The sequence below is a fragment of the Centruroides vittatus genome, unplaced genomic scaffold, assembly GCF_030686945.1.
Source record: "Centruroides vittatus isolate TY-2023 unplaced genomic scaffold, ASM3068694v2 contig_5, whole genome shotgun sequence".
NCBI lineage: Eukaryota > Metazoa > Arthropoda > Arachnida > Scorpiones > Buthidae > Centruroides > Centruroides vittatus.
The window spans coordinates 2,554,781-2,698,959 of record NW_027122286.1 but is presented as its reverse complement, the minus strand read 5'-3'; the positions used below and the strand labels follow the sequence as shown (position 1 = coordinate 2,698,959).

The 144,179-nt window shown below is 26.0% G+C and overlaps 1 protein-coding gene across 1 annotated transcript; it reads left to right on the top strand.

Moving 5' to 3' along the window:
- Nucleotides 1-33,559: 33,559 nt before the first annotated feature.
- On the top strand, nucleotides 33,560-111,632 carry LOC136978237 (LIM domain transcription factor LMO4-like). Its single transcript, XM_067273907.1, has 3 exons — nucleotides 33,560-33,805; nucleotides 78,497-78,931; nucleotides 110,931-111,632. The coding sequence occupies exons 2-3, from the start codon at nucleotides 78,594-78,596 to the stop codon at nucleotides 111,199-111,201; spliced, it is 609 nt and encodes a 202-aa protein (XP_067130008.1). The 5' UTR covers nucleotides 33,560-33,805; nucleotides 78,497-78,593; the 3' UTR covers nucleotides 111,202-111,632.
- The last annotated feature ends 32,547 nt before the right edge of the window (nucleotides 111,633-144,179 follow it).

Genomic DNA, 144,179 nt, shown 5'->3' with positions numbered 1-144,179 from the left:
AAAATAGAAAAAAATTAATAACAAAAAAAAAACAAATTTTTGAATTTTTTTGAAAATTTTAATGTTTTATGTTCTTAATATTAAAGAAAAATACAGATAAAGTAATGAATTTGAGAAATAATTACATGTAATTTTATATATTTTTCTGTATTAAAAAATTCAAAAAAATAGAAATTAAAATAAAATAATTATTTTTTTTTAAAATACGAATAGTAATTTTAAAAAATACTATATTTAAAATAAGATATTTTAAAATTTCAATAAAATTTAATTTTGTATTTTACATTAGATTAAGAAATTCAAAAATTAAGAATTAAAATAAATTTAAATCTTTTTTAAATTTTCAACACTACTTTAATTTTAAAAACTATTTTATCTGTATTATAATATAATTTGAAAAATTATTAAAGTTTAACAACTAATTAAATTAAATTTAAAGTTTTAAAATTTAAAATAATTCAAAAAATATATTTAAGAAAAAAAAACGAGTTAAGATAATCAATCATGTGCAAGTTTGAGGTAAAATTTGTTTTGTAAATGTTACTAATGTTCCTATTTTCAGTATATTTACATCAACATCCCTAAGATAGTTTCTTCTCAGTTTTCTTAAAAGGATAAAACAGGGAAAAAAAAGAATTAAAAATAACTTTTCTTAGAATAATACAAGAAAGTTATATTCTATAGAAGAAATCTAAATTTATTTATTCATCTAAGCGTAATTCTAACTTTAAAATTCAATTAATTTCGAATGAATACAAATCAAATAATTACTCTCCTTTGGAGATGTCACGTTTACGTCATAACGTTACGTCAACAGTATCTTTTATAATATTCAAATATTTGTACTTTGAAAATATTGAAAATCACACTTCCTTTGGCTTGTTCTTTGTTCCAAATAAAATAATTATTGATGTTTCCCAAAGCCTACTAATATAACATTAATGGATGTGTTTTATTAATGAAGTAATTTTCCATCTCCCGTAACCATGGTAACAAAAATCGATTATCCGTGGATCAAAGACACGTCACGGTGTCGCTCCCTGGTGCTGGAATTAGGAATTACAGTAATGTAGTTTCCTTCTCTCACTCTGCTCCTCTCTTTTCTACTCTCTCTATCTTTAACTCTGTATCTTCTCTCGGTGATGTTTTCTTTATTAATTATCCTAGACAATTTTAACTTTGTTTTTTATATTAATAAAGGCTTGCAAATTATGTAAAGCTTTCTAAATAATTAGAATAAGATCTAAAGTCGTTTAGTTATTGAGAAACTTTGATCAATTTGATGTTAAATATATTACCCTTTTTTCCTTCTACCTTTCGTTTTAATCGCTTATGTACACTTTCTTTCTTAATTTTATGCGAATTTACTGATATTTTAACCCCTCTTAATGCCCAAATTCAAATATATTTATACATATAAACACTATGGATATGAAGGAGTAACGCATTATAAGTGTTTCCTATACGTTTATATATAAATAAAACTTAAAAAAAAGTAAAAATTTTAAAACAATTAAACCATAAAATTCCTGTTGATCGATTTAGTCTACTCGTTAATGCATTAAAAAGTCGATATTGATTCACTACTCTTGTACACGGTCCACAAAAGGAGGGTGATATTTATACATAAAACAGAGACGAGATAGAGAAGTTTATTCAATCTTTAAATATTTTAAGAGGTAATTTTGATGTTTTTAAATATTTTTTTCCTATTTATTTTGCTAGAAACACAATTAATTCCTTAAAAAATCGAAGTGAAACAGAGATTGAAATTTGCGATAAGGAACTGCATATGCTAAGAAAAGTAGGGACCTTGTTCCACTTGCCAGCCACAACTTCCAAATCAATACATTTCGGAATTTCATGAGTTTGATCTCCTTTCGTTATATTTTTTTCCCCTTTGCCCCTTCCCCTTCTTTACTCCTATCTCTTTGATTTCTCCGTCATTAAAGTTTAGAATCAAACCATCTTTAAAGTTAAGAGAACTTTTATATTTATGAGAGTTTAAGATAAAAAAAATTCACATCTTTAATCAATTATATATATATATATAAAAATATAAAAGAAAAAAAATTTATATATAAAAAAAGAAATTCTTTGCTGATTTATACTTTGAAATTCACTAAAATTTCAAGAATTTTTCTTTAGTTTCTTTTATTTCCATTTGAATATTTTGATAGATCAAGATTGAATCTCTCTCTTTAGTCCGGATTATTCCCTTTTCTTTTTTTTTTTTTGCTTTAAATTTAAAGATTTATTGATTTTTTTGTTTTTTGTAATTAGGTGTTTAGTTATACTGTATTTAAATTTTTTTCTTATAAATTTTTAAACTAATTACAATAATAAAAAGAATATTTAAGTCTGTCTCTTATCCATTGATTGAAAACAAGAATTAAAATTTTATATTTATTTTTATTCGTATGTTTACGTATCTGTCTGCAGATAATTAAGAAATTGTGGACTTAAGTTAAAATTTATGTAAGTTATTTGTATTGTTTATAAGGCTATCTACCCGCAAAATTTCGCGGAAAATCTTACTTTGTTCGCATCCCTGTATGTCTGTCCGAAAGCACTTAGGAAATTATGAGTTTAAGAGTTAAAGTTTTGATGTCTGCCCGTCTATACTTAAAATTTCTTGGAAAATAAAGGAAACAAAATTATAATTTTCAACTCATTTTTCTGATCTGTAAAATTTTTGGAGAACTATATTTAAAAAGCTTGTGTTTAATTACTTTATCCGTATGTCAGTTTGTCTGTTCACAAAACTCTCTTTATACAGGACCAAAATCTTAAACTTTGTATTCATTTTTCTCATTTTTAAAAATTTCTTGAAAGCCATAATAGGTAGAGAGATTAAATTTACTATTCACTTTGTTCTTATATCTGTTTGTCTGTCTGTAAAAGTTTCCAGAAAACTAAACGAATTAGAGAATTGAAATTCTCCATTTATTTAATCCATCCGTCTATTTGCTAGTCCACAAAAATTCTGCAAAAACTAAAAGAGAGAACGGAATGAAATTTTGTATGCATTACGTTTCGTACGTCCGTCGTTCTATCCTAATGTCTCGGAGCTAAAATGGATTAATTAATAATGTATTTGTATGGGGAGCAATCATCTGAAAAATAATCAAAATATAATTTTAATCAAAACTAATTGTAATGAAATATTTATTAGTTAAATTTAAAAATAGAAGAAAATAAATAAAATTCGAATTGTTTAAATTACACATAGTCGACCCTTGAAATATAGTAATTTTGTTAATCCTTCTTTTTCTTTATATACATAGTGAACTCTCGATATAGTGAATAATTTACAGTAGGCCCTCGATATAATAAACTTTAAGTGAACTCAGCAAAATTATTTACTATTTATATAATAGAAAGAGCCAATAAATTATTCGAAAGATCATTAGTGGACTCTCTATATAATGAACAACCCCGATATAGTGAATGATGCTTAATCCGTTAAGAGTTCACTACATCGAGAATCTCTCGTATAATAACAATAAATTGATGATAAATGAAATAAATATAATTCCTTAATTGAATTCGTTTTAATAAATTTAACTTTAATTTTATTATTTTTATGGATTTTGCTTATTTTTTATTTTGATTTAATCATTTTTCTATTACTTAGAATTGGTTTCAATTAAATTTGATATATAGAATCTTATTTTTTGAATTTTATTCTTATTTTTTTATTTTTTTTTTACTCGAAGACGAATGAACTTTCATTAATTCTTAATTAAAAAATGTGATAAAAATAAAAATTTGTTATTACCAATTTGAAGAAAAACCTTAAAAAAATTTAAATTAATTCTAATTTATTCATATATATATATAAAGATTGAACGCTTAATATTTAAATTTAGAACGTTTAAATTTATAAATTATACATAAATTTCGACTTTTTTAAAATTTATAAATTTATAAAATGGTTTTTGGTTTTTTTTATAAATGTATAAATTATAATTTATTTATTTAAATTTATAAAAGTTTTAGCTTTGGAATTAGCTTTATATAGTTAGATTTTTAAGGAAAAAATGTAATTTTTTAAATTTATTTTAATTTTTAAAAATTTATTAAAGTTTATATACAACATTATAAATTATTTATTTAAAATTTATATAAATTTGATTTTATATTTATCTTCATATAATTGATCCTCACAGGCTTTATGTAGTTGAATTTAACTTAATTTATCCAAAGAAATTTAATTATATAAAGCTAAATAATAAATTTTTTGAAAAAAAAAATATTTAATACTGTATGTAAATTACGTGTTTGATAATTTTTATAATATTTTAATTATATATTTTTTAAAGATCCATTAGCTTCTTCTCATTGTTACCATCTATTAAATATAATTAAACATTAAAAATATTTTATTATGAATTAATTAATAATTTAGTGTTAATTAACATTTTTAATGCTATGGCATTGTTCTTAACTTCTTCCCCTTTAAAAATAATTTAAATTTAAAGTCAAACAAAATTTTATTTTAATAATTAATTATTTAAATATTTAAAATCTTTTTTGTTAAGAGAATATATTGAGTTATAGCGTGACTAGTTCTTAATTCGAGCGAGAAATGTAATATGAGAGACAATCTGCTTCAATAATAAACCTATATTTTATAAAATTAAACATTTTTTTTCCTATATTTAGAAAAATAAATAAATAACTAAATAAAACATAAATGATTTTTTGTAATCTTTATTTTTATCTATTTTATATATTTTTATATATAAAATTCTCTTATTATTTCTTGTATAAACTATACAAAACCATTATTAAAATGTCATTGCCATTTATTTTGTATGTAAAGCAAATCATAGTAAAATAACCTTTTTCTCTTGATTAATATTTTTGTATTTTTTGATATTTTCATCATCTAAACATTTATTAAATGAGATTTTTGATGATGTTCTTACTGATCTGATTGCACTATATTTACATGAAATTATGTTTAAAGTTTGGTTCCTTTTTTTCTTTATGAAACATTATCCTAGAGAACTCCACATTATCTTTAAGATTTCTAAACAAATTTTACAATTTTCTTTATAAAATAAATTATAAATATATTCTATAAATGTTTATTATTTCATAAAATATATTAGTATACCATAAAAATGTATATATATAAATAAATTTTGCAGATGCTTAATTGTTTAGATAATGACTTGAACTCTTTATTGACTATATCCTCTTGGGATTCTCTGGATTATCTGTAGAATTTCTAAACAAATTCTGTATTTTTAATATAAAATAAATTAAAATTATATCATATAGATGTTTATTATCTTAAAAACGACATAAATAAATTCTATAGATGCTTAATTACATAGATAATTGCACTCTTTAATACAGAATTTAGGATATTATCCCGGAATTCTGCAGGATTTCTAAACAGATTTCCATATTTTTCTTATAAAATAAATTATAATTATATTATATAGCTGTTTATTATTTTAAAAATATATCATACAAGTGCTTAAATATTTATAAAAATATAAAAAATAAATTCCAGAGATAAAGATGCTTGATTGTATAGATTAGAAATTGTAGTCTTTGATACGAAATTTGTTAATTTTAAGCTGTTATTTTTTTTAAATTTTTTAAGTTAAATTAATAGCTACACTTGTCTTGAAAATCAGTATCACATCGTTTAACTTAGATATGTTTTACTTCGTAGTAAGATCGAATTATCCTGTTAGCAGATGTTTTCCTTCCTTGATTTACTTAATAAACTTCAAGCTACGAGATCAATGCAAACTAAAATTGAATTCATTAAAAAAGTGGTATTTTTCTTTCTTATTTCTACATATTCATACATTAATTGGAAGTTATAAAGGCTGTTATCATTGATTTTATCTACAAAAATTCATCTCTAATGGTTAAAATCACATTAATTTTATTGATTTTGCTAATTATTCTGTAATTTATCACTTAATTTACATGTAAAATACATAGGAAAAAATACACATTTACGTCTAAAAATAATTGTTCTTTTTAAAAATCCCGTATTTTATAATATAAGGATGCTTTTAAATTTTATTTTAAAATGTTTTATTCCCTAGATATCTTGTTAGCAGTCAGCGTATGATGAAATGATGGAATTGTATTCTGCTAGCAATTTGTTTACTAAAATAAATTTTTTTCGCTATATCAGAAGTACCAGCTTCCTCTTTATTGATCCTAATAACTCATTTCTTCTTTAAACTTAATAATCAGGTAATTTAAGATGTTTCATATTAATACTTCTAATTTAGTTGTTAGAATTATGGAATTGCTCCCATAAGATATTACGAGCGAATCACTTTGAGAAATTATGGGTCCTTGAGAAAATATCAGGGCCTTTCACAATTATGGACCTTCCATACAACATCTCCCTTCCATTAAAATTTATGAGCGAATATTATGGAAAATTATCAACCTCTCATAAGATAAATGATAGTTCTCCCTGACAAATTAGAAGCTCTCTGACCGATTTTAAGGGTCTTCCATTATTATGGACCTCTCTCAAATTATAGGCTGTTGAATTGGACTGTATGAGATATTATGGAAAATTATTGGGATAACACATTATGGGAAATTACGGGTCTTCGATAAGACAAATTATGATGTTCCTTGACAAATTATAGACTACTCTATGAATGTTTAGGTTCTCCCATAAGAATTATGAAGCTCCTGATAACATAACTTTTGATTCTGGGTCTTTCATTCAATAAACGTAAGGTAGGCCCTTATCAAGGGCTCCCTAAAATCATGGTACTTTAAACACGTGTTCCTCCTGTAATAATCATGGTCAAAATTATAATTGTTTAAATGTTATAACGATAATTTAATACGAAAGTTTTAAATTAATATATATTTTTAATGTTAAAAAATTAAGCTGTTTTTATATTTAAAATACAGAAAAATGTTATTTACAAGTATTAATTGTAATAAAAATTCAATGATATTTCTTAAGAAATTTTGTTATAAAATATTAAAATTTTTATACAAATTTAATTAAAACTTAAAAAAGAATTAAGCTACTTTTTAAGCTTAAAAAATCATTTAAAATAAAAGCAAATTCGGATGTTTAAAAGTATTGTTTTTTAAATGAGAATTTAAATATACTTCTTAAATAATTTTATTACTTTAAAAAATTTTAATTAATTATAATATATATTTTAAAAGATTTAAACTGGTTTTTAAAGCATAAAATACGGAAAAGTTTGTTATTTTCAAATGTTGTTTGTAATGACACTTTAATCAACATTTTTTAAAACGATTTAATTACATTTAAAAAATCAAATTAAATATACAATTTTTTAAAATTAATTAATTGGTTTATAAAGTTTTAAACAACTTTTAAAGCTTAAAACAGTTCAAAACAGAAAAAGTACGTTGTTTACAAAGTACTGTTTGTAACAAAATTCAATAAAATATTCTTAAAATGGTTTTATTATATAAAAAATTTAATTTAATAAAAAAAATGTTTGAATTAATTTATTTATTCACAATTTTTAAAAAAAATTAAGCTAATTTCAAGCTTAAAATACGTAAAAGTTTGTTATTTTTTTAGTATTGTTCGTAATAAAAAATCAATGATACACTTTTAAAATGATTTTGTTATATTTAAAAAATCAAATTAATATATAATTTAAATGTTTTAAGCTACTTTTAAACTCAAAAGCAGTTTAAAATTACGTTATTTATAAGTCATTATACGTGGTAAAAAATTCAAACACCTTAAATAATTTTTCAATTAAAAAAATCAAGTTAAATATAGAATTTTTAAATTAATTAATTTAATTAATTAATACTTTTTAAAATTTGTGTTATTTTAAAGCTCAATAAACTACTTTAAAATATAGAAAAGTATGTTATTCGCAAAGTATTCAATGATACTTTATAAATAATTTTGTTAACTTAAAAATAGTCAAATTGATTATAAAATTTTTAATTAATTAATTAATTAATAATGCATAAGTAATAAGCAATTTTAAGCTCAAAACGTAGTTTTAAAATATAGAAAAGTGCACATTTTAAAATCAAAAATCTAGTTTAGAATAGGAGATAAATCTGCTACTTACAAGTATTGTTTGTAACAAAAGGTTAATGAGCCATTCGTAAATTGATTTTGTCACCTCAAAAAACCAAATTAAACATAACATTTTTACTTAATTAATTAAGAATTAATATATAATGTAAAAGTTTTAAGCAATTTCTAAGCTCGAAAACAGCTTAAAATAAAGAGATTTACAAAGTATTGTTTTATATAAAAAAAAATTAATGATACTTCTTACATAATTAAGTTACGTCGAAAAAATCAAATTAAATTTTAAATTATTAATTAATAATTTAAAAAAAAAAATTAAGCAGTATTTAAGCTGAAAATCTAGTTTAGAGTACAGAAAAGTATGTTATTTACAAGGCATTGTTTGTAAAGAAAAATTCAATAATACTTCTTATGTTAATATCCTATAGTTGAAAGGAAAATAATAAAAAAAATAAGTAATTTTGTTACATCAAAAGAATCAATGTTGTCAGTTGTTTTTCCTCATTTGACATTGTTTAATGTTCATCTTATTCTGTAATACTGACATGACTATCTATCACACAGCAGGTGTGTTGTCTATTCTTGTCAAATGGCATTGCTATTGTTACGTCATACAAATGAGTTCTGTTGTTGATGCTGAAATAAAAATACTTTTTAAAGATTTCTTCACTAGTTGAACATAAATAAATGTTCACAATTTCTAAATTAGAAAAGGGAAATCTGTCAAATAAATTGAAAGACGTTCGTGTTTACTCATATTTTTATATGTATAAATTTAATTTTAGTGATACTACGTGTTCATATTTTCACTTGATTTTATTTTTGATTGTTTTTTATTATTCCCATGCGAAGCGTGTTTTTATATTTCTTTTTAGAAAATACTAAACCGATGCGTGATTCAATTAATATGCTTATATATATATATATATCCAGTGACGATTTTTATGCCATAAGCAATAGTCTTACATGTCTTAGACACGCTCGAATGAACGTTGTCGATATTCATTCTTGATCTGTCATTCGTAATTCATTATTAGTAATGTATTATATCCTGTACAATGTCAAATATCGGGTTATATATTATATAAACTGATATAAAAGACCTCGCATATTTACATTTTCTAGGGCTTCGTACTTAATAAACTGGTGTTTGATTCAATTAAAATTCTCGTATATATAACCAGTGACAATGTGAGGGTAAGCTAAGGCCCTTTCTCAAGGGCCTTGCATTTTTAGGAGTCTCGGATACTCAAGTATACGGTTGTTGATATCATTCTTGGACTAGTATTTTAAATACAGTACTTGGCATTATATTATATAAAAGGGCCTTTGCCTAGGCTACCTAGGCTAGGTTTAATTAAGCAAATGCTATCTAGATTTTAACTTAGATCTAGAGTATTTAGAGGTCCCGGAAACGCTCAAATATATGTTTTAGATACTCAGACTTAATCCAATATTTATAATTTAAATACAAAATGTAGACCTAGATCTTATACAATATCAAATTTCAGGCTTTAAACGATATGAAATTGTATAAAAGGATCCACACAAGGTCATACTTGCCTAGGCCTCTCACAATTTTAAATTTTCATTTTATACAGTACTTATATATAGAGATTTTATAAAATATAAAATTCTTAAAACAATTTAACTTATGGTATTTATAGGAAATTTAAAGCTAAGTCGTTTAATTTTTTATTTTTCTTCTAAACAAAATTCATATGAAAATATTGCAAAATATTTTATTTAGTTTCTTACTTAAAAGCCAAATAATATATTCAATACAACAATTTACAAGTTTTTTTTACAAGAAAATTTATAATTATTAATTATATTTAATTAACAATAAATGTAATTTATATAATAAAAATTGTAATTTATAAATTTTATATAAATACATTTAAAGTTTTTATATTTATTTAATTATAAATTACGATATTTAACATTAATTATATTAAAAAAGAAAGTTTCTGCTATGAAAAATACTATAAACGGAAAATAGAGAAATTTACAGAATTTGCAATGAAACAATTATTTATAACAGTTATTACTTACAACAAAATATTGATTTTATTAATAAATAATTAGATAATAGAATAGTTTATAAATAAATAATAAAGTTGCATTAATTCTAATTATAAATTACGATAAGGAAAGTTAATTATCTTATGGAAAATTTAACAACTTCTGCTGTGAAACATAACAATGATGGCAATTAGTGAATAAATATCATTAAGTAATACCACATAGAAATAAGTAATGGAGTTGTAATAACTCTAATTATAAATTATGATAATGATAGTTAATTATCTTATGGAAAAATTAGTGGAAGACACAACATGGAATCCAATTAGTGAAATAATGAACTATTAGAGGAGGGAAAAAACCTTTTGTACTAATGAAACAATTGTCTTTTCAACAGATATTGTTTATAAAATAAATAATGTAGCGATATTTTTAAATAAATAATTAAATAAGATAACATAGAAATAAGTAAGACAGTTATATTAACTCTGTAAATTGTGATAATGATTATATTGTAGAGTTAGTATTTTGTAATGGAAGTTTACTTTTAAGAACTGGAATTACAAAAAGCCTGTAGAGAAATTTTCATATTAATAGAACAATTATATTCTCAACAGAAGTGTATTTAAGAGCACGTGGTCCCCTTTTAATAGAGATTTTTAGTTTTCAACAGGGCGTAAGCAAAACTATGGATTTGCTATGATTTTTTGCAAACCAGTGTCCCCATAGATTTGCTATTTGTAGTCTTTTATATAACTCTATTATTATGCATTTTACAACTTTAATTATTTGGATAAGAATTTAAATAACAATTTTTTTGTAAACTATGACTGTTGAACGCCACAAAATATTCCTCAGGCCCCCTTTAAAATAGTCTGAGATACACGCGTGAGTTATTATTTACAAAAATTACCGATATTTACTAATTAATAATTAAACAGTAAATAGTTATATTAACTTCATTAAATTATAATGATAGTTGCTAATGATCTTATGGAAGATTTATGTTTTGCAATTTCATAAGTGGAGTTATGAACCATCACAAATAACAAAAATCTGTTGTAATAGTAGAACAATTTGTAAAAATTTATAACACAAGTAATAAAATTACATTAATTCTAATTATAAATTATGTTACGATAATTGCTAATGATGTTATAGAAAAGTGGCACTTGCATTGAAAAACATTTCAGATTTTCTAATTCTAGAATTAGAACCATAAACTGCTACAGGAAAAATTGTCTTCTCAACAAGTTTTATTTACAAAAAATTATTATTATTATTATTATTAAATCATTAAAAATGTGATATATAAAGTAACAGGTTTATACAAATGGTAATTATTTGCTAATTATCTTGTGAAAGACTAAGCATTGAGTAAAAAATATCACCTATTTAGAATTAAAATTAAGAAACATTACAGAAAAACTTGTACAATAAAACAATTGTATTATCAACAGTAATAATTTACAAAAAAAACCACCGATATTTATTAATAAATAATTAAATACAGCATAGAAATAAGCAATGGGAGTTATAGTCACACCTCGACGTTGTTCTTCTTTCTTTTTATTTCATTTGTGTTTCTCGATAGTCCCATTGTTGAAATATTTATTGTCACCTCAACTAGGGCTTGACTGAGTCAAAATTGGGATTGAGAGCTATAGACAACAGAAAACGCAGTAAAGGAAAAAAAATCAATCGCAGTAAAGCTGTATTACCAGATTGGGACCACTCATGTCATTTATCAATGTCTGTCAGTATAATTGACATGATTGTAAGGAGGATTTAGAAAAGAAAATCTAATTTTGGGACCTCATATTTTTTTTATTTTTTTTTTCTAGGATACTTCTAAGTTTCGAAGGATATCTAAATCGATATCCGTGGGAAAAGAAAAGATATCTTCTTTTCAGCGACCTTACTTTCTCTTACTTCACGCAAAGGATCTTTTGTCAATGGAATAGGTAATTGGTTAGGATTACACCAAAAGCCTTCTAAAAAAAAATAAAGTGCTTGAGTATATAAGAGATTGAAAAGGTAATGATTAAAATATAACTTAAGTGAATAGTAAAAATTTTGATTTTTCAACCGATAAAATTGTTTTAATCAAGACTTTGCTGAACTTTATTTTCTCTGATTTCATTACATCTGTAATGAAATTAATACAGAAATTATACTTCAATTTTTTGGGAAATTTTTAAAATAATATTGATATAAACATTTTATATTATTATTATTTTTTCTTTAAATTTAATACAACAGAGTACTAATGACATTTGATTACATTAATAAATTGCATTGGTGGAAATAAGAAAGTACTCAATGCAGATTTTGTATTGAATACTTTACAATTCAGTCCTGCTTGTTGTATCTTAATTAAAAATGCTGTTTAGCATTCTTAGTTTTATTAAGTTTGCAATATAAAAAGCTTTGTTATACTAAGATGTAATATTTTATATTAGTTTTTTTAAAATTAAAATCACTAATTCTACAATTTTAGTCAACTTAATTACAATTAAATGCAGTTAATAGATGAATTATATTAATTTGAAGTTTTAGGAAATTTTAAAAAATATTCATTAAAAATTCTTTTTAATATTAATTAAAAAAATGAGTACTACAAACTAATGAATATAAATCAATTCATTAGATTGTAAAACTAATGAAGTATTAATTTAGAACTAATTGTAGTACTAATGAATTATTCATGCTATTTTAGTACTGACTTGTATTTCATTAGTTTCTCCAATTCAGTAATAAATAAATATTTTCAGAGCTTGAGAAAGCTGAAATGGGGCCTTAATTAGTCACAAATATGGGGCCTCGTTCCAGTGACGTAGCGTGGGTGTCAGCCGCCCGGGGCGGAGCAAAATTCGCCGCCCCCTTGTTTAGGTATCTCAATTTAAAAGACTAAAATATACAGTAATTCAAAAGAACTTTTCGGCAAGAACAATCATCATTATTGTGTATTGTACTGGTGTATTGTATTATTATTATTTATTGTGAAATTTTGCCGCCCCCTAAAAGTGCCGCCCGGGGCGGGCCGCCCCTGCCGCCCCCACTACGCTACGCCACTGCCTCGTTCACGATACATAAAAATATGTAATATGAATAAAACAGTTTTGTTGCATTTAACAAAAGAAACTTTAAATTTATATCGTGTTTTTTTTTTCAACATAAAACATTAAATTTTGGGGCCTCTCTGTGTTTGAAGCCAGGCCAAACAGTCCTCTCTATTCGGGCCTGGATATTATCGTACATTTATCTTCAGTCGGTAAACTTCAGTTGCGAGCATCATACAATGCAATTAACGTAAATTGTAACTGTATAATGTCTATAATTCTAACTGTATAATGTCTTGTAGTAGACATTATACAGTTACTAAAGTTAAAGTTAGTAAATATCAAAGTTTTATATGAACTTAACAATCAGTTCTGTGTCATTAACTAGTAAGACCTCACAATTTATACTAATTGATCTAAAGTAGAACATAAATTAATGTTACTTTATGATTATAGCTATTTATAGGCTATATATATAATTAAGATCAATATTTCTAAATATTTGGCACAATTTTTGTCAGGTTTAACCTAAATTAAATGAATTTCTTTTAATGTTAACACTATGAAAAGTAACCTCTAAGACAATTGTCTTTAATTTCGTTCTTTAAATAATTTCTTCTAAAGATTTTCCTAGAATTCGAGAGAATTTATTAGATTATTTAATAAATAAACTAGTACTTATATAAGTAGTTACTCAATTGTCTTATTAAAATGTTAGTTAAGAAACATGATTAAAATCTGTTTCAAATGAACGTATTAATATTGTAAATTCGAGAATACTTTAAAATATTTACAGACATAAAAATATTTAAAAATATTAAAATTTTTGTCGTCTACCAATTAGTTGTAAGTAATTTATAAAATAATTGTTTGGAATAGGGAAAGAAATGGGTAAAGAGGGACAGAGAAGGATATTTTAGAATAAATACACAGCAAAGTAACGGATAGACAAACATACAAACTAAAATATGAGAATAAATATAAATCTATAAAAAATTTTTATTTTATATTATATATTACATATGTCTTTATGCATATTCATTCAATTTATATTTATAAAGATATTTAAGGCATTAATATATCGTTTCCAAGTATTTTTACAATTATAAGAAATTAAATTAAAGATAAAATTTTATTATTTATGACTTTTATTTGATAAAATTGAATATATATTTTTACATTTTTTATTAATTACAAATAGAATCTAGAGAAAGAGGATAAAATGATGACTATGATGCTAATAGAAAGTGAAAATTCTTTAAGGTAGCTCAATTTAGATAATTTAATAAATTTTCATCCAATTTTGCTTAAGATTAATAATCAGTTTCTATAATTAATTGATTGTTAAAGTTCATTGTCCATTTAGAAGAACCTGAGTTTCTATAATGTTCTGATTAATTTTTAATCTCATTTAAAGCTGTTTAGATTAATGATATCCTTTTATCACTCTTCAGACCTTAATATCTCAAATTAAACTTCAAAAAAATTAATAAATTATTATTAATGTTTAATAAATCTTAAGTATTATTATTTATTAAGATTATTTTATTGCTTATGAGCTATCATATTGCCAGTAAACAAAATATAATTATTTAGCAAAATATGTTATAAATTTCATTATTATTCGATTATAATTAAATGTTATGTAATGTAAAACGAGGAAAATAATTTAAAAAAAAGAAGAATTTCTTTATTAAAATTCAAAATCTTACTCATATTTAGAATAAGATAAAGAACCTGTATATTCCTCATCTTACTTCTATATCCATAATGAATATAATGTATACTGAAAATATATTGATAAATATCGATATAAAATAACGTCTTTAAGTAAAATACAACGATTTAAATAAATTATATATATAATTTTTTAAATTAAAGGTATACAGTTGCATCACTTGCTTCAACTCTACAGATATTCCTAGGTCAAAAAGATTCTTCATCTTCTTTACTAGAAGCTTATTTTTCTTTTAAGGAGCATTGCTTTCATTTGATATAAACGAGTATAACTAATAATTATTAAAAGTTATGATACTGTTTTCAGTTTATAATTAAGTTTAACACTCCTTTTTACAATTTTATTTTGCTTATTCAATGTATGGTAAGCAATGGTAAATGGTGAATTATATTTTAATATTATTCACGAGATCTTAATACGAAATCAGTTATCATATATATATATATAGAGAGAGCCCGAGATTTGAGATAGATGAGTAGAGGTTGAGCTAGTCACAAATACAAGGTCCCACATCTTTTCAAATGTTGTAAAGTAGTTTCTTTCATTTTATTGTATAAAACCAATAAAAGAAACTACTTTCTTATCATGTTTTTATATAAAATATTAAATTTCGGAAGGTTATTTGAGTCAAAAATTGTCCTGATGGTCTACATATATGGGCATGGTTCTATAATATTAATAAAGAGGAAAATGAAAATTTACTTACCAATAGTGTAACATACATCAAGTTATAAAGATTTGATATTCTTTAATGTTATTGATAGTATATATAAACTAACATTTACGTTTTTAAATATAAATATATATATAAAACAGTACTTAATATATAAATTTTAATGTATAAATTTGCTAAAACTCACAAAAAAAAAACAAGAATTAAATGAGTTTGACTAAGGTGAAAACCAACTCACGTTCTTTAATTATGAAAACAATGGGTTTTGTTTCCACTTGAGACCAACCCAAATTACAGTATTATGATTATTATTTTAGCTTATGTATATATTTATATACACCTGGTTATGAATTTTAAACATGTAATTTATCTACTTAAGCTTTATATTTTAAATATTCTTAAGTTGTCAACCATAATTCACTGACACTTGAATCTTTCAGCCTATAAGTTACCCGAGGCTAATGAGCCCCAATATAACGTTAATTTATAATAATATTAATAATAATAATAGCATTTTTAATCATTTATAAGGAAAGGAACCACGTATTTCCATGAATAAATTTGTTCGCAAACTTATTTTTCACATGAAATTTATTGAATTAACGAAACGATGTACAAAATTAAAATAAATTAATTACTATTGTTTAATAAAAAATTAAAATACGATAAATAGTTTTATTTAATTTTATTTAAAATTGATAATTATTTACTATAATATTTTAATTAAACTCATTTAAAATTAATTAGATTAATGATAGCCTTTTGTCCACCCTCCAGGCTCTATTGTTTCCAATTCGGCTTACAAAATGAGATTAATAAATCGTTATTAATGTACAATAATTTTAATTATCATTAATACGTTCTAATCTATATTCTAGAAGCCTTATAAAGACTTCTAGAATATAGATTACATTATATGTATTCTATAGATTATGAGGTAAAAAAAACTAGCAGATTACGTCTTATACAAGCTATAAAGTATGTGGAATGTAAATACAGCAGACCCCGTTTTACAACCTCCCATTTTTACGACTGACATAAATTTTCTATTTAAGTGGCGTATTGTTTTGTTAGTCATCTCTACGTGACATTATATAGTTAAAATTGTTATTTCTAGGAACGTAATTTCAATTTATGGCATTGAGCATATGGGAAACAAGCAGCTCGCTTTACGACATGTTTCCAAATTCTATTTAGTCGTAAACGAGAGTATACTATATCGAAAGGTTAAAGATCAAATATTATTTTATGACATTTTGTTATCTTCTTTCAAGGGGTCAGAACTCTCACATAGGTAAGTTAAATAATGTTATATAAAAATTTATAGGCATTTTATCAATAGTTGACTTTATAATTAGAACAATATTTGGAAGGATTCTGCCTCCTAAAATCGTTTCCTTTTAGTTTTACTCTTATAATCCTTCGTACTAAACATATATATATAAACCATTTCGCTCATTATATTACAATACAAAAATATAAATCATTTTATTATTTCTAACATTATTACTACACATATTAAAATTTTTAACTTAATTTTATGCGTAAAAATCAACAATAATATATCCAATTTATTAAATATTTATTTAATTATTACTGTAATTAAAATAATTTCTAAAAGTATAAATTATCGAGCATCGCTTTAAATGTATTAGACAAACTTCATTATCATCATCAGCATCATCACGTAATGGATTACTGAGAGAATCAATTACGTCACTATTATCAATCAATTCGTAAATCGAATTTTGAAATACGTCACGAACCACGACCGGATACAGTGGGGTCAATTGGATCACTCGGGCCGAGTCCTAAACACAGAGGGGTTCCAAAAGTTAGTCTTTGATGTAGAAAAAAACGCATTACGAAAGCGATAGAAGCTTAAATTAAAAGAAAATTTAATTTGTTTTATTAATTTTATTTATATATTTTTATACTTTTTAGAAAGAAATGAGACTTCACATTTATGAGTGGTCTCGTATCATTTCTTTCATGCTCTAGTTATAAGGTCGCACTAGAAATTATATAATTTATTATGAATTCGAATCATCAACATGGAAATTAACGATTTATTTTGAACACAAATCTTTAAAATACTATTAATTTCTGATTAGAGAAGTAAGAAAAGTATTAAGACGTATTAATAAAAAATCACTGAGTTTAGAACAACGTGTTTTTGAAACAATTGGAAAGATTGGTTATAAAAACACGTTGTTCTAAACTCACTTTACGCTACACATTCACAATTGTAACTGGAACATAAAACAAAATTAGATACTTTTGGACCGCCCTGTATATGAACAACTTCATATATATTTTTTTCTTTTGGAGGAATGTGCGACCCACATTTGTGACTTGCTCGAGGCTCATCTTACATCTCTTATATTCTCTAGTTGTTAAGTTAATTATCATAGAAATTAATGATTTTTTAGATTTGATTCTTCAAAAAACTATTGATATTTTAATGGACAAATTAGCAAAAAGTATCAAAATGTATCGTAAAAATATACAGGATGTCGCGGAAGTTAATCATCGTAATGACTAAACTGTGGCTTTATTTTGTATCAAAATCGATGTAGTTTTGTAGTTTTTAAACCTGTAAACAAAACAAAAATGTACGGTTTACTTACTGACTTTCAGGCCACACATTTTTGAATGGCCACATCTTCATTATATAAACAAGATATTCATTAAATTATAGAATTCATTCTGAATTTTAATCATCATCATCATCATCATCATAGAAATTATTCGTTTTTTTTTTTTTTAGATTTATCCTCTAAAAACCGTTTAATTTCTCATTTATAAATTGAGGAAAAGTATCAAGATACATAAAACAAATTTATAAAAGTATACAAGGTGATCCAAATATACAAAACAAAGCAGGGCTAACTGATTTTTAGACCAATCTGTGTATGAACGACTCCATATAGGCTTAATTTTATAGCTTTCAGAAGTAATAAGATCTAATATTTGTGAGTGGTGCAGGCTTTATCTCATCCTTCTCATTCTCTAATTGCTAGGTCATGCTAGAAATTGATGAATCCATCATAAATTTCGTTGAAAGTAATGATTTTTTTAGAGGTAAACTTTTAAAAAACGATTAATTGATGATTAAAAAAGTAAGAAAAAGTATCAAGACGTAAGAAAAAACATATGAACAACTTCATATTTTGCAATTCCTCTTTTTCCCCTCTTTCCGTTTCTCCTTCTTCTTCTTCCTTTGATTAATATTTCATCATATTTTATTTTCGTCTTTTTCGTAAGATAATTTAATCTGTGCTTTTCTGATTTCAACTCAGCTTTTATCTCTTCAAAGAATCGCCAAATATCATTTGCTTATTTCTTTCGTAAATATATGTAGAAATGTAAAAAAACAACCTCACTTACATCATCCTATATCTAGAAGAAGATAATATTATTTTCTTTTTTCTCTCCCTCTTTCTCTTTCTCTTTCCCTCCTTCACTTCTTAGCTTGAGAAATGCAAATATACATAACATTTTGAAGAGGGGAAAGAAGCAAAAAAATAAAGAAAAAAATGTATTTTTACAATATTGTAAACACTGAGTTACTTGTAACTGTTGACTGCTGCAAACTAGTTAGCCAAGGCCCTTACACTCATAATTTTTGCAAATTGTTAGAAAAGTTGTTGAAATTTTACAAATATTGCTTGTGTTTATACTTGTTCTTACTTTTAACTTACTAAATTTTCTCATCACTGTATATCATTTGTCTTTAATGCACAACACGTAACCAGAAAAAGTTGTTCTTCCTTCTTATCACCTTGATTAACCTACCTTCTTAGATTAAGCATTGGTAGATTTTTCTGTATTACGTTATCTCTGTGGCCAAGTATTTGATCAATTTATAGTTTTCCACGTTTATAAAGTTAGTAAGTTTATATATATAAAAAAAAATCAATGAAAGTTTTAAAAAAGTTGACTTTAAGTGGTATTATATCAAACTTTTCGATATTCGATTGCATTTTTCTTTGATAATTTACTCTTTAATTTAATTATAAGTCTTATAAATTTAAAAATAAACATATTTGTAACATTAGAACGTTTATAAATAACCAATAAAAGTTTTAAAAAGTTGATTTTTTAAACGATATTTTAAGCTTTTTTAAATTAAACTTTTCAATACTCTATAACATTTTTCTGCAATAATTTACTCTCTAATTAAATTAAAATTTTAAAATTTAACAATTTTATTACTTTATGAATAAAATAATTTATAAAGTCAGATTTGTAAAGTCAATGAACTTATAAAAACGCATTAAAATTGATAAAAAATTCATTTTTAAGGATATTTTAAGCAATTTTATGGCAAACTTTCAATGTCTAGTTGGAGCTGTCTGTAATAATTTATCAATTAATTTAATTATAATTTTAAGAATTAATTTATAAATTTTTATACTGATAATTATAATCTTATAACTATTTTTTAAATAGAAATGTTGAATTTATATCTCTTAACAGAGCGTAAACGATCTAAATTTTAAAAGCGTTTTAATAATTAATTTATATAAAATTATTCAGAATATTTAATTATTAAAAGTTTAAAATATTTTTATTAGAAATTTAATAAAATTATATATATATTTTTTTTAAATATAAGATAAATTTTAATTATCTTTTATTACAACTCCGCCTCGTTTATCTAGAAATGGTTGCCCTTTCAATTAAACTCTGATTTTATATTAAAATAATTATAAAATCTGATAGAAAAATATAAAAATGTGTTAAATTATAAATCAAAATTCGATATTATTAAATTAAATTTTGTATAAAGTATTTTTTAAATGTAATTTTAATATTATATCTTATTCGGGTCCTTTCACGTGGGATCAGAAAGGCCATCTGAACACGGTTTCATATTTAAAACAGAGCCTTAAAAAAGGTAAGTTACCCGGCCTCTTGATAACTAAAAGGTCTTAATTTTATTCATATTAGTCTTTTAATTATTTAAAACTCTTATTTTTCATTAAAATAACTTAATATCTGATGGAAAAATCAGTATATTCATGAAGAAATTATCAAATTTTATACAAAGTAATATTTCTATATATTGTAATACGTTATTCAGGCCCTCTTTTAAAATCATTAGGCTCGGGTCTCATATTTACGTGGGCTACAAAAGAGATGAACAGCTCGGACCTCCTCCAAATCTTTAGCGAGTCAGTTACTTAAAACTGTTATTTTTCACTAAAATGGCATAAAGTTTGGTAGAAAAATGTTAAAATTTATCAAATTACTTACTAAAATTCAATATATTCGACTCAAATTCCACCAAAGAAACTATTAAATTTTATATAAAGTAAGTATTATACTAATAAAGTTTTATATAAGTATAAATGTATATAATATAAAAATTTAAATAAATAAATAAATCAAATCGAATAAATAAGGAAAACGTAAGAGAGAGGCGAATGCAACTTTGACTTAAGTTGGTTTTCCTCCTCCCTTTATTTTTTTTTTATTTTTACTTTTTTAAAACGAATGTATTACTCCTGGGACTTCAAAACAAAACGAGACCTTATAAGACATAACGGCATTTCAATATATAATACGATGTAGTTGGCAGTGCATGGTAAAAAAACGAAGAAAATTCGAAAATATAATGATAGCAAGTAAGTCAAGTCAGACAATCACATCCCAGAGGAAATCAAAAACCATATGATACGACAATCTCTCAGGACTTGGATGTGATTTAACGAGTTGTTCTAAACACGGAATTCTTTCCACTCCTATCCTTTTATGATTTTAAAACGTTTTCGTATGTTGCGCATTCCAGAAGTTAGGATTTTTCGATGGGTATTTAATATTTGGAAGATGCGATTGGATCTTTCTCAAGATATATTTCTTCCAATTCGAAGATCGATTAGATTAGTTGATAAAGGAGTGACGTCTTCCTCCTCTTTTTTTGATAAATATATTAAGGATAATCGTGATATATTAAAGGAAAATGATTTTCTGAAAAAAATATTTTATATTCTTCGAAATGTAAACACTATTTTTAAAGTTTAAATTGAATTTCTGTAGCCTTTTCTTAAGAGCTTCTTCACCTCTCTATACTATTTATTATCGTTAATACGTCTATATTCCGATTTAGATTTAGTTAAAGACAAAATTTAGTTAATATTTTTAAAATTAATTATTTAAAAGTTAAATTTAATAGATTTTTATATACGTAAGTCTATAGTTTTTGGCTCTTTTCAGAGAGTATCTTGAACTAAAGTAGTCAACACTTGAATCAGATATTCTGGAGAAATACTGATGATAGAAATACATTAAAGGAAAATAAATATTTAAGCAGTTATTTTATATATTTTGAAATATAAACAATATTTAAAAGGTTCAATTTAATTTTTATAGTGTGTTTTAGAGATTCTGTACTTTACCGTAGTATTTATTAGTGTAAAGATGCCTACTAATTGATTAATTTTAATACTCTGAGTTAAGGTTATTTAAAGGCAAAATTTAGTCAAATTTATGAAAATTGACGCTTTAAAAGGTAAATTTAGTAAATTTTATAATTATTTTAGTCTTTTCCAGAGAATTTCTTCGAATAAATTACGAAAAATAAATTACAATTATAGATAAATATGAATAATCTTAAGAATTTTAAAGTAGAATAAGAAAAATTACATAAATACGAATATATTAAAGGAAAATAAATATTTTATATTTTATAAATATTTCAAATTCTTTTATAAACGATATTTTAAAAGATTAAATTGAATTTCTGTTGTCTTTTTTTTAAGACTCTTCGTCTTATATATTATCTTGGATACCTTGTATATTAAAAGTAATAAATCAATACTGTTGCTATTGATTTATTGCTTTTAATATTTCGATTTAAGGATATTTAAAATCAAAATTTTACATAATTTTATTAAATTTAACTCATTCAAACTTAAATACAACAGATTTTATAAATTTTTGCATTCTTTTTTAAAAGGTTGTTTATATTTATTCCCTTTACAATAGCTTAAGACGAACTATTTAGTATTGAATTATTACTTTTAATAGGTTAATTTATCATTAAAATTTTTTAATTTACTTTCTAAATGATAAATTTCATAAATTACAAACTTTTTAACATCATTTATTTCACAAATAAATCAACAATGAGTCTGATATGATTTAATGTTGATTTAATTGCGTTTAGAATGCCTAATTTAAAATGAAAATTAATTTAATATTATTAAAATTTGTTTTGTGACTATTTAAAAAAATAAATATGATAAATTATGAACATTTTATAGCATTTATTTAAAGATCTTTTAAGGGAAACATCTTACCACCACGCATTTCTCTTGATTTACTGTCAACTTCTTACGTTTAAAATGCGTGGATTAATACTATTTATATCTAAGATTTATTAAATATTATTGAAATTAACTGTTTAAAAGATGAAATTGATAAATTAAAAATATTTTATAGTCTTTTTTTAGAGTTTTCTGTTAAAAAAAACAAAAGCATTTTCCCTAATTTACTATTAACATTTTACATTTAGAATGAGTGATTTAACATTATTTACTCAAAAAATTTATTAAATATTATTAAACACGACAATATAAAAGATAAATTTTGATAATTTAAAAAGCTTCAAAGCGATAAATTAACATAATAATAACGCAAAGAACGTACAAGATATTGACTTAAAACAAACAAAAATCTGATATCTAAATAGTAATAAAGATTAAATGCGAAGAGAATAAACAATATTGTAACTTTTTCAAACAGAAAAAATAGAGAGAGAGAGAGAAAAAAAAAAAAATAGTTATGGAAAGACTCGATCCTACTTTATAACGGATAGAAAATATCTTCTTTTCCAAATTTCCGCACCCAAAACAGGAAACAGAACGTACGGAAAAACACTATAGCAAGCAAAATAATAATAAAAAATATATATATTTATATATATTTCGAAGCTGCTGTTCTCAAACGAAACCCTCTCACAAGAAAAAAATAAAAAAAATAAAAAAAATTGCGGAGGGAGTAAAAGAGGGGAGGGTTGAATCTCTCTCTAAAGTATTCCTCTTCAGAACATTAATATTTATGAACTTGGAAGGAAATCTCGGGACAGCATATTGGTTTTCATAAATATCAGCATCCAGTTTAACCTTATTTCCATACTTTATTGGATTCGGTAAGTGTTACTAGCGCCACCTGCGAGGGTACTACCGCGTGACGTCATAGGTAGTACTGTACATGATATCCAATTCCATTCTCGACAAATCCTTTTCTGTTTTCTGCAGATTTTTTTTATTTTTTGTTCTTCTTTTCCCCCTTCTTCTTTGTCTTCCCCCTTTCTTCTTCCTCTTTCGTTCAGTTTTGTACATGAATTTGCTTTTTTTTATATGTAAAATAATTGGCTCGAAACTGACGTAGGAACTTCTTGGATATATTAATATATATATATAATATATATATATATAAAGAGAAAATGGTTAAATTTTTGAATTTAATACTCGATTTAAATTGATCTTTGTGTATAATATGTTTGAAAATGTAACATTTTTGTTTGTGTTTCTTTAAATTAGATTTTGAAAAAAAGGGAGAAATGTGTTATGAAAGTGTGAAATATGAAATTTTATTTTTATTTTTCTTCTTTTTTAGTCAATAGTCCTATTGAAATTGATAAGAAATAATAACAATAAAAGAAAGTTTTGTTGCTTTTTTATAGAAAAATTCATTTTTTTAGTAGCGTAAGCTTATCTGCTGAGATTTTTCTTACTTTTACGTCTCGAAAACTGATTTATTTATACACTTTGCTAAAATTTATATAGTTTTACTTGATTTTTAAGTTTTTAAATAAGTGAGTAGCGTGTCGACATCATTATATGAGTGAAGCCTAAGAGAAAGGTTGTGAGTGTAACACCTTCATCCTCTCGAGACTGAGGGTGTTTTGCCCTTGGATGGTCAATCAACAGATAAATCTAGACAGAGAAGAAGAAGAAGAAAATGATGATGATGCAGAAGAATTAAAAATATTAAATTTTTATATATTAAAGTTTGAGAATAACAACTTAATAATTATAAACATTTTCATATTTAATTACTTTTACACTCCTAGCTCCTATTTAGCCATAAAGATAAGTGTCACAACCAATTTTAGGAATTTTTCTTGGAATTTTGGAGTATTTTTTTGCTATTTTCTCAGTAATATGTCAATTTATTCTCTTCTAATGAGGGATGTTTATAATATAAACACTATGGTAAATTTTATCCTGTAGTTCTATTTATAATAACATTTTAACCTGGTTATAAGATCGAATATGAGATTTTTAAAAAGTATATTTTTCCAAGATAAATTTTTCGAAATTTCATAAAATATGCATATAGAAAAACGTGTTGGAGGAGAGAAACAACATTGGTGCAAGTACTCAGTTAGAAAAATAAATTCTTATCTGTACGATCCCACTTAGAAGAATATTTTATCTAAATTTAGTTATCGAAAGAAGCAATATATGAGAGAGAAAAAAATATTTAGATTAATCTTTACTTTTTGAATCATATATACAGCATATATATATATATATATATTGATTTATAAAAGTTTAAATAGAGTTGCTACAGTTTCATAATGTATAACCTATATATATATATATATATAGAAAGAGAGAGATAGAGAAAGAAATAAGATTTAGTTAAGAGAATATAATGTCAATCTTCAGAATTTTGATAAATAATTCATTCTAAAGTTAGAAATAAAATCATTAGAGAGATCTTGAGAATTTTATAGACCTATAAAAGCTTCTTAGGTTCTTGTTTTCACAATTCTCTCTCAGAGATTTCAAGATTCTTAGAGATATATCCGTAAATTTTATTTTTTTTACAGATTTAATAAGTGTACATTATCAATACAATATTCAAGACATTGATTTTAAAGCATATAAAGGCTTATAAAGCGATGTTCACATCATATCATAACCTATGAAAGTTTGTAACCAGATTAGATTTACATATAATCTACAGTTCATGAACTGATGTTATGAGGCTACAGTATAGGAGGTCACACTTTAAAATTTATTATTATTTGGTAAAAAGAAGAAACCTTTTATATGTTACATAATTTAGGCTCATGCAGGTTTAAATTCGTCCCTATTTATAGGCTAGCTTGCTTTTATCACAAGTTTGCAGCTTATTATATGTGAATATAGTTTACATTTTATTTATATAAAATAATTAAATATATACATGAAAATAGTCTACGAATAGAGGAAAAGCATTTTTTCAATAAGTTTTAATCATATGAAATATAAATATTTAAGGCAAAAAAATTCTTTTTAAAATTCTGAAACATTTACTGTACGCAAGATTCTATTATATACTAATTTTCGTAATTTTCATTTATATGTAGGTCTAATGCTTATAATTGTTTTCTAACAGTTTAAATCCTTGATTTTTTAAGTTATAAGTCAAGATTTTGAGAGGTGTTTAAGGCACGTTGAGATAACATTACTCAATTGATACAAAAACATTATAGAAACTTAGGACTTAATTAGGACCTAATAATAGCAGATCAAATTGACTTAATGGTTAGAGATGATTGTGAAGCTCTTTCAGTTAAAAGAGGAAAGAAAAAAAAGAGGAAAGGACAAATAAGACAGCAGGAAACTGAAACGAAATTGCACAAAGCCCTTGTACTAAACGGAAGACATGTAATGGGCGGAGTGACTTGTCTCTCTTTCAGGAGTTTTTCATTGTATTAATCTTATGCCGGTTTGACGGACATGAATGGAAGAGAATGATCTCTGCAAATCAACTATCTTCCGTGCCGTCCACTAGATTGGACGAGGTAATTTGGTCAGTCTAAATTCCCTCTGTGGATATACTCTACTAGATTAGGGCCTACTGAATGAACAACTGATAAAAGCGCTTGCTCTATACCGAATTTTACATACACCCCCCTTCGCCTATAAGTGAATTTGTAAATGTGGTCCGTTTCAGTAAGGTCATTGACCTTTTTACCAACTCTAAAAATCGAATAGAAGTTAATTATATAAATAATATAAGCCCCAACACTTTGATAAACAATTCGCTTGTTTCGTCAATGTCATATATAAATGTCATCTTTATTCTTAAAAAATGACCTGATTCTTAATAATATCAGGTCAATCATTTTGTCGGAAATGTCCTAAAAATGTCCCGAAAACAAAAGATTTAAATGTCATTAATCAGGAGGCCAATGGAGAAGGTTTAAAATTTTCTTTTGAATTTATGAAAGACTAATTTTTTAAGTTGTATGTCTGAAGTAACTAATTTCATTAAAATTTTTTAATACTTTTGTAAAAAAAAAATCGGTAAATATAATTATTAAATGAGTGACTTATTTAAAGATTATTTTTAAAATAATTAGGATCATAATTTTTTTGTAGTCATTTTATAATGAAATGAATTATTCTACCTTAAAAGAGAAAGAGGATGTAGGTTAATAAATACTTAATATTTCAAATAATACATCTTTTTACAACTTAAATAATAAATTAGTTAAATATTAAATTACTTAAATAGCCAAAAATTACTTTTATTTTATTAAAATTTAATTTCAATTAAATTCAATTTTAATAAAATATCTGCACTCGGAAATGCACCCCAGTCGTATCATTGCGTGAAATGAATGATTAATGATTTTCAAAATGTTAATTTTTATATATAATTTACGTTTCTAGCTAAGTAGAAACCTGCATCAGAATACAATGTTCGAAACTTAAAGAAGAGCTAAACTCCTATCTTTAGTTTTCATATTTTATGTATAAACTATCGAAAGACTCCACGCTTTATAACGAATTGAAGCTTAATCTAGAAATCGTTAATTTTAATAAGGTCCCATGTTTATTTACGCTTTTTATTAGCTATTCTGTTAACGAAAATATAAAATATATATCCTATTAAATGAGATGAAAACAGTGGTTATTTAGGCGTAAACAATATGCTCTACAGTTCCCAAATACCCTTGGTGATCTTGAGTTTTATTACGTGCTTTGAACTAGGGCCTCGCTCTTTAAGGGCCTCAGATAAGCATAAAAATGTACTTGTCAAAACTCCATCTTAGTCTAGCACTCGAAATCCAGCATTAGATCTTGTATAATATCAATTATCGTGTGAAACAGGCTTATCATATAAACTTAAATAAGGGGCTCCATTTGTTTAGGGCCTCTTAAAACTATCATAACTTTTATTACTTGTAGAAAACCAAAGTAGAAAATGTAGACTGAACGAGAACTGAAACCAGGTCATTTAACAGATTGTAAAGTCACGGGTTCGGTCCTCACAGCTTTAAACTACAAATGAGGTGGGTTCAGTCCTAACGAAACTCATTTCTCATCTTCTAACGATCCTCATAAGTTACTTCTCTTCAAATGGATCCTATAACTTTACCCATTCTACTTACCATTGAATATGGTTTTATTGGGTGAGAAATTATAAATTAAATTAAAACTAATAATTTAAACATTTCCACTAATTTTAAAGATTTATAATGGTCCATTTTGAATTCGGCAACGATCTATATTATTATTAAAATGAACTATTTACATCGACATCGCGTATAAAATGATGTTTAGTATGATTTAAAGCCCACTCTTTCTGTTATAATACGAGTATAAAATGAACAGGAATGGCATCAGTTAGTTATTATTGAGTAAGTTTAAACGAATAAACAATGAGTTAATTCATAATGACGTTAAATCGAACTGATAATATGCTTAAACTTTAGCTAGAAAGTATTAATGTATACGAGTAGATGACTTACATTGTTAATCATTATTGCTAGTAAATGTTATAAATGACTTTTATAACTTATGAAGCTTAAAACGAACGTCATTAGTCGCTTTAATTACTTAAATTGTTCAATAATTAAGAATAATTTTGTTTTTCAAAACATTTAATTATTTTCAAGTAGCTAATAAGGACAATTAAGATAATTACATAACTTAATTAATGTTACATTGGATGGATATTTTGGGGGTTAATTTAAGTTCAGAGATATATTAATTAGCATTTTAGTTAATTAAATATGTTATTCGGATATATTTTCATCTTTAAAGTTACCGTAGAATGATTTGATATTGTATTAAAAAGTCCTAGATGTTTAATCTTGTAGCTATATCTTGGAAATTGGAATTGACAGAATCAACTAAAAATACAAGAAAAATGTTAATTACAATGTTTTAAAAACAGAATTATTTAAATATTCTTAAAATTAAACAATTATAATACGTAAATATATAATTTAATACTATAATTTAGTGTGTAAAGTGTATGAATGGTCTTACTAAATACTTTTATCTAATGCTTAAATGTGTCTGAGTTTAATTTAAAAATTTACTAGAAAGTAACTTATCAGTTTATATAAATTTAGTGTATTATATATTGTTTAAGAAAATATTTTATTTATAAAATAAAACTTTTTTTAACTTTTAAGTAGTAGTTTCAACTAGTAGATCGCGAGCTCCAAAGACTAGCTTACAGAATTTTTCAACTGAAAAGATTGGGAAACTAATAAATAAAGTTTTATCTTGATTAAAAGTGTTTATGTTTACTATAAATTTAAAAGTTGTAAAAATGATTTTGCATAATAATTAGTCATTAGAATAAAAAAATAATAATTTTAGTTTTTTTAGCACTAACTTAACTCGATAATTTCATAAAAATAGATTTATGTACTGTACATCTTCTATATAAAAAATATCATAAACGAAACATTTAGATAGGTTTTATATTATTTAATATTTTATTAAGCCTTTAATTCTCATTTACACTATAAAAACTCCATTAAAAAAAACAACTTAAAATTAAATATGTAATTTAATTTCCATTGTCTTATAATTTTAATTAATATATTTTTAGCATTAATAAAAAATGAAAATAAAAACATTTATTTAGAAAAAATATATTAAAATAAACAAATTAAAATTATATTATTAAATCAATTTTTAAAGTAAAAAATATCCATAAAAATCAATAAAAGTTCATTTTATGTTACTAATAAAATATCTTAATTTTTAAAAATAAATTCAAATTTAATTTTAGATATAAAATAATATTTTTAAATAATTTAATTTAATTTAAAAAGTAATATAAGAAACATATTGATAATGGAGTAATTTACTGACAAATGACTATATTACCAATTCATTTGCAAAATTTTAAAGTTATTATATTTAAATTTAATAATTTTTAAAATTCAGTTTTAATTTTGTCAGCTATTTTTGTATTGATCTCTCACATATATAATTAAATCAATTTTTAATATAGTAAATAAACAGAATTTTCAATAAAAGTAAATGAATATACCATTTATACCACCAATAAAATACTTTTATTTTTTATAAATTACCTATAAAATATATTTTAACTAAAAATTTAATGTTATTTTAATTTTAATTTAATTTAATTAAAAAAATAATACAAGGTATATTGATAATGAAGTAATTTATTGACAAATTGCTATATTATTAATATACAGTACCTTATATTTTTTTTTATATTTAAATTAAATTTTTAAAAAATAATAAAAATAAATAATAACATTATTTCCAAGTTAAATTATATTTTAATTTATAAAAATAAAATATTTTACTGTTTAAATTTAAATTGCATTGGAAATTTTGTAAATTTGTGCCCATTAACTACTTTAAAAATTGATTTAATCATATTGGTAACAAATCAATACAAAAATATCTGAAAATTTGAAATAATAATAATAAAAAAATTTATTAAAATTATATATAATAATTTCTTTAAAATTATATTTAATAATTTTATAAATAAAAAATAAAATTTAAAAACTCCTTAAGTTTTGATTTAAGGAATTATTACTTTATAAATTGATCGTTAAGTATAAGAATTTTGGTTAAGTTAATATATTAAATTATTTATTTTATGTCTTTTTTTTAATATTTAAAATATTTACTTTTAATATTTATTCTACAAATAATAATGATAATAACAATTATTAATATTATTTATATATATTTTAACAAATTGTAAAGTTATTAAAATACACTTTGAGAGGTATATTTTAATTAAAAAACAATAATTTTCTAGAAGAAAAAGATTTTTAAATCTATTTTAAAGTAGTTTTTAAATTATTGATTATAACATTTTTTAATATTAAAAAGATTTATTTAAAAATGATTTTTATTATTACTGTGTGAATTTTAAATGAATGTTGAATTTTAAAGAAAACTGTAGATAATCAAAATAATTTAAATTAGACATAAATTTAGATTATTTTTAATATAATTATAATAATTAATATAAATTATTTTTAAAAATTAATGTAAATTATATTTTGAAACACTTTAAATATTATAATAAATAGCTAATTAAAAGTTTTTATAATATTTTTAATAATTAAACATTTGGTATATTTTTTTATATGTAGCAAAGATTTTTCTATATTATTGACAAAAGTTTATAATTTTTTCTTTATTTTTATACTTTTACTATATGCAAAAGTACAGTACAAATCTATATACTCGTATGTACTGTAAAATTTATTTTAAAACACAATTGAAATAATAAAATAGATTAAAAATTATATCGTCATCGCTAATTAATTTTTATAATACTTTAATTTGATATTTTTTAATATTAATTGATTTGTTTTGGAAAAACTAATCAATTAATATATACAATTAAAAATATTTTTTAAAACACATTTTAAATAATAATAACAAAAATAAATAAATAATAATAATTTAAAATTTATTTTCTAAATCAATAATTAGATTTTTAGTGTTTTCCTTCTGATATTTGTTTAAAAAAAAGTTTTATTGCGCTTTTTTTGGGGTAGTAGTAAAAGTGCAAAAGGTCTGTTTGACCATCACTTCATTAAACACAAGTTTTATGTGTGGAATTTGCTTAATTATACAAAATTGCCAAGTCCTTAGTTAAATAAATAAATAAAAACTATTGTAAATGGTGATCTACAGAGGGTGATTAGCGTCGAAACCAAAAATTGATTACAGTAATTTAGCTTCAGATTGCAGATTTTACATCCTAAATACGTACTTTACTTCACTTCTTTACAAAAGGAGAAGAAGTGATACCTTAAACTTCCAATTGTTACTTTAAAAAAAAAAGTTTGACTTTTGCATCTGAAAAATTTTCAAATTTAAAAAAGAAAAAAATATTATATAAAATATTTCAATTTAATATTAAAAAAATAAATAAAAATTAAATTGTTAAAATATTCTTTCCTCAATTTCTGAAATGCAAGAGAAACACAGAATGTTTTCAATTTAGGAGAAAGATTTATTTAAAAAAATTTCTTACAAATATTTTTCTTTATTAAAAATATTTTAATATATTTTTAAAAATATCCTAAATTTAATATTATAACTTTTAAATTAAATGATAATTTTGTTAATTTTTACTTTAATAAAATGATAAATCTGCTTATTTAATTTTGATTTACTTTGAAAAATTATGTTAATTTTAGTTTTTAAATATAAAAATACGATTAAAATTTTTATAAAATTATAGGACAAATTAATAGATGAATAAATAAATCTTAAATAAATTGCTTTTTTTTTTTACAAAATCTCTTAAAAATTCGGATATCGAAATGATTTTCAATATTTAATTTTGTTTAAAATCATCCACATTTTGCTGATAATCAAGACTTGAGAAAAGTGAGATAGGCCACGAATTATTCATAGATATGAGGCCTCATTCCTCTCCGAAAGTTATAAAAAGATACGAATAAACGCAATAAAACAAATAAAATCAAAATTTTCACCGTTCATCAATAGATAATTTAATTTATATCACTTTTGTATCAATATTTAAATGTAAAAGAGTAAATTTTGAGACCTTATTATATCCAGGGTTCCTGTCCATGCTGATCTCTTTACCTGTTGATAATAATAAGGGAAATCAAAGGGACTTTTCTGTGTTAACCCTCTCTATCTGAGCCAACAGGGCCTCTAATAAGATATTGAATTTTTCTTATACAATTTACAAATGTACTGTACAGTACTTCATAAAAATCAATTATAAAGATTAAGAAATAAATAAGCGAATAAAATTTTATTTCAAATATATTAGTTTTTCAAACAGAAATTATTTCGTGTAAAAGCTATACAGATCGATAGCTAAACAGGTATTCCAAAAATCAGTTAATTATTGATAGATTAAATTGATTAAATTGTTGCCATATTATGTAAAAGAAAAACACACTGTTCTAAACGATTTCTATTCAGAATTGTATCTTGCAACAAACGACATGGTTAACTGCTATATAAAAGCACAAATGATATTTTTCCTTAAATTTCGGAATATCAAAGCATACGAATCAAAATTCATAATATTTTGGCAACTCGGCATTTAATTAGGACAATTTTGTATTTAATTAAATGCCAAGTTATTTTAAAAGACGCACCGGTTAAAATTATATCATTCATTTGATTAGAATGTTCGATCAACAGCAATTTTGATTAAAATAGTTTAACTAATAGTAATGAAATTCGACAGTTATCTACCTGACTAGTGATAATTTAAACTGGGGTTATTTGGCCAATAGCAAATTTAGAGTAAAATTATTTGGCCAATGATAATGAGATGGATAATTAACCAATGACAATTACTATATTACGATTTTTAAACACCAATGATAATTCAGATTTAAAATATGTGACCAACAAAACCTGATAATTAACCAACGACAATGAAAATTAAAACCGTGTCAACCAATGACAATTTATTAAAAATAACATCATTTGTCCAATGACAATTTAGACGTCATATTATTTGACCAACGACAATGAATATTGCAATTAATGCATATAGACATTTTAACCAATAACGATATAAACTAAGATTATTTAACCAATAATAAATAAAAGGCGACAATTAACCAGTACGAACATTGAACCAATGACAACGAAGGCCGACAATTAACCAATAACGACTTGAGAATATTTAACCAATGACAATTTAACGCAACAATTTTCTTCAGCGTACAACAGATGGAGCCGTTGTGGCGTCGAAGGAAGACGCCATCTCGGTGTGACGCCGCTTTAATTTCTCGTGCATCACACCAGACACCGACGACAGCGCCACGAACGTAAAGCGCAGCGTTCTATCAGTAACGAGTTCATTACGTTGCTGACGGTGCCTAATGTCAGTCATCGTATACTATGGACTTTCCTTCTTGCATTAGTTTACGTCTTACGAGACCAGACTGACATCAACAACTGTTCGGGACTACAGACTTACGTTACGTCACGTCTGAGGTGAGTTGTGTTAGGCTTAACGTCTTATGCCCCGAGCTGTTTTCTCTAGTAAAAGTACGTTAGCCCTAACGAACTAAATGCTTATTGCGACCTTAACTGGCTTAGGTTAATGAACTTCCTTAGTTAAAGATATACCCTGTTGGTGTTTATTATTAAAAGATATGACTAGGTAAAGGTGGTGAGTCATAGCGTTAATCGAAAACTAGAGTATTACTGATAGGATTATGGCATCGATGTTATCCCTGGAAGGGGGCTGAGTTCTTTTTACCCATCATTCATTGCAGCCATTGTCCCTTGCAAGGGGGAGAAGGGTGTTATTGTCGTACGATTCTGTACAGAACTGAACATATTATCACACGGTCCGATCGGCCCGTTCGTGCGTTTGGCTTAACTCCGTCTACGTTTCGATTATATGAGGTCTAGATCGAATTTTTCCCCCCTCGTCTTCCTCCTCCTCCTCCTCCTCTTCCTCCTTTTTTCCTTCTTATACCGTTTGGGAGAAATTGAAAAAGTGACGTAATCTGATATACCGTATAGGAGTTATATATCGATAAGGGGGTACTATAAAGTACCGAGCTTAAAGTCTGTGTTTTGTTGGAATGGTAAATGCGGAAAGGTGTCGAAATTTTCCAAGATGAGATTTTTTCCAGTTTTCTATAGGATTTAACGTGTTGATAATTGGGGGAAATGTATAAACACACGAATTTAATATGGAGACATCCAAAAAGTTTCGATTTAAACATCAATTAAGTGTTGTAAACACAAATTTTCCTATTATGGACACAAATAATTCAGAAATAAAATAGAGCAGGAATGTAATATGTAAAAGTTATGAAATTAGAAAAATCCTAAATTAATATTAAAATTAATAATGTAAGGATGGGTGTTAAATTTATGTGAAACTAGTGGATTTATTGATGTTATGATGACACACTGAAATCTCCAACCATTAGTTAAGGTGCATATGATGTTATGATTGTTAGATTATTATAGTAATATAATGACTAGTGAAATTGCAAAGAATAAGAAATGACAGTTTAAATTAATGAGTAATAAAATTAATAAGGGGAGAGGAGTTTTTATAGGTAGACTCTGTTGATTGTTTCTCAAATAGGATGTCTCTCCTCTCTTTCTCTCTGTATGACCATCTGTTTTCAGAAAGATTCGTCTAATCTAGACTATCTCTGCTTAGATAAAATGACTCTAATCTATGATTATGACAATATGAGTCTAACTTATTTATTTTTATATAGATATGATTCTAATCTACGACTTTTCATACAGGATATTCTAATTTATGATTATCCATTCTCAGATAGGATGACCCTAATCTATGACTCTTTTCAAGATAAGATGAAGCCAAGTTAACTGTATTAAATCATGACAGAATGAAAAATTGTATTATAATATTATTAGAGTATTTACACTTATAATTTTGAAAACGGTATTTTCAACTGTCCTATAATAGTGTATATATCGATATTATAGAATAGCTGTGTTTCCAGAAATGCCAGGTGTTAACATGACTGACAGAAGGATTGTCAGGTGTTGAAATATTGTTCTGTTGATCATATTGAGTATGATTGATAAAACAGCGGAAATAGAACATCGAATATGACTGAGAAAATACCGGAAGCTTATATGACTGACGGCATTGGGAATATAGATTATGACAGTCGCAATACCGATTAATGATTATGACTGACAAACCCTGATGATGCCAGATTAATGATGCAGTGCAGGCGTAAGACTGACAGATTTTAATATATTTGACACTAGAACTGATATTTTGAGATGCTAACTGACAGAATTTTTTCTCTCTCTAAAGATTAGTGAGGAAAATAACGCTTTGGAAAATTATAACTCTAAACAAGATTAAAATGTTGAGAACAAAAGATTTTTCCCCTTCCTCTTCCCTTTACCTACTTTTACTGTTTAATAAATCCAATACAAGGGATAAATTACTTAATTTCCAAATTTCAATTAAGAATATTGATCCCGTCCATTTACTACACAAAGAAAATAATTACATATATTGTATAAGGCATTACGAGATTAATATCGTTAAAATGGTTGGTTTAACCATTAACGGTAATCTTATAATGGCAACCATTCGGTCAGTAATTTAATAACTTACGTCCTTCATTAGTCATTATGGAAGCTTTATGCCTCCATGTTAAGAGGCATAACGATTTTCTAATATAGGGCATAATTTTAAATGAAAGGCCCAATTTTTTTTATCTTAAAATTTAAAATTAATTTAAAAAGTTTTAATAGCCGAGTTGTCAAAGTTGAAGCATCAGCAGGGATGTTGAGGAATTTATAAAGCATGCTAAGAAATTAGTTTTTTAATATAGGTTGACGCTTTTAGATATTAAATTGTTTTAAATAATTAAGATTTAGAAGTTTATTAGATCTTAAAATTGAGTTGCAAATTTAAATGTTATAGATTTTTAGTTCATTTTAACATATAAAAATTTATATTTTTGAACAGCTATTTTTAGAAAGATGTCCACAAGCTGTTTAATAAGATAAGGTTGTTTAGGATAGTTTGTAATACTACCTATTTCGTCAGTATTTTCAATATATGAAATATTTTATTGATTAGAAGGCCTCATTAAATACTCTGTAGGCATAAAATTTGAAGAGAAAAATCATTACAGTTGAATAATCTTTGGGATTATTTTTAGAGAATAAAAAAGTTATTTTTTGAAAGAATTGGGTTATTTTTGAATGAAAATTTGAAGATATTTCTGTAACTGTGGCATTTGTGTTTGTCCTTGTTTTGCCATTGAGACCTACTTATTTTTCCTCCACTTCAAACAATACTCTATCTGGCTAATTTGGATTGAAATAACAGGTCAATGCACCTGGTAACAAACTCTAGAAACACCTTTAAAGGAAATTAAATAGGACAAGAAGATTTTCTGAAGTTTTTCACATTAAAACATATTTATTTTTAAAATAATTTTGTTAAATATTAAAATAAAGAAAGAGAAATTCCGAGGAGAAGGTTTACTTTTGATAGAATCTGGTGATTGACAGACATGGACCGAGTTTGTATTCACCAGTTGTGTGTAGCTGACAAGGTTAGTCCTTATTTGCTAATGTATCAGAATTGTGTTTCGACTGACTAAATCGGTTCTTTGACAGAATAAAGTTGAATCTCAAACTGTAATCGTGATCCTTAGCATTTATCCTTTCAAATATTTTAACATTATCCAACCAAACGCACATCTACCTCCTATTTTTCATTATTTCTTTATTTGATTAAAAAGATGAAGATAAATCTAGAAAATTTTAAGATTTTCTAACAGATAGACGAGCCGATCTACTCTTAATTGTTCCCATTGCAAGTTAATAGCGTTAATTCTTAATTTACACTGTTTTGTTTTCGAATTGGAAGCTGGATGCGTAAATAATTATCGGATTTAATTTTCTGGAAAAGTTTAAGCGGCAGCAACTTAAAATAGTGTTTTATATTGTAATCCTATGCCAAATAAAATAAAATAGTGCGAGTAAGGATTGATAAACTAATGCATCTTTCATAAATCCACACAATAAAATGAGTGACAGTTATCGACATAGATGTCATGTCGTTCAACATCCTTCATGTTAGTGTTATAAGAACCAGTCATATATAGAAAAAATGAATTAATGGTTATATCTTCTACAGTCGTGTGCACAATCTAAACATTTCTAAGCTACTATAATACTATTTATTCGTAAGCTCCTATTGTAATATGTTACTAGAACATTAGTTATTCGCAACTCTCTATTATATGATACCATAGTGTAGATTATGTGAAGTTGTTAACATAACACTGCCAACTCGTAGATTCCTATAAAGGATGTTATAATAAAACACTTAGTTGTGGCATTCTCTAAGGCTATTATCACATCAGTACCCATTTGTAGATTTTTATTAGGATGTAACTGTATTCACTAATCACTCTCGGATTCTATTCGAATGATACTATAACTGTAATCACTCGACGATTCCTAGTGGGTATTTCAATCGTACATTCCTGTAAAGATGTTATTACAACACTACTCATGAAGTGACACACAAGGATTTTATCTTAACACAACTCACTTATAAGGATGCTACTATAATATTACTCATTCGTAGATACAAGAATATTATTGCAACACATTCCAGGTTCTATGAGATCTCCCATAGACTAATCATAACTCTACTCACTCGTAAGCTCCCACAGTAACTACGCTGCCATATCACTATTTAATTCTTAAAATTCCAAACATAATTCTTCATCTCATTATCATATTACTCAACGAGTAAAGAACGAGACGTTTTAAATAAAAGAATCTTTTAATTTCAGGAAATATTTAAATAAACAAGCAAATAAATAGAACAATATTTACTTAAGAAATATTCGAGTAAATTTTGTTTGCTAAATTGTTCTCTTACAATTAATTTCCGTTTAGAAAACTATTTTTAGAAGTGTTATTTCATTTTTTTTGGAAAATAAAAAAAAATAAAAATAAACTTTTGTTTTCTCAAAAATTCTCTCTTTCAAAAGAAATAAACGAACGAAAGTAAAAATTTTTAAATTAAAACTATAATGTATTTCATTTTATAAAACTTTACTTTTTAATTATTTTGTTTAGCGAATTGTTTCTTCTTTCTTCTATTCTTTTTACCTTTTATTTTATTTAAAAAGTGAAAATTACATCATGCTGTAATTATCTTGATAAGATTTCTGTAAATGGAAACTTAATATCTTTCTTAATTTACTACTATCAAAGTGTTAAAAGAGTAAAATAAAAATGCCAATCTGCTGTGAATATCATTTGATATCGACAACAATCTTGCTGATATTTTTTTAATTTTGAAGTTTATTTTAAATCGCTTACTTAATAATGTCTTATAATTACGTGCTTAATTATTTTTCTTTTAAAATTATTAAAGTAATTACATGATTGAATATTTATTTTAAATACTAAATTCTTACAAACAATAATTTGCGATCAGATTGGCGCTTCGTACCAGGATGATGGATAACTCGTAAGATCTATGCTGGGTTTTGTTAAGATCTTGCCTATTTACTGATGTCTTTGCCTACTTTTTGCTAAAATCTATGCCCATTTTGCTGAGATCTTGCCAAATTTTTAGGATCTGTTCCTATATTTTTTTTTAATAATCCTTGTTTATTTTTTGCTAACTTTAAGTATTTAAATACTTAAATAGCCAAATATTGAAATTAACGTTTCATTCGAATCATATGCCAATAAATTCGAAAATTAATATATTAAAGCAAAAAATTTTTTTTAATTGTGTTTTAAAATTATAAATAATACTTTGAAGATTATTCTGTTAATTATATTAAGTTTAATGAAGGGCGACGAGTTAATATTATGTTTCTCATCGACCAAATATAGAATCTATCATTACAAACCCTATATTTAACAATACAGTTAGAAACTATTTTTACTTGTAACACGTATAATGAATTATATCTTGATACATTTTTAGATGTTCATCAGACAAACGGATGTATGTTAGGAGGTATGTTTCTATTTAAGCAAACTTAATGAATTGAGTGAAATATATTTATTATATTTAGATTTTTCTTGTAAGATGTAATGAAAATATCATTAAATTTATGAAATTATTAATTATTGTCTCAATAAATGGTTTAATTTTATTAAATTTTTTCAATGATTAACGTCAACAGACTTATCCTAATGTTTCCATTTCTCTTGTACATCATAATAATGTTTTAGCTATTGCACATCTTGACATTGTGTTGCCTCTTACATACCTTAATATTAATCTTATTCTTATATATTCTAAGAATATTATAAGCGAAATTAAAGATTATTATAGTTTAAAACACGTAACATTTTCCATTATAGCTTCCATCTTTATCATGAAAAATTCATTTAGAATGAGGAAACAACACACACAAAAATCTATTGTATATATATACACACAATACATACAAAGGAAATTTTACAAGAGGCCATACCACATCAATCTGATTTTTGTTAATATAATGTAGATATCATCAAAACAGATTAAGTAAAATTAAATGAAGGAAAGGAGGAGAAGAGGGAGGATAAAAAATACACGAAAACTTCATTTAATGAAATCAAACTTCATTTAGTAACAATCTAGTATGGTTAAAGTTTGATTTTTAAAAATACGTTTGTAACGATTTTTTGGGAAGAAACTAAACTCGTGTGTGTGTGTGTGTGTGTTGTGTGCCTGTGTTGACTGGCAGAGTTCCAAATTTCATTTCTCCACAATCTAATTGGAGTTGTAGACTATGAAATGTTTGGTTTCCTTAATCCCATGTTATAGCTTTCATTGTTTGCTAAAATAAGTTAGAACATTAAAATGCTACCAAAGGTATAAAAATATGGAAAAGCAGCAGCTAGCAGCTCGGATTTTTAAAATATGATTTCATATTTTTCCATTCTTTACATTAATTTTGCTGTTGTAATATTTAAGAAAAAAGAAATACAAATTTCTAAATCCCTTATCTACCTCCAACATTGTTAAATTTATTACCGGATTTTCATTTGTGAAATTATTCAGATGAATTCTTTCACATATTTTTCTTTGATTTTGAGAATTTGATATATAAGCAGGGCCTGAGAAATGAGACAGAGTTCGAGTTTTCACAAATCCATAAAAATGTATGAATAAAACAGATTTAACAGAGGAAATTTTAATTTATAACAGTTTCTTGTGTTTTTTGTTTTTTTTTACACACAAGATTAAATTTAGTGCCCCCTCTTTATTCAGGGCCTGGCAAAATGATCCTACCAAAATGATTTGGTATAAATTAATTACGAGTAATTAGTGCCAAGTGCGGTTTAATTATTTGGTGCAAAATTTAATAATACAAGAATTCGGAATTTAAAAAAGTACAAAAATTATATGCCCAAATTAATTTTTACAGTTATTATGCACCAAGTGAGATTGGTCTGTTTGACGCAAAATACAGGGTGGCTCAAAAGCCTGTTTTGTTGTGTGTGCTCCAGATACACTTGTGAATATGAATCGAAAACAGATCAGAATAGCGTGTTTTGCTTACAAAATTGATGGAAACATAATGAAAACACGACTAATTATTTGAATAAGAAAGTAATTTAGTCTTTACAATGGTTAATTGATTTTTAGCTCATCCTATATATCATATAGTTTCTAAATTTTACGGTACTGTCGAAGAACTCGTGTAAATATTTTCTAAATATTTGGCGATAAATATTAATCTTTTTAAGCATAATTTTGTAACCTCCATTAATATATATATATGCCTTCGTGTAAATAAATTTTAAGTAATGACATGTTTGTTTATATTAGTTATTATGAAGATATATTCCTTTACTATCGAAATTAGTTTTAAAATATTTAAAACCCTAGATTATTACTGTATTATATCAATAAATTTTTAAGTTGTCAGTCAAAGAATCGATCAATGTCAGTCGTCATAGAAGAATACATACGTATTTTTTGAAGATCGATTTACTAAAGTTTGCAATGCTTTTTGAATAAACCTACGAACAAGATAGGTTACCTTAATATTTAATGACGTTATTTAAGCTTAAAGTTATGAAAATTTGTTCGTATTGATTGAGAATTTATATATATATATATATATATATATATAAATTCTCAATAGGATATAGGATGATCCAAAAGTCGGTTAATCGAGCTATGCTTTGCTTGTGTTGCAGGTACAGATGGGAATACGAATGGTAAGCTGAGTTTAGAACACGTTTTCTTTTGCAAAATTGATATCTGGAGTTAAGTGGTACCACTGCTGTGCTATTTGTATCAAATTCTACCAGTTTTGGTACGCCTCGCAACAAATTAAATTGTCTTATTTGCAACCAGTTGTGCTAAAATTGCGGTTTTATTTTGTAATCAATTGTACCAAAATTGCTGCCTTATTTGTCACAAATTAAAGCAAATAATCGGTGAAATTGATTACGGAATAAAACAGCAATCTAGACTTTAACTGACTTTTAGCCGTTCTACATATTTAAACGTGGCTTTCGATATCTCAATATTACCAAATTTAAATTCCTCTTGGAAGGCGTTTGTAAAGAATGAGAAAATTCATTCGATCATTCATATTTGCTTATTACTGTTTATTTTGAAACGAATCAACCGGCAGGTATTTAATTTCTCTTAAAATTTAAACATTCAGTCAAACAGTTGTCTGTCAGTCATTGCTTGATAAATTCGAATGAAGTGAATTTATTAAAGCTGTGTGGCCTATTCGTTTCTGTCGTGTTTTGAATATTTCAAGGAAACTAATTTCGTTTCTATCAATCGCTCTCAACGTATAAACCCCATTGAGTGAAGTTATGCTGGAAGCTTGTCTTTATATTATGTTAAACGTGTTTATAAACTGTCCGGCATATGGCGAGGAGAACATACCCATGGACCACAGAATGCCCAGCACTCGGGCAGTTCCATTTAACTCGAGGGTGGGAAATTTGTTTAAAGAGGAACGATTGCTTAAAGGCATAGCAAAAGTGTTTCGAAGACGAATGAAATTTTTTCACTTTAAAGTAAATTATGGCGATAGATTTTTGTGATATTGTAAGAAAAATAATAATATCAAGACGATAAAAATTACTTTTAACACTTTAAAATATTTCCATTACTCATTTGCTCAGCGTATTTAGCATTTAATTTGCTTAAACGCATTGCATTACCCCCTTTTTTTCTTTTTATTTAATAAATCTTAGCTTTTTAAAAATAAAATATTTAGAAACTAAGTTAAAAATGTATAGAACACGATTATTTTCGTTTATTCGAGTGTTTTAATTTAACGAAAAATTTGAGTGTAAAATTAAAATCGTAAGTTTGTAGCGTATATAAACATTTTTCATAAAATAAAAAGAAAAGTAAGATTAAATGCCTTGTCGAAAAGATATTTTAATAACTACCTCTTCATAAAATACTTCTAATGTAAACTGTGTTTTAACAGTCTCTACCAAGTAATAATTTCACATATAAATTTTAATAATGTTTACTCACAAACGAAGATATATGTAGGTCATACCTTAAAATTATTTCTCAACCATTTCATTAATTCCTAATTTTTTCCTTCAGTTTTATAACATAAGTATTGATGATTCAAAATATTACCTTATAGATGCTTTAATAATGCAGTATTTTTAAAATTAATTCTATTGAATAATGCTTAATGGTTTAATAATAAATATATTTAACATTGAATTGATAGTATATATATATATATATATGCTTTGTATGTATGTAAATGATATATATATGCGGATATATCTAATATATTTGAATTTTTCTTGTGAAGCTTCCCTGCATTACACATGGAATTTCATAAGTTGCTGTAAGAAAAACTTATTGAAAAATTACTTGGAAAGTAATATATTACTTTTAAATTATTTTTAAATGTATTTCTAGATATATAAGTTGTTGATTCTTTAATATTTTAGTTTCTTTTAAGAAAATACACTATGAGTAACTTAATAGGAAAAGTATAAATCAGCTGATGCGAAGTTTTTCATGTGGATTCGAAGTTGAACAAATAGTTTCTATAGAGAAATCGATTTTGTAACGAATGTTATTACGTTATTTAATTAGCCAATCAAGAGAGAAAAAAATCGACAGTGTTACAACTATAGTGTCTATAATGATTTTCGTTTGAAACTACTTTAGTAAATTAGTGGATCAGAACTTTCCAATGGTGCATCAGATGTTAAAGAATAGGGAATGTTTAGAACTTAAATATGTAAATTCTTTGATAATTTATTAAAGATGACATTATTTATATAAATTTAATAATTGTACTGTAAAAAAATTAGTTTATTTTTGATTCTATGTTGTAAACAAAGAATTATTTACCGAAGTCTTGAGGTTCACAACGTAAACATGTAAATTTTTTGTATCTTATTTAAAATGCTAACATTTATATAAATAAACTTCGTTATTATTTAATGAAAAATTCAATAAATTTAAAAAAAAATTAATTTACCTTTGAAGAAATTTCATAAAGAATTTGGTTGGTATGAACGATAAAGAATTGGTTACTGATTTATAAAAGTTCGCTGTTTGTTGGAATAATAATTAGATAGATTATCGTTTATGAGAGTTTTTGGTTATTAAGTTAATAAAAAAAAATAATGAAAAGTTTTAGAAAATTGAAGAATATCAATAAAATTTTAAATAATTCAAAATTTAATTGCTTCTAGAGAATTTACAGTATGGTGACATTGAAGATACCAGTTTTATGTAGTTAATAACGATGATTTCCTGTTCTGTTAAGTAGAAAAAAAAAATTAAAGTAAGATTGTTAATTATGTGAATGAGTCTTTCATGTTAATTTGAGGTTTCGTGACTAAATTCAGATAAAGATCACGGATAGAACAGGGAATACCTGCCAGGTGTTAACCGTTCAGATTGCTTTAATTTATACGATTTAAATAATTATTTATGTAATCCTCTTCAGAATTTCATTAATAATTTTCATTTAAATATTTAATGAAATGAAATTTTCGAAATCTGAGCATGTAAATTGTAAATTTTCTAATTATCGTTGATCGCTTTACCAATGTATTTACTCGAAATGAAATTTGAAGTTTTTGAAGATAATTAAAAAGTTTAATTAATAGAAAATAAAGCGGAGCATTTAAATTTATCATTTTATATTTTACAAATAATTATAGGAATTTTCTGTAAGTCGAATCTTTAGGTGTTACCGTTAATTTTGTTTCTTTACTTCCCCCCTCCTTTTTCTTTTATTGCACTTTATATGAAATATTCATGATGTAATCGAATTTCTATATTATTAACACGACACAAACTGTAAATAGAACTTTTTAAATAATAATTCATGGTTTGGCACTCTTGATAATTATATAGAGTATGTACAAAAAGACGTGGGTTCAGTTCCCGCACTCGACATGAGTAATGTTTATTCTAGGTCTAATTCTTTGAGCAACATGCTTCAAATTATAATATGTATTTAATATTTCTAAAATTAATTATAAACTCATGAAAAGTCGTGGGTTAGGTTCTCCAAGTGACAACACATTATATTCTTCTTTGTTATTTGTTCATTAAATATATTCAGAAAGATTGCAGATTTTTCTATAAATCTTGTATTAATTATCAAAGGTAGCCAGTTGTTTTAATACTCGATAATTATAAACCTATGAAAAACGTGGGTTCGGTTCTCATGCATATTCTTTGAGAAACATGTTTTATATTACAATATAAAGTCCATAAACTATATATTATGAGAATTATATATATTAAAAGCCTGATTTAACATTCTTCATAATTAATTATAAATTTGTAAGAAAATGAGGGTTGTGTTTCCATAAGCGACTACACTATTTATTAAACATATGAACATCTGAAACTTTTTATTAAAATATAAATCTTATATTATCAAAAGAATTCCAAACGGGTTTGGCACTCGATAATTATAAACCTGTGAAAAGCGTGGGTTCAGTTCCCACGCGCGGTAACACAGTATATTTATTCCAAGTCTTACTTCTTTGTGGAATATGCTTAAGATTACAGTTTGACTTATTTATTTTAAATAAAATATATTTAGAAAGGTCTCATATATTCCTGTGAATCGCTTGTAAAAGAATTCATTTCGTTATTGAAATATGCGGGTGGTCCATGTTAGATGGTGTCCAGATAAATGTGTCCATCAATCTAACGACGTTAAAATTTAGTGCATCAGCAGCAGCTAATGGTTTTTTTTTTACTAATTAAACTAAGAACTATTTGCATACGATTATTTAGCGTGAAAAGCGCCCAGAACGATCAAAAGGGGAGGGGGACATCCGGTAGTGTATATCAAAAACGAGATAGATAAAAACCCGTCTACTGATTTCCAAATATGTCTTTTTGGCAATCTACATCGTCTCATTTTTCTCCGGTTGAAAATTGAAGTTGAAAATATAGAAATTTTGGCGCGTTGCCAGTAAATGATGGAGGTCCAACTTGCACCACTCTGTCTAATAGGAGGTACAGCTTGTTCTAAGATTGTATATTCACGGTGAAGATAAATATGACATTGAAAGAGATATTATGTATCACGTAGGCTTTGCAATTACAATATATTGTAATCAATTCTTACTCTTACTCGCTGATTTATGGTTTCATATGCCTCGGAAACACGGGGAAAGTAATTTTTCTTCTGTTTCTCTATTGATATAGATCAATATCAACATCGCGATTTCTAATACATAAGTTTTCTGTGGCTTATACATAAGCGATACTGACAGAATCTAACAGAATTTTGTTATCTCTCAATCGTTTGCGTTATATTTACGTTTTTTTTTTTTTTTTTTGAGATATTTAACAATAAATTTCGAAATTTTTACAATCTTTTTCATTATTTTACACACGCAAACGAAGAAATAATATTTTTAAAGGCTTGTTTTACTTTGTGATATTACTTTTAGTAATTTAAAAAAATAGTTTTGTATTCTTACTTCCTTTCTGTTAATCTTCTGTTGTGTGTCTGCCCGTAGGATTTGTGTGAAACTTGAAGTTTTCAAGAGTTGTTGTTGATAGTTTCTACGAATTTTCTTATTCTGGCATCGTTAAATGCAAAATACGACTTGCTCTAAAATTAGGAAAAGAAGAGAATTAAAGTTTCATATTTATTTCACACGTCTGTGTCTGTTCGTGAAATTACTCAAAACTAAGAGATAGCAGAGTAATATTAATTAATATTTTTGAGGCAGTCACTCTATACCATTTATATAAAATTTATAAATATTTTGTATATAAAATCAATTTATATATAATATTTTAGATACAAAACGTGTAATTTATATTATAAAATTGGTATAAATTTATATAAATTGAAAAAGAATCGATTTAGTTAATTGCCAAGTAATTCGATTTTTGTACGTTTTTTATAAAAGATAAAGGATCAACGAAAACTTATAAAATATTTATAACTAAATAATATTTAAAAAAAAGTTTTTTACATACAAAAGATGATCTGGAACGATTATTAACGTGATTTAAGATAGGAAAAGTTGAAGATAGTCAGCTAAATTGCATAAATTTCGAGTAGTTTTTCCGAAAACAACATACACAAAATCTCAATCGCAAGTCAGAATTTTAGTCTTGAAAATAAATTTATTGCACCTTATATAACTTGATAATAGAAACTTCACGATAGATTTATTGCGCCATATTCTCCGTAAATCGATTTAATGTCGGCCAGTCTTCCAATCTGACCTGTAAACGATCACTTTTATATGTTGTGCCTATAGGCTCCTTGCTCTGTTTTTACTTATTGTTTTTAATTATTTATTGCATTTCACGCCAGATAAACCAAAACATTTCGTAACAAATTGGTTACGTGAAATTTACGCTTCATAAATGGTCAGATTTTAACTTGACTACTATCAATGATGATTCAAGAAAAACCCATTAATTATAATCGACAATTAAATGATACGTATGTGCAATTTTGATCAATTTTTTAAAAAAATATAAACTAGACAGAACTTATATTCTGATCAAGCCAAATATTTGATTTGTCAATTATCAATAGTTAAATATCTCGGTCATTTGAATTTTGAATCACATTTATACTAAATAAAATCCATAAATGATTTCATAAAGGCAATTCATCTCTTCTGTCTTAACTCTACAAAATATACTTGTGGAAGGAATAAAGATTTTTAAAATTTTATTTTAAATCAGTTTACAGTATAAATCGCTATTCATGGACACTTAGATTCTATTCTGAATAGAGAGCTTCTTCACATAGTATGTTCACTCATTGTCACGCCTGCGCAACGATAACCTGTTTAATCAATTCCTTTATATAAGTACGATTTATAAAATATATGTTTTTATTTATTTAACTTAATTTTCTTGTACAAATAGATTTTATTCTGAAAACAATCGAAAGAGGTACTCCACGTCGCAACGCGTAGTTTTAAAGTAGATCTTTGCATATCTTGTAAACACGAAAATAATAGATTCAGCTGTTTGCATTCGTGGTTTCCATGCTAAATTTACTCTTCTGATCATTTTTCATTCAATCAAATGAGTGATTTCGTAAAAGCGATCGTCTCTTGTATGTATCTTCGCGACTGATAAATCAGGGCAATTACTATTCAGCGATTAGTGTAAAAGGTGACAGCTGACAAAGGCGATAGATGACAAAAGTATGTTGCTACTGTTGTGCATATTTAATTTTTAGAAAGTGAAGAAAGATTTTTCAGGATATTTTTCACTTTATTTAGCTATTTTCTTGAAGGCAGGGCATTTCGGTGACGACAGCTGGCGACGTTAAGAACGAGAGAGAAGAGAAGAGAGAGAGGGGGGAGAACGGAAGTCGTTTGTTGGCATATTAGCTTCGGTCTTAATGATATCCACATGTTGGCCAATTAGTTTAGCCAGGCTAACCCTTACTTGATTGCATTAATGGTTTTCTTGTTTTTTTTTTAATCCCCTAAACACATGTTCTGGTATCAAATTTCTTTCGTTTTTAGTTTTGTTGGAGAAATTTCATTATAAATTCGGGTGATAAATTAGTTTTAAAGGTGCAGTTGTAATAAGTATGTAAGGCATATTGTATATCTTTTAAAAATTTAGTTTGCATCATTTTTCTGAATTTTTAGCTCGAAATTCCATCCTTAAATTGGTATGAGATTCGTAAATTTTTAAGTTTATTTTAATAAAGGAAGGAGAATTTTTGAGATTTTTGAAAATTCCATACAAAAATTCGCATTCCGTTAGTAATTTATGGGCACGGATTTTGTTTTTCCATATTAAAATTAAAGATTTAGAAAGAATAATAAAAACAATGATGGTTTATAATTGAAAAATTTTAAAATTCATTAAGGAGTTTAATTACGATGTAGGAATTGTTAATTATATATCATTTTCTTCAATTATAATTCAGAAAACTTGAGTTGTCTTCCGGGGGCAAATGGAGATAAGCGTAAGGAATAAGTAGATTGAGAAATAACAGCAATACGAGGGCAAATATAGGTAATTATAATGGCTAAGATGATAGGAGTAAGCAGGATTGACGTAAGGAATAACTAGATAGGTGAAAATGAAATTAACTATAAGGAGTAACTAGATAGGGGGAAATAGGATTAGCTGTAGGGAGTAACAACTATGCTGGGGCAATGGGAGTAACTATAAGGAAGGGCAATTTATATTTATTCTCATTTAGAGAATTGGGAAAGCCCAATGCAGATTAATTTCACTCAAAGGGATTGCCATTGATAACTCGAGTGTTTGTGGTTCCTCTCGGGATCGAAATCAGTAAAAGACGAAGCATTGTGGAGTAAAGAATTGATTCCTGTAAATGTTTTCAATAGTACAGAATAGTTAGACCTTTGCTTAACCTGAAAAGTAATTTATTTTGCTCCTGTAATGATCATTTTGTTGTATCGGTTGGATTTGAAATCACATAAACCGACAGCTAACTATTGCTAGTGCTGCTACTATAAAGCAATTTATAGCTTAATTAGTATTTCCTGCTCAATTTTAAGTTATTAAATAATAATTATTGCATCTGCAATCATCTTTAAATTACAGTTCAAAATAATTCTAACGGAAGATAGGTAGGTGGTAACGATGAAGAGGAGAATTGTATAGACGGCAGATGGTTTCAGGGAACAAAAGCGCCTCCGGGTTTCCTCTGCACCGTCTGTTAGCTCAGGGCTACTGGTGTTGGTAATAACCGTTGTAATCACATCATAATGGAAGACAGACAGCCCAGATTTCTGACGAACTGTTATGATGCGATAATAGACGTTCTCCTGATGTTTTATATATCGCCTATTGCATGTAAGCTTATTGCTTCCTGATAAATTTGTTTGTGGCATCTGTTATAAAAAATCGCATATCAGTTACTTTTTTTTATGTTCAACTAAACTAAATTAGGATAGAATTTCTGTATATAAGTTATTTTTCGATATTTCGATTACTTTCTATGACAATTTTTCATTCATGAATTTTTGTAAATTTACACTTTCGTATGGTTTTTTCACGTTGCTTTGTTTTATTATGCCTTATTTTAACTTTTAAGTTTATCGAATAGGATGTCAGTATGATAATTCATTTAAAAAATCAGTGGAATTTTGATTCCTTTCTTCAAATATTTGTTTTTAAAAGTTCGTCTCCGTAAGTCAAAATTGTTTTGGATTGTTGACTGTTGTGAACGACGGAAGATGAAGAACATTTTGACGCTTCACGTATTTTTACGTATCTTATATTTTAATGTAAATACCATCGGCCAAATTTTTAATTATATTCAATTGTATTTGTTTTTAATGAAAATATTTTTGTCCTAATCTCATCTCGATAGCGTTAATGAAATCATCAATATTCGCATTAAAACTTTATACTTTTTAATAGTTTAAAAGTAATTCTAAAGTATCGAATTAAACAATTATTTAAGAATATTATTCATATAAAGCGCACACGCATATATATATATAAGTTGAGCACTCCTATTGGTAAAGACGTACGAAACACCATACGAGATTATCTGAACTAACTTCTATAAATTAATAATATATTAAGGATATCTGTAAGAATTTTATTGCAGGTTATTTATCATTTATACGTTTATTTATCGTTGCGAAGACATTACGAAAAATTTATATATAATAGCTCTATTGCTCTTTTAGTCTTCAAGGAAAATTCTTGTGGTTTCAGATTTCTCTTTATTAGAATAACTTCTCACGATTGGTTAATCAACTCGTTTAATTAACTACGATAAAAAAATTAATTTGTTTGATATTCTCAAACAATTCTTGGCTTTGTTCCTAGTCTTTAATTCTTAGTTCCATAATGATGCAGTCAACTTTCGTTATTATAAATCACAAAGTAATCTTATAAGAAATCTAAAGTTTAGTGCATATTTTTAAGGATTTGCTTGTTAAATTGATTTTTAAAATTTTCTTTTAAACAATTTAAAATATTGATTTTAGTATAGTTTCTAAAAATTTTCTGTGTTTTTCGGTTACATTATTTGTATATTAATGTATTTACATCGTAATTAAATAAATATTGTTTTTAAGCAAGCCCCTTTTTTTTGAATTAGGCAATTGAAACCACGGTCTGTGCCTCGCATCTGGGGTGATCCCAAGCGTTAATAAACCCGAGCCCCACGTCTGGGGAGGCCCAAGTATCAATACACCTTATATTCCGCGTTAATCACGTTGATATTTCAATAACGTGTGATGTTAGCATTTCCTCATCTTACATGTTTCGTGACCTAAAGAGTTACTTTTTTTTTTATAAATATAAAGCGATTTATTTCCATTACTTGTATTACAGAAGTGTAAGTTTATCTGAAAATAAATTTAGTACCTTTAAGCATTTATTTTTTAATTGTTTTCACATGTTCTGTACGTCTCGTGCATAAAGTCATAATAGTCATTGGTTGAGCATTTTTCTAGGGACATCCCTGTACTTAAGCTATTTAAAAGAAACACAATATTTTATTAATAAATATTATTATTTTAAACTTTGACGAAAAGTTTATGAATCTCTTCAGAATAATTTATTTACTGATGTTGGTTGGCTCTCTAAATTGATAGAAATGATTATACTTTTAATTTTTTAGAATGTAATTGAAATATTAACGAATTTTTTTTAAAAGAAATATTTAAAAAATTATAAGTAAAAATAAAAGTCCGATAACTTCGACAAAATTAAATGATATTGATATAATAAAGTATATATATGTGCACTTCTACACCATCTTTCAAAACGATGTTTTGAATGTTGTTGATGGGAACGAATGATGATAACATTAATCTGTTGAGTAATGATGGGAGACTCGAACGATTAATGATTTACAATATTTAAAATTATGTAATGTCTCCAGATTTGATTATTTTTACTCTGAATTTTCAGGAAATTATTTTAAAAATTCTATACACGTTTGAGTATGAAATTTATTTCATCCTTGTGATTACTAATGAGATATTTTAGCTTAGTGTATAGTCATTTTACACTATTTAAAATTAGCACACAGATATTCCTATCAATTCACATAAGATATTGTCTATATTGTGGACATTTTTATTTAACTAATGTGTTCTTACACTGGTAACTGACCGTAGTTATACCGATATTGTATTGACTATAATTAAAATTAACTTATTATTTATAAAATGTCATGTTTAATTTCAATTAGATGTACTGTACATTTAGTAGAGTAAAAATATTCATAAATTCCAATAATTTAATTTAATAATTTGTAACTTAAAAAAAAATTACACGTTGTTGTGTCAAGTACTTCATCTAGCGCTTTTGCTTCTCATCATCATGAGGCCAGTTATCATCATCCGGGGTTTCTTTTACCCTTTAATGCTTAATAATTATAGCTGTCATTTACAACAACATCCCCCGTTTCTTTCTTGTAAAAAGTGATTAATTGACTTCCTCTGAGTGTGAAGGGTATCAAAACCGGTTCACCGACAAATCTAGTTTGAATGGGAATCGAACTTGGACTCTCTTGATACGATCAGAAGTTTTTCGTATTTTGATTCTGGCTTAAATTTTGTACAAAGTAGCAATTAAAATTCTTATTGAAAGATATTTAATTATTATTTTGTGTACAACTTGCTTCTTGATTAACACAGCTGCATCGTATATTTGAAGTCCTGTTGAATTTAACTTTGCATTTCATTTAATACATATTAATATATACACTTTAAATTTTACTTTGTGTAAAGCTTATATTGTTATAAATATAATTTAGATTATCTTTAAGCATATGAAGAATATAAAAGTAAAGCCGCCTTTATATTTTTATAAGTGTAAGCGAGCTGTAGAATATTTTCTTCTTTACTGAAGTTCTTTAAGATAAGGTCACATTTTCACTAAAATGAGATGAATTTAAGATGATTATTTAAAAAATTTTTGATGAAACTATATATATATTTTTTAATTAATTAATATATTTAGCTTCTAGAAATGCATTAAAACAATAGATGGAAGTTTCGCACTTGTCATTCTTTCTAAATATGTCGACGATGAATTTTACAGTTAAGAATGAAATTTCATTTTATTTCTATGAAACTTTCATCGAATATTTTTTTTTATATTTTTTAATTCAAAAATTGCCATTTTTATTTGATAACTTTGCTTTTAAGTACGACTTTAATCTTTTATGTTATTTATTTTTTCCATAAATAATAAATAACGTTACTAAATACATTTTTACAAATTCTCTCTCCAAGCTCAAATTTACTGGAATGGAGAAAATTCTCTAGAGATATAAATAGTTTTATTGCTAAATTTTATCCTTTAAAAACACGTAAAATCTAATTGAATTGACTAATTTTATACGTAAAGATACAATATTCTTGTTTTGCTTTTATCTGGAAATTTCTTAATGATGTACAGAGTTAATTAAGAAATTTAAGAAAATGATGAAGGAATCGATTTTATATATGCTAAGAAAAACTAATAATATAACTTAAATTTCATTCGATAAATTTTCTAGCAACTGGTCGCTCTCTCTTTTCTCTCTAAAATGTTTTCTTTCTGTAAGTTAAACATAGGTTCAATATCATTGAACGAGCGTTTTCTGTCTATCCTTAAAATCCTTTCTCAAGTCACTTTTGTCATCCCACACTGACTCGAGAAAGGTCTTTAAGGCTAGATCGAAAGCTTGTCCAGTGATGTATGTTTAACTTATGGCAATAAAATATTCTCAGAAGCGACCTGTCGTTTATTATCTTGACTAAACTATGCTTTGGGTGAATATAAAATATCACACAATAATTGTTTCTTTTCTTATCTTGAACATATCATTGAGAAAATCGCAAATTTATATGTATTACCGAGTAGGTAAATTTGTTTTCTTTTGTAAGAAACATAATTGAATTTGTGTATTCAAGTCGTGTAAAAGACTTAAATGAACAATGCAATTTTATACATTTAGTAATTTATACAAAACAAGTTTAACTTATTTATTTAGGGACGAATTCCGCAAATTATGTTGTAAAATCCATTTTTGAGTGCATTTTCTGTCGTAAAATGGATCAGAAATGTTTAAAATTGCTTAGAATTTGCAACATTTTAATTAAAAATAATAAAATTTCAACTATGCAAATCGTTAGAGCTTCGGTCATTGCTTTCTTACAGGTATTGTCTTGATGTACAAAAATCATTTTAAATAAAATATAAACGATAAAAATTTGTTATAAATATTGTAATAATTAAGAAAAGAAAATATCATTTTTTAAAAGTAACATTTTATAAGTAATTTTTTGCAAGAATCTAATTAATGAATGAAAAAACATTTGCACTTCGTACAACACGTTTTAATATATAAAGAATTGGTTACGTGTTGAATTTCGTGAATAGGTCTTTACATTTTAACCACGAAATTAGCAATTAAATCCCGTAAGGGACATGTGGTTTATAAATAACAGATTGAGACCGATCTCGAGGGAGATCTTGAAAAGAATCGACTCTGACGTCATTTCGGTAGTGACCCTGATTGAAGATTAAGCTCTCTCCGTGTTTCTCTTTCTCTCTCCTTACCGACGACACCAAAATACTTCACTTTAACAAAGTTTGTAATTATTAATTGCAAATATTGGGTTTAAATCGATTTCCTTTCATTGATTCGAACGTATTACTGGAAATGTAAAGATATAAATAAGCTATATTCAATGCGAAATTTAATATTAAATCGAATTTTTCTTTAAAATTTTCGTGGAAAAAGAAAAAAAAGTTTCTTTTCAAGATTTCTAGAACTTATAATTTCTTTCTAACAATCAAACGCAATAAAAACCTATCACGAAATTGAAAAAGAAATCTCAGGAGGGACATTTCATATATCAGTTTAGAAATATTTTTGTTAGATTATATTTCTTAAAATATATAAAAAATTAATAAGGAAATATAAATGAATTTTTTTTTTCAAATTTTCTACAAGAAAAAAGATCAATTTAAAATATTTCGGACAGTTTTTACAAAAAGTTTTCTCTTGTAGTTTGACAAAAGTAAAAATGAGTTTACTCCCTGTTGTTTTTCTCGCTGTTTGTATCGTCAGATCTTTGAATATTTTTATATAGAAACAGTTTGAAATTATCGTAAAGAATTTCACAAAATTAAAAGAAGAATAAGAAGGAAAAAATGTATTCGTTCAATTTTAACCCGTGCCTAATCAAATTCTATTCATACATTCCAATTGAAGGAGTTCTATTCGCAATTGCAGATCCTTTAGACTCCACCGTTAAGACAGTCTTGTTAGAAACGAAAAAAATAAAAATAAAAAAAAAGAATAAAAGTCGATCTCTCCCTTCTAAACCTCGACTAAAAAGGGAAGTTTAATTAGATCGGGTTCCTACCATTTTACCGAGTGCCCAAGGGACCCAAGAGAGTGGGCGAACCTCTCTAGCAATGAGCTATTACCCACGACCATTACTCCTGATTGTCTGCTATTGTTCGGTATGTTGGGCCGAACGGTTCCTAAAAATGTTGAAGGCTCGGAGCAATCAGCTGCTACTCTTTTTAATAACTTCCTCCTCTTCTCCCCTACTTAACTTTTTTTCTTCTTTTTTTTTGTTTTCCTTCTAATAAGTTCGAGAATCAAATCCGATTTGATCGATCTCTTCGTTATAGATATATATATAGGGAGAAAACGGAATTCTTGAACGTTGGGTAGGGATTTTTTAAAGATGCTTAAATTTCTTTTTTTGAAATTTCTTACTGTTTTAAAATGAAGTTTAGGTGAAAGTATTTTAGGGTATTCTCCCTACTTTGTAGTGAGATTGCTCAAACAATTAGGGAGCAATCGCACTACAAATTGTTTGAGCAATCTCACTACAAAGTAGGGAGAATACCCTAAAATACCTTCACCTAAACTTCATTTTAAAACAGTAAGAAATTTGGTTCGTACCCTGTATCGAGTGATGCCAAGTTGAAAGTTGATTTTGTACGTTTCGACTTATTAAATGTTTTTTTTTTTTTTTAATTTAGCTCTGTTTTATTTACAAATTTACATATTTAAGTCCCTCATATAAAAGGGTCTTTATCTTTTTCCATGATATAATTCATCTTCACTAGAGAATTTAAATTGATTTCTTAAAATTATTAAAACCACTTCTTAAGATTATTAAGTTCTTACAAAGTTCTTAAAATTTATCTTTAAATAATTGAAATTTTAAACCGAATTTGCCACATTTTGTGCCCAAATTAAATCATTTTAAACTGTTAATACGTGAAATCGTGTAACAAATTCTTATGTAATTAAATATAAATTTCTCAACGTAATTTTTTTTTAATGATTAAAAAGAAATTTTTCTCGAAAGAAGAATTTATAAATTAGTTTTTAAAAATAAATTTTCAAAACTTTGATCAATAATAAATTAGTTTTTAAGAGTTTTTAACCATCGCTTTTTTGTTACAGAGCATCAAAATGTCTTTATTTGAACAACATTTTTCTTTGAAATTTATTGATTTAGACGAGAAAGATTTTAACAAAATAGTCCAAATTGATGAGTAAAATAAGAATTTTATTATCAATAAATTCTACGCGAGCAATTAAATTAGTTATTTAAACTTAAAGAACCCCAGGTAAGGGCCAGTATAATAGTTAGCAAATTAAATCATAGAAATTTAGTTTAAAAAATTTAACTATAATTAATCTTAATTATTTTCATCAAGCTAACAATGATACAAGGGAAGTTGAAAAATCTTTTTATTTTAATCGTTATTAAATTGGAAATTAATCACAACTGACACGAAAAAGAAGAAAAAAGTCATCCTTCTTCCATGCCTTCTACCTTCCCTTAATAAATTTCACCATTCAACATGAGTTAGAAAGTCCAATGGCCTCCTCCTTTCTCTGAAGGGGCCCAATTTGGGGATTACAAGTCAGGTTTTCCTTTGATTTACCTTATATCTAAGTCTGAACAGATGACATGATTACCTTAACGTAAAATTTAAATGAAAAAAAACGTACGAAATTGATGAGTGACGTAGTAAATTTCGTCACCCTGATTCGTAGAAATATTTTTTTTTATTGAAATTTAAAATATTTTATGAAAATAATTTTTAAAATTTTCTTTATTTTTAAGCGTTTAATTTCATCTAAAAACTTTTTAAAGCATTTAAGTTCGTTAATTTGATACATTACACGGTGCCATTTTTTTAAAAAAAATTATTAGTTTTTATTCTTAAATTATAAATAACGTATAGAAATTTAATAAAGGTTAAATTTTTTACTTAAATTTTAAGTGTTTTGTGTTTACATATCATAAATTTTAGTTTGTATTTTATTTTCTTGTTGTTTTGCTGCGAGGGATGAGGGAAAAAATTGCAATAAAAATAGCACTGAGGGACAAAATATTATATATTTTTAAATAAAATTGATTTTAAAAATTAAGATGTATATTTTACCATTAAATTATTCATTAATTTCACTATATTTAAATTTATCTTTGCTAATTTTAACGAGAACCAACAAACGGATCAATTGCAATTAATCTTAATAAAACATGGCAGAAATTCAACCTATACAAGTTATAAAGAGCATAAATTAGAAATTTTTATGCAAATTATGCAAATAGGACTTATTTTTATATTTATATCGAATAAATTTTGTATAGTTTAACTAGATTCATACGTATTTATACGTAAAAATGTTAAGAATATAGGCTAAGTTGTGATACCCTTACAGGAGTGTAGGATACGATTCTATTACATTAGTCATGGGATATGAGTTTAGTACATTACGATTAATCATAAAGGTGTGCTTTCTAGCATTTTTTATTTTTATTTTACACTGGCATCATCCGATTTAGCGCACAGGAAGGAACCAAACTATGAAGAGTGCGCGTACTACAACTTGGGAAATGTAATAAAATTTACATTTCTCGCGATTTTATCTTATTTAAAACTATGAGAAATTATGAAAATTTCAGTTATGAGCTTGAATTATATGGCGCCATCTTGTATTTAATCATTTATGATGATTATATTCGAAAATATTAAAAATTTTAATTTATGTTCTTTAGAAGAAAAAGTATTTTCTCTTTCAATTCGGATTTTAATGTTATTTTTTTCTTCAAAATCTTTAATTAATTTTTTAATTTTTACTTTTTTTTAAAAAAAGGAATATTTGATAAACAAAATATAATATTTGTTATTAAAACAAATTCTCGAAAATATTAGATAAAAATAGGATAGAGAAGTTTGTATTGATGAGATTAAAATGGCATCTTTAAATTTTTAATTGCGAAACATTTTAGTTTTTTATTCTGTTTAATGTACTAATTAGTGGAAAATTGTTAGAAAAGAATAAGTTCTACGGAATTAATTTTCTTTTCGTGCGATTTGCCTTTGTTCTTTGCTGCAAACTTTGCTTCTTTAAATAATTTATTCATGACCCTTAAATTGTATCTTTATTTCCTTTTTATTTTATAAAAGTTGCAGAAATTTGAAATTTTTAGTTAAGAAATTTTATTTATGAAGCTTTTAACTAAATTAATATTATAAAATTACCAAGTTTTTAAGAAGGATAAACCGATCTGCTCTTGAAGCAATCGTCAAATTCTGTTGATTTTGGTTCCATTATTTTAACTGTTTGTCCATTAAAGAATATTCTGTGTAAAATTATAAAATAATGTAAAATATGTATTTAAAGATTGACCAGTCAACTATTTTAAAGGAAAAAGGCTTTACATAGTTCCTCCTAGCAAAGTTTATAAAGGATATTGAAGATGAGGACCTTTAACATGGATTTGCCATAGGTTTGGTAAAAAAAAAAAAAACTGCATTGCTATCCAAGTGTGCATAAGCAGTTTTCCATCGGTTAACAAATTTTGGGGCTACCCAGTAACTTTATTCGATTTTTTGCATGCTATAGGCTACTTTATGTATAAAGATGCTGAAATGTCTTGTTTACAGTTCAAAGTTCATTCAATTTTTTTTTTTACTTTGAAAGTGTCTTTATTTATTTATAAATTTATTAAAAATAACGCTGAATTTAATATTCTGTAATAATTTTCTTAGAATTTAGCTATGACGAATCTTAAAAAATTTATGGCAGAGATTCTTTACAGTTCAACCCAATGACGATTCATCAATGGAAAATTACCCTTATGTTTGAATTACAGATTTAATATAATTCCTAATTAGTTCACTTTAGTGGCAATTCACCTTTTCATCAGTCGAAATTAACATTTATAAAGTAATAAATATTTCAGACAATTTTTACTAATTAAAGAGGAGGAATAAATTAAATGATTGGATCTTTGCCTGAAAGAAATTTAGTAACCTTAAATAAATTATGGTACGAAATATCAATTAAAAGAGAAGAAATATTGATGAGGTTAGTTAATAATTTAACAAGTAAATAGGTGTATATTATATATTCCATAAATGAACAATTACTTCTGTCACACAAGTATCGAATGTCAGAATTTCGAGGAAATGAATCTTGGTCCCATACCAGTAAAGCTGTTTCAAAAAAGTTCTTTTGATTAAGTACAACGTACGTACTTGGGGTCCCAATTCATATTGTACTGAGGGACATTGTTATAACTTATCAAGAGGATTATGGTCTCTTTTCCATCTGCCAGGGAATTGCCACTACTGGGAAGTAATCCTAGATTCCTCAGGATGCAAAGTGATCTTTAAAAGCACAAAGAAGTTAAGAGTTGGTACTACTAGATTCCCAGGATTATTATTTTCCCAAGATGGATACGAATAATTATGTTGGGGTTGAATTTTGCTTCTTCTGGAGTTATCGGAATTGCTTGCACAGGAAAATCTTATCACTAGTAGAAAATCTAACAAAATTATTAAAAAAAAAAAAAAAATCGAAGAAAAATAAAATCGAGTAAGGGAAATGGCAACAACAACAGCAACAACAACAATAATAATAATAGCTGCCTAAAATAGAAGAACGGTTTGCGATGAAAAATAATAGAAGATTGGATCAGTTAAAGGGGGGAAAAAACGTAAAAGATACCGACGACTTCGTGTAATCTGCCTTAATGGACTGACTGAACCACGCACACACCAGTTAATTACAATGAATGACTAAGAGAAATAAAAAGCAACTTCCTATTAATAGCGAGATACTCGTTTCGTTTTAGCTGAATTAATGTAATCACCAATGCTAAGCGAAACATAATTTAATGAAATGACATATTCTGTAGTGGAACTAAATCCTCCCTCTGGCACGGAGTGATCAATTGTTAAAATAGGGGGGAGACAGTTCGCTTCTGTTATTATATAACTCGATTATCCCGCTTAATAAAATTCAAAAATGCAGAAATAAGATTGTTTAACGGTTAAAAAAAAAGATTTCAATTTATTTATTTATTAAAAAATAACAGCCGTGTCCATTGCATAAACATCTCATTTTAAATTCTCCATGAAAAATATTTTGATTTAAACAATTCTTTTTAAATTTAATTTTAATATATTAAATTAATTTTAAAAACCTCTTCCAGTTATTAAAATAATAATTTTATTTACTTATAAAAAAAAGTTACCGTAAAAACGTCAATGTCAATTTTAAATTTGGAAAAAACGACGTTTTTAAGTTGATTGGTTCGTAAGTCGGATATCGAGATCCAATCAACGAGAGGACAAACCAGAAACGTAATTAACTGACGTCACAAGCTGAGGCCATGCTGAAAATGGATTTTTAATGATATTTTCTACTAACCAATATGGCGTCATGGTCTAACATTTTCAAGTAATTGATTTAAATGAAAGTTTTTAATGATATTTACGTATATAGCAAGTAGTTTCGTGCTATTTTTTTTAAAATAATAATTTTATTAACTTATCGCAATATGTCGCGATAAGGCACATATTTTTATATGTTTTATTTAATTTAAAAAATCGAATTTAAAACTATCCATAATAATAATAACAATAATAATAGGAGATTTATCGGTAGGATCTTATAATAATTCAGATAGTAATCGCTATTGAAGTTGATAATCGATAAGTTACAAGGAATCATAAAATTCTACTTTAGGTTTGTCTAGAGTTTTATCCAGCTGTGTCCCTAATATAAAATATTTTTTCTACTTTCTTCCTAATGCTCTTGATTGCTGCTTTCATTTAGCATTATTATAACTAAGCATTTTCATCAATTTTTTTTAACGAAAAAAATTTTTAAAAATTATATAAAAATCTCCAATATAATTTTTAATTTTTAAAAAAATTATTTATACAATTTTTTAATGATAAAAAGTTTTATTTAAAACTTTTAAAAAATTTTAATATTTTGCACACAGATGGCGCAACAAATTTTTAAAACTTTTTTCCCCTATTTTTTAAAAATTATTTTTATTTATAAAAACTTTTATTTTTTGGTTAAAATGATTTAAAATTTAAAACAGAATGTTTAATATAAACGTTTGTAAAAATTTAATTTTTAATGAAATATAAATTATATTTTTAAAAGATATATAATTAGAATAAAAATAAATATTTATTTTACATTTTTAACGAATAAATAAATAAATAAATTATAGATTTGATGTTGTTATTAATTTCATTTTGTAAAAAAGAATATTTTATATCGAGAAAAATATATTAAAACACGTTGAATATATGAAAAAGTATTTAATATCCATCAAACATGTCATCAGTTAGGAAATTAATAGAGAAATTTGCTGGAAATTCTCTTGATGGATGCTTTATTTTTATTTATTTTTTTAAAAAAAATTTTTAAATATATTTTTTAAATTTCTGAATCAAATTTTAAAATTTAATTAATTCCTCCTCCTCTTCTTTCCCTAGCTTTCTGCTTCTAAAATTAAATTAAATTTTCAGTAAATTTTTATATATATGAAGTTTTGATTTCTAACTGTATAAATTGATTGAAAATTACTTTAATTATAATTATTTAATTTTGTGGGTAATATTTTTATTTTTTAAATGTAAAATTGTATTTAAGACGTTTTAAAAATGTAAAAGAATTCTGCTTTGTTCATCATCGTCGTCATCAATCAATTCCTGATCTTGATGATGACGACGACGATGATGATTTCCGTTTTGTTCGTCCATATCAATATCAATGTCATTAAACATAAACACTCGTCGTCGTCGTCGTCATTATCAAGATTAAAACAAATCCAAAGACCTAAACTAGAAATGATGATGATGATATGACTAATAATCCTTATTGATAATGACTAACGACGAGTTTTTTCGTTTGATGACGTTGATATTGATGACGACGACGACGAGAAAATAGAAATTATCATCAGCGTCATCAAATATAAAACACCTCGTCGTTATCATCATTAACACTGAAGTAAGTTAAAAAGCTAAATTGGAATCGATGATGGAAAAGCAGAATTAATATTTTAAATATTTAAAACATAAATATAATTTCTCATTAAAAAAATTACTTATTAAATTTCACAAATATTATGATTTTTTAAAAGGAAGACATATTTAGTCGTTTTAAAAATTCAAAATAATTTTGTTTTGTTGGTCGTCGTCATCATCCACAAATATCAAACGTCATTGTCAAAACAGGAATACATCCAAAGACCTAAACTGGAATTGATGATGATGGTGATGATAAATGCTGATGATTATCTGTTATATTGAATAAAATAAATCATTAAATGATTCATTGATGCTTCAATGTAGGCCTATATATGTAAATTAAAGTTATATTTTAATTATTTTTTTTAAAGATGTAAATGTGATTTTTAATTTTTTTCCCTCCATATTTTTATCAAGTTTTCTTCCCAACTTGTACCAAATTTTAGGTGTAATTAAAAGCTAATTTAGGCGATTTAATTAGAATTTTCATATTTTTATTTTGTCTACATTGGTTATTTTTATTCGTTTCAGTTTTTAAAAATTAATTTAAGAAAATTAAACATGTGATAAAAATTATTCAATTCTATGTTTTGTACATAAAATCCAACACTACTTCTTAGAAATATTGGAAATTTTAAGGAACTTTTTAAGAAAACGGATATAAAATATTGAATGTATTACTGAAAGTATTCATTTTTAAAGGTCTAGTTACAATAAATGAAAAATTAAGTAGTTGAAAATTGAATTCTTTGTTGCTAATATCGAACATTAAACTTGAATAAGTTTAACTGTGCTAATTTGCTGTAATTTGTTGGGAAATTAAAAGTTCTATAGACTTAAAAAGAAGTGAATTGGTATGCTTGATCGATCACAAATCGAACTGCTTGTGGTTTAAACCGACGTTATAACGTAAATATTCAATTCTCGTGATGTCTTTAAAGGATCCTAACCAATCGAGAATATTTAAAAAGTCTCAATTTCTCTAAACACGCTTTGGAACATGGAAGTTTAGAAATCTGACAGTTTTGTATGCTGGAAAAGTAGTGGTGATCGATCACAGATCGAACTGCTTGTAGTTTAAATCGATTTTCTAATCTGAAAACTTGATTCATGCAATGGCATCAAAGGATTCGAATTATTCGAGAATATCCAAAAATACCACAAATTTTTATTAAAAAATATGAAGAATGTAGTGGAAATTTTTAGCATTATAATAATATAGACGCTTCAGAAACTGTTGTGATTGATTGTAGATCGAACGGTTTAGTAAAAAACGACTTAAACCACAATATAAACATTCGATTCTCATGATACCATCAAAGGATTCAGACCAGTCGAGAATATTAAAAAAAAGAAAACCTCAAATTTTTCTAAAAAAGGGTAAAGAATATAGAAGTCCAGAGCAATCCTGATAGTTTTGGATGCTAGAAAAGTGGTAGTGATCTCAAAATCATTTCTCTGAAAAAAATATATATCAATATTACTATAGTTTAAGTGCTGTAGCGCTTCAGTATAATAAAGAATTCAAGTTTACTCCAGAGGACAAAATCCTATACTCAATTGTTTTTCTTGTTTTCTTTCTTTCTTTCTTCTTCTTCTTCTAACCGACGTTTGACAAAATAACTCGCAAAATGTTGTGACAGCTTCGTTGTCCACTATTCACTCAATTCTAGAAGAAAAATAACAAAAGAAACAATTGGAATACTGCGTGATAGTCTTTTCCTTCTAATTCGACTTTTCTCTCAAAATGGCGCCCTACAGTTTTAGAGCGTTGATATATATTTTCAATTCTCTTAGATAGAAGGTGACGTGTCTATATCCTGAATTATTTTTGATGGAGGGAGGAGAAACAAAACAAATATTTACTCTTTTTGTTTTGAAACTCGTTTCGTGGAAATAAATAAATGTAAAAGTAATAAAACATGTCGTGCGATGAATGTTGTATTTTGCTACATAGCTTCTACAAGTGCCATACTTCGTAGCTGTAGTTTAGTAGTGGTATTCATATCTGCCAATGTGACATTCCTCTTCATAGTAATCTTCACTGAGTAGTATTATCATCATTCATCACTGTATAATGGCAATAATTTCTCTTGTTATAGTAGCAATTTCCACTAGGAAATTGCTATAGTTTCAATTATAATATGACATTATAATGTTGGGTAATTTTAGAGGAAAATGTAAAATTACTGCTTACGAAATACTTTTTCGATATAAATGCATATCCAAAAAAGTAGGGTTATTTAGGGATTAGTTGCTTTCTTCAATTGATTTTGAGGAAAAGGTAAGGAGATTAATATTCTTTTTACTGTATAGTCTTGGCTCAACCCTGACTGATTCGCGTTATTTATATAAAAATTACTGTAATTAAAGACGGTGTGTGTACTAGAATATTTTCACGTATTCTAGATATAAGACATAGTCTAGGACAGCATATAGACATTAGAATACTGCATAACTACATATAAATGTAATTACATTTAGCTACAAATGTAAATTACAAATGTACAAAGTATTGTATAATTTACTTAAATATATTGTATACTGTGCATGATATATTGTGTACCATATTGTGTTGTTTAGTGAGTGATATATTGTATTCTATGAATATTAATGCAGTGAATTTTTCACATTTATGTATTGTGTACAATATATATTGATTATTACTCTGTAATAGTGTGTTCGTTATGCCAAAATAGGGTACTTTTATGTTAACTTGACGCTTGTTGTTTTGTTTTTCTCATTATAAAATTGAGAACCATCTGATGGCCGTAAGTGCGCACACTCCTGTCAAAATGAATGTATGTAGTACGTAGTACGAAACATCGTGTAAGTTATAGTATACGTACAGTCTGTTCATTTTGCCAAAATAATGCATGCATTTACGTCATATCTATATTTTCTATAATGGAGAAATGTAAAATGGCGTCATATTGACGTTGTACGCTATTTTGACACACAACGAATGCAGTAGTGTTTACTATGTACTGTAATTAATGTGTACAATTTATTGATGTTAATACATTAGGATATAAAACTAATTCTTATCGATTGAAACTCATCTGGATATTAGCAATTTATTTATTTTTTTATTGACAATAACATCCAAAAACATTAGTACAATTAATAAATTAACTACAATCAAGTAGTATTAAGTTAACGGGTCAATAGTGAATTCCTGACCATTTTAGTGACTCCCGGCCATGAAAACAAAGTTAAAACACAAAAATATAAATACAAAAGATTAAAATAAATAAAACTAGTTGAACTTCGATATAGCGCCACTATTTATTCACCTCTAAAATTGGAATTAAATTGGAGTATCCCAAACAATTAGAATTACAGTAATGAAGTTTGAGATAGAGACAGATTTAGGGGTTTGAAAGTCACGCGATTTGATAACAATTTCCACTTACAATGGAAAACTGTAGATTTAGTAATTCAAATACTGAAAAATTTTCTATTTAATATTAACGGGCAAGAGCCTTTCACGAGTACTCGTTGACGCTTTACGAGGGTGCTGATAGTTAGGATGGCACTTTATTGAGGTTTGACTTTATAAATTCTAAAAGGAATGGCAAATACTTGTAAACCATGTGTTCTTTAACTTTTTCGTAAGATTTACGATATTAACATTTATGTCAGTAACCAATACATGCCAATAAGCCATCACTCTAATCATTCATCTAATGCATTAAAAATTATGAAATATTCGACAAAATCAAGTTTTTATATGTAAATTAAGGAGAACCAAAGTTTCGGACAACAATTAACGCAAAGAAATGAAACAAAATTTTATATAAATGGACTCTCTATGAAAGAACAAAGTTAAAGCATTTTTACTATATCAGGAGTCCACTGTATTATTAACAATTAAGTACTTATTAACATGGTTGTAACTTAAAAATATTAACAATTAGCATTAATAAGAATAAATATAATTAACTCAATATTTTAAATAACTAATAAAGACTTTATTAATAAAAGAAAAGGGGGGAAGGCAAGATATTCTATGCAACTTGATCGAATTTCAGGTATGAGGGGGTTTAAAAAATATATTTTTAAAAGTTCAGCGTTTTCTTTTGTAGGTTTTAGAATTGCAAACAGTATTCGGAAAAGAAAAGAAAATTTGCTATTTCCAATTCAAACAGTTCTCTCCGAAGACCCACTAACCTAGGCCTCTTGCAGAACAAAGAATTTACGTTCGTCAAGCAAAGGGAATTGAACCAACGATTTAAGAGGGAAGTTAGAAGAAAAAATAAAAAAAAAAATAAAAATAAAAAAAGCCACGTGTTATTAGATAGGTCTATATTCCTATTATTTATTTATTTTTTTGGTTCCTATTTTTCAATTTTTCCTTCCTTTGTTGAGAAATTGTTTTCTTCTTTGCTGCTGCTGCTGCTGCTGCTGCTACTGCTGCTCCTGATGCTCCTATCAAAATTGGAAATTTTCTCGTTAGAGAATTGCATTTAAAAATGTATAAAATTAATAAAAATTCTCATTAATTTATTTAAAAATTTATGAAGCAAAATAGTAAATTGAGCAGTAATATTTGGGGATATTTTTTCTTTAATTCTTGGTACTTGATTAAATGGCAGTCTCTATAATTGATATTCGATTAAACGGCACCTTTTTGCGGAATTAAATTATAATTTTTATTAAAAAATAATAAAAATGATTCAAAATAATATATTTTTTAAATTTAATTTCTTAGATTCTGCTTAATTAAATTAAAGAAAAAAAGTTTATTTTTAATGAAATTGAATTGAAGAAACATTCTTGTTTATGTGATTAATCAATTGAAGTTCTTATATTTTATTTATTAAAATCTTATAATTTTAATAATAAAAAAAGTTTAATATATATAACTTTTTACTTTATAAAAACAGATTTTTGATATTAAAAAGTTATAATTTGAATTAAAATTTATTAAATTTGTAGCCATATGATTGAGAATTTCTATTATTAAAATTAAAATTTTATGAGTATATCCTATATATTTTTAATATATAAATCTTACATTTTTTGGGAGTATAAAAATAATTTTTTCGAAATATTTTATTCATTTAAGTGAAATTATGTAGATTTTAATATGTGAAAATGTTGACATTTTTATGGTCATTTTCATAATTGTTGTTTTCGTATGTTAAGATTTCTATGGAAATGCGATTTATAAAGTCAAATTTCTATGGCATTATTAAATTAATTAAATTTTGATAAACTTTTCCATTAAATTTCACAGAAATTGTGGATTATAATTAGATTTCATAGGAATTCTCAAATGAATTTCTAATTTAGTTTTCTTTAGAAGTATTCATTAGAAATTTCTGATACAAAAATTGACATATCTATGAGAATTTGCATGTCATTATCATAGAAATTTCTTATTAAATTTAACAGGAATCTTTGATTTAATTAAATTTCACAGGCATTTCGATTAAATTCCCGATGAAATTTTCACAGAAATTTCCATGGTAACGTTCTCTACAAGAAAATGTATTAATTATTTAATACATCGTGCAACAAAGTTTAAAAACAATCTTAATAATTTTCGTGTATTTTAAATACATAAATTTTTTTATATTAAATTTATATATTTTCACATTTTTTTTTATTTCGCGACTCCTTTAAATATTTAGAGAGTAATGTCATGTTAACGTTGTAAGGTAAAATAATATACGTATTATCACCTGAAAATGTCCAGTAAATTGTATCATTTTCATTTATGTATGTGCTAGTGAGAAAGTACGATATTTTGTCGAGCATAAAAATAATCCCTTCCTTGTAAACTATCTCAATTCTACTATCGTTTTCTTTCTTACTAAAGTTAATTAAAATATATTTTAAATCGTGTTAAAGAGAAAATCGGATGAACTAAATTTTAAATTAGATTATTTCGAATATTATTAAAATGTGCAAATATTTAAATTAATTGTAAATTTACATGATATTTGGTTAAACAAAGATTGTAAAATACGTAATTACTGTTTATAGTAGCGAATTTTGTAATTAGATATTTAGCGATTTATAAAGGTTATAAGGTAAATGGTTGGCATTTTTACCTTATAAAATAGAATTAATAATTATTTTATTCTTCTTCTTCGTTTCTTTCTTTTTACTACTATTTATTATTACCGTCTTCAGTTCACCATCATCATCATCTTTTTCATCATTTTCCTCTTTGTCATTCATCATCATCATCTTTTTAATGTGAATGGCAATTTCGAGAATGAATTCTGTAAAAATTATAAATTACATTGAAGAGAGTACATAATTGATTCTTTCTTTGAGAGAGAAAGAGAGAGAGAAAATATTATGCATTATATAAAAAATTCATTTAAAAAACTCAGAATTTGAATTTAAGGAAAAGGTTAACAAAGCTTAGATTTATTGGTATTTCTTTAACTAATTTTATAATATACCACAAAAAATGTTTTATACAACTATATATTTATACTAGTTTTATACTTGTAATATTCCATTATAAATTGACTAACAAATCAAAATCTATGCATATAAACTAATTAAGGTTTTTATTTTATATATTGTAATGCTGAGAACCGTTTAAAAATTCAAAATTATTCAAAAACTGTGCAAATAATTTATCTATGTTTATGAAATTTGAGATCAAGAATATAAATTTCCTTGTTAATAGAGCAATACTTGATCAGGATAGATGTGTTTTATTAGAATAGGAGTGATTGGAGAATATATCCTAATCAAAAACTGCATCTTATAAAGTATATTTTAAATATATTTCTGTGTAACCAAGATGAAAATTTTAATATAGATAATGAAATTTCCATCTTCTGTTACCGATTTTTATCTAAAAATAATTCAATAAGTTAGTATCATAAATATATACTGTCATGTATGTATGTTGTGTGTATGTATATATATAACAGTATATATTGTAAACAAAAATTTATGTTTTAGCGATTTACATAATTTTATTCTTAGTACTTATGAATTGATGCTAAACTGTTCGTCATTCTTAAATAGAAAATTATTGAAGTTTCGCAAAAGAAAAATTGTGGTTAAAAATAAAAAAAAAGAACATAAGTAACAAACCTTAAATTCATTATATCATTCATATAACTTCAATAGAAATTTAATAAAATTTCACAGAATCGCTGTAGAACGCTCATAGAAACCGCCATAAAACTCATAAAAACCTCGTAGAAGTCATGCAAGTTTTACAGTTTTCGTTAAGAGAGTTAATTCTATGAGCGATCTGTTATATATTATCTCGGGTTATCTCCGAATTTTGTGAGAATTCTTAAAGATTTTTTATTAGAAATCTTCATAGAATTCTCATATAAATCTTCAAAAAGATCTAAAAAAATCTCAGAATTCCCATTGAATTCTCATAGCACTTAACACTACTGCTTATTTTATCTAAGAAGTAACGTCTAAACCAATTAATTAATTTATTAAATATATATTATTTAATTGAAATAATATATAATTCCAAAGTATCTTTTTAGACCTTTAAACTTTTATAACAATTAATTATATTTTTGATAATATGAATTAGTAAAGTTTTAATCTAAAAATTTACTGAATATGTCATAACTTTCAAATAGTTTATTTTTTAAAACGTTAAATTGAAAATTTCAATGTATCGTTAGTTCCAGAATGTAATTAATTTCCTGTTCAACAATAGTCACAGAACAAGAAAATACAATAGAACCTCGCTTCTACGAACTAACTCGTTCCTGAAAAATCGTCGTAAAGCGAGACGTCTTATTTCCCAAAAGCTTTGTCTTAAATTGATATTAAGTCCTAAAAGTGTAGTTTTATTTTAGTAAATTTCTAATTTTATCATCTAATTTATGTCAACTAGTAAAATTGAATTTCATTAAATAAATTTTATAAAAAATTATATTTTAGGAACTGATACTGTTCCTTTCTTTTATGTAAACATCGAATCTCTTTCTTTGTGATACAGAAATTTACAAAATCGATCCTATATTTTTTTTACACACTTTCAACATCATATAAGTTCTAACGAAGCAGGAATTGACATGGAAATCGCCAGCGATTAAAGATATTCGTAACTAGTAACGCAATTACACTACGGCAGTGTGTAAAAGATAACATTCTAACCAAGATTTTAGTTCAAGTTATCGATAGATATCGCGTAACGTCAATAATAGTATGTGGAGTAACGTAGTCCTTTATCTTAACGTTCGAATTGTTCAGGCAGTACATTTAAGAACCATTTACTGACGATGTTACGCCGGATCGAAAATTGAAGAGAGAGATCTGCATCTTAAAATGTAAATTTTGCAATTTAAATAAAATAAATATTAGAATAAAATGTGCACTTGACAAAATTTAGATCTGGCATCCTTTTATATATTATAGTACTATATATAGGCCTATATTTGGATTTGGCATCGTAGTATCCTTACATATATACCAAACACTCAAAAATTTTAAAAAAAGAATGAAAGAAGTACTAAAACTATAATATAAAAAGAAAATCTCCTTTTTTTTTAAAGGTATTTTAGTTCCAAACTAGGATCTGAAATCCTGTTTGGGTATACCGGTATTTTTTTTTTTAATATTCTTTCTTGGGTATCCTTTATGGAGTATCCTTTTTTAGCATATCCTTTCCAAATCTCTTTTTGAGTAACATTTCCCAAATATTCTTTTGATATCTTTGTGTTTAGGTATTCTTTTTGGGGGTATCTTATTATTTATGAGTACCATTTTGTATATACCTTTCTAGTATTTAAAAAAAAATTATTTTTAGTATCCTTTCAGAGTATTTTGTATATTTTTTGATGCCTTGTTTTTCTCGATATCCCCCCAAAAAAAACAAAATTGAAAGAAATTCACTTGCATTTTTTCCAAATTTTTCTACATAAATTCTTCGACTCGATTTAATAGAAAATTTTATAATTTACTAAAATGTTACACACTTTGCAAATTAGTTTTACACTTTATAAAATTTAATTAATTTCATGATTAATTTTACTAAAGTTAACAATCTAATTAAAATATTCATTTTAGTAAAATTTATAATCGGGTATCATCGAAAGCTTACAATTTATAAAATATATATACATATATGTATATATATAAATGTATATATATAAAGATGAGCAGTTAATAGTTAAATCTATACAGAGATTTGTTACTAAATTAGCATAAATTTAATTCCTTCGAGTCATAATTAGCAAATGACGTTATATAAATAAGCTATTTTAATTAATTTTTGAAGTATCGTTACGCCTCGACTCGTTATAATATAATTACGTACAATTTCAAGAAGCAAATAATCATCAATTCGTAGGAAGAGGGGGTTGAAAACGTAATAATATCGCCAAGTTGTTTACGATTCTCATTATAACAAAGTAAAGTATAAAGAGAGAAAGAGGAGGGGGGCCTAAACCCTCATTATTGTTTATTAAAATGACAAATCAAAATGCTTGGCCAAACCGCAATTTCCCTTTAGGGCTCTGTTTCCGTTTTCAAAGTGCATTTCTCAAATTCCAACAAATTTAAACACTTTAAAATGTCGAGGTAATTAATGAACGATATTAATATTTTAGTTTTCTGAAATTTTTCTTGATTATTCTTTTCTATTTTTTTACTGGATGTTTCTGTTTTAAGTTAGAAAATTGGAGTAATTAGATGAAGGTTTTTGTGCATTTTGTTTAGGCCTCCTTTATGGTATCTAATAACTGTGAATATTGTAAAGAATTAAGATTCTACCGCATTTTTCTTCAGATTTTTGTTGTATGAAGCTAGTTAATTGAAATAATCACGATAAACTTCAATTACCTTCGTAATTACGGTTATCGAAGTATCAAAATAATTCTCTATTGTATATAATAGTTACCAAATTGCAAATATAATTATTAGTAAAATATTTGATCTATTATTTAATGTAAAAGTCTCTTCATATAATGCCTTTTATCGAAAGGTATTAAATATAAAAATTCCCCTAATTGTTGCCTATTTAATCCCTATTAATTAAAGTTATTACTAGAGAATTAAAACAATTATAGAGACTTAAGATACTAAGTTAAAAGGTAATTTGTCGATATAGATTGACTATTATCTCTTGATAAACTTATTCTCTCTCCTTTTTCTGTGTGTGTACGTGTGTATTTTGCCTTCTGGTGCGGATGTGGAGGAATTTTTCCTCCTCTTATATTATCCATCATAAAAGTTTAATGGTTTACCTATAGCAATTCGTAAGTAATTATAAAATGAATACCCCTGTAATTAGGTCGAGTTGAGGGACTAGATAAAGATTTATTACCCGGATTAATGGTATAGATATTTTTCGATTTTTTTCCACATCTTTAAATTATTTCTGCATTCGACTAGGCAGAAAAATGCCTTTTATGAATTTTATTTTGATACGTTACCTGATTGACGTTATCAAATAATTTGTTTTAATTTGTGCAGATGTGCTTTGAGAGCTTTCTAAGGAGTATTTAAAGCAGTAAATATTTTGCATTGCGCGATACACAAACTTCTTAAAAACGACAAGAATGATTTGTAAATATAAACTTTACATTTTAACAAGTCTTTTCTGTCTCAATTTTTACGATGTTTAAACGGAATAAACTCGTTAATTTGATCTAATATTCGGAATTATAATGAATGACATATGCTTTAAAGTCTTCTCACGCCATCGCTTTATAAAGAGCATAAAGTATATAGTTATAAAATTGCCAATATCGGAGAAAATTATTGTATTGTTTCTGTTTAAATAGCTAAAAGTTGAGTTAAGATGACAAGAATCATTTGTAAGTATCAACTTTACAACATTTTGCACTGCACTATCTCTTTATACTACTACTAGATACTTTATAAGACAAATTGTTCTTAATAAATGAATCTTCTCATTCTTAACTGTATAAACAGGTTAAATTCTGTAATTTTCGCTAATAGTTTAATGAAATATATATCTTAAGTGCTTCTTGTAAAGACTGTGGTATAAGGAGCATTAAGAGTACCTATCTGTAAAATTGTCAATATGAAGTCGAATTATTGTATTGTTTCTGTTTAAATAGTTAAATATGAATGATTCTCGCCGTTCTTAACTCAAGAGTTTTAACTGTTTAAATGGAATAAACACGCAATAATTTCCATCAAAATTAACTATTTTGTGCAGCAATCTCGAATGTATGTATATCTTTTTAAGTTTACTACAAGACAACTTCGTCACTCCATCACTGAAAAAGTAACAAAAATCAAATATATATTGCATTCAATTTTACTTTTTATCAAAATTCTTATACAATGTTAAACAATAAAATTAACACAAGCGAATTTTTTTAGCTCAAAAATTTAATTAATTTTATTGAATAAAAATCGACATTTTTGACAGTTTTAACCGATTTAATATGAGAAATTTCGAAGGAAAAATTAAAATAAATGATAAAGTTTTAGAAAGTAAAAGCATGCAAAACTTCTTAATACTTAAAAGCATCCGGATTGGATGCTCGAAGGATATTTTAAAAGATAGTTTTCTATAAAGTATAAGTCTTTTATCAGTTACCGTAATTTGCCCATTAACCAATCATATTCCGGTAGCCAATTCTTCCTGTCTATAAGATTGAAATGTTACTCGTAAATAACCACCGTGTAATTGAGACAGTATAATTACGGGTAAAATATCTCAGTTAATTGTATATAGGCCCATTAGAGAACGGTAATTACCTTACTGCATCGTAGTATAAAGTTCTTTTTAATGAGTCTAATGCACAATTTGAAAAGGGACAATAGAGTGGAGATGAGGCGATAAGGCTAAGATGTTATCTCTTCTGTGTCATTTCGCATCCCCGCTTGGCTTCCCCCCGCCCGATCGAATGTAATTGACCGGATCACTTTCGTCGTTGCCATAGCAGCGGGATGCATTTTTCCTCTTTTTTTTCTACCCCGTTTCTTAAATAAAGAATGATTATTTCATTGTCCAATAAAGAAAATGGCCAAGATACAAAGTCGAATTAAAATATATTTTAATTCTTTTTTTTTTCTTTATTATTATGTTATTCTGTCTTTTATTACTTTACAGAATCTAATTACAATTATTATTAATATTTTCTTTGGTATAATTTCCGGAATATCCAACAAAATTCTCTTTAACTTCAATTCTCTTCTTTCCATTCCATCTTCTACTCTTCATCTTCCTACTTGAAAATGATTTTTCTGTATTTTATCAAATAAAAGATAATTAATAATTAAATGTTTGTGATAATTTACTTTTTTACTTGTAGTTTTTAATTACTTTAAGAAATTAATTATTATAATTAGCAATTAGTTACATTAGTATAATTTACGAAATAAGCAATAAAATTTTCGTCTTCATCGTCATCCTACTTAAGTGTTTTTTTTCTTTTTTTCTAAATTTTGAAGAGGATGGTGAGGATGAATAAGAGAAGGAAAAGGAACCTTTTTGGCTATTTCGGAAATTATTATAATTATTTTTACCTTCCTCTTCATCCTCTTTTAAAATAAATTAATCTTTGTGTTTTACCAAACAAAAGAAAGTTAATAAAAGTTTGTAAATTCTTGCAAATATTTATTTTATTTTTTAATTATTTTACAAAATCTAATTATAATTATTATTCCTACAAATAGTTAAAGAATTTAATTTTTTGGGAGTCATATTTGATTGGAATATTACCTTCAAAGCACATATAACTACTATTAATAACAAAGGAAAGCTGGCAATTGACAATCTCTTGTATCTATGTTCTACTCTGAAAACGTTAAACTTGAATATCCATATAAAGTTATATAATTCAATAATTAATCCCATTATATACTATGTCAGTCCAATTTGGGGTCTCGATTACTTATATAAACTGGAATCTTTTTCTAATATATTTTCTCCGTAAACTACTCTATCTAGAAAGATCTATTCCCGGTTATGCTATACGTAACGAAACCAACCGTATATGTCATTCCTTTTTTTTTCTCAAACGTATAATAAAATTCTACTACCGTATAAAATTTTAAAGTGATGATAATTTAATTGTTCTATATCAGGAAATTATCAAAAAAAGCAAAAACATAACTTCAAACCAACTATGGCAAACTAAGTTTCAAAAAATTTTAAACTCATTCGGTGTATCTGACCTGCTATTCAAAGATAATTTGCAAGACTGGAAATATGGCTGTACTCTATTAATCGAATCTGCAATATCTCAGTCTATTAACAAGGATCAAACAAGTTTAAATCAGAGTAAATATCATCCCTGGTACACCAATCTGCTCCATATTCCATCTTCACAACCATATATATCTAAATCAATTAATTTAAATGTGAAAAGACTAATAGCACAAATACGCCTTAATAAATATTCTATTTACATCAACAACAGTTATACTAATTTTGCAAATAATCATTGTATTTGGTGCAATTACGAAAAACTCTCACTCTACTATCTGATACAGGATTGTCAAGGCTCAACAAATGTGCGCGACTCACTTGATATCAAACGAACAATTCAATGTAAATCACTCCTTGAACTTAGAATGAGTATCAACAAAGATAATAAAAAAGTTTTATATAAACTATATAATTACTTTATCAAAATTATAATTATTATTTTCTTTAGTATAATTTTCAAAATGAAATTTTTCTTTCCATTCCTTTCCTAAATTTTTCTTTTGCTTTACATTTATCCTCCTTCACCGCCTCTTCATCTTCCTACTTTTCTATATTTTATCAAATGAAAGGAAATCAATAATTAAATATGTGCAAGAATTTACAAATGTTTTCCCTTTATTCTCTCAAAATTTGCTTTCGTTGGAAATTAAACTAAAGAAATGAATTATTAATTAAAATAATTAGATTTCGTAAGAAGATTCAAAAGTAAATAAAAATTTTTTTATTAATAAATTCTTACAAATATTTAATTATCAATTTGCTTTATTTAACAAAATATAGAAAAATGTATTTATTTGTTTCAGAAGAGGAGGATAAGTAAGAATATTTAATGTAATTTTCGAAATATTCAACTTTTCTCTCTCTCTCTCTCTCTCTCTCTCTTCATCCTCCTTAAAATATAGAAAACAAGTTAAGGAATAGGATGAGGACGATGAAGAGAATGACGAGAGAGAGAGAGAGAGAGGAAAACGTTGGATATTTTTTCACTCTCTAATTTTCTTTTCATCATCACCACCATCCTCTATTTACTTAAGTTTTCTATATTTTAAGGAGGATGAAGATGAGGAAGAAGCGAAAACATTTGTTGGATATTTCTTAAATTATCCTAAATACTTTTCCTCGTTCTCCTCTTCGTCTCTTCCAGAATGTAGAAAAATTTTATTTATTTATTTTATCAAACGGAAGGAAATTAATCATTAAATATTTGTAAGAATTTGGAAATTGTACTTTTTCGACTACTTTTTTTTTTGTTTTCTAAAAAAATTCGTTTTTCTCTCTAAATTGTATATAAATAATGGAAAAAGTGCATTTGAATATTAATTAAAATAAGATTAAGCATTATTAAATATATTTCAGAATAAGTTTTTGAGTTTTTCCAATTTATCAGGAGTTTATAATTTTAAAATATTATTATTATTTTTTTTAAGCCAAAAAATTCAGGCTTAACAAGTTTATTAAATCAAATTGATTTTTAAAATAAATAAAAATGTTAAAGGGAAATTACACTGGACACTCGATATAGGGAATTTCCGATGTAGTGAGCAATTTCATATTCTCTTCTATTTATGTAATGAACTCTCTTGATATAGTGAAAGATTTAGCTCAGTTCATTGAGAGTTTACTATGTCGAGAGCCCACTATTCAAAAGAATAGTGAGGACCAACAAACTAACATCGAAAGTTCGGTAGTCGACGTACTTATTATAGCGGGAGTCCACTGTATATATTTATGAGAACGTTCGTCTATAGAAAAATAATAAGAAAAATTATTATTATTATATTTAAATGAGACTATTAAATGAAATTTTTGTATTAAGATACTACCTGAAGCATAAAGTAGCATTATTATGACTATTAGCACGAAATGATTAATGATAATAATAATAATTAAATATGTAAAAAATGCAGAAAACGATTTATAATGTATGTTTTTTGCTGATAATAAAGGAAAAATTTCCCGTATTTTGCATTAATGAAGTAATATAACGAGTTTTCTCTTATTGCGCTTTTCTCGTGCATTTGTCCTGCAGCCTATTTGTGTGTCTTATCTCTAGCTTTAGCTACAGACTTAATTGTGGCTTAAGAAATCCTCGGGTCATCCCGTCAGATTTTAATTAAATTTAAAATTATCTTCCTTATTTTCATGAGTGACAAGTTTTCTACATTTTTACAACTCTTTGTGTATTTATGTATATGGAGTAGCTCAAAAGTTAATCATTGTAATGACTAAATTGTTCTTATTTAATTACTTCATTACTTGAGATATTTCTTGTTCAATGTACAAATTCCGACACTTTGGTATACACTTGTAACCTCCTGAATAGCTTGCAAAAAATTGTCTGAAATTAGCATATAAGATGCTAAATCGAGCAAGATAGTGCTTTGTTTTCAATGTTAGGAAGTATAATTTATTTGTAATTTTAGTAATTTAATTGTATTTTACAATAAACTGTGTATTAACTTATCGAAATGTACAGTACTTTCTGCAGAGTTGTATTATGTACATTATTTGTACTTCAGAGAAATGAAGTGCATAATTACAGGTAATGGAACATGAATTTTTCTTATTCACATTATTCATATAACTTATCTAACCTGTAGTCTGTCTGCTTGTCTGATCTCTAGATTTAAAGGTTAAAAATTTAATTATAGCTCAGGAAACACTCAAGAAATTTAATTATAATTTGTAGAAATTTTGTGTTTTTTATTATTATTTTTATGAAAAAGAATGAAATCAATCATATTTGAAGCTACTTAATGTTGTTTGTTAAAAATTATTATTATTTAAAATTATTAATTAAAAATTGTTTCGGTAACAAATTTCTAATTAGTCGAATGTTTCTTGAGGATAAGTTTGTGTAAGTGAAAATTTTATATTTTAATAATTAATGCAATTTTAATTAAAGTAAATGGTTTTAAAATAGATTTTATAAATAATTAATAAAAGATACTTCAATACCTGAGAAGTTTATAAAGAAAATATTTGTTTAAAGAACATATTTTTATATTTTTCTACTCAATTATTATTGACTCGCATCCACTATTCACGAGTGCTGATGCGTAAAAAGTTACGCAAAACTCATCAGAAACTGCATAAATTTGTTTATATAAATGAAAAAGAAGACGAAAAATCTATTAAAATATGATAATTTATAAAGTTTATTATTATTATTTTTCTATAAATTAACTATTCTTTGAATTAAATTAGTTTTTTCTTTTTTCCTGCTCTCTTTCAGGTAATCTGATCATCACATTGCAATGATCATCGCTCAGGATCGGTGCCTCTGTTAGCCTTCTGTTCATTTTGATTTTGAACTTTTACATAAACCAGACATGAATCACAGCGGCCAACCGCCCTTGGGCCACGGTGACCCTTCGGTCGGGATGATCGGGATGGTGTCACACCATCCGAGTGGAAACATGAGTGGTAATATGGTAACTCATCAGATACCACATCAGCAACAGAATCTTCCTCCGTCGAGCAATACAGGAGGTCGTTGTTGCGCAGGATGTGGTGGAAAAATCATGGACAGATTTCTTCTTCATGCACTCGATCGGTATTGGCACAATGGTTGCTTGAAATGCACATGTTGCCAGGCGACACTGGCGGACATTGGAAGTTCATGTTTTACAAAAGCGGGAATGATCCTGTGCAAGACAGATTATATTCGGTAAGTTTGTTTCTTTAATTTTAATTCTTTTATTGGGATAAGGCTCAATTTAAATCCTCTTTTGAACTGGAGCTTTATTGTGTACCACCACGATAAAGCTCCAATTCGAATGAGTTTATAAGCAATAAAAGCTCATTTTTAGATTATAAGAAACGCGTTTTATCTCGTTTATTCATCGGTTCCATTGCTGATAGTGATTAACCATAATTTGTTTTGAATAAATCGTTGGTTTTTTAAGCAAAAATCTTAATCTCCAACGGATTCATAGATCCAAATCGATAGTTTTCATTCATCCTGTTAATTCTTTTCTTACTCTTGTTTGGCAGAACTACAGTAACTAATAAATTTTAGCATAAAATTTAGAGTTACAGCATAATAAATTCTAACAACACGCATTATGATAAGTTCTTAGCAGGATTTTTAAAATAGCGCATTGGTTAAAGCATCCATTCGCAATAATTTTATTCCTGCGAGATATTCATGATGATTGAATTGTTTTAGAATTAAAATAACAACATAAACTAAACTAACGTTACAGAATTATCTTCAAAAAATAACAACAACGCAATTAGGGCGGCTACAAAACTTTCTAAAAATATCAGAAAGGATATATAAAAAAAACTCCATTTCCTTCCAAAAACACAATTATAACTAATGCGAGCGTAGACACTAAACAAATAATTTTTCTAAGAATAGGAGCATTTCCAATAGAGGAAGGGTTGTGTGTGTATTATTTTCAGCAAAAGGTTTAATCCTAATTTATCTTGTTATCCTTTGTAACATACAAGACAGGTGCAAATGAATCGCTTCTAATGACTGCAATTAGACGACCCAAACTACAGTTAATTACACCCTTTGTCTCATTCGTTCTCCTCAAAAAGATTCTCTTCTCTTCATTAACGACAATTAGCTCTGTTGTAGCTTACCGTTATCTTAAACTCTCTTGGATTTTTGGAATCCTATGGCTTCTCTATTGATTTTCCTCCTCCTTTGATTTTATATCGTATTAAATGGTAATTAGTGAACATATTAAGTTATCGATTATCATAAAGGAGATAATTAATACTATGCCTTCTAATTTATCTTTAAAATTTGCAAAAAATTTTTCAATCTTTTTGGATTTCTGTTAGTGAAATTCACACCTTTTTTTCTTTTCTCTAAAAAATCGTGTTTTGTATGTTGAAAACTGCTAAAGGATTTTACAATGGTCCAGTTAAATTTTGGCAAAATTTGTAGTATTTGAATAAGATAGCAATTTAGTCTTTACAGTGGTTAACCGACAATATTTATAGGATTTATAAAAATTATCGAATTAAATAATGGATTTTCTCTGTGTAAGTTAGATTTTTTAAAAGTTATTTTCTATTTTTAAAAATGAAAAAAAAAAATTGCTAATTTGCAGACAACCTCCACACAAAGTACTCACCTGTTTATCTTAAGTGCTTGGTGCCATCTCTTGTTAGAACTGAGAACTAAATAATTTTTATTTTAAAGTTTCGTTGTTTTACACTTTATAGACAGGATCTAAGACAATTTACGGGAAAAATTGAGTTTTAAGCATAATTTTGGCATTTATTTTCTCAAGTTACATCATATAGTTCTACCATTTAAATATTGATTTTTCCAAAATTTCAGTAAGATTGTTATCATCTTAGAAACTATTTTAAGTGGCATAATTTCAAAGAATCAATTTTTGAAACTTTAAATTTAATTACATATTACTATAATTATTTTTAATTATTTCAAATAATTTGCATTTTTATGGATACAGTTAGGCGATATTATTGAATGCAACTACTCAGTTATCCAGCTCATTAGTGATCTAGAAGATGTATCTTTAATAGTCATGTGTTAATTTAGTTCGAAGATAATTAATCCTAATAATTTATACTTGAAACTTGCTCGATTTTAATGAGATTTCGAAGAATAAACTGCCTCAAAATTATACTTGAAGCACATTGATATATGATACATTAATGATGCATGATTTTGTAATAATTTGTATCCTCTCTTACAAACAAATCTTCATTTCTTTGAAAATTTCTTTAAATTTACAATGAGATTTTAATTTGGTAAATTTTTCGAGACTAATTTAATCTTAACTTCTTAACTCTCTTTATATGTATATAATTTACATCTTGAGATTTCACAATAATCAATAATATAGAAACTTGAAAGTCTTGAACAGGAATTTCAAGATTCCATAACCTGTTTGAAGGTATAAAATCTTAAAATTCCTGTTTAGGACGTTCGATTTTCCATAATATTACTAATTCTTATGGAATCTTTAGTAGTAACTTATATATTTATATACACATCAATTATTATGTAAAATTTAACATAGATTTAATTTTTACAACAAAAAAAAATCTTTCGTGGATGAAACAGCTCTTCAGGATTTTAAAATTCCATAGTCATAAGTGTTATAGAATCATGAAAATTTATGTTTAGGACTTGCAACTTTTTATTACATTATTAACTGGTAGTTATAGAATTTTGAGATGTATAATTATAATAATGATTACATGTAATTTTATATGATTTAACGTTGATAATATTAATGTTCAAGAATTCTGAACAATGATTCATTTCAGTAGTTGAGGAATATAATTGTGAACGTTCAGAATTTATATACACTCCTGAATAAAAAAAAAAAAAAAAACAGTTTTTCCAACTAAAATATGCAATTATTTCTGAAGATTTCTGATTATTTATATAATTTTCAAGAATTGAAATAAATTTTCATAAATTTTCTTTCTGGTAAATGCACTTTGATTAATTTACGCATATTATTCATAAATATCATTATACGTGATTTTATTTATAATAAAATCGATAGTAAAAATAAACAAATGAATAAATTCAAGAGAAAAGAATTACAAGATGCTTTGAGTTTTCGATTTTTGAAATCTTATCACATGATTACCGAGGGTTCGTTGATTGTAAATTCTATGCATCACTATCTACTCAAATTGTATCACTTAATGATGCAATTGTGATGCAAACGAACTCTTATCTGCCAACAGCAATTCTGTATTGTTTGTAATTGAATAAACATTCTAAACGTTATTTATTGTACAATCGTTCTAATAATGTTAACATCGCTATCAATTGCCATCCATCAGATTATTCCAGAGAAGTTCATGAACAAAAACGAATTTAATGATTTAAACAATTTAGGCGAAAAAATTCTATTGGATTCTTCATTAAATATTCCTAATTAGTTATTTCTCAACTTGTTTTTTCATTTGCAATCTTTTCAAAAGCCCGTGGCATCGTCTAAGAATAGATTCGTGACCTTCAAAGCGTTCGCGATTTACTAGTTGGATAATCTGATTATAAACAATAAAGCGATATCGACAAATAACGCAATTTCTAACGGTTAAATTTTTGAAAATTAATTTTCATTACATTAACCGAATTGCCTTTTTACAAAAATGCAAAATTTCGATTTCGTGCGCGTTGATACAGAATTTTTATAACCGTTTTAACGAAGTTAACTGAGTAACTGATCTCTCAACCTTTTTAAGAGTCAACAAAACGGATCTTTGACTAATCTCGCGATAAAAATTCGATTATTAATTGTTCCTATAACTCTAAAGGTCTGTTTAATAAGAAAATTTAAACAAATTTCCTCTATTTTCTCGATAGAATAGCCCTTCTCCGTAAGTGTAATTACTTTAAATAAATGCGTGTTCGGTTTTTGTATAAGAAAGGGGGAGAAAATCATCGAAATTTTAATGTAGAGATTCTTCTCGAAAGCATAAATCTTATTTCTTCTAAACTCTTTTCTTCCTTAAAAATTCAACAACAGGAAAATAAAAAAAAAGTAATAATAAAACTTGACAAATGACAAGCAATATGCTTCTCTAACCGTTCAGCAAATATTTGTTGGAATTTTAAACAGTTTTCTTGTGGTTTATTTTATTTTACTTTTTTTCCCCCTTATTTTCTTATTCCATAAACGAAACTTTAATTTTCGTTTTCTAGCTGTATAAGTGAACATGCCTCAAGCTATAGAAAATGTTAGTCTCCTGACTGTGATTGTTATGATATAAGCTAATCTTTTCATAAGATTTCTCAATATTTTGCAAATAAATTGAAACTTGCGACTTTTCTTAATAAAAAAAAAATAATTAAATTCTTTACACAGTTTCGTTAGTTTTTTAAATTTATTAATTTTTTAAGCTCTGAGATTGGGGTTTTTTTTTCGTTTAAAGACTCCTACTTCTGAATGTTTCCGAGTTTTAAAATTTATTTTTTTTAAATAAAAATTATGTTTTAAATTAGAAATTGTTTATTTATTAATTTTTACGCGTTGATGTTAATTTAATTATTTTTATTTATTTTTTTTAAGATAAAATGGTTTAAGATTACCGCTTCTCGTTGGTGAAGTTTTTGCGATTTTTATAAGTTTTACCAATAGAATTATTATTATATTTTACAAAAATCAGTAAAAATTTTATTTATCAGCATTTATTTTGATAAAAGTTAACCTTAATTCTTGAACTTTTTTAAAGCTTCTTAGCCTCTAGCTTCCACGATGTAGCGCGCTTTTAACTTAACATTATATAAATTTCCTTGACTTTTGAAAAAATCGATTAAAATTCTTATTAAATTGATTTTATATTTTCGAATTTTAACACACTTTTTCCTATCATATTTCCTCAAAATTTACTCGCTTAATTTAAATATTTAAATGAAAAGCATTAGCAATTTTCAAGAGCATCTTTCGAACCTGTTAATTATATTTTTATAACGTTTTAATACAGGGAATCTTAGTGCTTCTTTTTCATTATATCGAAGCAAAAATTAAGAAGAAAAAAAAAGAAAAATTAATTATTTAAACGTTACGCGAAAAGGATTTGAATTATCGCCGAACGTTAACCACCCGTTAAGAATATAAAATAACCAATTATCTTAGTAATTAAAATATTCTTTATGCTAATAATTAGAAAGAGCAGTGCGTAGATCAGATTTTTCCTTTTTCATTCCCTTTATGTACAAACCCTGGTCGACTGTGTTTTCTGTCCGTAACGTAACAGAAGTCTCTGGTCCGTAACAACAAAGAGACCGTTTCATCAAATCACGTCACGTAGTACGTTTTGTCGTGCAGGTGTCTCGCTTTCCATTTACGATTATTTTTCACGCAACACGTTCTCTACTTAATATGCCTTTAATTAGTGTTACTGTTAGTCTAATTGGTGATTTTTGTGATTACAAATATTTTTGCTTTTGCTCTTTCTTCTTCCAGTGCGTGCCCTTCGCTGCTTGTTTAACGGTCAGCATCTGAAAAACTTGTTAAGTGCACACACACCGCGCCAAGTGATTTACTCGTATTACTTGTTAAACATGGCCTCTGATATTTGGTTTTTTTTTTTATATTTAAGATCTCTACGAGTAGTTGAATTATATTTTCTCTTACTTTATTACACTTTAATCAAGGTTTTGTTCAGTTTTTTTCATTAAATTTTCTCTTTCTTCTCCATGTTTACCCGTTTATGTATTATTCGTTTTATAATCAATACTTAAGTGTGTTTCTGTGTTGCTTTTTCTAATTATTCGTCTTCTAATTGATCTTTTACAAGTTTTGGGGTTTGTTTCTCTTATATATTTTCCAATAATATATTGTTTCTGTGTAATAAACGAATATTTAAGCCAGTTTCTAATTATACATGGTGGTCCAAAGTCAGTTAATTGTAATTTTTGTATGTATTCCGAGTACATTTGTGTATATAAATCGTAAATTTCATACGTCAAAGCATTGTAATTTGTATATTAAACAAGAATAATCTTATTTTGAAGAGATTTTGTAATTTCTAAGTAGGTACTTAGAAATTACAAAATCTCTATAAAACAGTATTTGAATAAAACAATACAGTAATTGACTTTAGCAATTAGTTACTTTGGACCGCCCTGGATTTTTTTTCAATTTATTATTATTATTTTTTTAAAATATTTTCTCGCTCTAAACTTTCCATATTTTGCAATTTTATACTCTTTATGTTTAATTGACTAATGTTTATTTGTTTTTGTTACTTATTCCCTTGATTTCTAAGCTTTTTTTTATCGTTTCTTGTCCAAGATTTTCACTAAACTTTCCATGTTTTCATCATCATTTTTCTTTATTCCTCTCTCTCGTAATTATGTATTCTTTCTGTTTCCTTTCGTGTTTCTATAGGCTTACATTCTGCTTATTCATCTTTATCTATCATGATTTCCTCGTCTTTTCTTCTGTCTAAGTTATCGAAAAATTGATACTTCAATCTTTTAAAGGATTCAAATTAAGAAAAATTCGTTTCATTTTGCAAATAATGGGAGCGAAATCGATAGAATTATAGCATCGTATCTTATTTTTAAATCTTTTATCGGCCTCGAAAATCTAGTATATTTTTTTTTTCTATTTTCTTTTTATATTCCTAACAAAATCCATTGTCCCTTTCAATATATTGTTAAGAGTAATTTTTTAAAATATTTATTGCATATACCTCACGTAAGTATCAGTGCAGAGTATTAGGAAATTTAGTGATCCAATAACGCCATAAATGAAAGACTTCGGTACGAACTAAAGAAATTTATGGCTAAGAATCTATCAGAAGTTTACAACTAAAATAAAAAATGGCGTAAAGATGTTTAATTTAATTTTTTTTTATTCAGGAGAGTGAAGAATATCGCTTAAATCTTTACATATTTTCGATTCACTTGTCAGCTAAGTTTACTGAGTTTTGCTTTATGCTTAAAGCAGATTGTTGGCATGGACGTTGGGGGGAGAAAATTTTTAATACTCATGAAGTTTAACAGAGATGTTGAAAGTCGAAGGAATATTGAATTAATTTCACTTTAAAGACAAATTTGTTCAGTGTTCAGTTTATCATAATCAGATTCAAGGTATTCTTTAAGAAGCGAGTTTGAATGCTTTTCAATTAGCTTAGGTATTGAACAAAGATGTTTTACAGCTAATTTATAAGATATTAAAGCTTTCTTATTTATTAATATCTTATTAAATGTTTAACGTAATCTTGTGCAAGACATTCGTACAGTAAACACTTTAGTACTTCACACATCAGCTTAGAAACGTCTTTGGTCGACATCTGAACTAATTGAAAAGCATTAAAACTGTTTTATCTCTAAATAACTTGCACATGATTATGCCTACTTGAACACAAACCAATATTCTCGATCGTTTTAAAACAAAATTTGTTTTTATAGTATTTTTACATACGTTTTACACGATTTGCCATAATTTTTTGTATAGTAATAAGAAATTAATTAGTATAATTAATCCTAGTCCAGGATTCCTAGATCCTAGGAATTGTCCATCTAGGATCCATCTTTGCTTCTTCCCATTTGTTATTTTCTGATACAAATACTTGTAAAATAACTCTATTATTGTTTTGACTTCCTAAAGCGAGACTACAATCAAAATTAAATATCATTTTTTCCATATTTTTCATTTTTAACTGTATGAAAAGTTCATTTCTCACGTTTCCTCTAAAGAAAGACATTAACAAAATTTTCTTAATTTTAAGTTAATTTAAATCATTGATAAATCACTTAAAATATTATAATTTTTAAGGAAAATTAAGTAGGAAATATTTATATAAGGGCTTTTCGTGGGAGAAATTGTATAGCAGGATTATCAATAATTTCTTTTGCTGGCTGATTCCAATAAGACAGGCTTATTGGTTGGAGCTTGTAAACATAAATATTTATCCAACACGTTTCTACCATTTTTTCCCTCTCTCTCTCTTTAATATTAGTCTACTCTTTAATATCAGCATGGATATGAGTTTAATCTTTGTTCCGTTTCGCTAATAAAATGAAAGAAAAATGGACATACTTGATCAGGAATCGTGATCCATTTATGATGATTAATTCGTGGAATACATTAGTCATGCATAGAGGAAATTTGAAATATTTTTACGTTTAGAATAAGAAATGTTTATTTATTCTGTAAAATAAGTTTTTCTTTAATAAAATTTATTAATTTTATAGCTCGTAGTAAGTGACTGTTTTGAATTCTTCGCAGAGGGAGGAAAGGTCGAAGGATATTTAATCTCTTCTAATTTTCCATATATATATATATATACATATACTACATTTGAAAAATTAATAAAAATACATAAAATTAAATAAACAGAAAGTAAAATATCTTTTCATACGCGAATCAAATATTCAAGACAAAGATTACATCTACTTTGATCTCCTCTCCTCCTTCCTAAACAACATGAATCATGTATACAAGAGAGCGGGAAGAGGGGTCAAAATCGTAGAATGCGAAGGGGGGACGGTGGTAGTACTCTGTTAATTAGAGGTCGGGGGGAGGAAAAGCATGCTTTCTAATTAAAGCTCTTACATAATTAAATGTTCATTAAACACGCATTGCTGTATCAGAAGACCCATTGGGATTCATGCGGTGTTGCGATGAGTTTTGATATTTTGTTTGATTTATGTATTTTTGGCATTCGGAATTTTCCCAATTGTAACATTTTTACAAATCCACGGATTAAATAAAAGTATGTAATTGGTCGGTTTAAAATGATATGACAGCGTAAAATAAATCTTCATTTAAAAAGTTACGATGATAAATTATGTTCCCCCGATGCTTTGTTAATATTAATTATGATTAAAACTTAATTAATGTTTGTACATTGCGATGTCATTTTCGTTTCTTAGAAATTTCCAAATATATTGATAGATTATATAAATAATAATAATCTGTAAAGAGAATTTCTAGTTTAGCAAGACTTTAAAGCGTGATTAGTGAATGCTACACAAATTCGTTGCCTTTAATCGTCATTTTGCTCCGGTTTTCTCAAAAATTTGTTAAAATTCTTGAAAAAAACCATTAAAAATAGTTAAAAACAATTTTTTTTGGTATAAATTTAGTAATTTTTCCTATTTAAGCTTAATAATTGTTACAATTTTCTTAATTAGAAAAACTGCCTTAGTTCTATTTCGTGTGCTATACCACAGCTTAAAATCTTTTAATTAATGCAAATTAATTAAAATAACAATAATAATAATTTATTATTTAGATATTTAATCTATAAATCGACGCCTCGAAGATCGAAAATGATGTAAAACTATACATTTCTTTCATAGGTTTAGTTTAAATCTAAGTTAAAGTAGTAATTATTTTCAATGTATGTTATAATTCTTAAATTTAATTATAAAATTTATAATTATTTAAGACTTTAGCAGTTAAGTTAACAAAGTATTTTGTACTCTAAGTAATTAGATTTATTAAATGCATTATTATTGTGGATACAGGTGTGTGTGTGTGTATATTAGGCCACAGTGTCTTCATATCATTAATAAATTTTATGTAAAAAAAAATATATATATACATATTTAAATGATTTAAATGCAATATAGAAACTGAAATTTGTCATAAAATCTGAAAAGTAATTTATCATAAATTTATTATCTCAGGCTGAGAAATGAGAGGTTTGGTCCAAGGTAGTTACAAATATGAGAATGAAGGGTGACGCCTTTCATTTCTCAAATATAAAACGGAGAAATGAGATGAGATGCCTCACCCCTCTCTGCAGCCATAAAAATATAAGAAAGAATAATGTTATCACTATCCAATTGTAGACCTATAAATTCCCACTTTCGCGTGTCTGTTTGTCTGTCCTTCCTTAATCTCGAGAACGGAGTTAGGGAGATGAAAGCTGAAACCAGATATGAAAAGCTTGAGGGTAAGAGGCGCTGATTAACTATATACGTACGTCCGGTGTAGATCGGAAGTCACGTTATTTCAATTAAAAAACTTTTTCCCTGAAAAGAGTTAGATTCTCTACTGCTGGCAGGAAAGTATGATGTACAGGGGCAAGACACTAATTTGTTACTTTCGAATTTTTTTTTTACGTAAAATACTATATTTTTGAGGCTCCTCTATGACTTGGGCCGTAAATTTCTGTTGGCATTTACTTTATCTTTTATAAAATGAAGTATATTGTAATATATGCAAATTAATTAATGCTCTTCAACATAACGTAATTTTGAATATCCACTTTTTAAATAATCTTTTAATAAGAATTTCACAATAAAACAAATCATATTATATTTAAAGTTGAAGTATAAATTTTTAGAATTTGATTTATTTATTACTTTTTCCTTTCAAAAAAATTCGACATTTGTCATACAAATTAACCTTTAAAAATTTACTGTTAAGAGAGAATGCCATACGAACTATTGACATTTTATATTAAACTTTATAACTAAAATATTTAAAGATATTTAAAAAATATTCGTAGATTAAGAATGTTAGAAGTTCAATTTTATAATATTAAATGTATACTTTCATTTTCTGTTTAATTATTTTTAAAAATTACATTGAATTATATCCTTTTAGATCTATCCAAATTCTACTTCGGTATTATTAATACGATTAGGGATTATATCCTAGGTCCTAAGTGATATTAAATGGCTTATGTTTTATCTTGAACTATAACTAATTCTTTTCTTTCTTTTTTTTTTATAAACGATTACCTATCAACCAATATCAACTGATATAAATATAAATATATAGGGAGTAATATCATTGGTGTTGACTTATCTCGTTTTTATGAGACATCTCGTTTGAATAAACCAAAAAACTCTTAGGAAAATTCGTCTAAATATATATTTATTTTATATTTATATAGAAGTTTTTAAGGTTATATATTTAATTTTATTTCCATTTTCTCGGAATTTATCATCCGAATCTTGGGCATCTGCGGAAGGATGAGGGTTTTTAATTATAGTTTTTTAAAATTGATTTGTTGCTTTTTGCTTTAAATTATAGTAGATTTTATGAAATAATTTTGAAATATTTTAGAATTTATAATTTTTTAAAGGTAATTTATTATTATAGATCTCTTCTTCTATTGCTGAACGTTCTTCGTTAAGGTTTTCACGTTTTTTAAGAACTTTTTAAAGGAAAAACTTGTAGAAAAATTAATTTTTCTGTTAAAATATCACATTATTTTGTTTAAAAACTATTATAATTAGAGAATACTTTCGAAGCAACCTAATTAATGATCATCTGAAATTTGCCTCTTTAAGAGATGTTATCTAATTTAAGGGCCAAAAAATTAATTAAAATTAAAAATTCTGTAATTATATGATTTCCTATTTAGTTTAAAATTTAATTTATTCCGAAAAATGGAAAAAAATTGCGAACTCTAACCATAAAAATCGCTGGGTTTGCGACTAGGTACACTACGTGAGGTTCATAACGAAACATGCAGGAGGAGGAGGAGGAATTTTGATAGTTGAACAAAATATTTTGAATATAGTCATATATATAGTGACGGATTCTCTTTTTAATAAGCTGCCCGTCCTTTCGGGCGTAAAGCTAGCAAATTAAACAAGCTACGTGCGAACTTTATTGATTTCCAATATGTCTACTCACGTCTATATTTCACTTCTACCTGTGGGATTTCTCCCACCTGTTCCACTACAGAGATGAGTTTTATAAGATGATTTTCTGCAATGTTGACCATCTTTTGGTCCTGTCTATCAAAATTTGATGGCTTGGGAATATTAATATATATATATATCTGGTCTTTTTTCTTTTCTTCTGAGCGACAGTCGATCTAAAAAAGCATGAAATTATATTCGTCCTATCTAACACGATACTGGATATTCCTGTAAATAAATCTTTATATCGTTTGTATATTCGTATATCCTGTATTTTTATCTTAATTCTTTTAAGGTTTGGCACTATTAAAACCCTAAAAAATGATAGGCCCTCCTTCCTGTAGGACAATCATAAGATTCTCTTGGTAAAATAAAGCGCAAAAAGCGAAGATAAGGGGAAAAAACACTAAAAGATTTCCTAAAATTTCTTCAAATTGTGTTTTTAGTTTTCTTTTGTCCAATTTGGTAGTTTTTTTTTTTTCGTAGGAATCGTTAGAGCAAATAGCGCTGTTTGTTACGTGATTCCATATGGTAACTTTATACGCCATTTAGGCTTTCTGAAGGGAAAAAAATAGCGGATTAATATGATTCCTCGAATGTTTCTATGAATTTCTCTTCTATAATACTTTCTTTTGAATAGCCTCCGTTTTAATATTCGTTATGACTATTCTTGGTCTTATTAGTTTCTATAATAATCATTTATTTTATTTTTCCGTAAATATCTTTACAAATATTTGTGTTATTTTAAGTTTCTGCGAATAGTCTTTTCTTTCAGTCCACATCGATGTTTTTATTTAGTGACATGTTTAAGCTGCCTTTTTAAAGCAATTTCTGCGGATTCTCTCTCTGTAATTTCTTTTAAATATTCTATTCACTACTAGTTTTCATGAATATTATCTCTTCTTATATACAGTACTTTATTTTGAATAGTTTTTTCTCTTATAGTTTCACGAATATTCTTTCCTTCAGTAATTTCAATGAATATTCACTCTGTTTATGATTTTTAGTAGTCTTTTCCTTAACAATTTCAATAAATATTCTTTGTAGTTGCTTTGAGTATTCTCTTCTTTACTGATTTCTCTGAATATTTCTCTGTTTGAACTCTAATTTCTTCCTCTCTTTCTAATCTTTTCCTCCCTCTCTTTACTTTCTTAGAATAGCCTTTCCACCTGATAATTTGTGGACATTATCTCTCTTTTACAGTTTCTTTCAATATTCTTTTCCCAAATAGTGAATATTAAATGAAAATAATCATATTCTCTCTAAACATCTTCACTTCAAATTGTTATCACAAGTGTCAGTTGAAATCGCCTGAACATTCTCTTTCTTAATAGTTTCCATGCGTAATTCTAACGTAGTTTTTTTCTTTTTTTAATAAATATTCCTGCTCACAGCAGACGGCATCTAAGAATATTCCTTTCTTAATAATAATTATGTAAAGTCTTAAATAATTATAACGTCGAAGTTGGTCTCCTCGACTAGCTTAATAATAACTGTGTATTAAGGCTTCTTAATGAGGCTTTTCCGTCATGATTTCCACTATTAAAACTCATTCCTAAATCAAAATGATGGTTTATTTAATTTAAATTTTGTAATTACTCGATAAAAATAAATAAATAAATAAATATATATATATATATATATATATATAAATTCATTTTCCTCCCTCCCCGTTTTAGAAAATTTTATCTTCAATATTATTTAGCGGATTAATAATAATGCATTTGATATGTAAATTGGTTAAGTTTGAATGCAGCTTTAAATTTTAATACCTTTTAATTAAAATTTTCTCTCATTCGTGAAATTCAGTAAAATTGACAAAAGGGGGAACACGCGGTGGGGGTGAAAGACACTCCGCGCGCGCGCTCTTTCCACTTTTAATTCAGATGAAATTTGGCGAAATTTTTTGAAAAAAAATAAATAAATAAATGCAATAAGGTTATGGCATTTAATGTTTTCGAATTTTATGTCTTAAAATCTATCATATATCTCATATTTCATTTACTTTAACTCACGACATCATTTTTTGCATTTTTTTTAAGTTTTTCGGAGATAAATTTTGTTTAGGGAAACTTTTACAATTTCTTTAGCTAATGTATACGATGGAAAAACTGCATAAAATTTTAGTATTTTGTGCTAAATTGAAGAGAATTTTCTTGAATTTATGTGCATCTTTTTATGCAAAGATCGAACTTTACTTTTCCCCTTCCTAATAAATAATGTTGAAGCTAAGAATAGAAGGAAGTTCTTACCCGAAATCCACTCTTCTCGACTCTTTTACAGAAAATTTTTCCAACTTTTCCAAATTAATTTTGCCAATTTCCCTTTTTTTTTCTTTTGGGTCATATTTAAAACCATTTCAACGGTTTTTTTCAACGAATTTTTTGTAAATTAATAGGTCTATTTCATTACAGTATTCATAATTTCATGCAATTATTTGATTGATTTTTTTTGCTTTCAAAGGTATTAAAATTTTATTAATATATTTGTTAAAAATGATTAATTTTGTAATATTTTTAATGAGGAATTTGCTTTAATAAAATGTAATTAGTGAGTTACAGTCAATTGAATAGCCAAAAAGGATGTGAGGAAATTTGATTTTAGGCTTGGAGTACAGTATTTAAATATTATTAAAAAAGTAATCAGTTTTTTTTTAAATATTTAAATAAAAATTCCTTCTTTTAAGTAAGAACAACAGCTTAAAATGATTTATTACAACGGCATTACAAGTTGTTGTTATTCAAGATATAATTTCTGACTATTCAAAGAATGTTATATTATTAAAACGTAATTACTTGTAAATTTTTGCTTAATGATAATTTAGATATTTCGTTAATTAAAGAAAATAATAAAGAATTTTTAGATTTAAGAAGGAACGAATACATTAACATACTCGAATTCCTCATTATTTAAATCTAATTGAAGTAAAATGACAAGTTCCTCATTAATTATGAATAAAATTATGAAAGAAGAATTTTAAAAATACTTTTAGAAATTGTATTTTTTTTTTTAAATATAAGGAAAATTTTCTTCTATTTGCTAATTATTTTAATTTTAATTTTTACTTTTATTGACAGAAAATGAAACTCAATACTATTAGCTTGGTAGCAAGAGTTTGCAATTAGTTTTATTGATGAAAAAATCAATTTTATTGATTGCTTGTAACAATTTTTCTCATTAAAGGAAGCTTTCTCCTGTTAGTAATTTTTGTTAATTTTCTTCTATATTTTAACACCAAAAGTGGTTTTAACGCTTAGAAACCCTTAGTGTAATCAGCATGTTTAGCATCGTGTCTATTCATTCTTGTAGGAATTTATTAATTTCCATCCTCTGCAAAGCTTATTCGGTGTGTTAAACTTAAGCTACATTTCAGCTGGATCGTGTAACAAAAGAAATTTAAGGTTTCATTCACTAATTAACAGCTACAACTTCAAACCGTTCTGATTGATGGTTATTTTGGTCATTTAACAGAAAACCGAGCAACTTCATCTTCGAAGAGCCAGTTCAGACTGTTCCATTGCCTCATTTGGGACGTGGCACGTTAAATAACATTAGCGAACAGGTTTGTGTCTCATGGCAAAGTAATAAGAGAAATCCCGACACCTCATATCACCAAGTCCTATGGAATGCCGGATTGTGACTGCTGACAGATACCATATTAAGTTTCAATTCTTGGTCGCTGCAGACAGGCAATTATTTGGCGTTCTTAATGCTGGTAGCAGCTGTAAACAGGCCCACCAGACTAGTGGTGGGAGGTTATTGCTGCTGCTGAAGTGAGTGACGGCCCAGAAATTCGAACAAACACACTGAATGAATTCCTCTTGCGATCTTCTGTCTCTTTGATGTTTCACCTCCAATTTCGGTTTTTCTCTCTTTTTTCGCACTTTTCTCTTCTTCCTTTCGTAGCAATGATATTAATTTCTGATAATTTGTTTCATAATAACAATCGCTAGGTATTTTGTTTACATTGCTCTTAAATTAATCTGTTTATGTAATGCCTGCGTACGTTTAATCGGTAATTGGTTTAATTTTTAAAATATTTTTATGATTCAGCATTATTGTGTTTAATTTTAAATAATTTATACCTTATTTTTTATATGTAGCTAATAATTTTAAGCTATTAATTAGAAATCTCTCGTCTATTAAGCATTTGGAAGTTGAATTTTGATATTTGTACAGTACATATTTTTATTCGATGTTCTTACTATTTTTCAGTTAATTTATTTATGGAAAATGCTATATTATATGTTGTGAGCAATCTCCATATAAGATATTCCGATAACTCGCACACTTAGGATTTTAAATGCGATCAAAGTGTTGTTATTATGAATAAGTTTCTCAACTAGTAGATCGCGACTCCCGAAATGGTGTCTATTTCAGGGTCTTTTGGGATTCCTCGACTAAAAACATTTGAGAGTCTCAGGGGTAGAAGTACTTTCTATATTTTCGCACAATTTCAATCATTAAAACTGTCAATTTTTATATGAAAAGAGCGTTAAAATATAAAACTATGCGATAAAGGCGTTGAATTTTAACTCCTCGTGTAAGATATTAACATATTGAAGAGTTAATTCTTGAAAGAATTTAGTGATGATAATCATTCCTTAATATATTTTACTAAATAATTATTTTATCAAAAGAATCTCTCTCTTAAAGGTCTTAAAGGCAATGAAATTATTAGAAAGTCTCATTATCTCCGAAAATAGATCTTAATTAATCGATTTAGTGTTTCAGGTTCATTAATTTCTTTAATTAATAGTTAGGAACCATTTGGTAGAGAAACTATTAGAAGATTTTAATTACTTTGAACCATTTTGTACACTTAAGCATATAAGGTCTCATTAATTACTTTAATCAATATCTGTAATGTTATGGCATTATTGATCTCATATATAAGACTTAATTCTATGCTTTCTCTTCCTAAATTATCATATTTTATTAACAATGAAACTACTTTATCCAACGGTAAATAATTTTAGTATTTTATCAACTTTCTTATTTTTTCTTTTAATTGTTTAATAAACATCTTTTAAATTGACTTTTTAAAATGTATTTTAATAAATTAGTTTAAAGCTTAGTTTATAAACTCAGTCTACATTCAATGTTTATTCGTTGGGATCCGAACCTAGTCTTGTCCCTTGTCTATAGCATTGTTATTATTATCATTATTCGAACTCGATGAATCTTTGGAAAGAAATGTTCGTGAAGATGGTGAGTTTGAATCCACGAACTACCATCTTCAGTGGCAATGCTTACTGCAATGTTGTTGACATTTCATGGGCGAGTTCTGGGTTGAACCTACGATCTTTAGTAGAAATGTTTTTGTTTGTGTTCTAACCTGCAAACTGATAATATTTACTTGCGTAGATTCCACACTATAATCTGCAATAGCAATGTTTCTATTCGTGGTCGAACTCTTCAAGTTCGGTGACAGTGGGTCCACCAGTGATCGAATGGATAAAACTACTGAGCACTATCGCGGGTTTGCGGACTGGCACGGAAATTAAGTTTTCTTTACACATCTAACACCTAAATAGGAGCGCTTTCCCATAGAAAGTCCTCTCGTGAAGAATCCTCCTTGGCAGATGACCCAGGTGTTGCATTGCCTTATTCCTGTGACAGTGATTAGTACTGCAATTTTTAAGTATTTCGAATTTCCATTCTTCAATAGCAATGCTTTTATACTTGTGTCCGAATCCATGAATCTTTTCAGTACTATTGTTTGTTCGAATGATTTAGACCTTCAGTAGCGACGTTCTTTCTCTAAACTCGTAAAACGGCAGCGCTTAGTTATCACTGAAGTTCACGAACCTCCGCTAGCTGTCTCATGATCCTAATCTACGAATTTCATTATCAATGCTCGTTTGGGTTTGAACTCGCGACCTTTCAGTAATAATCCTTCATATTTATATATCGGGAAAAATTATTTAGTCTTATGTTAACGTTAAATTAATCAATTTTGTTTGATTTATCCTGCATTTATGAACGTTTTAGTCTTTAAAAATATATATTTTCACATTTTAAATTTTTATGAACAGTTCCTGTAAAAAAAAGAATGTATATAATCGAAAACATTTTTAATTATAATTTTTTTTTAAATAAACTAGCAATAATAAAGTATAAATTTTAAATAAATTATTCAGTCGAAGAAGAAAATTTCAAAGTAAAATGTTTAAACGTGTGGGGTCTGAACCCATATTTTTAATTAAAAGTAGCATTTATTTAAAATAACTTTGAGTGATATCCTTCTACCGATAACATCGGTTCGGTCCTCATCTATTTAAACATTTTAATTTAGATTTCCTCCTTTCATTGAAAGTTGATCCATTAAAATTTACACTTTGAGTCAATTTTCAACCTTTGAAAGAGTAAAATCGAAAATGTTTAAATGAATAAGGGCTGAACTCTCGTTCTACAGTAACAAAATGGCATTCAAAAGGCAAATTTTAAATAAATAGACGTTCAGTTCAACTGAGAATTCAAATTAACATCATTAACGAATGAATGCGGTCCGAACCCACGTTCTTCACTAGCGATGTTTTTAATATTTATATAATAATAATAATAATAATAATAATATCTTTTAACTTTATTTTATATTAAAAATATTTTATTTACAACTTTTTTATTTCCATTTTATTATTTTTTGTATCTGTATTTGAAATATAACAGTTATGATTCTGGATACTGTTCATATATTTTAATGTAAAAAAAATTTGTTTTGAAATGTTTCTTTTGTATATGAAAATTTCTTATATTTTAAAAATATTTTATACCATTTTTTTCTTCTGTTGAATATTTTTTTAAATAAAAACTTCCACTAGAAAAAAAAGTAGAGTACAGAATATGATTTGTAAAATTGAACATAAAAAAAGCTAACTTTATATTACCGGAATGTTATTTAATTTACAGTATGAAAAAAAACAACTTTTTAATTAGGATTTTTAGAAAATTGTGGTATTATTTAATAGCTTTATTTAGCAAATTTTTAAATATATTTTAATTTTTTACTTGTTTTTTTTTTCTCGTTATCTTCCCATTTTGATTGCCATCTTCGCGTATATTTAAGCACCTTTTTTGTTGTTGTTGTTGATGCATATTTGGTGTTTTTTTATTGCATTTTTATATAAAATCATTAAAATTTACATTTAAGACTATTTTTAAAACATTTTTCGATATAAAGTTTTTCCTTCTTTATGTTTTCTTCTTCAGCTTACGAATTATGCTTACAAAGCTCAAATTTTTTATTTTTCTCGATTTTAAACTACATTTTTTGTATAAAAAATTCTTAAATGTGTTGTAAAAGTATATTAGTTAATTTTTGAATTTATAAATAATTTATTCTCAATTTTTACCTTTAAAAGCGAGTTTTCTTTGCGAAGAGATGCGCTAATTTGATCCTAGATTTCTAAAGATTCTAATTTTTTAGAAGAAATTTTATCTTTTTCTGTAATTGTTACCGAACTTATCTTACTCTAGAAATCTTTTCTACTATTTCATATAATAAGTAAAACAAAACAAACAAAAAAAACTCAAAGAACAACCTTTACAACCAAGAATTCATTGAAGAAAAATTCAATTTCTTAAAAACTCTACGTAAACAAAACAATTCCAGTTAAAAAAATAAAAATATTTTCCCTAAACAAAAACTTCATCATTTTGATTTAAACTTTATTCACTTATCAATTTCCTAGATGTTATTTTTGTCGTCGTGAATGTCCTAACGTTCGATCGCATTCCGTTAATGCAACATGATTCATGTTTGTGCAGCAAGAAACAGACAGCACGTTGTTTTGCATACGAAGCATTTCACTTAGCAGACGATCCCTGAGCAGACGGTATAGTGGATCAATCCATTTACAAATACTGAAAACTTAATGTGTCAGTCTGTATTTTTTTTCTTCTTCTTCCTCTTCTTCTTCTTCTTCTTATCCTTTACCCCTGAAAGTTATTCTTCACTGCCCGTCAGAAATCACTTTGTTAAAGTGGCATTCGTGAATTTTTTCTTCTTTTTTTTAATATCGAAGAAGTGGGGAGGGAAGAAGAAGGTTTTAAGTTTATAAATTTTCGTGAGTTTTACCTTATGGAAATTACTTGCCATGATAGAATTTCACTTCGCCTAATTCGTAAAGTTGTTCTGTTATTGCGTTATTATACGTCGCTGAAATGGATCGAAATTCGTGCGAAATTCCTGTAGAATTCTACTCAATTGTTCTTGTGTTATTAAATTATAGTTTCTTCTACTTAAAAAAGTATAATTTAGTAGTAAAATACTTTAAAATAGCTCCAAAACTATGCTAAACGTTTGGACCGTCAGAAATCTCTCTGTTAAAGTGGCATTCGTAAATATATATATATATATTTTAACATCGAAGAAATGAGGAGGAAAATAGGAGAAAAGAAGATGATGATTTTAAGTTTACAAATTTTTTGTTTTTCATTATGGAAGAATGACAGAATTTTACTTGGTTTAATTCGTTGTTCGTCTATTTCTTGCGACGTTCGATTGTAACGTCACTAAAATGATTCGAAATTTACGCGAAATTCTTGAAGAAACTTACTCGATTGTTTTTATATTATTAAGTTTTAGTATATTATACTTATAAAAGTATAAATTAGTAGTAAAATACTTAACATTTTCACTACAAAACGGTGCTAAACTTTAGATTCTTTCTCGAGTTCGTGTATTGATCCTCTTGTCAACTATATGTAACTTTATCGTTTATAACAGTTATTTTCAGATTAGTTATAGTTACTCACTTACAAATCGGATATTTTAATAACTAATTAACGATAAATTAACGATCGTTAATTAGCATTTACGTATTTAAAGAATGTATTGATTGATTAAGTATCGAGTTATTATCCATCGGAAAAGTATAGAAAATAGAAATTACAAGAAGACAAAGCTTCATTAGTTCTTCAAGAAACTTGTTTTCTTCAAAAGAGAGCGAGAGAGGAAACAGAAAAAAAAAGAAAGAGAAGAACCAAAAAAAAATGAGAGAGGAGAGAATCCACTTTTGTAATAAAAGAATGATGATCTCCATCTTCAAGCAATTACTTCTATATTGAGAGACCACAGTTTTCACTCCTAAACTTTTCATCTCACTAATTAATTTTCTGCTCTTCTTCAAAAAATGACAGAAGGGGGCACCGAAGGGGGAGACTTAATTAGCAAAATCTCTGGCCACCCACTGCTTCAAAATGGCGACATTCTCCTCGATATCATAAAAGTTTTCGATGCAAATTAAAGAAACGGTGGGATACGGTTTCCTCTCCCCTTATATATATATATAAATGTGTATTAAACTTTTATCATCATCATGATAATTACGTTTTTAATTAAAAATTGCTAAGAAAGTGATTAAGGTTTTCGTTTTAAATGTCATAAAATGTTAAATTCCTTAACTTTTAAAATTATTTTAAGGTTCTCCAACAATTTTGGCTAATTCTGTGGAGTAAAATAGCGATTATATGGTTAATTATCATAATTAGTTAGCTGTTTATCTTAATTATATAGAATGTAGTTGTTTCATTATAGTTTTAATCGGAATATTTGAAGATTCTTCGATAATTAATGATGATGAGAAGATAATGGGAAATGTTTTAATTTTTTTTAAAAAGATAATGCTAATTTACCATTGTGATATGGTAATTACGTGACTTTATCTCCACTTTATATCCTATTTATCATCACTATTAAAGCAAATAGCTGATTACTTTGAATTATCATCATCATCATCATTGTATATTCTGGATTAAATAATAATTTAAAATGCTGAATTTTAAGTTCTGATGATGATTTTTAAGCTGTTATTCCGAATTAATGATCGGCCTGACAAAAAAATTCTAAATTAATTTTATAATTTCAGGCTGAATTTCGTTACACATTTATCTTTAATCGATTTAAAAACTGATTTCCCCCATTTAATTATTTAAATTAATAATTTAACTTCGACGCTGATTAGATTTTCTCTTTCTTTTACGATTTGCAAAAGAGTAAATATCATGAAAAATTCAAAAAGAAAATTTTATTAAGGTTTAGTAGGAGAAATAATATGAAATATTAAGAATAAATATATATATATATATATATATATATATTATATTATATTTTATGTAGAAGATAATAAAAATAATAGCGTTGTTGTTGTTGTAATGCTGTAATCCGGAATGAAATAAAGGAAATATATATATATAATCATCATCTTTTTATAGAAAATATAAAATCAAATCAAATAAATTATTCTCTTTTTATTTATTTTTTATATAATCATTAGTTTAAAATAATAGAAATAAAACAGTCACTTTTAATACATTATTATTAAGCTTTACATTTAAAACGATGATGATGATGATTTTAAGTTTTTACGCCGAATTAATACTAATGATGATGATTTTTATTTTTTCCTCCTAATCTTCCATTTTCCTCCTCTCTTCTCTATTTTGTAATTGTAATAATCGACTCGTTTATCTCATCTTTTCATCTTCTTCATTAATTTTCTCATTAATTCTGTAATAATAATTACTTTTTCATGAAGATAATTTAATATTATTATTAATAACCTTCTGATTAGAGATGATTACTTAAAAGGAAAAAAAATAGAGAGAAAGCTCATCTTTAATTTAAATTTTTATTTAAATATTAGAAAAAACAGAGATTAAAATTGCATTTTTTAATTACCGTTACAGTAACAATTTTTGTTACTATAGTAACGCAGGGATGCTGCTATAGTAACAAAATTTGTTACTATAGCAGAATTATCGGGTGCCACTGCAGTCACAATGAGTATTATTACTATTATTAGAGAGTTTAAGGTAGAAATTACCATCGGAAAAAGGTAGGGATTAAGGGGAAAAGGATAATTTTATTGTCGAACATACAAACTTTCATTCATGTAAATCAACAAGTAAAGGCGTTGATACTTGAACTTTCTTAAAAAGAAAGGCCGACAGGTGCGTGTTGTGTGTATTAACATATATATTGGAGAGGGAAAACAGGGAATTGTGGGAAAAGGCTGACATTTACTCCTGTCGTTTTATGAAGTGTCTATGATACAAGCTTCCATGAAGGAAAGAGAGATTGTGGTTGGACAACAGATGGTGGACCCTTCTACTTTATTGCCAACAGACTATTACAGCTTTCTCTCTTTCATTTCATTTGTTCTTTTCAGCTTTCTTAATAATAGACAATAAAGCTTTCATCCATCTATATCTTTATATATATATATATATATATATAGTATGTGTGTTTGTCGGTCTGTCTGTGTTCAATGGCATTCAAAGTTGATATAAGAATATTGCTGTTCGACAATAAAAATGCATTCAGTATGTTGTTTTAAATAATTTAAGTTTATTTTAAATTCGGTTATACGAGTACTCGCGTGCTTGTTTACGTAATTGTTAAATGTTTAACAATAGAAACATTTATTTTAGATCATAATTTTAATAACCTTATCACATATTAGGAAACGTTTGTGTTTAGTGGCACTTAATGTACGAGTACACGAGTGGTTACGCTCAACAATTGAACATCTTGAACATCTTTTTGTATCAATACGTTTGTTTTACATCATAATTTCAATAAATTTTCGATTCGGTAGCGAGAAATATACGCATAATTTTTTGTGTTCAATAGTGTTCAGTTTCTAATAAACGTGTATAAGAATCATTATGTTCAACAATAGAAAAATATCGAATTAATAACAACTTTCTTATTGAAATATTATTTAAAGTATGAGCATGAGCAGAGAGTTACTGAATGTTCAATTGTATTCTGCTTCTGTATACGAGTTTTGATGTTCAACAGATGTCTTTAATTATGAATTTAATAATAATCAATTCAATATGGAGAGATTTTATTTTCAAGTATAAATGAACGTGTTATAATTCAATACATACAGGAAAATTCTGATATGAATACGAATAAATTTCATTGAATTCGAATAAGAATATGTTCATGACATTTAAGAATAAGATCCATCGATATCAGAAATATAAAAGTTTTAATTTAGTTTTATTTATTTATCTAAATATTTTTTTAAGTTTTAAAGAATATAAAACATTATTCTAATTATTAACTTTATATTTCTATTTTATTAAAAAATTCAGCAAAAAGTATTAAACCCTCAAATTACGCATAAAACTGTAAAATTTATACATAATTTACGTGAATTTGAGTTACATATTAGTTAACTTTTAAGAATATTTCGTGAATTTTTCGAGTTTTTGACGTAATTTATAAAATTACGTAAACATTTTCTTCTTGCTCTTCTCCACATCCATTTGGACAAACTTAAACATTCGTGTTCAAGAATCTCGAGTTCTATAACTGAGTCAAACTGCCCGTCACTTTACAAATTCCAACATACATCATCCACACTTGCAGATTAATCATCAGAGGATGATAGAAGAGAGAGAGAGAGAGAATGCAAAGAGGAAAAAAATGAAAGGAATGAGAACATTTCACGAAAATACTTTTTAAAAAGTTTTTTTTTGGAATAACTTTTTCTATTTTTAAAGTTTCTCAATTATTTCTTTGTTGTGTACGAACATTAGAGAAAAGTTCTCTTAGTTTCCAAAGAGAGAGAGAGTGAGTGAGTCGTGTTGAACGATCGAAACTCTTCTGCAATCAACTACATCCTTACGGGAGAGAAAACGAATCAATATAAGGGAAATCAGGGCCTAGCTAATTGCTAAGCTGATGACAGCAGTTGGATAATTGGATTGCCTCTCATCACGATTGTATACAATGTTGACTCGTTCGACCCGTCTAAACATAACTTTACTATACAACAAAGGAATTCTTCGTGTTCAAGGACCGTTGAACACTTGTTTCTATAATTAATGTAATAATTAATGCCGTTGTCATTACATGTTGCGCACAGAAAATTCTAAAATATGTATATTTTTCTTTTTTGATTTGTGCTTTTTTTATTCCAGTTTCTTCCAAATAAAGAGTAAAACTCACTAATCAGTTGTATTCTGTACTTCAAAATGTACAGTACACTCAAATTGTTCTCTCGAGTCCAATTTGCTCCAAAAAGTGTGTACTATGTTCTTGACCAATCTGCTTCAAAGTATGTACTCGTATAAGTTTAGTATTCTCTTCAATTTCTCCAAGCGTACATTCATGCAAATTGTATTCTAATCAGCTTTAAAATATATACTACATGTAAATTGCTTTCGTGTCTTCAGTTTTCTCCAGAAATGCACATTCGTTTAAATTGTGTTCTTTGCTCCAGTTTGCCCCAAATCTGTACTCTTGTAAACTGTTCTTGGATCTGATTCGTTCTCAAATATGTACTCGTACACAACTTGTATTCTTTGTTCCAATTTGCTCCAAAACATTCACTCATAAATCTTGCTGTTTTGCTCTAAATTTTTCCAAAAATATGTCCTATTGCAAATTATACTCTTTGATTCAACTTTCTTCAGAATATATAATTACCAATTGTACTTTATAAAAAAAGTACACATTTGTAAATAAATTACTTATATATTTAGTAAGGAATATGTATTATGTTGTTATAAAATAATAATATTAATTGATTTTAAAAGAATTACAAATTTCTACTTCGTATACAAACCTAATTCAATATTTAATAATACATACAGGTCTATATATATTTAAAAATGTATATATTCGAAACTTCAATAATATGAAATTTTAAAATTTAGGTCATATGCAAATTATACACTATTAAAAATTAATTATTTTGAGTCTTGAATATTAAATAATTACAAACTTTCTTTAATATTTAAATATAACATTTGTTATTAATGCATTGTAAACAACTTTTATACTTTTTTTTAAATTAATGAATTTTAAAATGTTTTAAATAAATTTATATATATTTATAAAGTGAGTGGTAATTAAATGGCGATTGGTTTAACTAAGAATAATTTAGAAATTTATTAATAAAGTAATTAGCATAAAAACTAATTTTAAAATTAATTTAACATTAATTTGTTTAAGGTAATTATTTTTAATACTCATAAATAAATTTTAACTGAATATATAGAGCCCTATAGAATTCCTTAAGTAGCGAGCATTTTGATGTTACTATTAATAAATTAAGGGGATAAATAATTTATAAAAAATGATTTAATTAAACGTCATTTTAAATATATATATTTAAACATTTTAAAATTTATTTTTTAGAATATTAAATATGTTTTAAATGAATTATTTGGAAGCATATTAATTTTAATAGTATCTTCGAGTCATTTAAACTTATTGTGGCTTTAAGCTATAACATATAAGAGTCCATTTTTTCCCCCTGTATCACATAGTGATAAATTTAAAAGCACGAGGCCCTAAACTTTAGCCTTGAATCTTAAGGCCCTAAGATGTAACTTGTTTGGTTTATGTATAAATCAAATCCATCGCTACTTTGAATATTTAGTATAAACAATAAATATATTTTTAAATAGGAAAAACTTTATAAGTTTAACGTGCCTGAATTCGTCTCAAATAGAGGAATTCCTCTTTGTTTTCTGTGCATGTTGTACCGACAGAGACGAATTAAAAACTCCATTAACAAGACACAAGGAAGGTTTGTATTTGAACAATTCTCCCCTCTCTTCTTAATGGCTTTTTCGATCTTTTTTTCTTTTTTTCCTTCTCGTTTCGGGTGTCATCTGACAAACACATGCGTCCAGTATGAGGTCGTTTGCTTAATGCTTTTATTGTATTTAGAAACGACCACCATTGTGAGACATGCAACTTCACAAAATGTCTCGCATGCATTCCTCTATAAACGTCATTACTCACTGGTTTCTTGTCCGTTGTTTACAATTTGTCCCGAAATAATTGATTAAATGTCTTTTAGAGGCTTATGATTGGTTGCTATGTTTTTTTTTTGAATTTTTTTGAAAAAAATTAATCAATTTTTCTTCGCACGTGTTAAAAACTTTGGTTATACTCTGCCGGAGGAGTATAAACAAGTATTACTTTAAAGATAAGTTTTAGTTCTTAATGAGAATTGATAGTTTGATTTATTTATCATATTTGAGAAGAGATTAATGCCAGGATTAGTAGTGACAGGGGGGAATATAAATTGAAGTATTTTCAAATTATAGCCTCCCACCAATCTCCTCTCTCTCTTTCTTAACAAGTTTCGGAGGAGAAGAAGCCTTGTGCAGTGCTGATAAGTTTCAATTTAAAGTCCACCTTTTCGTTAGCATAATATTAAACTGATGATTTCCAAGTAATTAAAAAGTGTAGAAAATAAACCGCCCATTTCCAAACAAATATTATCTACTGGGAATTAAAGCGTTAAAGATTCCACTGCCTGCTTCTTTAGGAATATTCTCTCTTAATTTAATTATTTTTGTCGCCTTCGAAATCAATCGCTTCCTCTTAATCGAAAGGTCTTGATTAGCGCTTCACCATTTATCATCTCTCTTTCTGATTAATTACGCTCCTGTCGCAGGAGCGATTAGGAGCTACTCCTAATATGAGACTTGTCATTTGAATTTTACCTTTATCCCTGTAGAATATTTCTCAATATTCTGCCTAAAATCTACTCCATACTAATTAATATTCATGCGATAAGTTATTATGGAAGATAATTAAGAATCATTGTTATTATAGTACTTAGGAAAATTTACTCATTATCATTTTATACCCTTCACACTCCTGAATACCCTATTTTAAAAAAAATGGCTCGTGTCTAACGATGCTATCATCGAGTAAATGACAGTATTAACTTATATAATTATCTTTTTTTAAATTTCCGCTCCTTAAAAATTTTAATTCGTTTATAAAAATGGGAAAATGAACGATAATACGTTTTTAGATAAATTTTCCGTTAATAATTAAAATTTTATAAACAAAGCCGATTGGCTAATTTGAAATTTTTTATTTAAATTTCAAACCAGCCAACCAGCTTCGAGTATAACCCGTCATTTAATTTTTTGATTCGTTTTTCTTAAATAACCGTTATTTAACGTAACGAAACGGAAAATTTGGAAATTGAAATGATCCAATGAGCTTCGAGTATGCCCGGCGTTTAAGGTTCGATGTCGTTAATGGAACTTAGTGATATCAATGGTAGGTTTGTGGTTTTGGTTTCGACCTAGAAAATAGCTTGCGGATAGAGGTCGAGAACTGGACATAGAAAAATCTCAGTTGATTTCTATCACGTGTGATCGAAAATGCGGTCACGCAAATCGGCAAAGAGGGTAAAAAGCTCAGATGGCTGTTAGGAGTGTTTGCTTTTCGGAGACATCCTCTCTTCTCCACTCTAAAAAATAAAAAAATATATATAAAAATGAAAAAAGGAAGGCGAGAGGAAAAAAGGGACTAAAACGGGACTTCTGTATCCATTACCTTTCTGTTTACTTGTCTCATACGGGTGGCTTATTTCTGCTTCGTGAACGGCGATGTCACGGGTGTCTTCCCCAACTCTTTTCACATTTTGCTTCCATTTTTTTTCTTTTTTTTTAAATTTCTTTTACTTTCAGCTAATTTAGTTCAATCGTTAATCATAATTTAAATTGGGATGGCAAAATTACTGTCTAAATTATTACGTCATTAATTTAATTATTTGCCATTGATTCGCCAGCTTATTAAAATTTATGGCTTGCCAAACGATTCCAAATAATAAAACTTTTCTCTCCCTTTCTCCCGTTCTCTCTTACTGGAATTTGTTTGACAAACGATTCAAACTTAAAATTAAACCGTGATTGGTTCGTTACGGGCAGGAAATTGTTCTTGATTGGTTCGTTTCCTGTTTAAAATTCGTGACTTGGAAAATAACTGTTAAAGTTTTATTGAACTATTTAATTTTGAACATATATATATATTTAATTTTCATTGCTTAATAATTTATCATTGCAAATATGCATATGTAAAGTATATAAAACCTTAATTAATTGTAACTAACGAGCCTTTGAAGTGTCTTTGTTGGATACAAAGGCACTTTAAGTGTTTGAATCACGCAAGACTTTTTAGTAACATAGATTCTATTAAACTAGTGATTCTTAACTTTTTGGGGCTAGTGGCATACAGTTATTGGGGCGCATCAAAATATTCTCTTATATGTTTAAACGAAACATGATGTTAAAGGTCGTGACGTTTTATATTAATATATATATATAGTATTAAAGCAGAGAAAAAACTATCATTTTAAAATAACTTTTTGAAATTTTGTGGCGCTCCTATGAGACGTTCGTGGCACACCGGCTGAGAATCATTGCAGAGTAAATCATACCTTTGGCACGATTACCTTTTTTTCAATAATAAATTTCCATTTTAAATAAATAAATAAAAATAAAATCTGCAGTTTATGGCTGAACGAGCAGCTCGGATTTTTATCAGTTTTGAACGTATATATATGTAGAATTTTTTTTTTTTTAATTTTCAAGATTTAAATCGTTCAAATTAATTTGTCATGTGTTTCTCATTCTCGTTTTTAAGTTGGGAAACTACTTTTATTACTTATTCATATAGTAATAATAAAAATCCGGCAGTGCGTGAAATCGTCTTTATGATTTTCGAATATAGCCATACGTTTACTTTTGCTTATTGCACAAACGTCGAGCACTTAATCATTCTGATTTGAGTTGCTATCGGACGTCGCAAATATGGAGGGAGGGTTGGAAAGAAGGAAAAAATTGAAGGAAAAGGGTGAAAGTTATGGAAAGTAAAAACGGCGATTTTTAAAATATTCATCCGAATAACCAATTTCCAACGGTAAAGCCCATTACTTCATACTTGGCTCGACGCTGCTTTAATGAAATATCGCGTGTACGCCTTTCATTCCACCTTATCGCCTTTGACATCCAATCAAACAAGAATGTCATAATCACGTAATCACTTATCCTATTGGTTATTATTGTAGGCAATGACGTGAGTATGAAAACGGTATCATTTAAAGACAAGTTTAATAAGAATACTATCCACAATACGCGGGGAGGAGGGAGTTGGGGAGGGTGTGGGAGGGGAGAAAAATCGCAAAACGTTCACTTTAGTGCCGGAGCCGGCCGCCCAGAGCGCTGCGATCGGCTCGAAATGAAGTAGAGAGAGAGAGGGGGGTAGCCCGTTCGTTTATTGCCGGCTACAATAGCCTGGCTCTCAATCATCTCGGACCCTTTCGAAATTAAACAGAGCGTCACCCGGCAACGCTAGACTTAAGCGGGCGGGGGTGCGGCAGGCGGAAGGGGGGTGGAGATGATTAAAGGCGGCGGAAGTATTCGCCATCGTGCGCACCTAGAGTGAAGCGGCTTTTGAGAAGCGGAGTGCGACAAATTGAAAGCAAATAATAATGCATCGTCGGTGCAGAGTAATTAGCGGGAAATTGCAAATGCGGGACAAGGTGCCAAATATTAATTTAAGTCGAAACGCTCTAGTGAAAAGGGGGAGTTTGGGGATACGAAAATGTGGGGGGCGAGAAAACGTCCCTATTCATAGCGCGCATTTTAGCATCTTTTTGATGGGGATAGTTTTATGCCATTGCAAAATATCGGGTTCGTTAGCGAGTCGGGTGTGTTAAGCTTCGGGCGTTTGATATCCAAAAACTTAAGTCGTACGACACGAAGGAGAAGGAAGGGCGGAAAAAAATTCTTGTAACTCCTTGGATTTCCTGCAAATTAGAAATTGGCTTGAAGCATTTTGTTGGAACTAACTAGATTTTTTAAAGTTTTTCGTTGTTTTTCAGCATGCCGTGTTGTTCTTACTTGATTAAGTTGTTCTTTATGTAGTTCGTGTTTGTTATTCATCCGCCTTCTTTGTAATGGAGATGGAAGAAATGAGCCGGATGCAAAGAGATCCATAGATGAATTTCGTACCAAAAATTTTAATTAAGTAGCAATATATGGGGATTTATGGATAGGTCAATTTTGGATCAATTCTCATTCGAAATTACAATTTGTTTGCAACAATTGTAAATTGTTAAACTGAAATTAAATTTTAAGAGGGGAAATGAGATTTTAGAGCCACTAACTGAAATTTAAATTGGTATTTCCGTAAATTATTTAATAAATTGCATTGTGCCAAAAATGGTTTAATCAATTAAAACTTAATCACTAAAATTATCCGAATTATTTCGGGTTAACTGAGTTTATAATTGGATCATTGTTTTAGTGTGATTAAATTATATTTGCAATAATTATTTTCTGCGCCACAATATTACATATTCAAATTACTTCATAGTATTATACGTAAAAATTCTTTTTGAATGCGTTAATTGTTGGATGATGATGAATATTAACTTATATCTGCATATTCATTAATTAAATATTACAGCTCGTTCTTATTTGGTAATATTCAGAATATTCAATATTTCTAAATTTGTACGCTATTCTTATTAATGTTTCTTGAAGAGTTAGGTTAGATAAACCACAAAGAATTTCACACTCAATCTATTCACAATATTTAAAAAAATCTCAATTTTTTGAATTTAAAATTGTAATTTTTAAAATTTATAATTTTAAAATTAAATTCCTAATTTTATGTTCTATTACCTCTTAAGTATGTGCCTTCGTTTGAATTTAACAAATATTCTCTTTAATTTTGTTAATGTTGCAGAAGTTGAAAAATACAAATAATAATAAATCATTCGAAATCAGAAATAACTTATATTGTATTTTAAAAAGTAGCTTTGAATATATTTTTAAAAATTTTAAAATAGGTACTAGATTTTTATTCTATTGAAAAGAGTCTAAAGATTTGAAAATTATTGCTTGAAAAAAATAGAAAAAATGGGCTGCTTAGATAGTACCAAAATAATATCATTTGACCTCAGAAGCAGATAACCTTTTTCCACGAAAGACCAGGAGAATGCTTAACTTAACCACAAGTCCAACAAAACTTTTTCTGATGTAACATTGTTATTTCTTTCTTCGGATCCAAAATTCAATTTTCAGATAACTTCCCATCCGCCATGTTGATTTCTCCAATGTCTTTTGCCCAAATGCAACAGTTAAGTCGATTTATAAGTCGAACCTCACTCATCCCTAAAGCTTCTTTGCCTAAAGTGCATATGGACTTTTACCATTTTTTCCGGCATACATATTTTATAAATTGTTAGATAATCACTTTATATGTATATATACTTTTTTTTACCTCCATCTTAATTTGTTTCTGTTTTTGAATCACTTCGATGATTGGTATAGTACTTTTTTCTCTCTTTTTTTAATATCTCCGCCAACAAATAAAATAATATTTTCTTTTAATATAAAACTAAAAGTATTAATTAAAATTTTGAAGTGAAAAAAAATTCAAAATTAATTATCTTCGCTTCATCCGAATAATAACAATTTTTCGCCATGTTAATGAGTTGGGATGATGAACCGCCATTATCGCTTATTCTCTGTAATTAGTGACGTCACATCCGTAGACGGATCTTTTGATATCGACTCTCTGTAGGAAATTTATAATTAATGAAGTTTTAAAATTAATCTTCATTATTGTGAGTTAAGAGAATTACCTTTTGCTGTCGCGCACATTTTCGTTTTAATGGAAGATATATAATAAGGTATAATACATTTTAACGTTACGAAATTTATGTTCTGCGCGTTTTTATCGTTCGCTGCAACGTTGCAATTGTGATTTATATTAAATTTTGTATCCGTCTCTTTCTAGGTTGTTCGGAAATACGGGAGCATGTAGCGCATGTGGCCAGATGATCCCTGCCAGCGAATTCGTCATGAGAGCTCAGAACAACGTTTACCATCTAAAATGTTTTGCCTGCGTCAAGTGTCACAATCAACTGGTGCCAGGTGATCGTTATAATTTAGTTAACGGTTCAGTATTATGCGAACAGGACTGCCTGAAAATGCTTAAAGGCACAACCAGTCCAGCAGGAGTGAGGAAGAACAGCAAAGTTCGTGTTGGTTCTGCCATAAAAGTGTGACCAACCTGTATAGAGTCGAACCCTTAAAAGAGAGAGAAAAAACCTCCCAAAAACAAACAAATAAAAACTATAAACAATTTTTTCGGGTTGGTTTAAATCATCTTTTGTCCCATTTCCTCAACCCCCATCTGCTCACTTGCTCACCATGAATCGGATTTAAAACAATATACAATAAAAAAAAACTTTTTTGATGGATCGAGTTATATGTAACGAGGTGTAAGAAGTGTGCACTTCTCTATTAAAAACAGAAAGATTGCATTTTTCCCCCTCAATAATTGAGGTTAAACAGTATATAAATATGAACGAAAAACCAATTTTTTTGATTGACTCCCTCAAAATGAATTCTTTCAGCTCAAAAATATTGAGCTAAACTTGATCAATTTTAACAATATGGATTCATATCGAGATAATAAAGATCTGTTGAATTCGGACTTGTGAATTATTATTTTTAATTTTAATTTACTCATTTTTTTCGATTAAAATAAAATATTTAATACTTAAATCAACACGCTAAAAACCTTTTTTTTATATCAGGGATTGTGCGAGAAGTTGGTTTTATTTAATACTTATTTAGACGTTTGAATTTTTGGAGTTATCCATGTAATAATCTTTCACGCGTTAACACAATTAAATAAAATCAAACTAATATTTTTACCTCTAAACAAGGAACGACTTTCTGCTGGATGAATATTACTTGGCATTGATTTTAATTAATAACTATTCGCAATTTCTCAACTTAACAATAATGAAACGACATTTTTCAAATTTATAAAATTTTATTTAAATTTTGTTGCTAGAGAAATTCAAAAATCCATTCTCAATATAGGGTATTTGGGCACTTATGCAAATTTTATCAGTTTTGATGTTCAAATGATAAATCACATTATAAACAGCATATAAAAGCTTAGAATTTTTTAGTTTTACTACATTTAATAACTGCTAGTTTTCAATTTTGCGAGTAAATCATTTCTTCCATTGTTAACTATTTCTGATGATTAAAGAATATGAGAATAAATTAAGAAAAAAAATCTTTATGAATTAAGCTTTTATATGCCATTTACAGTATATTTCTATCATATATATATCCATAGTTATTAAAGTTTTAAATTGGACTAGGACTTCATAATCACCCTTTATAATAAGATTAATTAATTCGTCGGTTGAATAACATAAGATTTGTAAGATATACATTTAAATCAAGGGATGATTAAATCAGAAAATTATATAAAACTCGAATAAGAAGAGAAAAAAAGGAAGATAAATTCAAAAAATTAATTGGCAAAAACATTAATTTCTTTACTTTATTTTAATGAATACAAATTTGCATAGTAAGTGATAAGAATGGAATAAAAACAATGTTTACAAACTGAAACAAAGGCCTACATCCATAATTTAAAAGAAAATGAATTCAACTTTCTTCTAAGTAAATTTTTCAAAGTGAAAAAAAAGAAAGATGAAAAAAAATGGTCGAAAGCCTTCGGGTGTCATTTTCGCGTCTTCTAATACAAATCTTTGTTGACTCTTGATTAATTTGTGAAAACATTGCTTACAAAAGAATAGGAATACTAATTATGATTTGTATATTTACTTTTTGTTTATAAATAAATTTAAAGCAAACAGATTATATTTTTATATACTTTAAATTATTCACGACATTCTAATGTATAATAATGTAAAAATTGCGAACTTTTTTTGAACTTTAAGAAAATTATTAAACTAATTTTTTCCACTTGATATTTCCTTTAAAAATACGAAATTCTTGCTAAATTACACTTCGAATTATTTTAAGACATTTTATTTTTTGAAATTTAATCCTTAATAAGAACTAATTTTTATAGTTATAGGGATTCTTAAATTAAGTCCAAAATTAAGAAAATACAGTATATTTTAACACTTATATTTAAATATCTTAAGCGCTTCAAGTTGTATAAAGAATTGCTGGAAGAATACACATTGAGAGTCACAAAATAACAAGAATACTGAAGAATAGATACAAAAAAAAGAGAAAATATTAGAGAAATGTGTTCCAATTAATGGAAAAAATAATTAAAATATCGAAGAAACATATCCCAAAAATAATGAGTAAATTGGAAGAATATATTCCAAAACATGAAACAATATTGAATTAATTAATGTATATTCATTATGATATTTCTATTCAGATATATTTTAATATTGTCATCTTACAATCTTTTATAAATATAAATAAAATTTACCTCTTATTCTCATATAAAAGACCTTATACCGATCTACTGATAGACTTTTAAGCTAAGATAGAATTTAATGTTTATCTATGGATGATGTATTCCCAATCAAACGTAGGATTAGAGTATCTACGAGATCTTTAAAGTTCCTTGACCTCAGCATCTCCATAGAGAAATTCTTCAAGCAAGGACTCTGTCCTATTAAATTCCTTGCCTAACATTTCTCATTATGACATTCTTTCTAAACGCCTCTCCATTATCAAATTGTTCTGAAAAAGAATTTACCCAACTAATAATGAAATTTGTATAATCAAGTCCTAATAATAATAATCATAAGTTTCGTTCGGGCCTATTTCGAAAATTTTTTCCTTATTAGAGACTTTCAAAACTTTGCTTGTTCCCTAACTTTCTTGTCATTTTTTAAAAAGTATGTCAGCCCAATTTTCTTATCGTCTTTTAAAATACATTTTTCCAATCTTATTGCCATTTTTTCCAAACTTATTAGTAGTTATTTTAAATATATTCCTCTAAATGTATTGTTATTTTTAGATATTCATTAATCTTCCCATCACTTTTTTTATATATATTCTTCCAAACTTATGTTGGATGAATATATATTAAAATATGGTAGGAATATTATGAATATTTCCCCAATATTCTCATTTCTTAGTATATGTTCTTCCAATTTTCTTGACTTTTTTTTTATGCGTGTTTCCTTAATAATCTTGTCAGTTTTTGAAAATACTCCTTAATTTTATTGTTATTTTTAAAATTATCCTGAAATGATAAGAAAATTGAAGATTCCTTCCTTCAATTTTCTTATCATTTCGGGATAATTAAAAAATAATGCAATTATTTTTTATTTGAATTATAATTAAAATTCTAATATGTTTTCGTATATCTTTTAACATTTTTGTTAATATTTGGTCTATATTTCTTCAGTGTTTTGACCATTTTTTGGTATATATTTCTCCAACTTTCCTATTATTTTTCAAACGTATTTCTCTTTCTTGTCTTTTTGGAAGAAATTTAGAGGAATTTATCATTTCCTGAAACACACTCATTCAATTTTTATGCTTATCTCTTAAAAAAACTCAACATATTCTTTCAATCTTGTGACTAAGAAAAATATTAATGTTTTAAAATATAAATATACAAAAAAATATAGTCGAAATTAGAAATTCGCTTAAGAAACCTTCCAAAAACATCAGTTTCCTTTCTTAAATTTATTAGATTCATAAAGAAAATATTAAGAATTAATTAAAGATAATTAGTTATGCACATATGAATTTACAGATAAAAATGATTAAATTGTGCTAATGTCACGCAACTTCTAAAAAAATTTCCTGTTTTTAATGAAGTACGGATATAGGACTATTTGGAAAATTGCCATCTTTGACTAACTCATGAAATTTATAAAATGTAATTCAGAAAATTAACTTTTATTATTTCTTTTAATTTCTTTTTCTTTTTTAAATCATTAATATATTCATAAAATCTATTTATCTTCCATTGAAGAATATATTATCACGTGAAATATATTTTATAAAATCTTAATTATATTTTTTTTTTTTTTTTTGTTTTGTTTTCAGACAAAAAAGTCCCTTACATGAAGTTTTTATAAATTCGAACTTATTCCAAAGTTTTAAATGTTTCATTTCGTTTACATATTTCTATATTTATTTAAATTATTTCTTTCAAAATATTGATTTATGAAATTGAAATTCCATTTTATTTTTTTAAGAAATAGAAATTGACATTTTAGCAAAAATTCAATTTAAAAAAAAAATAATAATAAAAAATAATGTATATTTCGTAACAATAAAATTGAATTTTTGTATGAATAACAATTAAGAAAAAATGTAATCGATTTTTAAAATTTAATTATAATTAAAATTCGGATTTAAACTTAATTAATTTTATCATTATTTTTTTTAAAATAAAATTTAAAAACATACCGTTTATTTTTTAAAAATTTGTAGATAATTATAACGTATTCTATAGTGATATTTTAATAAATATACAATACTATAAATGACAAATTTATCAAGAAAATAATATATATTTTAATAATGTATAAATCTATTTTATATAAACTTATAACAGAATAAATTGAGATTTTAAAGGCAACATTTCATACAAAAAAAGAACAAGTTTGCTTTTTTTTTGTCTTTTTTATATTGAGAAAAAAGCTCGTACTTCATTCAACATAACGATACACTTCTACTGTTACTATGGATACACGTGTCGTGACGTCACACACAGCACGAAGTTTTTTGAGGGGCGGAGAGGGCCGAGAATGAGTTGCTTTACCTCACACAGCTGAAATCTTTCTCACACCCAATCGGTTTAATATAGTTTTGCTGTTGTGTTTGATTTGCTATGATGTTACTCTATATATAAGATTTTTCCTCCCCTTTATACATTTGTTTCATGTTTTCATTTCATCTCTTACTGTTTGTTTTTTGTTTGTTTGTAATAATAAAAAAAATACACAGTATATATATATATATCCTCCTATCCCTTTTCTAAACTTGGAGCTCTAGTTTATCTACTTTAAAATATTTTATTTAAAAAATATCGTAAATAATAATATATTCAAACAATAAAGTTTATTGTTCACTAACTTCAAACTTAAACATTTAAATGGTTTAATATTAATATACGAAACTATTAATAAAATACTAAAGTCTTTAAATATTAAAACTAATGATTAAAGACATTAAAAATCTAAAGCACAAACAATTTTTAAAATGTAAATAAAATAAAACAAATATGTTTATAAATATAAACAATTAAATCGCTTTTAAACTATGTTTATTTATAAATAAATAATGTAAATACATTAAATAAGTTTTTAAAAGTATTTTTCTATTTTTATATTAAATATAAATTCATTTTATATCGATTATATATATAATTAAAATTATTTCTAAAATTACAATTAAATTGTATATATTTATACATATATAAAATTTAATTGTAATTTTAGAAAAATTTGATTTTTTTTAAAGAAATTGAAATTTTTGTAGAAATTTAATTGGATTTTTCTAAGAGATCAATTTCATAATAATGAAATTGAATATTTTCAGTAATAACAATTAAAAAATGCAATTAAATTTTATAAAAAAACAATGTAAATTTCATAATAATAAAATTAGATTTTGCATTAATATCAATTAAAAAATGCAATATTATTATTATTTTTTTACGTTTCTTTTTGTTTCAACCGACGAAATTTTCTATTTATTTTCATTAAAAATCACAATTTCATTTTAATAAAAATATACGAAAATATCTGTAAGTAAATTTTCCTCGCATCCAATATTTCATAAGTTACTGCGAATTGTTTAAAAAATGTATCACGGTTATAAATAAATAAAGATAAATGAAAAATATCGCGAAAATGATTTTATTTTTGTAAATAAAATAGAATAGAATAGAATAAAAAAATAAATACATCAGAGAAAATTCATTTAAATATTAATTATTAATTAATTTTTTAAGAGAAAATAATAGAAAAAATACGCGTGAACTGCATAATGAGGGACGAAGATTCTCGTAATAAATTAGAGGAATAATAAGGTTAAATATATAAATAAGGTAGCAGGGATTAGAGTAAAAAAAATTACAGGTTATAAGAGGGAAAAAATACTATAAATAATGATAAACAAATACACGAGCTGAATAACATATAGGGATTTTTACAGCTTGGTGAAGTTTTTAATATAAAATCTAAGTTGCATACACTTAAAAATTACACGTAGAAGTAAGAGTAAAAAAGAATGAATCGATCTTTTCAAACTTTTAAATAAAATCTTGATTTTGTTTTCTGTTTATATCACACCATTAGACATACTTAAATCAAAACTCTCATAAAAATCAAACTATCCATTCAATAAAGCTATAACTGAGGGTATTTCCATTAAATAGGATGAAGCTAACTCTTGATCGGATTTCAGAAGATTCCGTCATTTAAGTCTCCAAGATCCATTAACGCTGTTTTGGACACAAAACGATCGGAAATTGGAGAATGGAAAAACGTGTGTTGAAGATTAATAAACTAATCAATATATTAGAATAATAACCTCACTCTTTTATCGCTCTGATGGAAAAATTTGCTTTTCTTTTATTGATGAGGTCGGTAAACAAGAAAAATCTCTCGGAATTCACTTCATTGTCTGATTATCAAAATAGAAATTTCGCTTCCCCAACTCGACTCAATTGTTGGATTTTGATTAATTTTTTTTTCCTTTTTTTTAACTTGGGGATTATTTTCGTTATTTGTTCGAATATTTAATTTTCTTAGGACATTCTTTTTGTATTTTTTATTCTATTCGTGTGGTTTTTATATGTAAATTTGTGGATTTTCTACTCGTTTTATGTTAAGAGATGGAGGTTTGATTTGCGTTTAATTGCGCGAATTCCTTGTTGTTGATGAATGAGTTCCGAATTTAGTAAAATGTTTATATTTTTATAAAATTGGCAATAAACAACTACTTACTACACTATAATAAGAGCTAAAGTTGGTTAACTTGAACTCTACATCGATATCTTCACATAATAATGATCTGTTCGTCACGATCCAAAACTTCATTTTGTATTATTTCTATCGCGATTTATATCAAAATATAATTTACAACGTGTTGCAAAGGTCTAATTTTACGTTATTTACAACACAATTTGCTTCAATATAATGTTTAAATCGTGATTTAAATAACCGCTCTATGGAATAACGACGTTCATAGATGGAAGACAACTTAAAGTTCAATTTAAAAATTGGCCTTTTTTTCATTTCTTTTTTGCTCTTTATTTTATTAATTTTCGTCTTTTAATTCATATTTAAAATGTCTGATTTACGGAATAATTTATTCTGTCAGCTTTAGAAAATGAAAATTGAAATTATTTCTCTCTTAAAACATGAAATGAGAGCAGTAGAATCGCGCATCAACTCTAGAGATTAATTAGCAAAAAGGAAAAAAAAAAATGTAATTGTATTTCGCTTAAATAAAATTAATTGTGAATGCATACATGACTTAATGAAACATAGAATCTTATAATTTAATTAAGTTCTTTAATTATAGCGTACAGGAAAATTTTACCGATTGCTTTGCTCTTTCTTGTGCAATTCGATAAGGTGCAGAGCACGTAACATTTAATTTCCTCGCTTTAAATGAATTTTTCCTTATTATGTAAATACTAAAAATTCCCTCAGAAAAGTGGAAATAAATTAAAATAAAATAAATTATATATATATATATTTATATTTATATTTACCAAAATCTGATAAATATTATAATCTTTTACGTATCGATTTTATCGACTTAGATATTTGGAAAAGCTAACTTAATGTAAATATTAATTAAATCTCGAATAAAAAATCGCCAGTAAATTCTGATTTATAATGAAAAATTATAACTTTCTATATATTGATTTAAACTTTAAATGAGCTTTTCCCCATTTAAAGTCTCAATTAAAATCCTAAAATCTCTCGTTTGAAGTAAGATTAAAATTACAAACCTTTAACCTTACTCTAAATGAGATTTTACTTTTATTTTTAAGTCTTACTTTAAATTTACTTTTCCTATTTGTATAAATATAACAAAATATTAGTAAAAACGCACTTTAAATAACCTTTTCTCTAGTTTTATCTTTAAACATACTTTCCCCTTTCCGTAGCTGTACTTTTAACCTTACTCCTTAGTTGTACAATAGTACCTTTTAAACATTCAAGAACCAAAAAACCGAGATTAAAAACAAACATTTAAATAATTATTTTAAACATTTCTATGTTAAATACTGATTTTTAATGGGAAATAATAACTTTCTCATGTATTGATTTCAAACCTTCATTATTCTTTTCTTATCTTCTTTAATTGATTATTTTATTATCTAATGTCGATAATCAACCATGTCCTCAATTTACACAAGGTCATTATTATACTTACCACATTCACAAATTGTTATCTTTTTATTATTATTATTATTATTATTTGGCACCTTTCCTTATATATTATAGATTTTTAATTGTCACAGATGATGACGAAGACGATGACAATGATGATGATAATGATGATTTATTTATTTATTTTATCTTTCAACTCACAAATGAAAAATAGTTCTACACATTCAACCATGTTATTTAGAAGAAATATGTTTTATTTTTAATGTTTAATTTTATTTATAGTTCCTAGTAAGTTTTCTTGTGATTGGTTCTTTTATTATTGATACTTCGATGAATTTTTTGCCATCTCTTAGCTCTTTTCCTCAATATTGAATTTTCTGTAAATTCTCAATGAACCTTATTCTTTGACATCAGTAAACTCGATAATCTAGAATCTATTTTTTAAATGTCATTGATAAATTAAATTGTACTCTTAGTTTTTTCTTCTGTTTCTTCTTTTCTTAATCTATTTAATGGATTTTATATCGTAAAATTTCTCTTATAATCCACTATTAATGAGAAGAATAAGTTAAAGTACTCGATACTTGAATAATAAGGTATAAATTATTATAATATGTAAATGAGGTTTGTAATTTGAGAGAATTTAAAGAATAGAATGAGATAAAATTTAAATTTCTTTGATCTTATTTTATGTAAAATTTCCACCTCTTTCTCCTCCGCCTCCTCCTTTTCCTTCGCCTTCTCCTTCTCCTTTTTCTCCTCCTCCTTCTAAGTATATCATTTTGAGAAAGGTGTAATGCATTATTTAATATGTAATTTTGTAGAAAATAAAATGTGCCAATTTTTTTTCTTTTCAATTATTATGTTTTAAATGTTAAAGAAGAAACACTTATATATAATTATTATTTTTTAATTTCAATTCAAATTTTATTTTTAGTCAGTATACAACTTAACATGTAAGGGAGCCCACAGGAAGGTTAAAAATCGTACATATTTTGCCCGAGACAAAATCCTGAAGAGCCCTTCGATGAGATCCGAATCATTCGCAAATGTGGGTCCTTACTCTTCTCCAAAACCATGAAAACATGTAAATAAAATACATAAAAATGGCATTTTATTACTTATCAAAAAAAACCTTATTTTACTAACGAATTTTTTTTAATGTAAATATTAAATCTTTGGGCCTTAATATTTGTATATTTTTCTCCTTCAGCCGATAAAAAGACAAATTTACAAGACTTGCAAAAAGCTATCAATCCATGGACTAATATTATTATAAACTATTGGATATTTGGTGGTGATTTTAACATTCGCATTGGAGAAACCATGGATCTAAAATATAAAGGCAATAGTGACACTATTAAAATTATAAGATTATCGAAGGATAAATCCGTATCTAGAGATGCTTATACGCTGTTAAACTTTGCACAAGAAAATGATTCAATCCTACTGAATAGTAGAACGAAAGGTGATTATCCGGCTGAATTTATCTTCATTTCTCACATGGGAAAATCTATTATAGATTTTATTATATATTCTTATCCTATGACGGATCAATGTTTGTCCATGGAAGTTCTAAATATGAATATATCTGACCACTTTCCTGTAGATCTAGTGTTAAGAGGGGATAAGGATACAACCAACCTAATGAAACAGTCTGATGTCCCCTCAAAATCTTTGAATAGACCGAGAGCATTCAAAGATTTCTGGTTTTCAAATCCGACGAATTGTTATCCCAAGAAAAGATAAATAATCCGTATAAAAACTATGAATATCTAATGAAGTTATTACAGTCATTTCTTTTTAAAAAATAGTAAGAATGAAAGGCCTAACAAATTTAAACAGAGTTGGTTCGACAATAAATGCTATTACTACAAAATTAAAAAACAAAAGAGTCTACAGAAATTCCTAAAGACTAATTAGATATTGCGTTAAATAATAGGTCATATCATTTAACGCAATATCTATTAAACAAAAGAATATATAGAAATATAATTAAAGCCAAAAAGAAAAAATATTTTTCATCAATAAGCGACTCCTTAAACGGCCAGAAGGACACCAAATTTTTTTGGAGAGTTATAAACAGTTTTCGTAAATATCCAAAATCAGCTAACAACCTAACAATTCCTCTGAACGATTGGTACAATTATTTTAGGGATTTTTCAATATGGTTTTCAACTTACAACAGAATGAATATAACTTATCACGATCAACAAAATATTCAACCATATGAAGAACTGTTCAATACGGAAATCTTATATTCCCATATTAACAAATTAAAAGAAAAAACTGCCCAGGGATATGATGCAATACCAAACCTGGCAATAAAGAAATTACCGAGGCCAATGGTTGAGTGTTTAGTCAGAATATTTAATGATTTATATAACATAGGTATAGTGCCCAATGAATGGAACAAAATTATTTTATATATGATTTTCAAAAAAGGCGATAGAACACAACCAGCCAACTATATGCCGATCGCTTTATTATCTGGATTTCGAAAGCTATATACATCTATATTAATGACTAAATTTAACGAATAGACTGCTACGAATAATTATACAAATAATACCCAATATGCTTTCAACAAAGATGGTGACACTCTGATAGCACTATTTGTACTCCTGGCACTAATACAACTACAACTTCAAAGAAAATGATATAAAGTATTCGCACTTTTTTGGACTTGGAGAAGGCCTACGATTCAGTTCTGATATCCAATCTACAAAATAAAATGTCTAAATGTCGAGCGGATGCTAAAATGATTAGAGCTGTAGGCTTGCCTTTTGGTCAGTACGATATCATTATAAAACAGAACAATAATGGCCAGCCTTTGAAATAAATCGTGGATTATTACAGGGTGACCCGTGGTCCCCCTATTTATTGAACTTTTATACATATGACTGCTTTACAAATGAAAATGATGGTTTTTCCTTTGAAGATCAAATAATTCATTCCATTTCAAATGCTGATGATATAGTAGTTTTAGCTCCGACCGCAACTGCGCTCCGAGGAAAAATATATGCTCTAGAAAAATATTGTGAAGAATTAAAATTGAAAATTAATCCAAAAAAATCCTTTATTATGATTTTTCAAAACGGTTCCAATTTGCCAAAAAAATACATGTCTTTCTAGCTCAACCAAGAAAAGCTTCTAATAGTCCCAGAGATAAAACTCTTGGGTGTAGTGCTTACTTCGTCTTTGTTCTTTGAGAAGCATTTCAAGAAACTCGAGACAAAGTCTACTACTTTGATTAACAATTTAGGTAAATTATTTGCTAAACTAAAAATACGTAACATCAGAGTCCAATTCAGATTGTTTTGTTCCATTATCCTAAATGCTTTTGGGTATGCTGCTCCCATTTGGAGCCTATCTGATTTTAATAACCTAGAGATAATCCAAAACAAATTTTTACGCCAAGTCTTTTCTCTAGATTATAATGTTCCTGGTGCTGCGCTTCGTCTTGAATTAGATAGATTTAGATTGGGCCCGTTTTTTATTAAAGGATACATTAAATTCCTTAGTCGATTGAGGGATAACGAAATGCTTCCAGTCTTACTGCTGAAAATACTACATCTTCCGTCGATAAGTCAAGAAAAAATTGGATTTGTCAATTGTCAACTTTGTTTAATATGTTCGGTTTCTCGATAGATCCGTTTATAATAAATCCGATTTATGTGAAATATATAGTACTCAATTAATTCAGAACGCCTTTGAAATTTCTTTAACTCATGACATTTATGATGTAAGGAATCGTATTAATTCTGCTTGTTATAATATAATTTTAGATTATCCAAACATTAACGACTATATGGACACGGATCTATCCTTCAATGTTAAAAAATTCTTTATTCAATTGAGATTGAATAGAAAAATTATAATTATAAATAACAATATTTACCAATTTTCTAAATTATTCTGTATAAGTTGTGACGTACCCATGTCAAAAATTCATTTATTTTGTACTTGTAATAAAGCACAAGAATTACGTAAACGTTATAATCTCCATGAACAATGAAAATTCCATGTATCTTTTCTTCCATAGAGCAAAAAGTAATATAATATTTACTCTATATAACTACGCACAAAAATATTTTGCCGTTAGTCAACCAGATATGATAACTTTGTAATTGTTTCTTTGTTAAATACGAACAACTATGTATATATTTATGTTCATGCTTCTTACGAAAATTGTAAGAGATTGTCCTTTTGGACTATTTGTCTCAAACTGTTTCTGTTACCCTTTTTCAAATAATTTGTTATAATAATACCAGGCATAAGCCTATTATAAATAAAGTTTATTTATGATGATGAAATCTTTAGGCCTTTTATGTCTAGGCCCTAGACAATTGACGCCACTGGCCTACCTCTATCTGAGTCTGTACTTAATTAATTACAGTATTACTACTTAACTAAACGCTAAATATAAACATATTAAATAAGAAGTTTGTGATTATTTCTTATTTTTTAATTATTGATTTTTCGTTTCTGCATTTTATTAGAAAATAATTATTTCCTAAATTGCTAGATACAATTATTGTTTTAGTTATATAAAAATAAACGCTAAAAACGTATTTACTTACAGCTGTATAAAAGCCGTTAATTTGAATATATTCAAAATGACAGTCTTTATAACGAATTTTAAAAAAGAAATGGGTTTTTAACAACAAATCACAGAATAATTAAAAAATAAACACAAAATTACTTCCTGTAAAATTAATTAATTTAATTGTTCACTTAATATTTAATTATAAAACAATAAATATAAATAATAAAATGCATGAAAATATTTTAAACCTTGGTAAATCCGAATTTTTAGATACGTTCAGGCCCTAACGTAGGGGCCAGCAGTATCATTTGAAGGACTTCACATTTAAAATGTGAAATCCTTCAAATAGCCTCAAAAAAGGCCTCAGGCTTTTCTTGACCACTGAAATATATTGATATATACTTACAATAAATATATAGAAACAACTGAATTTCATTATCAAATACTGAAATTTTGGCACAAAAATTGATAAAGATTTAACATATCCAAACTATAAATAAAATCCTTTAATAATAATTAATATCCATGATTTTAAACTTGTAAAACCATACACTTCTATATATAATAAATTTCAAAAAAAAGTATTAAAATTCCCACCTGTGAGTGAATTTTACTTTGTATAAAAAAAAATTCTTTATTTTTAAATAAAGACAATTGAAGAAATAATGAGTCAACACAGAAACAAATAATGAAAGTAAATAAATAAATTATTTTAAAAAAGGAAAGGGGGTGGAAGGTGAATGGAAAATTAAAAAAAAAAAAAAAAATCTAAAGGAAACTGATAAATTGCAGGGGACTTGTGAGTTGCGCAACAAAAACTTCTTTCCTAACACCACCTCTCTAATGCGAAAGGATTCAATTGGAGGCTAAGAAATAATCAGTTTCTATTGCTTTTCAATACCAAGCGCCTCAAACGAAATGAGGAAAGTGGGTAAAGGGGGAGAACAAATAGAACGAAAATGTAGCAACTCTCGGAGCTGCAAGAGGAAAAAAAAAAGTAAAAAAAGAAAAAAAACTTAATGAAGCCCGCTCTTCTCTAATGGAACAGTCGGGTTTTCTTAGTTGTCCTTCAACCGCCAGAAACATATAGGGTCTATAAATCACCAGAATCGTTAATGTCAAACAGTCTTGGATCTAACAATAGACTAGTCGTTTTAAAACTTGCCTGTATAGTTTTCTTTTTCTTCATTTCAACCTCCAGCTTTTTCGGTTCAATTAACCGGAGGGTGTTGTCTTGTTATCCGGTTTCGGCCCGCTTATTAGTTGGATGGGAGTGTTGATTTCTTATAAGTATAAACCGAACTTGTCGAATATTTACTCACGTGTTCGATTTTGTGTAAGGGGAATGGTGCCTCGCTTTTTTTTTTGGAATTTGTGTTCGATTTTGTATGAAATGGTGCTTCATTTTATTGTTTAGGAAGCTCGCGAGTTTTGACGCTTTATACTGTAATTTAGAAGCTCGTAAATTTAATTTTCTTAATTTTTCTTTAATTCTTCATTTATAAACTTAGAAATTCAGAAATCTCGATTTAAAAATAAAAAATTGGTAAGGAGAGATGTTTAATTTTAAGGTATAACAAGCTCGGAAGTTCTCTTTTATAAAAAAAAAAAAAAAGTGGTTAAAAATCTTAACAGTTCGACTTTATAAGGAACGTTGTTCATTTCTATTTATAGGAAGCTCAGGAGTTCGATTTTATAAAGAATAGTGCTTCGTTTTTAGATTTAGAAAGCTCGAAAATTCGCCTTCTTAACGAACGATGCTTCAATTTTAAGCTTTAGGAAGCTTGGAAATTTAACTTTGCGAAGACCGATGCTTCGTTTTTAGATTTATGAAGCTCTTGTGTATTATTTTCATTATTACACAACACAGAAGGAGAGGGAAGAGAGAAATTTTCTTTTGCTGCTTGGACAGTTAGTTTCATTGATGCCATAATCGAAAATAGAAGTGGGCTTTTGTCTCAAATCGAATTATCTAAAATGTTACTTTAATAGGAATATCAAAATTTAATGATGTTTGGAGATAGCTTAACACGGGTTTCGAATTGTTGAATTAGTAAGGTTGCCTCATATTTACGTTGATAACTTAATTAAATTTTAACGGGTATCGTAATAATCTAAATTATTTATTAAAAATAATTAAGCTAATAAGAACGCTATAAAACAGATTTATTTTGTAGTTTAAAATAAATTAAAACAGAAAATATCGACAATTTTGCGAATTTATATTATATTTATTATTAATTAATCTTAATTAACGTTTTCTAATGAAGTTAATTATAAGAAAGAAGCTTTGTTCTTTTATTAGTCTTTAATTCTGTGGAAATGTGTAAATTAGAAGAATTTTCATTCTTTATTGTTAAACAGTTGTTTTAAAATTGCTTATAAACACCAAAACACTGTTTGAATGTATTCAAAATTATCAAATTTATGTCGAAATTAAGACTTATTCATTGCTCAAAATAGGACTTGACAGCCCAAAAGTGTTTTATTTCTATGTTGGACGTGAATATGAATCGTAAATGTGCACAATTGTTACAGAATTACACCAAATTTCGTACAATTGGTTACAAAATATGACAGTAATTAGTCTTTACAGCGGTTAAGTAACATTGGGTCACCAATCGAAAGTTAGTTAACGGTGCGAATTGTTCAAACAATCTCTACCAAAGAATTTATGTATTAAATAAGAAATATCTTATTATAAACAATCTTTGTAAAAACACTTGCCATCGAGGTTACCGGAAGCGCCGCCATTTTGTATACCTAGGTTCACATTAACCAATAGTTTTAATGCCAGTTGGTTTAATAGTTTAACAGTTTTAGTGCCAAATTTCATTCAACTTTACTTTTATAAACTAGAATTTTTGGGTAATGAGTCGAACAATCAAAATATGTAAGAATATTAAATTTTATGTAACATAACTTTCCATACTAAAAATTTGAATTAATTATGGTTAAATTTGATTATGAGGTCCGCTTAGACAACCAGACAGATAACATAAAAAGTAGAAGATAAATTTACAGGATGTTTATAAGAAATTTATTAAAAATTTATACCATTTAAAATTTATTTTTAATGCAATTTTAAAATTAAATTATTTAATAAAATTCGCTTTTTAACGGAATAAAATAATAAAATACATTTGATTTAAAATATAATCATATCATTAATATTAATAATAGTAAATAATATTATTTAATTAACCAAATATATTATTTATAATATTATCTAATAATAATAATTAAATTTTTTTTTCTTAGCTAAAACGAAATCTTTATTATTTGATGTTTAAATCCAGATAATATTAGGGCTATTTGGTTCGGGTCTCAGACATAAAGACCCCAAAATTTAATTTTTTATGTTGAAATCATGATAGAGAAGTATTTAAATGAAAGTTTCTTTTTAAAATGATAATTGATCTGTTTTTATTTACTTTATTTGTACATTTTTATGGTTTGTCGAGAGAGAAGGTGGCCTCATATTTCTAACTGGCTAGGGCCCCATCTTACTATATTCAGATTCTACTAATGTTGATCTAGAAGGCCTTCAATGCACAAGCTTGCAGGGTCGTGGAAAGGCAGGGGCAGAGGGGGAACGAAATGATTGGGCGCCAAAATTCCAAAATTTTTACATGGGTGAAATAATAAATAAAAAATGTTTTTTTTAAAAAATGATTTTAAAGTTTGTAACAGATCAATGAAAGGCTTATCTAAAAGGCGCCATATTTAAGTTGTCCCTGGTGCCAAAAACTCTAGCCCTTGCAAGTTTGGTAACTTGACATGATCACTACAAATGGAACCCTTATGCATTTATACAAATAATATTTTTAAAAGTAGTCTGAAAGTAACCTTCAAAAAATATACTACAATTGTGGTGTATGACTTTGATTTATATATAAACTAAATACTTTACAGTTTAAAATCAGGGCCTCATACTTCTAAATTTATTATTATTCTTTGTTAAATGAAACTTTTTATTTATATGTTATAACTTAAGTTCGAAAGTCTAAATAAGGTTTCAGAGAAGGATAAACGGTTTGGGTTCCAACTCATTATCCTCAGACTCTGCTTATACCCCTTATACTTGTATAAAGCCCGGGAGTAAAACGGGCCTCTTTTGCATCTTCGAGGGCCCTTTAGCCATCTTTTCTTTGAATAAATGAAATACATAAAATTTTTCTAAAAAGCAGTCTTAAAAATTTTATTTTCTATTAATAAAAAGTAACATTAATTTTATAGGTGTAGGAATCACTACGAACCTCTAAGTTTTTCCCGGACCCGGGGAAAAATCCCCAGCTTCCTTCCCTCTTGACGGCCCTGTTGATGTCGACAAATTAGTTACCATTTATACAATGCCTTGGAGGCTTTCATTATACAAACTGGTAATTAGCATGATTATTACAAATAAAGTCATATAATAATTTTTAAGAAAAATTCATATGAAATTATCCATTAACAAATATTTTATAATTAAAGAGTATGAGATAGTTTTCAGAGAGAGGAGTAGGGCCGAATTTATATGTTATATAAATCAACCAAGCTATGGCTTAGTGCCTCGCGTTACGATAGTATAGTTTAAAGCCTCACGCTTTTAATCGATTATTATTTGTTGAAAGGGGAAAGACCTTTTATATGGTACAGTTTAGGGCTACAACAAGATAAATCTGGCTTTGGAGAAGAGTAAAATATCCCGGGGCCCCATCTCTACTGATTTTAATCCACTTAAACTCTTGATGATCTTTAATAAGAATTACAAGAGTAGTAACGTAATTAACAAGATGGTTACAAATGGTATCATCGTATAGCTTTTCTAAAAATAAATAACGTGAAATTATCCATTAAAGAACATTGTATAATTGTGGTTTATAAAGATTTTAAAAAATAAATAAAATATTATCGATTTATAATTCTTATAATTTAGTTATTGCGTGCCTTTATGCGTTTAACCATTAAGATAAAGTTAGTAGGATCCGTTTTCATTATGTCACGCTTCCGGATTCATTCATTGTATTATGGACTTGTAATGATTTTCTAATGATTGATGAAAAGGATCGGATTAGTGAATGTACGCATGTAGATACATAAAAAAAAGGCAAAACCTTACTACGGACTACAATCAAATTGTAATAAATTGTACTTTATTTTTTTATGATCAAAATTACGTAATAATAAAATAAAATTACTGTATTTAATGCTATTTTTGTTCTTTAAATAGTATTTTTTAAGTTATAGATTACTGAAAATGCTTATAATTTAATATAAATTGCACGTAATGTTATCTGAAGTATGCATTACGCGAAAATATTCAATAAAAATTTAAAATAAACGAATAATTTTGAAATATAACAGTCTAATAACGTTAATATAATTTTAGCATTGTATTCTACTGAGTTTTATTCAAATTATAGATTACTAAAAACATGTTTAACTTAATTCTAATCAAATCACATTAAGGTTGGAAATCAAAAATTCGAAAGATGCGAAAATAATCAATAAAATATTAATAAAATAACCATATAATACTATAATATGTTGCACTAACATAGATTACAGTAAAATATCCCAAAATTGATTTTCTAATTTTGGAATATTCTAGTATTAACTTAGTGGAATTTCAGTATATTTATCAACCGGTAGTCCGCGTACCTCAGAAACTCTGGAATTATCGTTAAATATATACAAATTCACAGAATTAATAACACTTTTTACATTTTCTATGCTCTAAAAATATTGAGAAACGATATTAAGTTTATATTAATGCTATCCACGTGTTTATAATTACAATATTACTTGTTTATTGGAAAAAATCTCCCGAAAGAAATGAAAATAACATTTAAAAATATTGCAAATGGCATTCCAATAAAATAAACCATTAAGAATGAATCTAAAAAAACGCTAAACTAAATTTAAGAAATGAAAATGACATATTTTATATTTATAAAAATGTTCGAAACGAATTGAAAAATCGTTTCGAAAATGATATAATTTCCTATGGATTCCAAAATAGGTAAAAAAAAAAAAAAAATCCTTGTCGAAATGACCTTCAAATCTCCAATCTATAGATATCCAATTTAAAATCTGATCTTTTTTCTCGGTAATCCTAGGTCAGATTACTACTAGGATCAATCTTCACCCTTCAAATTCTTCAGTACACGAAGAAATTTGAGCCCAAATTTTACAATCATCTCTATTATATATAGCTAGATAGAGTTTGTATGAGCTGAATAAATCGCATTTTTAACGGATTTTTAAGTCAAATTATATTGAAAAAAGAATTAAATTTTAGAAAAATGTTCTTTATTATTATTTTTTTTTAATACTAAAATATATTTATTTATTTATTTATATTTGTAAAATACATCAAGAAATTTAAGTCCAAATTATATAATTATCACAGCTGAAGTAAATAAAATTGCATCTTTATAAGATTTTTAAAGTAAAAAAAAAATAATAGTAAATAAATTTTAGAAAAATTTAAAAATTATTTTTTATTTTTTAATATATTTATTTATATTTTAGATTCGAGAAATACACGAAGAAATTTGAAGCTAAATTTTACAATCGTCTCCATTATATACAGCTAGATAGAGTTTGAATGAAGTGAATAAACTGTATTTTTATAAGATTTTTAAATCAAAATTATTTAAAAAAAATTAAATTTTAGGGAAATTGTAAAGATTATTTTTTTATTTTTAATATATTTTAATATGTATATATTTATATAATGTAATATAATAAATGATAATTAAGGTTATTTCTCTCTTTGCATAATTTATACAGTAAAATATTTATTTTCTATGTTTAAAATTTAATATTTTTATAATTTTACTAATTTATAAATGGATAGAAATTTTAATATGAATAAATGAAGAAGTTTTAAGATAATATTTTTATTTTTATACAAAATTTTCATAAAATTAATTTTGTTAATCAATGGAGGGGAAGATTTACTTTTGCTTTTATAAAATTGGATGTAGTTTATTTACTTTTCTGATAATTATATTGTTAAATATATTTTATAAATATGTTTATTTTCTTAAATTTAATTAGGTGAACATTATAATTTTAATTTAATAAAGTTCGTAAAAGTTGGATAAATATAATAAATAAATATACCTTTTATAAATTTCTGGTGGATGTACTTCATCATTCATGTGTTTTCTAAGGTTAATAATCATTATAAATTCATTTTTTAAATGACAATGAAAGTAAAAATAATCTTAATTTATAAAATCTGTGTTAGAATGAATTTATAAATGGAAAATATAAATCTTAGTTCATTGGTTTTATAGACTTGTGTTAATGCAGTAAGATGAAAAATTAAAAATTTAAATCATGTTAAAAATAAAGATAAAAAATGCGAAAATGAGCTCATTGATTCTATAGACCTATGTAAAAGAAGAAAGATGAAATTAGAAAATACGAACTTATTGTCTTTACAGTTTTATGTAAAAGAGCATGAAGTAAAGATGGGGAATATGAGCTTATCAGCCCTGTAGATCTAGATAAAAAAATAAGAATAAAATGGAAATCTGAGCTCGTTGATCTTATAAATCTATGTAAAAGACGAGAAAAGAATTGAAAAATATTAGCTCATTAGCTCTATGATTTTAAGAAAAAATAAACAAAATTGGAAAAAATGAGATTATCGATTCTGTAAATCTATGTAAAAGAAGAAAGAAAAATTGGAGTTGAATATTAGCTCATTGGTTATAAAGCCGTAAGTAAAAAAAGATCGTTAAAATTGGAAAATAAAAAGCTTATTGTTTTTACAGTTTTACTCAAGGGAGCTTAAGGTAAAATTAGAAAATATAAATTAATTGATCCTACGAGTCTATGAAAAAGAAAGACTGGAAATATTATCTCAATGATTCTGGAGTTTTACATAAAATACAAAATTAATGTAGCTCTATGTAAAGAAAACTGTAGAATTGTAGAACTATCTTATTATCTTTAGAGATATATATATATTAAACAAAAAAAATTATTGCAAAATATTACCTTATTGGTGTATAAGGAGAAGAAATAATTAAAAAATCAGTTTATTATTTTTGTAGATATGTTAAAATAACAAAGATAAAAACGGAAAATATGAACTCATTAGTTCCATATAGATTTTTATGAAAGAATAAAAATAAAATTAAGAAATAAAACTCATTTCTATTAGAGATTTACGTTAAAAACAAGAATAAAAATTAACACATTAGATCAATGTTAGATTTATTAAATAAAAATGAAATTTTATACATAAAATAATATTGTATCTCATAAATATAAGAAGAATGACGTTTATGTATCTAATTTAAGTTCAAAAAAATTACATAAAATTATTAAAATCGTGTAACAATTTTATATCGAATAAAAAGTTCAAAAAAATCAAAGAAAAAGGTTTTTTTTTCCTTACTCAAATAAAAGTAATTTAAAATTTAATTTAGACTTGTTGATGAAGGATTAAAATCCGGAGGAGAAAATTAATTAAAATTAAATTATGCGAGAAAATATTATATAAAAACACCAATTACGAGTTTTTTTAGTAATTTATTTTTCTTACAAAGAGCATCTCTTTTAATGGCTATGCATTATTCTTACTTGAAGGATGGTTTCTGATCTGAGGATCAAAAACATAAAAATCAACTAATTTTTTAAAATTTAAATTAAAATTTAAAAAAATTTAGTTGCACGACAGTTAATATAAAAGATAAGATAATAAATTTCATAAAATTTATTTTGTATAAGACATAATTTGGTCTGTTTTATAGGTCTTTTTGTTACCAGATGGGAGCGAATCGTAGGATCTGAATTATTTTTTTCTCTTTTAAAGCAATATTTAGCTACTTTAATGGAACTTTTATGAAGTATTAAATGTATTTCATTTGTTATTGTTTAATTTCTAAGATAAGAAACGTATATAGAACAAATTTGAACCAAAGCAAACCGCAAGATGCCTCCTGGCTCTTCATAGAAGACTGCCAACAACTTTCATTTATATGTTGCATTTCTTTAGTTAAGTGAATTGAAAAGAATCGAATTTCCATTTATAAGTCGAAAAGCTGTTTATAATTATTTCGATGATTAATAGATGGAAAAGTAAAAAAAAAAAAAAAAAATCCAATTAACGACAAGTATTTTCTCATCGGCATCGAGTTATCCATCATGGCCCCCGTGACGTAAGATGGCAATCGACCAATGGATTTTCTCATTCGATCAATTGTATCGTACTTTCAATCGGGCCAATTATGAAAAGCAGGCGGGTCACGTGACCGGCCAACAGACGAATGGGCGTGCCTTTGACAGTAGATGAATTCAATTAAATTCGCAGCGTGATTTCCAATAGTCTTTTTTTCCCCCTTTTTCTTTTTTGTGTTCTTTTTCAACGTTGAAAAGAACGTTTCGGATTAATTGCGGAGAGTTTTGTTGTTTGGGAAATGCTACCAGATGACAAATGGTGGTGATTTTAACTTGCTTTTCTTTTCTCAATTTTCTTTTATATTTATATATATATATATATATATACAAACACACACATTTTTTTAATACATTATTTTCTACTTTTTTCTTCAGCTTCTACCTGCCTCCAGGCGTTATATAAAGGCATTTTCTAGTATAAAAATAATTAAAATTTGTCTAATTTATTTATTTATTTTTTACTCTGTCAATTTACTTTAACGTAAGAATAAATTAACTTAATAATATATTTGTGAATATAAACTTATATATACAAATATATAATATTTATATATCATGATTTATTTTTCGTAAATTATTACTTTTTTAAAATTATTATTTTCTTCTAAGATGTTAAATATTAATTACTTGTTTATAAAGTCTGCGTGTGATTTATTATTTAACACCTTTGTCGTTTATTATTTTGATAAATATATATAAATATAAATTAATAATTGAACTTTTTACTTAATTCTAAGGTTTTTTGTGTTTTTTTAGAACGATTTTTTTTAATTTTTTAGATTTTTGTGCATTAAACTTAAAGAAAACTCTGTTGTGAAGCTGAAAAAATACAAATAAATAAATAATAGTAAAAAGAAGCGTATTAACGTCTGTATGTCTGTCCGTTATCGTGTTTGGATGTCATTTTATTACATTTAATTTTTAATGAGACGAATGATTAACATTTTTACGTGGTTTTCTTTCCTCCTCCCTCCATTAATTTTATATCTGAAAAATAAATATTTATTTAAGAATTTTAATGATTTATGACAAAAATTAACAAAATTTAATTTGATTTTTTCTTTGTTTTCCCTAGGAAATTTAATATTCTAATTTACTTTAATTTTAAAAAGATAGAAATTAAAAGTATTAATAATATAATATTTATTTTGTGTATTTTTTTAAAAAGATATAATATCAATTTAATGTTTTATTTTTAGTTTTTTTAATATATTAAATTGTATAATAAAATTTTTAGAAAATTAAATTAAATATTGATCATAAATGTACTTTTTTCCAATATAATAAAGTATTTTATAATTATACATTGTTTTTTTTAAATTCTTACTGAAGTTGATAAGCATTCTTCAATTTTGTAATTGATTTAAACACTTTTTTTAATGCAAAGATTTCCAACGTATGGCTCGTGATCGACCGCATAATTTTCCAATTTTTTAGCATTTTAAAGGGTAGTTAAAAGAATTATAGTAAAAAAAGAGTTGAAAATATATATTTAAACAATTATAAATGATTTAAATATGAATTAATTAATTAATTATGGTTTAAATCAGCTTATTTATATGCAAAAAAGATGTAAAAATAACTTGAAAATTCCGAAATGAAATTGAATTAGAGAATGTTTTCACGATAATGTCACGAAAACGGATACAATTATACTTAATTTAGCTTTTTTTTTTTTTTTTTTTTTTTCTTTGTGGTTTAAGGCCCTTTACCGCTCAGAGAGCACAAAAAGGCCAACTTAATTTAGCTTATCAGAAATAAATTAAATGTTTGTATCTTAATTAAAATAATGCAAATGTGATGCGGATGAGGGTTCAATCGTGCACATGGTCATGTTCTTATCTATAGGAAGTAACAGCTTATCTGGTGACGTATCTGAAGACAAGATGCGATCTTCGAGACAGAAATGTCACGAAACTCGGCGACAGATGTCAAGAGTATCGACAGGAAAGACGTGACGGAAACCATTTCGTTTCCAAAACGTAAGAAATGGCTAGAAGTTCGGATAACGCGGAAACGAACGAACTGAATTATTCAAAAATATCTTTTCTCTCGTCCTCAATCTAAATAGAGGAACACGAAATCATCCACTGGTTACATCTATGGTAACGTAACTCATCCGTTTATCTGATCGTTGAAACAATGTTGCGGTTATGATAAAAATGCTAACTTTACGTAAAATATGCTTTAAAATTAGCTTGTTATTTTCTATTTTTAAAAAATAAAAAATGTTTATAAATTTTATGAAATATATTGAAAAAGAAATGAATTTTTCTTGCAATCAGCAAGCTTTGCAAAAGGACAATTCATTTCTTTTTCCTTCCAGGAAGTTTTTTCTCTTGTAAGGATGATTCGTTTCTGTTTTCTTTCAAGGAATATATCTATTTTTGACGTAATTTTCATTTAAATTCTATATTTTAATGAATTCTCATTTCTTATTACATCTCAACTTGCGAATTTTCATGCTTAAACTTTTATATTGAGTATGTTTTATATATTAAAGAGTTGGTAAATAGGAGACATATCAAAAATTCAATAATATAATTTCGTTAGTATCTCATCAGAAAAAAATTAATTTAAAATATATTTTCGTCATAAAATAAATAATGTATTTTATATTTTAATATTTTAAAATGTTCACAATGTCATTAAGTTATTGTTGAATTTAAAAATCAATTCATTTAATTCAGAAATATGAGATATACAATATTTTGTTAAATGTGCGTTTGTTAAATGTTTAATAATTGCAAGTAATTATAAATAATTAAAATTTGAAAATTAATTTGTATTTATATAACATTTCGTTAATTTACTAAGATCTGCTAAGCTGTTATCGTGAATCTGTTTTTATTAAAATTTGTTTAGATTACCAATAAGATATTGGTATTATGAGAATAAATTATTTTTCGGCTTTAATCAATCTTTAAAAATTTACTATTTTATATATTAAATGATTAAAAGTTTAAAAAGTTAATTATCCTCATTTTAAGGGTATCTTTTAATATTTTTATCCAAAGATGTCTTGAAAACATTGAAATTATTTTAATCGACGAAACAACTTTAGCCTAACTTGTTTTTTTTTCTCGAATTTTAATTGCAAAATATTAAATAGAAAACAATAATTAAATAATATTATAATAATAACAATTTGATTTAATTTAAATATTAATTATATTATCAATAAAAATATTTTATGCAGAGATGAACAATGCATCTACTGTAGAGCAGTTTAGTTTAATATAAATAAATTCGAGTAATTATTAAATGAAAATATATATAAAAATTTATTAATAACTTTTTTGTAAGCACTTACTGATAATTCTATAGAATCTGTAGCAGCACTTATCGATTATAGTTCTATAGAACCTATAAACGTTCTTACTGATGATACTGTTATTGAAGTCAATATCATTTCTAAAATATTTTTATTCTAAATATTTCTATATAATAAAATATTAATGTTAAAAACTTAATAATAAACTTATATTTATTTATAATTTTTCTAAATAAAATAATATATTCACATTAAAGATGCAAATCGGGTGAGCACTTTAAGATATTCTATCATTTAAAAGTTTTTAATTATTTATTCTACGAAACTAATTTACATTTTCACATGTAAATTGGTATTTATGGTGTTTAATATTTATTAAAAATTAATTATTCTAATTTATAAAATATTAATAATCACATTATTTGAGATCCAATAAAAAAAAATTAAAACTTCTGAATATTATAGTGCTTTTTTCTATAAGTTTTATACGACTAACAGTGAACTCTTCTATAGTTTTAAATAGGATTATCAGTAAATTTACAAGTAAATAAATGCCAAGATTAAATAATAATTTTATATAAAATTTGATTTAAAATAAAATAAAACCTTTCAATTTAAAAATAAAAAGTATTAAACGTATTTAACAGATGGAAAAACTTTTAATCAATATAGTTTAAATAAAAACGAATATATATTATTTAATTTTATTGAATAGTACTTGAGTTTTGTTTAAAGTTTATTCATAATTTTAATATTTTATTCAATAATTTACTTTATAAATAAATAAATAAGATAATATCAAAGTGAATCTAAATTCATATAGCATTTTGTTTGTTTGTTTGCATGAAACATTTAATTTAATTTGTTGATGCGGTATATAGATACACAAATATATATACACATTTGGTTGCAGATTGCGTGAGACAAAACCAGTAGGTCCTAACGTTTGATCCCACTTTGTATGTTGATATTATCTTGTGTATTGTTTGCCTATAGGCAAACGCAATATGCAAGATCACGTTTAGCTAGGTTTCATTCTACTACGACAGATTTATAAATAATTAAATACCATGAAATATATATATAAATAATGTATACTTGACTAACACGAATATATTATTATTTGTTTATTTTTTAAATAATTTATTTTAATTTCTAACTTTAGTTTTATTGTTTTCTAGAATTGATTATATCCATAAATCATCATCATCGTTTTTGTTATCCGGTGAATATTGATAAGAAGTTTTAAAATTTATAAATAGTTTTAATTATGTTAATGAATATTTTCGATTTTTAATTATTTATAATTATAAATAATTTAGTTTTACTTTTATAAAATTTTTAATTTTAAGAGAAGCGTGCTAGTTTCTCTTCAATGCTTGCTCTCAAGTTATTATTATTTTTTTTTAATATATATTTTATATTTTAAAAATTTTATTTAAAGTTGTGGCCTTATTTTTTATCAGTTATAATTAATTTTTCTACAATAATAATGAGATAAATTCCTAAAAAGTGTAGTTTATATAGATACTAGTTGTACTATGTAGATACTACTAAAATTAGTGTTTATAAGCATAAAAATGTTTATTAATACAAATTTTGATTTTTGTGAAACCGTGTTGTATTATTCTTCGAAGTATCAAACACAAATCCGTGTTAATAACAACCACTTGGCTTTTTTCCACCTTTATTTAGGTGATCAACTAAATAAAGGTGGAAAAAAGCCAAGTGGTTGTTATTAACACGGATTTGTGTTTGATACTTCGAAATACAAATTTTATATAATTTCTTGTTTCATTTGAAGATTTTTTATCACAGGTTTTACATTTTCAGTTATACATTTAAGTTTTATTACTTCTAGAATCGCGTTTTCCAACCAGTGGATCGCGACTCTCTAGGGAGTTGAGAACCTCTTTCTGAACAATTTCACAATCTTCCAGATGCTTAAAGAGGATGAACAGTTAGAAAAATATTCGAAAACACTATTCCAGTAAAAATTATAGTTATTATTTTTCTTACATCTTCGAAATTTTTTTATAAAGGGGTCAATTTTATGTAGGAAATTCTTACATTCTAATTGTGCATCAGTTTCATAAATAAAGATTTTAAAAACTAAATTACACAAAAATAAGCAAATTAACGATTTAAAGTATTTGTTTATTTTTTACTAGAAATTACAATAATAACCTGATACATCCCACTTATCTCGTTTGCCTGACAAACAAGCTTAGCCTATGTAAGCAAACAATGAGAGATGCTTATCCCTTTCACTTTTACCTAATCCTAGAGATTATTCAGGTAAATCCAGAAACTTGTGTGAAGGAACAACGCTTGTTTACCAGACAATTTTATCATTAACCTACCAACTACACGGTATATGTAGTTTTAATTACAAAATATTACTCTCATTAAGTTTACATAATAACAACTAATACAATATTATATTAGGATTTAATTTAATTCTAATTAGTTGCTTGTTCTTTACTTTTATAACGAAAATATTCATTTTAAAATGAGATTATTCATTAAAATAAATTAAATTATTATTATTATTTATTTTTTAAATATTATATTTAATTTTTCAGAAAGTTATTTCCGTATTTTTAAATTGAAAAAAATATATATAATATTTAAAAAAAATAAATAAATAAATTTCTGAACTTTATTTACTTGTAAAATTTCAAATCTTTCAAAATTGATTTTAAGTAAATAAATGATTTAATTTACTTTAAATCAGTTTCTAAAACATTAAATATAATTTTTAAGAAAATAAATCTAAAAGGTCTTTAAAAATTAAATAATAATAATTATTAATAATAATAATAATTATTTTAATAATAATTTCTGAAAAATTAAATGTATTTTCTAGAAAATAATTCTAAAAATTCAATTTATAAAAAATTAAACATAATTTTCTAAAAAATATTTTAAAATTTTAAAACATTTTATTAGTTCTATTAAATTTTTTGAAATTGTTTCCTAAAAAGTTATATTTGATTTCTTTATTATTATTTAACTTTTAAAGAATTTTTAATCACTTTCTTAAAAATAAACATATAAAAAAAATTAAATATAATTTTCTGATAATTTTTCCTATTAATTTGCATAAGATTTATACATTAAAAATGAAATATATATATATATATATATTATCTAAAATAAAATTCAATACGTAAAATCGTATTATGAAAATATTAAAATTGGAAATAATGAAATTTTTTAGATAGACGTAGATAAAGAAATTTATTATAAAAGACTTTTTTGATTACTTATGCATATGAATAGGGATGACATGGATAATCTACAAACAAATATATTCAATTTCTTCTTCGAATTAAAAAAATAAATAAATATTAAAATTAAATATTTATTATTAAATTATATTTATATCATAATTAAATTGATATTTATATTAAATCCAAGTAGTGAAGATGTAGAAAAAGGTATTATTTTGTAACCAAAATATGCGATATAAATGATAAAATTTATTTAGAAAACAATGTTTATCTTTTTAATTAAAAAAATATATAAAATTGACTTTTAATTTTTTTAAAATTTATTTATTTACTTAATCTTTAGTTATAAGTTTGTTTTGTTTGTTTATTGTGTACCACTCAAGACGAGTACAATACAAAGTACTGTACATAAACAATTATATGGATAACTTACAGATTTAAATTATGGTTTTAAGTTAGACATTGTAATCTGCACAATTGGATTCTTTTTTTAACTTTAAAAATTTAATTAGTAGATTTCAGAAAAAGTGAGAGTTGGATTTTTAGTGATATTAGTAATTGGACAGGACCAATGAACATTTATATTTGCGAGTTTCAGTTGAACATGTCTGTCGTAAGCGCATACAGGACATGATAGGTTATATGAGCAATTGTTTCCAGCAAGTTGATGCCATATAAAATAGTCTTTTACTCCGAATTTTGCCAGGTGACTGTTGAAGTTTTCACGTCCAGTTAGTGTTTGAGTTAATTTAAAGTCAACTGGATTTAAATTCGCATTATAACAGCAGATTAGATTATTGGAAAGAATTTCCTTGTAAGTTTACCTTTACAAAAAGAGAGATCAACGTGCATTCTAGTTTTGCAAAATGTGTTCGAGTATGTAGTTTTTTAGATTTTTTTTTAAAAGCTAAGCATGGGCTTTTATTTATTTATTTTTAGCAACCAAAAACTGCTACCCAAAATTGTGTTCTGGAATTGAAAATAGAAATGATGCCTAAATGACGTACAAAGTAAAACTTATATCAGCTTTCATAGTGTCTAACGAGAAAAAATTACTGTATGTATTTGATTTTAACACTGTTGGAGCGTCTATTAAGATATGTTAGAGTAGACAGTCTGAGTACACGATGACTGTAAGCTTGAAGTCTGGATATTCATAAGGTAGATTGAAAAATTGCATCGAGTTCTGCTTGAAGAATTGAAATGTAGAAAGGATATCTTAGTTGTGTTGAAAATCTTTACAAATATTTAATGTCTATTTTTGTATTAAAATTCTATATTTGAAATTTAAAACATTAGTATTATTTTAAAATAAAATTTTAAAATTTACTTACAATTTCTGACATTTGAAATCTCTCAGAACATAACTTTATATGAATTATTAATTTGCTTTAAAAATTTAGTATTTAATTTTATAATGAGAAGTTAAATTTTTTAAATGAAAAATTAGCAATTAGTAAAAACAAGTTTCTTTAGTTATAAAATTAAATATTGAATAGTTTTTAGAAAATTAATAATAATTAATTTACACAAAAGAAGTAAAATATCAAAAATATTTTCAAAAAAATATAATTTTTCAAATAAAAAATAAACAATAAAAATAAAAAATAAAAAATGTTAATTTTTATTTGAAAAATATAATTAAAATAAAAATATAATAATATATAATTGATTTTTTTTTGTTAAATTTAATTCTTATTAATTTTTTTTAAAGTCAATTCTAAAAGATTTAAAATATGAGAAATTTAATTTTTTAAATTTAAAATGTGGAATTAACTTAGAATTTATATTTTAAAAATTTTGATTTTTATTTTTATAATTAAAATTGAATTTTTTGAAAAATATATTATTTGTTTAAAATCAGTTCTGAAAGACATGAAATTTCAGAAATTCTAAAAATTTAATTATCAATTAAATTCATTTAAAATCGATTTTAAACAAATTAATTTTTATTAGTATTATTATTATTATTTTTTAAATTTAACCTTTAATTTTAATCTTAGATTTAAAATTTCGGAAATTCTCAATAAATTTCAAAAATTCATTTAAAAAAAATAATAAAATAAAATTGAATTTTTTAAATTTAAAAATAAGTAAAATTCTTTTTAATTATATATTTTTTAATAATAATAAAAAATAAACATTTAAAAAAAGTAAAGTTTTGAAACTTTAAAGCTTTCAGAATTGATTTTTTAAATCAATTAAATATATTTTTAAAAATTCAACTTTAATTATAATTCTGGAAGATTTGAAACTTTAGAGATTTCTCTATAAATTATCGATAATATAAATTTGATATGCTTAAAAAATGTACATATATAATTTTTATTTAAAAACGTTTAATTAAATTAATGCTAAATACATAGAAAATTTATACTTTAAAAAAAAAAATGTAAAAATTCATATGAGAAATTAAAAATTCTGATATACAAAATTGTAAATTTTTATTTTTTAATGAGATATAAATTAATAAAACGTTATTTTTTTTAAGAAATTCAATTTTAAAATATTAAACTATAAATTTAAAAGGAATATAATTATATTTTAATATATATATATTTTTTAATTATTCAAAGTCGTATATTTTAATATTTTTTAAGCTACATGTAGATTGAAAGTCGGAGATTGGTAGAGATGAGAATGGAGATTATAATTGAATTTAAATATATTTAGATTGAAGAATTTTAAATTGAAAATGTCGATGATGAATCATATTTTAATTTGTAATTCACAATTTAAGTTTTTATTAAACTATAACAGGAAAAAAAATAACATACTATATAAAGTTTTACTGAAGAGCAGTGTAAAGGTTAATATTTAGAATTGCTGAAATTCCAATATATATTAAAAATAACCTGAATTAATGCATTAGCTTAAAAAACTGGGGCATGAAATAGTTATATAATCACCATTTTAAATGACAACATGGCAAATGGTTCTCTAGACCTGTTGCTTGAAGATTCATTGAAATTCCTGCACCTCTTCAACCTCTGGATAATTATAATTATTAGAGGTCCAGTTGAGAAAAGTAACAAAAACCAGTCTAGAAGCCAAATCATACCTGTGGAAAAGGGCGATAATAAACATTATAAGGGCGATATAAGGAGTGTTAAATTCTATTGTTACAGATAAATGAATTAATCCCATTCTCTTAATTAATGAATTAATTTATAAGATCTTCGATTTATATATATATATATATATATTTTTTTTTTTTTTTCATTTTCCAATTGGATTTAAGTAAGATAAACATGATAAAATGCTTCTTATAAAATCTACAGATTTAAAATTTAAAATAAATATTCTCTAAGTAAACGTCTAACATTACAACCTGATTTATTTATTTTGAGAAAATATTCATTAAAATTAAGTTAAATTTATTAAGAAAGAAGACAGATTAAACTTTGCACTAAATTATTTTCAACTCAAACTTATTTGTTTATTTTCATGCTCAGAAAGAAATAAAAAAAGAAAATAAAAAAGGAAACCTTATTTTTCAAGAAGCGAATCTTATCAGAGCAAAATTAAATTTACAAGTTTGTTGAGATGAAGAGAATCCTAAGTTATAAGAGCAAAATTAGCTAAGTTGAAGAAGTAATTCTCTACAGGCCGTTATCAATTCTTTCATATATTCTCACATGAATCGTATATAGTTAGCATTTTTTCCTTTCTTTGTTATTTTTTCTTTTTTGTTAGAATCCTTCTTGTAAATGGTTCGCGAAAAAACATTAACTATGGTAGCAAGTAAACATTGTAACTGTCGAAACTTCATCTCATTGATTAATGTGAGAAACACACCTTTCCAATGTGAGAAACGCATTTGGAGCACTCAGAATAATTTTTATGAGTTTTTTAGATGATTATCCAAGAATGAAATGCAATTTGAATTTTTTTTTATTTTTATTTTTATTTAGTTATTTATTACATTATGACAATGAAAGAACTTTAATAATATGGACACGTACTTTAAGAAATATATACAATTTATATATAATTTTAAGTTTTATTACAGATTTAACCAGGGCCAGATTTACACAAAAGCGACAGATTAGGGCTTTTGAGGCTACGGCTTAGGGCCTCGTGCTTTTTAAATTAGTTACTACATGGTAAAGAAGGAATGGACCTCTTCTACTATTTGATGGAAGAGGAATTGACTTCTTATGCTACTTAGAGGAAAGAGCATCTTATAATTTATATTATAGCTTAGGGTAATAAGTATAAATCTGTCTTTAGATTTAATATAAAAATTTTAAGAAATATTTGAAAAATAAAAGTAAAAAGTTGGCGAAATAATTTTAAAAATAATAATAATAATAAAGTGTAAATATAGAATAGTATTAATAATGTTATAATTTTTAAATTGACGCTTAAAGAGTTTACACTTTTGCGTGAGTTTTTTAAATATAAAACATAATTTTTGATTACTTAAATAATTTTTTTATATTTAATTCTTTTCTTTTGTTGTAAAGCTAACATTTCAATAGTTCAATACAAAGTCTTCAGATAACAGCTGAAGGCGAATGTAAGAAAAAAATTGGTCTACATACAATATATCTTTTCGTGTGGTTCTCTAAAAAGTCTTTATTGAGTTTTTACTCTGTAAGTTGCTTTATTTATAAAACAG

What these genes read in the sequence shown, in the direction of transcription:
- LOC136978237 (XM_067273907.1), top strand. Translation starts at nt 78,594, where the DNA reads ATGAATCACAGCGGCCAACCGCCCTTGGGCCACGGTGACCCTTCGGTC. An exon ending in TGCAAGACAGATTATATTCG is followed by an intron (nt 78,932 to 110,930) that starts GTAAGTTTGTTT and finishes GTCTCTTTCTAG; the next exon opens with GTTGTTCGGAAATACGGGAG.